Below are 121,896 nucleotides of genomic sequence, written 5' to 3'. Positions count from 1 at the left end.
AGAAAAGAAAATCCATCTCAAAAGAGAGAGGAGCATGAGTAGAAGGCCATAGAGATACCAAAAAGATTTCATGGCCCTAAAATGCTATATATGGATTGGGGGCCCTGCACCATCGGCACCCATTGGCAAGAACTGCTGCTGCTTATGTATATATTTTTACTTAGTTTGCACTAACTCACAGGGCTGTTGTAAAGATAAACAGGGGGAGGATAATTTACACCACCTACAGGGAGGAAAAGCTAGATGCACATATATAATGTCACTCACAGACCAAATAAAGAAATAAGCATGCATAAATCCAGAAAGCCACACAGCCACACACACACACACACACACACACTAACTGCAATGTTTCATAAACCTGATATTTACAGAATACAAAAAAAAAGTTTGTCAGCCCTCATAAATAACAATGAGCAAAAAATACTCTGAACTTTACTGCTGGATAAGTTTAGGAGGAAGAAAAGAAGCAGTAAGTGGGTTAATCGGCAGACAGTGTGATTTGTGGAATGCAAAGGCAATTGTGCTCCCTGTGACATCATGGAGAGCATGATGGGGTTCCCCACATTCAGAAACAGAGTGTGGAAAAGAGCATTTGATTCATGCATGTACTTTTGGAAAGTGGTGTATGGCTTACTAAGCCTAATTTTAAATCAAAACCAACAGAGTTTGCCCATTGCTCTATATAAAATTTACCGTTGAAAAACTATTGGGTGCATGTCGCTCAACACAGATCAGCCGTGATGGGTGAAATCCTCTCAGCAATATTTGAAGCTGAGCTGGGTATGTGTGTGTGCCCCACCCCAAATTGGGAGGTTTGGAAATATTCTACATAAATGTCACCAGCATAGAAGCAGTTATTCCACACTGTGGATCATGCAGGGCCTCAGCCAGCTACAAATACATTGCTGAAAATATGTGTCTGTAGGGAGCATAATCAAAATCATGCAAACTAATTGTGAATGATATTACAGTAAGAAACTCTGTGGAGTTTTCTCACTGCGGCATAGTGGCTCCAACACAAGAATTTATTGGAGCAGAAGAGATTTGGGGGAGGGTGGGAGGGAGCGAGAGCATTGCAAGTCACCTTATGAGTCAGAGAGAAAGGGAAATGTCCTTTGTGCTTGAGTGACACAATGGGACAGGTTCGCTCCTGGGGCAGAGATGGTAGGGATTTCTTAACACTGGTGCTTCTGACTGCATGCAGAAAGGCATTCGCCCTGCAATATATCCTCACCTGAAAAAATAGATGGGGCTTGACATGACTGGCAGAGGCTAATAGAGGTAACCAGTCCAATGGCATTTCCTTTCTTCAGGCCTGGGAAGTCGCTAGGTGCCTTTTGCAGGTGAATGTGCTGCCTGCATATGTTTTCCAAGCCACCTTGCCACCTTTTGAGAGAAGCACATATGTGCAAGCAGATGCCAAAGGAGCCACAAAGGGAGGGAGGGCTTTTTCAGCTGTGGCCCACCAACTGTCAAATGCTCGCCCCAGTGAGGTATCCATGGCACCTTCACAGACTTAGTTTTGGTGTCAGGTAAATATTTGCTTCCCCCTAGCCCAGACCTTTGATGGACTAAGCTGGCTTTCCCCCCTCTTGTTAGTGTGCTGTCAAAGCTTCCTGCATCTGTTAGGGGGGTTCTGAATGTAATTATATAAGAATTGTATGGGCATGTTAATGTTTCCTATGAATTTTTAATGGAAAACTATACCTGCATTTATGTTTTCAAACATAAGTCACTGGTAGACTTCAGTAACAAGCAACTAATAATACCAACAATACCCCTGAGATCATTGAATAAAAGTATATTCTTAAGTGTTATTTCTTTTGGACTGTTTTTAATTGAAATTGTTTTTGGAATGTTTTAACAGTTTCTAAATGTTTTTGCTTTGTTTTTGTTTTTTAACTGTTTATCTGTTTGCTGCCCTGGACTCATTGGGGAAGAAGAGCAGGATGTAAATTTAATAAATAAATGCTACTAATGCAAGGAACAAGATAAAGCGTGGGTACATTCTTTTCTAATTCAAACCATCGTAAGAGCACTTTGCATTCAAGGATATCTGGTCCAAAATGATGACATGAGTCCATGAAAGCTTATGCTGCAATTTAAATGTCTTAAAGGTGTCACAAGACTCTGCTGCTTTCATCAGTGCAGGGTCACAAAGCAAGTGTTTTATTCCATTTCTTATTGCCCCCTTCACTTAGAAATATGTATATTGCTCTGCATCGTGAATAAGCTTACCACAAAAACCACCAAAACTCAGCAAGAAAAATACAAATAAATTAAAATACCACCATAACAGGTACAGTCAAGATCAATTTAACAGGACATCCCTCTGAATCCATGTGCATAGGATTGTGCTAAAAAGAGTACAACTAGCATCCACTTGCTCAGAAGTGCTGAGTGCAGCCAGATTTCATTCAATGGCAGATTTCTTACACAGGAGAAAATACAGGTGCAGATGTATCAAAAAACAATCTTACTTAAGTATAGTGGAGATCCTTCAGTGCTTGTGCTCATATGCAGGGAATACTTGCTCATTCCCAAATCAATGAATAGAAAACTTGCTCCAACTACATTTTAGATTTTATGAAATAATTAAAAATACTACAAAAAAAAATCATCTAGTACCCTGAACCACTCGCCTACCTGGCAGCAAGTCAGTATGAAAAGCCCCCAGTCCAGGGTCTATCCATGTATCCAAAGTCCAAACTGAGGCACAGTTCCGCAGAGATCCTGGGGCATCCAAGTTGAGATTCATCAACATGGGCAGTTGAGCAGACACAGCACCTCAGCTCTACTTCCCTTCATATGCTGAGTGCAGCATCTGGGCTTGATGAGGCATGTGACCCTCACCTGTTCCAGGCCTCCTCCAGCTGAGCAATCACTTCCTCCCAGAGCAAGCAAGCCCCACCTGGGCGGCTAATGAGCTAGACTGTTGGGTCTTGTCTGCCTCAGCCTCCTAGAGCACCACTCTGGCTGCTCCCTATGCATCAGAGTCTGCTCTGTTTGTGGAAATAGGGGCCCCTCTGGTTTTGGCTTTGGGTCCTGCTTGGGTTCCTATGCACTGACCCCATTCCCTCACCCTATGAGTACTTCCTACACCAACCTCTCCTTCCCCATCTCCAGCTTGCCGCAGTATGTCCCAGTCTCAGCTACACCCCTCGTTGGGATCCTCTTCCTCCTCCCCATGGTCCTGCCAGTTCATGACATCTAGATCAGTGTTTTTCAACCTTATTTGGGCAAAGGCACACTTGTTTTATGAAAAAAATCACGAGGCACACCACCGTTAGAAAATGTTAAAAAATTTAACTCTGTGCCTATATTGCCTATATATAAAGTAATTATCTTGAATTTTTCAATTTTTCCCACGGCACACCAGGCAACATCTCGCAGCACACTAGTGTGCCGCGGAACAGTGGTTGAAAAACACTGATCTAGATATACTAGATGAGGTAGGAGGGGGGGCTATTAAAAAAGAGAAGAAGAAGAGAAGAAGAATTTGGATTTGATATCCCACTTTATCACTACCCTAAGGAGTCTCAAAGCAGCTAACATTCTCCTTTCCTTTCCTCCCCCACAACAAACACTGTGAGGTGAGTGGGGCTGAGAGACTTCAAAGAAGTGTGGCTAGCCCAAGGCATAGCTGTCAACCTTCCCTTTTTTTGTAGTGGGAAACGGTGCTGGAATAAGGGAATTTCTCGCAAAAAAAGGGAAAGTTGACAGCTATGGCCCAAGGTCACCCAGCAGCTGCATGTGGAGGAGCGGAAACGCAAACCTAGTTCACCAGATTACGAGTCTACCACTCTTAACCACTACACCACACTGGATGGATATATATATATACACACACACACACACACACACACACACACACACATATATATATATATATATATATTGAATAAGTATTTTTCTCAGTGCATTAATGGCTTGGACAACTACTTATAATCACACACACACATACACTGTTTCCTTGCAATGAAACATTTTTAAACTTGTGCTGCTGCATCTGTGAATGAAACCTGTTCTGATTGTGCTTACAGTCAGTTGCTTCTAATACTCACAAATATCTAGCCACCTCATTGCCTAATCATAGCAATATGTGTTCTTCTTGCGTGCCCAGACTCAACAAGAAGGAAGTGGGTGCACTGACTTAGAATGTATGTTCTAAAAATGTTGAATAAATATATGAAATAAGAATGCATTAAGGAAATAAAGGACAGCAGTGTTTGAATTAATTTGTAACCTACATTTACCACAAGGACAAACTTTGCATTTTAGGCTGCATACGTGCTAACCCATTTGTAGCACAAAAGTGTAGTTTTTCCTCATTCCAAAATCATTCCTGCTCCTCCTCAACATGTTGGTTTCAATCTACAATTGATCCTAGGCTAACTCTATCCCCAGGGTGGGCATAGTTACTTGATATGCATGGGGGGGGGCTTGATTAGGCTATCCATGCCTTTTCTTCCCTGCTCATGCCCTAAGTGAATGAAGGAGGATGTGATGATTGCAATTTTGGGATATGTCCATCTACAACATCATTGGACAGGCATGAATACATGCAGACACCTTGTTGGGGCCACCTACATGTTTTGAAATGGATACACTACTGGGTAATGCAGAATCTGCAATGAACTTTTTTTTCTCAAATGAAAACCATTTCTCAAAAAGCACTTTTCAGAGGCAGAGAATAAGCAATAGATCTAGATTACATGTCAACTATGTAGGGGGGGGGAACAAGTCTCCATTGATACTAGAATAAAATGTGTGTATGCAGCCTCAGTAAAAAAAAAAAATCTATTATAACAGAAACATATTTGTTTGGCAATTTTTTTCAGTTATGGAGCCATACATTGAAAACTAAACATCTAAAAAATAGATGAGTTAATATGTGGATCTCTACTGTAACATCTTGTAACCTCTATTTCACTCAGTTTTTTCTGACACCCTCTCTGAAGAAACAAAGATTCAGTCTGCAGTCCTAGATACACTTACCTGGGAGTAGGCTTCATTGAATCAAATGAGGTTACTTCTGAGTAGATATGTACTTAGTGCACTGGGTCAGGTATGAGTAGCTGCTGTCCAACGTCATCTGCAGTGAAAAACTTACACAAATAATTCATTTAGCTTCTCTGCAGTCTCCCCATCCTCATTTAGAAATCCCACCACATATATTTCAACTCTGTAAATTGGTATGTCTTCCATATTCATAAAATCATCAGAATAATCCTTCATCATTCATCTTTTCCTAGAAACAGATGCTCCAAGCTAGTCATTATAGAGCCTGCTCACCAACTTCCCAAGGACTATTTGGTGTAAAGGAGGGGTAAATTATGGCCCAAGGCACATCCAGTTCACCAGCTTTTGTCCAATGGGTTTGCTCATAATATTTAGTACCACCATCACCCCATCATTATCTACTATGTCAGATGCAGATTGTACCAGGCGAAACTAATGAGATTTATATTTACAATCCACAATATTATTCATATTTCCAGGCAAATGTAGGTCACCTGAAACTGCAACTATGGCAGCTTCACAGTTCACTGCTTCTTCACCTGAACTTTACCTCAGGGAGTCTGTGATGCTAATTCAAAAGAGTTATTATGTACAAAATGCTCTACCGTTAAAGTCTTTGATCTGCACAGAAATGAAAGCAGGGCCTGTTAAAAGACAATTGAGCTTTAATGAAAGATGTTAAACCTTTGTAAAAGGTATTAAACATCTTACAGTGGTACCTCGGGTTACATACGCTTCAGGTTACATACTCCGCTAACCCAGAAATAATGCTTCAGGTTAACAACTCTGCTTCAGGATAAGAACAGAAATCGTGGTCTGGCGGTGCGGCGGCAGCAGGAGGTCCCATTAGCTAAAGTGGTGCTTCAGGTTAAGAACAGTTTCAGGTTAAGAACGGACCTCCGGAACGAATTAAGTACGTAACCAGAGGTACCACTGTATTCAGTTTCAAAATAAAGCATAGTATTCAGTATTGTATAGTAATGTTGAAAAGTGATAGCCAACATGACACAAGTAGACATCAGCTCAGTGAACAGGACTTCCATTTCCTCTTCTCCTGCACCTGCCTCCCACATCCCCAGATCTGCTCGTAAGGTCCCCATACCCTCTGGAGCAGATCTGAGGATGTGAGGTGAACTGCAGGAGGGAGGAGAGGAAGGAGAAGGCCCATTCCATGAAGAGAAGTCCATTCAGCACACAGGCAGACCCAATTGGATCAGAGGCAGAGTTTGGTCTTTCACATTTCAGCAGCAGCGGCCTGTGAGAGGCCAAAATTTAACACCCCACATCACCTCTCACCTTCTGTTCTGCTTAATTCACTACTTCACAGTTGCAATGCCATGCAGTACCCCCTAGGCTCAGCACCTAGTGAAGCAGAACTGGTCACACTGCCATAAATCATGCCACTCAAAACATTTATTTCTCTGAGCAGGGGTAGCCCAAATGGTGCCCTCAATATGTCATTGGATTGCCACTCCCATTATCCCTGCCTTTGGCCATGCTGGATGGCTGGGGCTGTAGTCCAAGAACAACTGAAAGCTACCCCTGGAATAGAATATGCCCTTGACCAGTGTTCCTTTGTGGATCAAGAAGACCCACCAATGGACCTTGGGCCACTTCCAGGTAAGCATCAGCCTCTTCAGTGCCTCCTCACTTGCCTACTCCATCCCCTAGGCATGCAATAACTCACTGCATACTGAGTAAACAAGGCTGGAAGACAGATAATTTTGAGGTAGGAAGATGAGGGAAGGAAACTGGGAAGGGCAGATGAAGTGCTGAAGGAAATTAGAAAGTGGGGAAAAAACATTAGTATTTATTATATTATTAATAACATCAATAAAAATGAAAAGTGGGAATAGAAAGGAAAGTGGATAAAAGAGGAGGGTGGCATGGATGTAGAAGGACCAGAGAGGAGGGACTGAAGAAACTGGGAGTTTGAGGTGAGGAATAGGGATATGGGTAAAAATAGTTGGGGAGGCATATGAGAGTGGGAAGGGGAAAACATAAACAACCCAAGTGCTTCTGAAGCAGCAAATTCTGCTTAAATTGGGGAGGCTGAGTCACAATGCCTCCAGAGCATATTGTCTGTATTTAGCTTAAGGAAAGTGGAACTATGGAACTCCTTGCTACAAAGAAAATTCTGTGCCAAAGAATTTAGCAATTTGCCAAACATGTATTAGATATCAATTTTTAAAATGTCAGTAATTGCCAGCCGGTTATGCCCACATAATATTAATATAATTGAGTTAATTCAACCAAAAATACCCATAAAGCTCAGCCACCCCACCTTGGGGGGAGGGATCATCAATATATCACCCATAATATCTGAAATATTTTCATAAAGGAGAGTTTAAGAGAATATTTGTTTGCTGAGTCATATATAAATTGGCCATGCTGGGAGCTACTGGGCTGCCCACAGCTAACCTCTTTATCTTGAAGAAAAACTGGGTATCATATCAAATCTTCATACAGCTGCTGTATATGAATGTGTAATTATATATAATGAAAAGGGGCTTAGCTGGAAAGTAAAGTGATCTATACTGCAGCTTAAAGGGTCAGTGGCTAAAGAGGATAAATGCTCGAGGAAAAACACAGCTTCCACTGTACTAGATTTTAAAACCACAAGGGAAATGCAGCCTACAGTTCTGACTGTGCAAACTGATATATATCAGTAACTACATGCCCATTGACTTCAAAGGGTCAGAATTGCAAGCCATGTGGATTAAATCATAAGTTTAGCTCTCCTTAAGAAGCAAAACCAACCATTGATTCAAAAACAATAAAACAATAGCTAATAGGAGAGGACTAAACAATATTTTTAAGAGACATACCATTTGCATTCATGGCCTGTCCTACCATTAGGCAGTGTGAGGTGACGACCTCTGGTATCAAATGCTGGAGGCCAGCAGGAGCAGCCTCCATGACTGTCCCTCCCAAGATCCCTGGCCATGAGCTTTTGTTGGAGAACAGAGATGTGTATTCCACACATAACTAGCCTGTCCTGTGGCCCCATAACTGGCTGACTTCAGGCATTGTGGAGCACACTGTCCTATTGGCGGCACTAAGATTAAATTACCAGTCCAATTGGTTTCTGCACATGGAATGCACTGAGGGCACAATCTTGTTCTTCACCTCTGGTAACAAAAGGTCTTGGGCTGGGGCTGGCTCAATGTATTCACCTTTTAAGCCCCACCGATTTATATGGGAGCGTGCTTAATTCCTCCAATTAAAGAAAAAGGAATTCAAGGTGCTAAACTTGAATTGGTTTGTGCCTGCAGTTGGACTGCATCCTCAAATGACTATAAGCTTGGCCATACTTATTCTTTTCCAATTTGCAGTGTTCCAGTATGCAGCCATGACAGCTACAAACTGTGACCTTTAGATGAAGCTGGTTAACACTAAGAGACACTCAAGTTTCACAGTGGTTAATGTACACTAACTGCTTGAGAAAAAATAAAATGCTTTGTGCCGTTGCAAGGTATGAAACACTGTTTTGCAACAACTCAACATAAAGGTATTGATTACCGGTAAATAGGACAATTCTTTGCACGAACTGCATAGTTCATGTGAAAATACCAACACATCTTAGCATAAGCTGAGTTTATAGACCACAGTTTCAGAATGTTGTTTTATGAATTCAGTACCTATACAGACACAAATCTTAGCAGAAGGGATTAAGCATCAAACAGTGTAGTAGTGCAGCATCAGCAATTAGATTGTTTTTTTAAAAAAACAAAATAGGACATTGTGGATTTATTCCAAAATACCGTATTATTAAAAGATCAGGATATTAATGCATTCAGAGTAGATGTCTTTAAACTCTACGGTTATTTTAAGGGTTCAGATTGTTCTTTTAAATAATGAAGCCAAACACAGTCATGCATGCTATCGGAGACACTATGGAAGCTATATATATATTTTAATGGTCAGCAGAATTTTTTACTTTTATATGATTTTATGTGGATTTAAAAAGCATTGCACAAAATAGACAAGTATAGAATTGTTACAAGCCAATCAACAGAATGAAATGCCAGAAAGGGTAAAAGAAATTTCCCAAGTGTTGCTAACAACGCTTTCCATTATTTAGATTGCTCTAGTTTTAAAAGTCTCAGTTAAGCTATAATGTATTCCCCCACCCCCGATTTAAACAGTAAACCCCCACAAAGGACACATCTAGCAAAAGTTAGTCATGATTATGATTTTTTGATTGTTAGATATTGGGGTGTTAGACATTGTTGCTTGGATCTTGCAAAAACTGTCTTGATCATATACAAAATTTATTCTTGCAGGGTCACCCCTGATGACACTCCCACATTCAAACAACACAATGGGTGGTATCAATATGTGCAGGCCATTTCACACACCACCCAGAAACAAATCCAGATTTGCTTCCAAATGTGCAGGCACGTGTTATGGGTGGTGGTGAGAAAACGCTACTGATTACAATGGATCCAAAGTTAGGCTTTCAGGGCTACAAGAGAAAACCAGCTCCTTTCTTTTGCAAAGCAGTCTAGGAGGAGGAGGTGCTGAAGAGAGAAATGTAGCAAGAGTACCGGCTCTTAACAATAAATGCCAATCAGAGCTGAAACGACTAAATCATGCAACCTCCAAATGCACTTCCCGTAAACGAGATGCTTTCAATCATGGCTCATAATGTCCTTCAAAAATTAATGAAGGAGATCCAGAAAACTGTATGACTGGGGCTATAATTGCTGATGAACTATTGAAGAAGCCTCTAGCAAAAAAAAAAAAAAAAAAAGATTTCCCTTGCTTCCATATGATTCACATGGAGCCTGTACTGAGTACTAGAGGTCCATTTTGAAACATTTACAGCCACCCTCCAGTTTATAGAACAGTTCTACTATCTCTCCTGATACATATTTTCTTAAGGATGTTGTTATGTTGATGTTTGTGTGGCTGCCAGCAGGTGGAACTGAGAACTACAGTGGAATGACAAATTCTGCTCTCAGAGCTGCTGGGCCATTGTGGCAGCATCCAGGAGGAGGAGGAGGAGGAGGAGGAGGAGGAGGAAAACCATCATGGTCATATCAACCAGAGGCAATCCATAACTCATTGTTCTCTCCACAGTCATGTTTGGGGCAATTAATTAGCCCCTGTGGTCTTGCAGACCACAATCACATACCACATATGCCCCAATGCAATGTACAAAGTATAAAAACAACAGTACTGTATTTTGATTTGGTTGGGGATGGTGCAGTTCAATGGAAGATTAATCTGATAACTAGGCAACAAGGCAAAGGTCTCAATGACTTTCAGAGGTGGTTAATCTAGCAAAAGTGTTTCTTCCTCTTTATCAGCGCCATCATGTACTGACAATGTCAGATGCCAAGGAAGTGGGTTACCCATTGGCATATAAAATGTATAAGGCAGTTTGGATCTTATCATTCTACTATACATATTGCACTTTTCGCATTAATCAAGCATTCTGCCAAATTGTTCTGCCAAATGGAATGCATTTAGTATAGCAATACTTTGGCAAATCTAGACACCATTAATCATTGTAAATTCACTTTGGTGTGTGTGTGTGTGTGTGTGTGTGTGTGTGTGTGTGTGTGTGACCTTTAGCTAGAGCTTGCTGGTTGTATTATCAGAAATATAATACAAAGTAATACAGAGGCCTCTGGCCATCCTGGCAAGCAAAGAATGAAGCTGTGGGAGAGGATAACCAGGAGGCACTATCACTGGGCAAGGACACATTCCATCCAGGCAGACGCACTCAGAAGGGCACAGACCAGGACCTGTGAGCAGTGTGGCCTGGGGAGAGTCCTGAGGGTTGGACAAGGAGGCCTGGAGGGCTGCATTTGACTCCTGGGTCTGAGGTGCTCCACCTGCTGCAAAGTTTTCAGTTTTAGCAGAACTACTTTTGCCGCAGTTACCAGAGGGGTAGCCATGTTGGTCTGTTGCAGTAAAGAGTCATGTGGAATCTTTTTTTCTTTTAAGATGTAAGCCATTTGTGAACCAGAGTCCATCTTATGTCAGACTAGTGTAGACTTCAGGTTTAGGCCACCTAGTCTGGGTGTTTGGGTGTATATGCAGAGATCTGCCATTGAGAGTCAGATGCACAAGGCATACATTGGGACTGAAAAAAATCTTAATCCTGGATTAAGAATTTTTTCAGTCCCAATGTATGCCTTTGTTCTGGCTGAATGCCAGAAATGAACTGATCTCACAGTCCCACCACACAAAAACCAACTTCTGGTTACTCTACCACAGCTTTATTTGTTTCAGTGATAACATTTTGGAGGGGGAGTCATAGAATCATAGAGCTGGAAGGTACCCCCAAGGGTCATCTAGTCCAAGCCCCTGCAATGCAGGAGTCATTTTATTTCACTGTACAACTAGAGTCAGAAATCGTTACCTATTTCCTTCAGATCACCAAGAGTTCTTCCAAAACATCCTGACCTGCCTGCATTTCGCTGCCTTGTGCAACTTTCTGCCAGCGTTTCCCAGTAATATATCAGTGCTGATTTCTCACATTCCTTTGTTTTACTCCCAAACCTTTCCTCACCTCATGTGCTCCCACTACTATTTATTGGGTCTCAAACCAGTTGTGCTGCTTTCCTATTGCATAAATATATTCACTGTAATTTCTCAAGAAGGGCCTGCATTCATATTTAATGACCTCTTTCTTGCCAAAACTGAGGTCGCAATGAATGGCACATTTGCACATGTCCTATTACAGCAGCCCTGGTTTCTCCGTTGTCTGCATCCTTTTACCACAGTGTGTCTCCATTATTATGCTGGTGCTTCTTTAAGCAAAGGCACCAAAAGGATGCATGCTGCTCTAAAAATACAGAAGATAATCCTGCTGTATTTCTGAATTTTATTAGAAATGCTAAGCTTATAGAAAGGGCTTTCGGAATCTGCAAAGTGCCAAAGCTCTGTAAGGCATAAATTTCATGTAAAAGCGTTGCAGCTGAACAAAAAACAAAGAGGGAAAATGTTTCCACAACATGCAGTTTAGTAAAGGTAAAGGTAAAGGGACCCCTGACCATCAGGTCCAGTCATGTCCGACTCTGGGGTTGCGGCGCTCATCTCGCTCTATAGGCCGAGGGAGCCGGTGTTTGTCCACAGACAGCTTCCGGGTCATGTGGCCAGCATGACAAAGCCGCTTCTGGTGAACCAGAGCAGCACATGGAAACGCCGTTTACCTTCCCACCGGAGCGGTCCCTATTTATCTACTTGCACTTTGACTTGCTTTCGAACTGCTAGGTGGGCAGGAGCTGGGACCGAGCAACGGGAGCTCACCCCGTGGCAGGGATTTGAACTGCCAACCTTCTGATCAGCAAGCCCTAGGCTCTGTGGTTTAACCCACAGCGCCACCTGGTCCCAGTTTAGTAGGCTACACCAAACATTGTCTGACCAAACCATAGCATGTGTGTCACAAAGGCTGCAAGCAAAACAAATGGATTGCATTCATGGGAAAGCTATCTATGCACATGGGTCTGGTTGTTGTCTAGTGCAGCCTTCCCCCCAAACTTCCCCATCTGTGTTGGCTGCGGCTGATGGGATTTGCAGTCCAAAACATCTAAAGTTTTGTCCAAAGGTTGTCATACACAGTCAGATCTGCATTCCTGCCTTTCTCTCCTGTGCAATGCTTCTGCCTCCTTCCCAGCTGAGCAAACTGGAGTCAAAGTCCAACCAAGGCACTGAATGGTGGTGGTAGCAGCAGCTAGTTGCATATGCAGCACACACCAGAGCAGTGTTATCGTACTGATTACTGATCATGGGTCTGTCATTATGGTTTTAACAAGAGTGCCACACGATAGGAGTCTGGAATTTAACAAAATAATATTCATATTCCTTAACAGATTGATATTCCTCTTTAGTTTGAGAAGTTGGCAGGAGGAGCTCAGATAAAGAGTTTGGAGCCAGTGAAATAGAGATGAGTGCTGTAGCATCTTGAGATACAAGGGTTCTCTCTGGAAACATGATGTCAGATTAGCAGATTTGCTGTCTGCCATAGGAGTGTCGATTAACCTCTAGTAAGCTCTGCTTTTCATTTGGAACTAAAGCAAAGAATACCAGGATGCTGCAAGTTCCCTATGCACTGTCCCCAAAGGACATTAAATCCTGCAGCATTGTCCATGAAACCTCTTCTTATCCCTTGAGATAGGAGGAACACTTAAAATGCTTTGGACTTGACTTGCTATTACTGCCATAAAGGCTATGTGTGCATTAGTAGCTTAAAGTGCAGCGAGGTTGTTTCTATGTGTATCCCTGCTGGAGGAAGGTGCAGCCAGTCCGAACTACCAGGTGTCGCCCAGGAGCTCAAGGGGCTGCGCGCGACCACGCAAACGTTGCCCCCCATTTGATGTGGGGAGCGATCATTACTGCCATAAGGCTATGTGTGCATTAGTAGCTTAAAGTGCAGTGAGGTTGTTTCTCTGTGCATTTCAAGTCACATTTGCATGTTGCTGCTGTGCACACTAGAGAAGCAGCAGGGATATTTTCACATGATGAGCATTACCTGTTTGGTTCCCCTGCACCTGCAGCCTCTGAACTCCTTGAAGCTGCCATCTGCGCATGCCACAACACAGTTCCTTGGCTACTGATGAAATGAAGTTAAGGAAAGAGCAGCCAAATATCCTTGAAGCCAAACGAAATATATGGCTTTATTTCAAAATCACACCAACTTAAACTGTTTTAATTTATAAGGGAGTTTCATTGTTCCTGTTGGTAGAATTCTGTCTCAGCTAAAACTGACAACAGATTTTATTGCAGATAAATCTTGAGGGATGTTCCTCCCTCTTGTATTGGCTTTTTAAACATAAATTAATTCCCTTTTTGCTCAGATAAATTAGCACATTATTTAGTGCCGTGTTCATTCCTGCATAATGCATACTAATCATGAATGGATTTTCATTCCTGTGCTGGTTTCCTAAGGTTAGAAAGTTGAAACTCTTACTTGAAAGGAATTTGTATTTTAGAGAACCATCATTACAATATTAGTTCAGTAGATTTCATTTTTTAAAAATGGTTCATGAACTTGTGGAAGGCCACATGTTCTGAAATAGACAATAAATTCTAGATATATTCTGTGTGTGATATACAGTATATCTAAGAAGACCTAAGTATGACCTTTACCACCCACTCCTCTTGCATATATGGAGGCTAAGTGGTTGGAACGTGTACAGTTCTGGTCGCCTCACCTCAAAATGGATATTACAGAGTTGGAAAAGTTTCAGAAAGGGGCAACCAATATGATCAAGGGGATGGAGCAACTCCCTTATAAAAAAAAAGGCTGCAATGTTTGGGACTTTTTTAATTTAGAAAAAAAGGTGAGTAAGAGGTGACATGGTAGACGTTTATAAAATTATGCACGGTATGGAGAAAGTGGATAGAGAATTTCCCCCCTCCCTCTCTCATAACACTAGAACTCATAGACATCCAATGAAGCTGAGTGTTGGGAGATTTTTTTTAAAGTGCTTTTTCACACAGCATATAATTAAACTATGGAACTCACTCCCAGAGGAGGCACTAATGGCTACCAACTTGGATGGCTTTAAAAGAGCATTAGACAACTTCATGGAGGAGATGGTTCCTAGCCATGATGGCAATGCTCTGCTGCCACAGATTTTCTGAATACCAGTTGATAGAAACCACAGGAGGGGAGAGAGCTTTTGTGCTTGAACCTCGCTTACTTGTTTCCCACAGGCAGGGGCACCAACGTGAATAAAATATTGGGGGAGCCCAGGTAAGCCCTGTCTCACATAACTGATCGCAGGATGTGGTGCACATACACCATTTGAATGGTGATGCCCATTAACTTGGGGGTGGGGGCGAGCTCGTATATTTTATAGGGGGGGGCAAAGGGACCTCAGCCCCTAGGAGTTGGCTCGTGTGCCTACAGGCAACTGTCCAGCCTCTGTGACAACAGGATGTTGGACTAGATGGTCCACTGGCCTAATCTACCAGACTCTCCTTATGTTCTTATTTCGATCTTTCACTATCATAAGTATATAGGTAAAGGTAAAGGGACCCCTGACCATTAGGTCCAGTCACGGCCGACTCTGGGGTTGCGGCACTCATCTCGCTTTATTGGCCGAGGGAGCCGGTGTACAGTTTCCAGGTCATGTGGCCAGCATGACTAAGCCGGTTCTGGTGAACCAGAGCAGTGCACGGAAAAGCCCTTTACCTTCCCGCCGGAGCGGTACCTATTTATCTACTTGCACTTCGTGCTTTTGAACTGCTAGGTTGGCAGGAGCTGAGACCCAGCTACGGGAGCTCACCCCATAGCGGGGATTCGAACCGCCGACCTTCCGATTGACAAGCCCTAGGCTCTGTGGTTTAACCCACAGCGCCACCTGCGTATATATTTGCACTATAATTTGAGAAGCATCTCTGGAGTTCTGAGCAGATGTGTATGTTTCAGAGAGAGGGAGAGAGGTGATTTGCAATCGCTCGCAACGAAGGATCACAATGGCGGGAAGCAACCCAGCAACCGCCACCCGACTTGCTCCTGGTGCCGCCCTGGCCGTTGCTGCAGCCCGCGCTCGTGAGAGCAATGCTTATTATAAAGACGTCTCCTCAGAGTCGCTTCTTGGGGGACTTAACAGCACACGGCGCTCTTTCGCGCCTCCCTCTTAGCGCGCCTGCAGCAGCCGCCGCCATAGGGTTTTTAACTCACCACCCTGGAGAGCGCATCTGCGCGTGCGCGACTTAAAAGTAAGTCCCTTTCCGAGGTACTGAAAGGGGCGGGAACTGACGGCGGTGGGCGCGCGGAGGGGGGGGGGGAAGAAGGGTGGACGCCGGAAATGACGCCACGCGCGCGGCGTAAACAGTTCTCCAAGACCCTGGTAACGGAGCGTTGGCCTCTTGTGGCCAAAGAGCGCCGAGCGGGCAGCGTCGGCTTCGGTAGCAACAGTCGGCGTCGCTCGCTTTGGGGGGGGGGGGGCGGCTTTGCCCGCTTGTCTTCGAGGCGAGCTCCGGGAGGGAAAGAGGAACCACCCTGTGCGAGAGAAACGGCGGGGGGCGCTGCGCTCGGACTTCCCCTCCCCTCGCGGGACCCGCGAAAGGGTCCCGCGGGGAGAGCCGCTCCCAGAACGGGAGCAGGGGGAGACGGGGACGGAGAGCACGAGACGCGCGCTCCCCCCCCCCCGCCCTCTCGCTCGTTTATCCGTCGCCCCAGGGGGAGGTTTTAAAAAGGAAACGGCAGCAGGAAACCTCTGAGGAGCCCGCAGGGGGAGGCTTGTGGTTACCTCAGGAGGTCCTTCCCAGACCGCCCCATCCTTTCCTCCCTCACCTGGACTGAAGGGCAAGGAGCGGGGAGTCTATGGGTCCCTCAACCGCCTCCCCTCCCCACGAAGGAAAATGGTGCAGAAGGAGCCAGAGTGGCAAATAAGGCCGGGAGGGGGACGAGGGGAGACGCTGTGAGTGAGAGGAGGTAGCAGCAGGGACTGGAAGGGGGGAGGTGAAGAGGTAGTTTGACCTGCCCCCCCGCCTTTTCTCCCCCTCACCCCCCCCCCGCCGTCCTCTTTGCCACCAGCATTAGCTGCTTTCCATCTCTATCCTTGTCTTTTTCCTCCGCCTGCAACCTCAACAACCCCCCCCCCTATTTTCGTGTCACCCTCGCCCTTCTCCTCCCGGCGCTTGGCAGAGCGGTTGGCAGGGTTTCTTTGCTGTGGAAGATGGCGACACCAGGGATGAGCTGGCAGCAGCACTACTACAGCGGCAGCTCCTCGGGGAGCGCTGGAAAATTCACCACCTCCACTTCGTCGGCCGCCTCCTCCCAGCTCGGCATGGAATATAATCAGGATCTCCATCTCAAAATGAGCAAGAAAATAGCGCAGCTCACCAAGGTAGGAGGGAGCCCTCCATCCTCTAATCATCTCCCCCCCCTCCCAATTTGGTAGAGCATTTGTTTGTTCTTTTCTTGCTCCCATTTTTTTTAAAAAAATTATAGTTTTCTGAACCTTAAAAAGTATGTGTTTAAAAGCCTGGATTGGAGAGAGTAAATTCTCAGTTGTGCTGTCCATTTAAACCTGACGAAATTTCTTATAAGAGAAGGCTGCATTAATTATACAATAGCTGTTGTGTCAATTATTGCAGAGAGTACCTTGATAGGTGATAAGGTTGTGTCTAGTGTTGCACTTATTTCTCTATATCCACAATAGGAGAACCATCCTAATAGAAATACTAATATTTATCGTTGTCCCTCTTTGAGCATAAAAGTTACACCTGTTCATAGGGTAGCATTTGTGTGGAAAAGGCTACAATCCTATGCACAGTCACTTGATAGTCAACCCTATTGAACACAATAGGATTTACTTATGAGTAAACATGCATAGGCTCAGGCTGCATGTTTTGTCTTAATGTTTGGAATCCAGTTACATATCATTTAATGTGTTTAAATTGCTGTCTTGTTATAGCTCTCTGGCTTTAACATTGGTGCTTTCATTTATGCAAGTAATAAGTTTTTTTTAGCTCCTATTGTATAATTCTTTTTGCATAATAATTCCACAGAATGAATCACTCTAGAATAATTTTAATGGTGATTTAGATTGTTGACAACTTTCTTAAAGCCTACCTGTTTAATTTTAAGCTTTTCATTCCTCATAGCAGTTTACAAAAGGTAAAACAATAAATTAACGTAATACAAAAGAAAGATCCAACAAAAGAGAAAAGTAGCAGTATTGTACAGCAAAAAAACCCCACAGTGAACACAGCAATTGTTAGATCTCAAGGGTGACCTGAAATGAAAAGTGTTTACCTCCCTTCAGAAATCCAGCAGGGAGGATGCTAATTAACTTTTCTTACGAGAGTTATACACTATCAGGGCTGCTATAATAAAGACAGGGCTTCTGGTGGAGGCTAAAATAGTCTGCCTTTTAGATGGATTCCAGAGCAGGGCCTCTTTAGAAGATCCAAAGTAATGTACTATAGCATTGGCATGTGAGATACAACTGGTGAGAGAGTCAAAATTCCAGACTAGTTGTTCAAGTGCACTTTTCTGGCATATTTTAGTAAATATCTGACAAAAATATGTTGGCCATCCACACCTTTCCTGCTCAAGTTGGCTGGCATAGAAGATGGGTCCACAGTCCCAATCTGGAGATGGTGCTCCAGGCTGGAATCAGATCTAATGCTGTAATGTGATTCCGAGTTGATTCAGCCCCTCTACATCCCTGTAAATGCTCTATTTGGGAGAGTTTCTGCATATTTCCACCAGCTTTTTTTGCTTGCCCATGTTTGATGTAGTAGAGCAGGGGTCAGCAACCTTTTATAGCTGTGGGCCAGTCCACCGTCCATCAGACCATGTGGTGGGCCGGACTATAATTTTTTTTGGGGGGGGGAATGAATGAATTCCTATGCCCCACAAATAACCCAGAGATGCATTTTAAATAAAAGCACACATCCTACTCATGTAAAAACACCAGGCAGGCCCCACAAATAACCCAGAGATGCATTTTTTTTTAAAAAAGGACACATTCTACTCATGTAAAAACAGGCTGATTCCCGGACCGTCCGCAGGCCAGATTGAGAAGGCGGGCCTTAGGTTGCCTACCCCTGTACTAGAGCTTGCTTCCTGAAATAATGTAATGTAAGGTCAGTGCCTATAAACCAGGGGTCCCCAAACTAAGGCCTGGGGGCCAGATGCGACCCAATCGCCTTCTATATCCGGCCCGTGGACAGTCCGGGAATCTGCCAATGATCTACCAGTGATCTACCTCAGACATCCAGTGATCTACCTACCTGTTGGACATTCCTGCAGTATATGAACCTCATTTGTCTCACCACTTCTGTGACACATGAATTACCCATAAAAGCTTGAATAACTAATGTCAACTATTGCTGTACCAGGACTACATGAATAAAAGGTATCTTGTGCTTTAAACAAGATAATGGATTCCCAAATATGTTAACTTCAAATACATGCATAAAGTTTCTTTAGGTTTGTATAGTGTTTCTTTGTCTGTCTTGAGAGGGGAAGGAAAATAAATACTCCTTGTTGTAGAATGAATCTTTGTTCCTTTTACCAATTAATGTATTGGAGTGGAAATGTTGGCAGCTTGCCTGGACTGTAACAAACATTTCAGACTGACAGACTTGTCTATGTGAAAATGCTTAGGATAGAGCTCCTTTCTTTTTGTCTGTAGTAGTGTAGACAGTTCGCCCAAAGTAACATTTCAAAATAATAATTGCATTGGTCTGTAATAACAATGCAAAAAGGGTATGACATCTTGGAGACCGACTACCTTTGTATAATAGTAGGATATTTTGTCAGGTCTGAGAAGATGGAAAGCATAGGTTTTATCCAACCAAGTCACACTCAGAGTAGAAGACACATTGAAATGCATTGACTAAAGTTAGTGAAGTTTGTTGATAATTCTGTGGGTCTGCTCTGCATATCACTAACAATGGATACATGAAATCTTAGTTTGCTGCTTGATCATGCTCTAATACAGCATAGCATTGTTTAACTTTTGTAATTGTTACTGGACCATATGTACACGTGTTTTTGTAAATCAGAGTTCTTCAGCAGATCAGCAAATAGCATATGTTCCAGATTCTTTAATCTGCAGTTTGTACAAATTATAGTCATGCCTCATGTTACGTTTGCTTCATGTTACGTTTTTTCAGGTTGCGTCCCGCAGCGACCCGGAAGTACCAGAAAGGGTTACTTCTGGGTTTCGCCACTTGAGCATGCACAGTAGCGCTAAATCGCATGCGCAAAAGCACCAAATCCCGCCGCGCACCTGCACAGATACGACGCTTCAGGTTGCGGGCTTTTCATGTTGCAAACGGGCCTCCGGAATGGATCCCGTTCACAACCAGAGGTACCACTGTAGTTTTGAGGAGGAGTTCCAAAGTCAGTGAAACTCTGAAGAAAGGAATTTTCTTCAGTCCTCAGGGCTGATGCAGAACATTGCACTGCCAGAGTTGGGTGGACCATGTCACCTTTTCTTCCACACTGCTTTGTCTCATCTGCTATATGAGCAGGGTCACACAGCACCATGAAGTGCTGCTGTTTTGACACAACAGTGCCAGATTTGCTTTTTAGAAATAACTTTTTCTTCAGAGTGAGGAAAGGACTGTGCTGCCAAGTTAGTGCCGGGCAGGTAGGAGGAGGTGGCAACAATGGTGGATGGCTGGGTGTGAGCAGTGGCAGTGGTGGTCTGCTAGTCAGGGCAGACAGATGGTGAACGGGGGTGCAATCCACTGCCCCCATCCACTGTCTGAACCTCCATTGCTACTTCTGTCAATATATCTTTCACATAAGGAGCTTGATGAAATGTGTTTTATCAGCCAGGAATCCTGGCTTAAAATACACTCTGCTGTGTCAGCTTCAAACAATGGGTCATAAATTTGCCTTGTTAACTAACCATTGTTTTAAACCAGGATCACTGCTTTGTACATAATGCTAAGCCAAACTTCTATAAAAGCAAAAACTTTTGTGGATGTTATTCTGCTGTCTGCATGGGAGATGGGAGTGTGGAATGTGCAAGCTCAATGTTTCATTCGATTCATGGAGGCTCATCCACATAGTGCTAGACTATGGTTTATGTGAACCATCTATGCCTCCACAGTCAGTGTCCTCTGCTTCTACGTTGCATATGGCATGCACACAGGTCCATGTGTCTAATTTTCATTCTTGAAAATCCATGTAGAATCTTTCTGCAGGTAATTTACAAAGGAATCCTGTGCATGTTGGTAGAACCATTGCTGCATTAGCAAGCTGGTGATCACAGTTAAATGGGTATGACAGTGATGAAGTGTGGGCAACTGGTCTCTATTCCCAAACTGGTTATTACCAACCTAATGCAAATACAAGTACTTAAAGTATGTCGATTAAGTACCATACTCTTTGCATGTACTGCCCTCTTGTACAAGTTTCTCTGAGTCAAGCCAATTAGTATTCTGCACAGTTGTATATATATGCTGAATTTTAATGAGCATGCATTTTCTTGGGTCAGCTTCTTTTAGTAATCAAGCATTCTGGAAGCCAAAACTTTGTTTCTATGCTAAGAAGATAAATACAAAACAAAGCAGTGTGAGAGAAGCTTCCTTGAATTTATCTACTTCTGTGCTGTGGTTGAATATCTGTTGTAATCATATGGATGCTTATATCCTCAAACAATGGTAGGATTTGGATCAGGGAGTTTCCCTAAGATATCTCTCCCCCCTGCCAAAATAAAATAAAATAAATCCTTACAGCATAGATGGCTTCAATGTTCAAAAACCTTCCAGAAATATGTGAACAAATGGAACTTTTTATGTTCATTTTTTAAGGTGTTTGGTCAGACATCATGCCATGGAGTCTCATAAGAGAACACTTTCCTGGATATAAGGCACTATGATTTGTAATGGCCCAAAACGTAGTTTGAGGCACACACCTTTTTGTTCCATATTCATTTATACATGTGCTAGCAAGGGGACAGTATGATTCACAGGGTTCCAGTGGCTTAGCGCAAATGAGCAAATGTGCCTGTTCCTGAAGGAAAGATTGGAGCTACAGTGCTCCTCCCACAGCCCTACTGCTTTACTAACTGTTGGACTAAGCCATAGTAAGTCTTAGCATTTCAACCAAACCCAAGTTTTTGTTGTTTCTCCCCCAGATAAACCACAAATGATAAATTAAGAACAAACCTTGGTTACAGCTAGGGATGCATATTCTAGAGTGAAGTGTGCATATAAATGCATATACAGTGGTACCTCTGGTTATGAACTAAATTCGTTCCGGAGGTCCGTTCTTAACCTGAAACGGTTCTTAACCTGAGGTACCACTTTAGCTAATGGGGCCTCCCGCTGCCGCTGCGCCGCCACCACACAATTTCTGTTCTCATCCTGAGGTAAAGTTCTTAACCCGAGGTACTACTTCCGGGTTAGCAGAGTCTGTAACCCAAAGTGTTTGTAACCCGAGGTGTTTGTAACCTGAGGTACCACTGTATTTCCAAAAATAATATAGGAACATGCATTATATTAGGAAAAAATGCTTTGCAAAAATAGTATATTAGGCAAAATCCTATACAAAAATTTGTACATTAGGAAAAATCTCAACTAAAATGCTGATGAGTTTCCCTGAGAACTTCTTTTGAAAAATGAGAAACTGAAATTGGCATATAAAAAAAGGAATAGAGAGGGGGAAATGGATTTGGGGAGTTAGCAAGGGAATAATTTATAAATTATGCTACATATGATGGGTGAGGAAGGGACTCACAACGTTGTGATGAGGGAGGCAGAATAGTATTTACTGAGATGTTTGACCAAACTGCGGGAGGCAGTGGAAGACAGGAGTGCCTGGCATGCTCTGGTCCATGGGGTCACGAAGAGTCGGACACGACTAAATGACTAAATGACTAAATGACAACAACAAATAAAAAAATTAAACCAATGTTGTCAGTCCTACTCAGAGTAAACCGACTGATTGTAAGGGATATTGGCTAAGGGAGCAATCCCTATGCACAAGAAAGGAGCATAAACAAAGTGTTGTAAATTAAGCTGGTGTATATTTACACCAGATCCAAACCCCAATCACCAACGGGACTACAAAGCTTTAGCTGTCAGAAAATTCTATGGATCATCTTACTGAACTGGGCCAGAATTTACAGAGCTGTTGGAAAACCTTCAATATAGGTTGGGAGGTTTGAGATTCCTCTTCCTACCTTTTCATCAGTCTTAATATGTGCACCCAGAAATAGGTCCCACTGAGTTAAATGGGGCTGATTCTCAGGTAGGATAGCAACCTCAGTCACTTTGCAAGTTTTACATTTACAGAAAACAAGTCTTTTGAAAGCCCTAACATGTTGGCAAAGATTACCACAATTAAGGACAAAAGTGGAAAGGACCTAACAGAAGCAGAAGACATCAAGAAGAGGTGGCAAGAATACACAGAGGAACTATACCAGAAAGATATAGAGGTCTCATACACCCCAGGTAGTGTGGTTGCTGACCTTGAGCCAGACATCCTGGAGAGTGAAGTCAAATGGGCCTTAGAAAGCCTTGCTAACAACAAGGCCAGTGGAAGTGATGATATTCCAGCTGAACTATTTAAAATCCTAAAAGATGATGCTGTTAAGGTGCTACACTCAATATGCCAACAAGTTTGGAAAACTCAGCAGTGGCCAGAGGATTGGAGAAGATCAGTTTACATCCCAATCCCAAAGAAGGGCAGTGCCAAAGAATGCTCTAACTACCGCACAATTGCACTCATTTCACACGCTAGCAAGGTTATGCTTAAAATTCTACAAGGCAGGCTTAAGCAGTACGTGGACCGAGAACTCCCAGAAGTGCAAGCTGGATTTCGAAGGGGCAGAGGAACCAGAGACCAAATTGCAAACATGCGCTGGATTATGGAGAAAGCTAGAGAGTTCCAGAAAAACATCTACTTCTGCTTCATTGACTACGCAAAAGCATTTGACTGTGTCGACCACAGCAAACTATGGAAAGTTCTTAAAGAAATGGGAGTGCCTGATCACCTCATCCATCTCCTGAGAAATCTGTATGTGGGACAAGAAGCTACAGTTAGAACTGGATATGGAATAACTGATTGGTTCAAAATTGGGAAAGGAGTACGACAAGGCTGTATATTGTCTCCCTGCTTATTTAACTTATATGCAGAATTCATCATGCGAAAGGCTGGGCTGGATGAATCCCAAACCGGAATTAAGATTGCCGGAAAAAATATCAACAACCTCAGATATGCTGATGATACAACCTTGATGGCAGAAAGTGAGGAGGAATTGAAGAACCTTTTAATGAGGGTGAAAGAGGAAAGCGCAAAATATGGTCTGAAGCTCAACATCAAAAAAACTAAGATCATGGCCACTGGTCCCATCACCTCCTGGCAAATAGAAGGGGAAGAAATGGAGGCAGTGAGAGATTTCACTTTCTTGGGTTCCATGATCACTGCAGATGGTGACAGCAGTCACGAAATCAGAAGACGCCTGCTTCTTGGGAGAAAAGCAATGACAAACCTAGACAGCATCTTAAAAAGCAAAGACATCACCTTGCCGACAAAGGTCCGTATAGTTAAAGCTATGGTTTTCCCAGTAGTAATGTACGGAAGTGAGAGCTGGACCATAAAGAAGGCTGATCGCCGTAGAATTGATGCTTTTGAATTATGGTGCTGGAGGAGACTCTTGAGAGTCCCATGGACTGCAAGAAGATCAAACCTATCCATTCTCAAGGAAATCAGCCCTGAGTGCTCTCTAGAAGGACAGATCCTGAAGTTGAGGCTCCAGTACTTTGGCCACCTCATGAGAAGAGAAGACTCCCTGGAAAAGACCCTGATGTTGGGAAAGATGGAGGGCACAAGGAGAAGGGGACGACAAAGGATGAGATGGTTGGACAGTATTCTCGAAGCTACTAACATGAGTTTGGCCAAACTGCGGGAGGCAGTGAAGGATAGGCGTGCCTGGCGTGCTCTGGTCCATGGGGTCACGAAGAGTCGGACACGACTGAACGACTGAACAACAACAACAACAACATGTTGGCATTACACCTCAACACTCTGGAAAGCATTTAAAAAGCAATTTGAACCAAATATTCTGGATTGTCATCCTAGCAGATTGAGCATTCACAAAAATCATTTGAAAATAAATTATGAGAGTATATAATCTCTAAACATCCTTCATACAGTTTAGTCTTCTTTATACGGCTGCAAGTTTTACTTTTTGTTTATTAGTATGATGTTTTATATTCCATTTCACCCAACAGTTTTTCTAATATTCTATGTTGGAAAGTCTAAATAGTGTGTATTATCAAATAGTGTGAAACCCACTTATTTATATAGTGGGAGTAGATCACAGTCTCTTCGGAGTTGGATGTGCCTGGCATAGTGTAATTGAAGTCTCAGTTTTGTTGTTTGTCAGATTTTCTAACTCATTGGATGAAAAAGTTATATCCTAATTGTTTAGGTACTGATGACAGCAACAGTTTATTTAAAGAGAAAAATTCACTGAGGCCTTTGCCACTGTTTTATTTCCTACCATCTCTTAAAACAATAAGCATGAGCCCTGAACGTGGCATCATCTCCTCCAGTCATGGTCTACCTGTCTAGCTATGCTTTTATTTTGTGCCACAAGAGTGACATAGATAATTGGAATTCAATATGATAATTTTAATATTATAATCTGATTTTTGTCATATCTCTCTTCTCACTCGAGGTAACAGCTGGCTAACATTTGTTCTAGTAGCTGCTCCAATACTATTATAGCTTGAAGTTGAATGCGAGTTTATTTTTAGTTCCTGTCTTGAACGCTGCTCAGTAACATACTAATTAACAAAGTAATTGCATTTTATGATTATCTTCTTGCTACTTTTGTCTGTAATACCATGATAAGTTGCATTTTTCAATGCAACTGAGTAGATAACCTTAGCATTCATTTATAAATATCACAAGGAAACACAAAACGTGACTTTGATGTGACAAGATCAGACATTAAGATGAGCTGTTTGCTGAATGTCTTTACAATCCAAATGAAAGATACTTAGCCTTGGATCAAGAAATGTCTTGAGTGAGTGGGAAAGCTGCTTGTATAAGGCAGCCCCCCACCCAACAATTTTTTTCCAATTTTCCCATTCTGCTGCAGCTCCTCGTATACCCACACCTTTCTTGCAGGGCCATTAACCCCCTTGGAGTAATTTGTAGAGGAGAGTGGAGTCAGGAAAACCTACTGTGTGAGACTATAGAATCAAGTGCTCACTCAGTCTTCCTTAAGCTGTGGTTCTGAGCATGCGTACTTGAACATATGGTAAGTACTGTTTTAAAATACAGTACTAGGAATAACAGCACTCAAACAGCCAGAATCCCAAGGTGTGTGATGCTTTCCATGCTCACTAGGGGGCTTTATTATATCCCCTTTCAAGTTGCAGCCCCTATCCCATAAAACCATCCCCTGAAGGTTAGCATCCTTTGGCGAAGCAGAAAGGCAATCATGAGTATAAGCCCATTGCCTGAATGTACGGGCATCTCTACATTTCTCCACTGATTAGAATCAGATTTTATTGAAAATATTCTATATGTAATACTTAGCAATTAAAAACCTTTAGAAGCAGTGGGTATTCAATTAAGTGTTACTCAAGAGCTGACTGATTAAAATTAATGAACATTACTAAATTATGCCCCTTTACTTCAGAGGGTCTATGTAAAACTTAGTTGAATGCCACCCAATATCAAAATGTGATCTTGGTATACATACAGAATCTGTACATATTCGGTAACATACAGTGGCAAATACCAGTTGTAAAGCTAACACCACATAATTGGGTAAATGCCTCCAAGCACAAGCGCAAATTCTTAGATTAAGTTATTTGCCTTGAGACTTTTCCCCAAGAATATTGAAGCCACAGTTCTATAAGTTTGTTACATCATTTGCTTGCTAATACTTAAAGACGTTCAGTTTTTAGACACTGAGTTAATTTATAAACATGACCTTTTAGATTGCTATTTTTAAAGTTTGTTTAAAGAAATGTTTTATATTGTCAAATCTTACAATATAACATGGGCGTACAGCAGTATATACAATAAAATATAAAACACCATAAGAAAATACAAAACAGATAAAAATGACTGGCTGAACAATTAATTCAAACAGTTGTATAGGCCTGTCTATATAAAAGTTCTTCAAGGGACACATGGCAATGAAAAATGAGAGTACCTGCGAAATCTCTGATAGAACAATGTTCCATAGCCTGAGATCAGTAACACTAAATGCCCAATTTCTAGTGGATGCCTATTAGGCCTCTGTAAAATGTAGGACAACTAGCAGTACTTCTCCAGATGATCAATGTTGTGGTTTGCTTTTAACAAGGAATGCAAGACTAGGAAGTTCAATATATTAAATGCCTTAACTCACAACATACATTTCTTTCCTTTTAACAGACTTCCACAGGAAAGTAATTACAGCAATTTTACTTGCATGACATGGTTTGGAATGGAAAAAACACAGCAGATTAGCAGAAGTATATTTTCCAAAATGGCTGCTAGCCATCATTCTGCAGCATCTATTTCATAAACTCACATCCATATACTGGAAAATTGTTTACACAGACTTGTGTCAACCTGGTCCTAATGTCAGTCTACTTTTTCTTCATTGCAAACCATTTCTTCCAAGTGGAAATTGCCTATGGCAATTATAAAGACAGGACTGATTGTGTTAATATATGATGCTTTGAAGCCATTACTGAAAAAAGATTAAGAAATACCCAGTAATGTGTTTTGTGGATAACAAATAAGAAACGACACACATGTTCATTGATACATACTATTTGTATGTAGCTTGCATGACAGATACTTGTAAGCGGCTGAAAAATTTCCTTGTACACTCCCCCATCTTGTCTCGGTCTATATCCTTCAAACTTAAAGCTGAGCCTGAGGTGAAGACTGGATTGGAAAGAAGTATGATATAAGCAGAACTGACTATGACACCTAAAGCGCTTTTACAGACCTCTTTTAAACTATCTGAGCAAGTACTGCATAAAAGTAACAGTTCAGAGACCTATTTTCTTTGACCAAAGGTTTTAAAACAAACAAAAAGCCATGCATATATGCAAAACATTCAGAATCCCTGACTGAAAGGCAAAAGTGCTGAAAATGGACTACACAAATTTGTCATCTTACCTACTACCTCTACATCCCCCCCCCCCCAAATCAGTATGTTTTATTTGAACTCCAGAGCTTTGGAGCTTCCAGAATACTTTGAATGGAGAAAATAACACAAATCTTTGGCATAACATATGCTATGGAATTGGACAAATTGCTACATTAATTTTGATGAAGAAATTGTACTTTTTAAAGAAGATATGAAGAAGGGTGATATAGAAAGTATTGAGGGAACATTTTATGTCTATTGTTAGAGGGAGATACCATAGGAAAGATTGGCTGTAAGAGAAGGATAAAGTAACCTGTTCTGTACACCTGTATATTACTAGTTCCAGGCTGTGTAAAGTTGATTCTTTCTGTATACACCCCCTTCATTGTTGGGCAGAATATAGCAGTATTGTTTGTAAATCTGAGATTCAAGGATGTGGGAGTGATTAACATGAAAAATCAGGGATTATTCATTAGTTTTTAATGTAACTGAATCCACCTCTTGAAATTCTCCTTCAAGCAGAATAGCTCAACTAGCATTTTGTACTTTGGATATCACTGTTAACAATACCTGTACCTAGTCTCTTATAGATTTCATATTGAAGAGCTAGTGCATAGATTTATTTACTGTGTATGGTGACATTTAATTTTTCTGGTGACATTTAATTTTTCTGGTGCTGCACTATTTTGGCTTCTTAAAACTGAAAGGTATTTATTTTCAACTAACAGTTAAAACAACGGACTGGCTTGCACAATATGCTAAGAAAACTTTGCTCCTCCCTAGGTTTTTTTCCTGCCACACTCTAATTATGTCATCCTCTGTAGCTTGTGGTTAGTGAAGAGATAGTTCAGGTTTGGATGACATTCTAAGCCAAACCCTGGCTTAGAGAAGTAGCAAAAGGTGGAGCAAAGAGACTAAAAACTCCTCTCTAGGCGCCACATAGTCTCACTAAACCAAAGTTTGTCTTGGTGTGATTTGCCAACCATGTCTATAACTGAGTGCTCTGAATGCTAAAAAAGAAAAGAAAAAAGTATGTTGTGCAGATTAAGATTTCTTCATGACTAAAAGATTTAGAAAAGAAAGTTTTTATTTTAGTTGATTATGTGGGAAATATTTTATGAATAGGTATTACAGATAACACTTGTACATGCATTTCTATGTGATAGAAAAGGAAGTATTTTAACAACTACACTAAAGCATTGGTAATACAAGTGTATAATTTTTGTAGTGGCTAAGAGGAATGGATGGCATACCCTGCAGCTACAGAATATGTGTCATATGGCATTTTGAAAAAATACGATCTAACACAATGCATACTTTGAAAAGGCACAGGGAATAAAAATATTCTTTTGTTCAATAGCTTGTTGTATCAAAGGTTAAATAGAGTGAACTCTGTGGTTGTCTGTCATTCCATTTATTATTTCAGTAGCTGCAGAAATTTTCATGTAGGGTTGTAATCTTTTTATCAAGAACGTAGGATTTGAATTGCAAATGACTGAAAATAGTGGAAATGAAAATTCAACTGCATCTGTTTTATATCACAAGTTATGTAGATACCAGAGTGTGTTGTAGGTCTCTCTCTCTCTCTCTCTCTCTCTCTCTCTCTGTGTGTGTGTGTGTGTGTGTGTTACACAAAGTATGGAGCCTCTGTACCACATAATGAAGTAATGTTCTAGCTGCTATTTTATTGCTCCCTGAGCACAAGAATCCTGCATGAATAGTATTCAGTTTTACCAGTGATAAATGCCTCAAATCTCTGTATAGAGGAGCCAGATTCCCAAGCAATTCCTGTATTCAGGCTGTTGGGGCTTGGACCTACATGAAGGTCTTTCCAAAGCTAGGCTACAAGAGATGTGGAATACCATGGTACATGGTGTAGTCTTGACAAGGCTATGGTACTCCAGTGCTAACGCAACACAATTTTAAAATTTTAAAGAAGATTTAATTGTATTGTTTATAGTATTGACATATTTGCCACCCTGCACTTCTTTGGAGGAAAGGCAGGATTTGTTGTTGGCATTTGTCTGTGTCAAGAGACAATGGAGTGTGCCTCTGGGGTGAAGTCAAATTGCTGGAGAATCAACAGCACCTGCTGTGGCTGCAGAGACTGGTAACTTGTAACTGCTGCCTCCTGCATTGTTTTTGCTGTGTTTGCAACACTGAAGTAACCTCTCCAGGGCACAAGCCTGGGCAGTGTGTATAGAGGTCCTGGGCTGACCAGATGACAAAATCCTTCTCTTTGCCTCACTGATATGGACCAAAGGAAAGCAGAGCAAAACCTTGGCTTGGCTGCAGGAGTTGCTGGAAGGAGGCATACAAGATACCATTCAACCATCTTAGGGACTCCATTCTGGATTGTCTCCTTAGTATTTTCTTGCCCCGAAGATGTTATGCAAAGCAGCAGATAAAATGCCAGATAGAAATTTAATAAATGAAAAGTAGCACTATGGTAAATATTTTGGTATGCAGTTGAGGCATACCAAAATATTTACCATAGTGCTACTTTTCATTTATTAAATTTCTATCTGGCATTTTATCTGCTGCAGTTGAGGCATAGCTGCGTGTACACTTCAGCATCTTACCCTATGGTTGGTATAAGTGCTATTTTTCTAGAAAAAGAGGTGCCAGAACTCACCATGAACACCTCCCTCATTCTCTTAGAATGGCAATGGCGCCCGCCTGAGAGGTGCCTGAGCTGAGTTCCCGTGAGTTCTGGCTGAAAAAAATCCCTGGTTGGTACTATCTAGCAGTTATAGGCAGGACAACACATAGGATTTAGTCAGGATGAAAAGAGCTTCATGTTGATGAGATTGCTAGCAGCAGATAATGGCCCGTCTACAGTTGATCATGCAAGAATATGCCATCTGCTCTGGAGTAAAAATTGTTTTTCTGCCAAACAAGGAGGGAGAGAGTCCTAAGGCTTTTGACTGCAATAAATGTTCAGACATCTAAACCAGTTTGTATAGACTCATCCCAAGGCATATGACAGTCTAAATCTAAAGTAGTGTTATTTGTAAATGTAAATTTCTTTTATAGGTTGTGAACTCTTTGGGCAGAAGTAGTAGTATTTGGGGAAACTTAAGTTGCTCTGAGCCCCTGGGGTAGAGTGGGATATGAATCCAGTAAAAGAGTAGATAACCTCTGCTAGTAGTTTCTAATGTTGCACATAGTAATAATAAACATGTGAGTTTATGTGAAAAATATGAATTTATACAAATAATGTTAAGCTACTGTGAAATGAACAGGACAGCTTTAAACCAATTAAAATATAAAATATGTGCTATGTGTCTAGATTCATGTGTGGATTTTTGGCCTGCCTTTCAGAGTGCAACCCCTCCCAGTGTTGTTCACAAAATTAAAACCTTTTAGAAGTATTAAATACATTGTAATTACCAGTACATATACTAGCAACATTTCCCTCCTTTGTTTAAACTTTACATATTACTTTTCATCCTATACCTTAGCATTGAAATGTATATCTTCATGACTTAGTGGTCAGCCATGAATCTGACGATCATTGTACCGGTCAGCCATGGGAAATTGGAGGATTGGTACCTCTGATGTGTGTATTTGGTCACTCATTTCCCTTAAGTTTTAAGTCTCTAAGATTAATGCCTCAAAGGATGGGTAGCAAGGCAAAACAGTACCTGTTCAGGTTTCACCCAGCTTAAAGTATATTGGTAAGGAGTTGGACTGTGGACTACTTCCAGGCCCAGTTCTGAAAGCTAGGAACTTGAAGTCACTGGCTCGTTCTGCAACCTTGGTGTTTGGTGGCTCCCTTCGCACATTTGGGAAGGCACAGTGTAGGCTTAGCAAGGAAAGGCTGTGAGTCAGGTTTTTCAAAAATTAACAGTTGCATTATTTAAATAAATGTGCCAGTGCTTCTGAAATAAACCAGGGATTTCATGAAGAAAGGGCATTGAGGAGCACAGCCTCCGATAAGAAATGTCTTCCATTTTATTACTCTTTTTTTGTAATGGCTAGACTACTCAAGGTTGTTAAATTATACAGTGCATGCTTTTATCGTTCCTTTTTGTTAGGGTTGAGGGAAAAAATACTTGGAGTATTTTCTTTCCTGCAGGCTAATGTGTAAGAACTGAAGTGAGGTGGAAAAAAGTTGCCTATCAGAGATGAAATTGTTCTTAATATCTCTTTGGGGGAGGCTTGCATCATGAGGAGTGGCCCAGCTGTGTTTGTGTTTCTTACCATATCAAAGCAATCTTTGTCTATGTTAAAAGTCTGATATACAGAGTAGATCACAAACTGAACAATTTTTCCATTATTGTCCGGTGTAATCTTTGCACTGTTCTTACTCCTTTTTGGCCAACACAATGCATTTTTTAAACTACAGGCAATTTGCCACTTATGTGGGGGTTATGTTCTGGGCCCCTGCACACAGAAGTGAAATTGTATAAAGTGGGGAGCACCCTTTAAATGCTCTCTCTTTCGCTTTTTCTTCAATCCGAAAATACTGTGTTAAAAAATATCAACAACTAGAATTAAAGCTCTGGGGGCTGGCAGGAGGCTGTAGGACAAATGGAAAAGCAGTGTCAGTAGCTGCTGCTGCTGCTGTGCTACCCCTCACACCACCTCCAGTCTCTTCAGGGCTTTCCATCTTTCTTTTGGACTCCAATTGAACACAGACCTAAATAAAATGCAAATCAGACATGATGTTGAATACGTCATTTTCAAATATGCCAGTTAAAAAAATAGGCATGTAGGGGCTATTTTTATTAGGAACCTAGCATAGGGCTGCCATTACTGGGATTTCAAAGGCGGCATTGATGTTCATGGAGAATTTCCAAAATGTGCTTTGTCCTGAATTGTAGGCAAGTCAATTGAAAAATCGTGGTATTGCCACATTTTTGTAAAAAGGAAAAAGCTTACTAACTTTTGGGCGTTCCTAAGAAAAAGCTCAACAAATTTTGGGGTGTCATTTTTTAAACTTTTTGAAATATGTCAACCCTACCCACATGGGAAATTTTAAACTCTTTGGATTGGTTTTTTTTTTTTGGGTGTCATTCATATAAGTAAGGGAGGCAATTTTTGTTCACTTGCCCTACAGCCCTCTCAAAATATACTCCAGTGTGTTGGAAGACCCTCCAGAATAGATTTGGCATGGGTGGGTCAGGGGTTTGCAGAGGGGAGGGAAAACTACTGAAAAGCATTTCCTCTATACAGCTGAGTAACACCATTTGGTACAAACCTTCCACTTCTGCTATGGTCTTGACCAAGACCTCTCTCCTGCCAAAATCTACAAGCTGCAGGAGGAAAGCCTCTTTGGTACCCTCATATACCTTTAAACACACAGTTGCAAATGATGTCTGTAGGGTTGCATTTTAGTTTCACCCAAAGTTGCCTTTTAGATGGATATTAGAAACAGGGCTGGCTACAAATCAGCACAAAACCAGGCTTGGGTGGCCATAGTTGATTTACTGAAGCCCACTGAAATTGGTGTGTTTAAGCATATTTAAGTCTTGTGATGGATTGTGCCAATCAGTGGGACCCACTAGTAAACCCTGAGCCATTTTCAGGTGGATCTCAGTGCCACATGCTGTTGAGTGTCTCTTACTTGCCTTCACTGCTCCCTAGCTGTGTTTGGCAAATGTTTTGGTTTGACTCATGCTGGCACCAGCAGCTCCTTGCATGCTAGATAGAGGTGGCTGGGATGCAAAAGAAGTTTGTTGGTTAAAGAAGGACAAGGCCTCTGAGGGAAAATGTCCAGGGGTCATGTTTAAGAAATCTATACAGAGAAGGGAAGAAAGAAACATGGTTTTTTTTGGGGGGGGGGGAATTAGGCACAAATTAAGTGTGAATGGAGATATTTCAGAAGATGTGTAAAAAATACTTCCAGGGGCATGCAAAGGTGGGGAGAGGAAAAAAGAAAAAGTATTGGCCACTTAGAAGCCCTAGATTGGGAAACAGTAAATTCTGCCTAAAATGGGGAGACTGTCCTAATATCTCCAGAGCAAATGTCTGTACTCAGCATATGGAAAGCTGACCTATGGAAATCTTTGCTACAAGGGAAAAGCTGTGGCAAAGAATTTAGCAGTTTTCAAAGATAGATTGAATATCAGCAGAAAACGATGCCAGTGATTGCTAGTGGACGCCATATGTTTTCCTCTGCCTCCCCCTCCCCCAATTTTGTGACAGGCTCTTTCCTTGCACGGCCATTTTGTGACTGGAGTGCCTTAGTAATTTTCAACCATCTCAAGTGAGCCTTGTGAGTAGAAAGTTTTGGAATCCCTGATTTAAGGAATAACATATTTATTTGGTGTGATTCTAAGTATGTACTCGTGCCTGGGAACACATGATCAATCTTGGTCAACTTATTCCAGCATTCTTTGCAAGAATCCCAGGAACCAGGAGGCAATAAGTGGTCCATCATAAATTGGCCAATAGTCTTCTCTGTGCCCCAGATGACTCCAAAGGATTCTGGCCACCCTTGAGAAGCTGTGGTCAGAGTCCCCATCACTCCCTTTCCAAAAGGGGTCTTTAGGAAGGTCTCTCTGCTTGATATTAAGGGACAAGTAGGCACAGAGGAAGAGAGATGTTCCACATGTGTATATTTTAGCTAAACAAATATAATGAAATTTGTAAATGTAATTGATAGGTATTGTTTAGTTTCAAAATGTTTTGCTAGCATTCCTGTTTACTTTTATCACAAAATGAAGTCAAGCCTTTTTTGCTTTTGCTAACTTAATGTACTTATTCTTTAATATTAATATATTCTTTGTACTTGCTGTCATTTGAATAGCACGCTGAAACATCACTTTTAATGACATGTGGCATTCGGTACCATGCCACAATATGTCCTGTCAGATTATTTTGAAATTCTTTTTTTCTGAGTAAGGAAGTAATCTTTTATATGTGTATTTGTGCAGGTAATATATGCTTTGAACACAAAGAATGATGAACATGAGGCTGCTATTCAAGCCCTCAAAGATGCTCATGAAGAAGAAATCCAACAAATTATTGCAGAAACCAGAGAAAAGATTCTGCAGTATAAGAGTAAAGTTTCTGAAGAAATGGATCTCAAAAGAAAAATCCAGGTTTTAGAAGAGTCATTGGAAGATCATAAAAAGATGAAGCATCAAGCTTTAACGGAGTTTGAAGCATATAAAGACAGAGTTGAGGATATGCAACTTTGTGCAGAAGCTCAGCATGTTCAGCGTGTAGTAACTATGTCACGGGAAGTAGAAGAAATTAGAAAGAAGTTTGAGGAGAGGTTGCGGAGTTTTATACAATTACAAGTACAGTTGGAAAAGGATAAACGTTCAGCTCTTGAAGAACTAAGAGCTGCACATAGACTTGAGGTCCAGGAACTTATAAAGACCCATCAGAACCAGAATGCTACTTTAAATAAGGGACAGGAAAAGTTAGAAGAATTACACAGGCGGGATGTGGAAGAACTGAATGCCAAAGTTGAAGAGCTAAGAGTGGAAAGAAAAAAGCTAATTGAGGACTATGAAGGTAAACTCAGCAAAGCTCAATCTTTCTATGAGCATGAACTTGATACTATGAAAAGGTCGCAGCTGTTTACAGCTGAAAGCTTGAAAACCTGCAAAGAGAAGGAAATAGAACTAAGAAAGGAGTTTCAAAGCCAAGAATCTGTTTTACGAAAAAACCTGGGAAAGCTTAAGACTGAATTGCAGATGGTACAGGATGAAGCAGGTGGTCTACGAGAAAAATGTCAGAAACTTCAAGTAGCACTCAACACAGCAGAAAACAATGTGCAGGTGAGATGAGAATTGTTACATTGTTTGTTTAGAACAAAAGTAATGTAACCTGTAAGAAGTAATGATGGTTCACCATTTGTATGTTGATTATGAAGTTTCAAGTCTTTGTCACTACCACTTGGCTGTTTCACATCTTTCCTATTCATGATAAATGACTTCTTGCATACTGGATCTCAAAGACTCAGTTGCTGAGCTTTTCCTCAACACAGTGTGGTTACCCATAGTGAAAAGCATTACAATGCTGCTGTGTATAGTTAAGGGATAGAGTGTTCTACTGGGTGTTCCATATATTGAATATGCAAGGAAATAATTTATGTGTGCATGAAGTTTAGCTAACAGTTTTTACTTCTTTCTGCACAAAAGTAGTTTCTTTGTCAAACAAACAAACAAACAAACAAACAAACTGGAATAACGTTTTGAAGTGGCCTTTGGTTTCTTATCTGAGTCAGATGGGGAATGTCAAACTCTGGTTGATTTTGTCCCTGCTGTATGGAAACTAATATTGACTCTTCTGCTTTTGGTATTTAGGTTGTAAAAGTTTATTTAAAACCTACTTTGTTCATTTACTTACATACAAGTTTAGTTGTAATAAATGAAAAAGATGTGAAGCTAATTGATGACACGGTTGTATCCAAAACATATAAATAATTTTGAGTTACTTATTTGTGAGGTTTTAAGCAGTGGTAGTCAACCTCTTTCATATGTTGTACCAGACGCTTCCTTACCAAACAACTTGAGATCCAGACACCTTCATAGCAAGGTTCATGCCCCCCATGCTGAAATTGGCAGGTGCCCCCTCAGTGTGAAAGGTGAGGACAGCCAATATGAGTCTCTGTAGTGCCTTGTGGGATGTTGTTCACTTGGGCACTGCTATTTCCCTTACAAGTTGTCTGAGAAGTAGTACTGCCCAAACCAAAAGCAGTGCATGGAACATATGTGCATATTAGCCTTCATAATGGCCCTAAATACAGAAGCCTCTTGGAAATCCCTCAACTTAGCACTCAAGAGGGATGCAGTACTGCTATTTTAAAAGTTTCACACAACTGTTTTGGCATGGGTAACCCTACTTTCACATCAGATTGCTTGGGAAGTTGCATAACACAGGCAAAAAAGCCTCATGAAAGCTTCCATTTCTGAGTTAGCTGCACTTCCAACACTCCCCAACTTAAATAGAGAAATTCCTCACATGCCCTTCTGTTAACATTCAGTCATGTACTGGTTCTCTCTCTCTCTCTCAGGCCACCAGATGCTGAGATGGGGACAGGTTGAAGCAAACAGCAGGATGACTCCTACTAAAGGAGCACCAGTTGGCCATTCCTGATATAAAGGATCCAGTCATTCTATTCCTGCTTTACCATATTGATGGTTTTTGAGGATGGATATTCCTTCCTGCTGCCTTTGGGACTTTAGATTGCTGAAGGGCCTGTTGCTGTGCTAGCTGCAGAAACGCGTTCCCTTCCTCACCTTACAGTAGATTTAGAGGGTGAAACATTTAAAGATAGCATTTGTTCAAGTTTATATCCAAAGCTGTGATACAGTTTTTCCCATGTGAAACTACAGTAGATTTTCTTCTAACAGAGCAGATGACAACATGAAGTAATTAACAGTTAAAATTGGTAGCTTTGATCCAGGGACCCCTTGGGCAAGCAGATGGCACTTATATTGATGCAATAAATTTGGGGTTGTATTCAAAGCAGTGCCAGTGGAGTTCTGCTGATGTTTCTCCTACTCCTTCCCATGCTCCCCAAATCTTCTCTGGAGGTCTCCTAATCCTCCAAAGCTGATTTTGAGGGTAGGGGAGTGCAGGACAGAGGAGGAATAAAAAGTTCTGTTCAACCAGCACACATCTCTTGCACTGCCGGAATGGGAGCACTGGATACCACCCCACCAATTTCCCAGCCTCAGCTTGAAGCTACCAGCTTCACATTGGACACCATTTCAGGGGGTCCCCTTACCCAGGACTTTTTTCAGCTTGAACTCACTGGAACTCAGTTCCAGCACCTCACAGGTGGATGCCATTGCCATTATAAGAGAACAAAAGGGAGCGGGTGGCACCTGTTGGGCTTGCAGATCGGAAGGTCAGCGGTTCAAATCCGTGCAACAGAGTGAGCTCCTGTTGCTCTGCCCCAGCTACTGGCAACCTAGCAGTTCAAAAGCACAACAGTGCAAGTGATTAATAGGTACCACTGTGGCGGGAAGGTAAACTGTTTCTGTGCACTCTGGTTTCCATCACAGTGTTCCATTGCACCAGAAGCGGTTTAGTCATGCTGGTCACATGATCCAGAAAGCTGTCTGTGGACAAACTCTGGTTCCCGTGGTCTGAAGCGAGATGAGCACCGCAACCCCATAGTCATCTTTGACTGGACTTAACCGTCCAGGGGTCTTTTACTTTTACCTTTTATAAGAGAACAAGGGAGGTGTTCATGGTCACCTCTTTTTCTAGAAAACGAGCATTGACCTTACCCAAAAGAGTGGCTTTCAGATGCTACATAGGGGGCTGCAATGGAGTGAACTCAGAAAATATATTTTGATCCTCTGCATCCTAGTCACATATTATGCAAAAACATGATTTAGTGCTATGTGTGTGAACTTGCAGTCACATGCTCCTTCTCCTCCATGGTAAAAGGTTGTTACCCTTCTACTGGGTTCTCCATTGTTTTAAACAGATGAACACATAAACTAGACATCCTTTATGTGGCCTTCCTAGATATCAAGGCTGCTTTTGACACTGTTGACAGGGGGCTGTTATGGACCAAACTGGAAACAATGGTCCTAGAACCTAGATGACTTTACTTGATCAAAAAGCTTTATTCAAAGAACACCTGTCATATAAGAACAACTTCAGGGAATGTATTGACAGATCCTGGAGGAGTAAAGCAGGACTGTGTACTCACTCCCTCTCCTTTTCTTAACGACCTTGCTTCCTCACTAAAACAGGTGGGTGCCCTTAGCCCAAAGCCCAATGCATCAAGCATTTCCATCTTCCTATATGCAGATGATATGATTTTGCTCTTATGGACTAGAATTGGCTTAAAACGATTGTTAAACTCCTGCACTGGCTATCTGTCCAGAATGAAATTGTGCATGAACTTTGATAAAAGCTCATACCAAGAACAAACTTAGTTGGTCTCTAAGGTGCTACTGGAAGGAATTTGTTTTTATTTTTTTTAAGCAAAATATTGGTTTTTGGGAACTTATGCAAAAGCTATATCTGGATATTTGGTGGAAAACTCATCCAGCAGGTATTCAAATTTAACAATATGGGAATTACATTCCATCATAGGCTTCTATGGTCCTCGCACCGAGCAGTGGCGGTGAATGCCAGCAAGTTGTCTATGCAGGCCATATTGTGGTTCTTCACAACAAGAGGTAATTCGCATATTCCCTCTGCCCTCAAGGTCTTCAACACCAAAATTATAGCTCAATTGCTCTATGGAATTCCAATCTGGCTGCTAGGGTTCTGCGTTCAATGTCCATACAATCTGCCAAGGCTATTATAAAAACTAGGTTGTGGGACATTGAACACTAGGAACTAACAGTAGCAGCAGAGAAAACATGCTCCCCTCTTTACTTTCAACTTTCTTGGGCACATGAAACTAACCACAATTATCTCAAATTTCTGCTTAACCCTCAAGAAAGAAGGGTATTTTCTCTGGCCAGGTTCATCTCAAACCCATCAAACTTCCTTTGGGGAAGGTTCTTGGGCATGGTAGAAGGAGAAAGAATCTGCCCTTGTGAAGACCACCTGGTAGAAACTCTTACACATATGGTTCTTAAATGTAAACGATATATTGATCTTCAGCAATTGCTAGATCAACTCTGCATCCCCAAATGGAAACCAGAGTTGGAGGTCATACATTTTCTACTATTGGGGAATGATCAGGAGCTCACCAAGTTAGTGGTCAAATATCTTTATCTGGTATTCTATTGTCAAAACACATTGCAGACGTCTGATCCCCCTGGAGACGTAGTGATGTGACAATAGTCTGCTCTGCCTCTCCTTTATTCTGGTAAATGTTTTGTACCACGGGGGAAGTGGTAACTTTGTATTGATATGTTTTGAATGTTTGTATGTGGTGCCAATAAAAGGTTTGATGATGATGATAAACTAGACATGGATGCCAAAAGAGTTACTCTCCTGGGTTGGGATGGTTACAGTGGTACCTTGGTTTACGAACTTAATCCGTTCCGGAAGTCCGTTCTTAAACCAAAGCATTCTTAAACCAAGGCGTGCTTTCCCACAGCAGCGGGGGACTCAATTTACAAATGGAACACACTTAACAGGAAGTGAAACATGTTCTGCTTCCAAGGCAAAGTTCACAAACCAAAACACCTACTTCTGGGTTTGCAGCATTCTTAATCCAAGTTGTTCATAAACTAAGCTGTTCTTAAACCAAGGTACCACTGTATTTTGAAGTGGTTAGGGGGAGGGGAATTATTGTTTTGTTTTAGTTTTGTTCTTGTTTTTATTATGAATGTTTTGTTTTTATCTTGTGAACCACTCTGAGATCTATGCTCGAAGGGTGGTATGTAAATTTACATAGTGAGTAATATTAATAATGAACTTTTTTTTGCAATTTAACCTATTTTGTATCCAATAATGGATTATGGGACTTTGGTGGATTTTGCTGCTTGTGATTAAAAGTTACTAAAACCTCTTCTATCCTTACCTCAAAACTTAAATTTGTATTCTAGCTTTCTTCTTTTCATTTTATGTAGGCTGCCTCACTGAAATCTCACTTCTGTGGTGTAGTCATGAACTCTAATAGTTCTTGAACATCTTTTTCTAATTAGTTATCACTTGACAGTTCTTAGCCAATTGTCCTGCTTTTATTCCGCATGGGACTAAATACATGTGTTTTAAATGGTGATTTACCGTATTTTTCGCTCCATAGGACGCACTGGACCATAGGGCGCACCTCGTTTCTAGAGGAGGAAACAAGAAAAAAAATATTTTTCTGGTTTTCCTCCTCTAAAAGCCCTGTTTTTTTGAGGATCAGCTAAAAGTTTTGCAGCTTTTTTGCAAAGGGAAAAGCCCTGGTTTTTTTGAGGATCAGCTAAAAGTTTTGCAGTTTTTTTTGCAAAGGGAAAAGCCCTGCTTTTTGAGGATCAGCTAAAAGTTTTGCAGCTTTTTTTGCAAAGGGAAAAGCCCTGTTTTTTAGGATCAGCTAAAGGTTTTGCAGCTTTTTTGCAAAGGGGGAAAAGCAAAGCTCCTTTTGCAAAGGGGGAAAAACAAAGAGGAAAAGCCCATTTTTATGGGGTTGAACTCACATTTCTGCAGCTTCTAAAGGAAAGGGAGCCTTTTCTACAGTTTCCAGACAGATAATCTAATCAGCCAGTCACATGTAGCTGGGGAAACAAACAACCTTCCTCTGCAGCACATTCAGCAAAGGAGGGCGGGGCTGAAAGGGAGCCGGGGACTCTTATCTCTCTCCCATCTCTTGGTGATCAGCTGCTGAGCGGGGTCCTTTCAACACCCCCTTTTCTCTTTGTAAAATAAAAGGCATGATCCTCTTTTGGCCGCTGGTCAATTAAGCTCCAGGGATCACCATTCGCTCCATAAGACGCACAGATATTTCCTCTTACTTTTTAGGAGGAAAAAAGTGCGTATTATGGAGCAAAAAATATGGTACTTACCTCCCCCAGCCCCGAAGACTAAGAAGTGGTTCTTCTTGCCATTCTTCCTGCAAATTTGATATATATTGTGCTAAATAATGCAGTCATTAATATTTAGTACAATGGCATTTTCAGTCCTCTGTCTCTGTGCACTTTAAGCACATCAATTTTCTATGACTGTCATCTAACATAGCTTTAAGGCTTCAAAAAGGGATAAAAATTATATATTGAGCATGCATAATACATAACACTGATTTGCACTCAGTCACACGTAGCTTAGTCCAGTGTTTTTCAACCACTGTTCCGCGGCACACTAGTGTGCCGCGAGATGTCGCCTGGTGTGCCGTGGGAAAATTACTTTATATATAGTCAATATAGGCACAGAGTTAAATTTTTTAACATTTTCTAATGGTGGTGTGCCTCGTGATTTTTTTCATGAAACAAGTGTGCCTTTGCCCAAAAAAGGTTGAAAAACACTGGCTTAGTCATGCCTTTTTCCTCATAAGCTGCTTTTTAAATTGGCATATTTTCTTTAATAAAGTTCATTTTTCTAATGAGAACTTAATATGTTGTTCTAATTAAGTTGCTTTTTTTCTGTCAGGGCAGAATGCCAACATGTCTATACTATTGCTGGAACATTTATTCTGACTTATCTGAATGGCCATACAATTTAAAAATGCACCACCTGAGGTGTGCTTGATGGGTACTTAGAACACAGCCTTCCTGATGGTGGAAGCCTGTCTAGTCCCTTCTTTCCATTCAGAAAAATGTCTTCTATCTTTTATATTATTTTATTATCAACGTGATTGTTTGTCATGTTGCTGTTTTAGTATTTTTGTTTGCTTCCATATGTGTGTGTGTGTTTTTTTGATGATGTTTTCATCATGGAGTGTGAGGCTTGTGGGCCTGTACACCCAGCCAGCCACATCAAATGGAAAAGCAAAGGATTACATTTAACATTGCATTGTTTTCTGCGTTGATTGGCGTAGATCTAAATGTACCTTCTGCATAAGTCAGTTTGGTGTAGTGGTCAGAATGTCAGACTAGGATCTGGGAGACAGGTTCAGAGATCCACTCAACAATGAAGCTCACATGGGCCAGTCACTAACGCTCAGCCTAACCTACATCACAGGGTCATTGTGAGTATAAAATGGGAGGAAGGAGAACTGTGTACACCACCTTGAGTTTGGAGGAAAGAAGGTGGGATAAAAGTGCAATAAATAAAAATATATCTTCCCGTTGAGGGGCTGTTTTATACCTTGTTGTAAAGTGCTGTGCAATAAAAGTGAAACTAACTCATATTCTTCCATTTTTGCAAGAGCTATTGCAATATTTTGGAGAAACAGAAGCACGAGAACTGTTGTAGAATGTATCTGTTAAAGTACTTTGTGAACTCTTGAACAAGCTTTTGCAGAACAGTACTATTAGCTGTTTCTTCTTCTAGTCATGGTTCTTAGATCCAATCCGTTTTGTGGAAAGAATGTACCCACTGTTCACCAATTAATTTTCTGTTAACAGTGCTATTACTTTGAACAGTGTCCCATAAAATGTACACATTTTACTAGAACAGCCGCAAATGTTTGCCCGGGGGGTGGGGAATAATTATTAGACACATTGGTACATCAGTCTTGTATACAAGAGGCTCACAGACTTTTGTGACTAAAGCACTACAAGAATGTCCAGGCAAGAAAGTTGCTAGCAGTCTTTGTTTTATAAATTGGTAAATTTCATTCATAGTTGTCCCATTTAAAAAACATTACTTTGTCCTTTTAATATGGTTTTCTCTTCTCTTAGGCTCTTCAGAAACAGTTGGATGATGTCAAAGATGGGGAAATGTCATTGTTAAGCAAACACAAAGAGGTTGAAAGTGAACTAGCAGCTGCTAGAGAACGCTTACAGCAACAGGCCACAGATCTAGTACTAAAAGCCAGTATGTGTGCCTATGTTTTTATGTGCTTTGTATGTAATCTACCTTAAGTATATATTCAGAATGTTTTTGTTCAGTAGTTCAATGCAAAAAGCATGTTTTATACAAAACCTTTATAATCTTTAAAGTGCAGGCTGATGAATTGAAAAGCTTATAGTATAACTCTTTTGTTATTGCTAGACTTATATCAAGAGTGGTGGGAATGTAGCAGCCCAGGCCAGGCAGTTTCTCACTTCTCCCACCAACCCACAGGTCACTACAACAAGTAGGCAGGGCTGCCCAGCTGTCAGTCCCCTGATATCATTATGACATTGGTGACAACTTCAGATAAGTTATCCATCAGCACCAATCAACTGATTGGCACTGTCAGGGAGTGCTGCTTTCCAAGAAACAATTGGGAGCACACTTTAAGTTCCCAGTTGTTCTTTGCAGCTTTTACCTGCCCCATACCTGATGTCACATATTACAGATGAAACCTGAAAAATTAGAATATCATGGAAAAGTCCATTTATGTAAGCAATTGTTTTCATTAGGTACTGGAGTTTAATATATGAGATAGACTCATGACATGCAAAGCGAGATATGTCAAGTTTTTGTTTGTTATAATTGTGATGGTTATGGCATACAGCTGATGAAAACCCCAAAGTTGAAATTGTTAATTTGGGGTTCTCATCAGCTGTACGCCATAATCATCACAATTATAACAAATAAAGGCTTGACATATCTCGCTTTGCATGTCATGAGTCTATCTCATATATTAGTTTCACCTTTTAAGTTGAATTACTGAAAGAAATGAACCTTTCTACGATATTCTAATTTTTCAAGTTTCACCTGTATGTCTGGTGTACAGCAGATATGTGTGGTTTTTGGGAAATGGCCTCATGCGTCTAATTTGGCCTGTGGGCCAGAGCTTCCTTACCCTGCTGCCTTAAATTTTGAACTTTATAGCATATATGTGAAATATAGTGGAAAAAATCATTGAACTTTATAGCATATATGTGAAATATAGTGGAAAAAATCATTGTTAAAGTCTTGACTATATAATGCAAACATATACAGTGCTACCTCAGGTTACATACATTTCAGGTTACATATGCTTCAGGTTACAGACTCCGCTAACCCAGCAATAACACTTCAGGTTAAGAGCTTTGCTTCAGGATAAGAACAGAAATTGTGCTCTGGCGGCGCAGCGGCAGTGGGAGGCCCCATTAGCTAAAGTGGTGCTTCAGGTTAAGAACAGTTTCAGGTTAAGAACGGACCTCCAGAACGATTTAAGTTCTTAACCCGAGGTACCACTGTATACTGAGAGACTCCAAAACACTCAGTGTGAAGTCTTGTATTCTCTATTAATTAACTTTTATAATTTCCAAAGGGGTACCTCTTGCAGCAAAAGCAACTGAATCTTGTGACATTTTGAAAACTTACACATTTATTATGGCATAATCTTTCATGGTTTGGCTTGTTACTGTTTTGCAATTTGAAGGCTGGTCCACACATTAGAACGCTTTTCTCCCCGCCCAGCACAGAAATACATTTGGCTTGAGGCACACAGCTGAGTGAAAAGGTGCAACCAAGAGTTGTTATCAGCTTGATGGTACTGTGTCATGGGCCAGATCCAGCCCAGATGCTGGCAGTTATGCACTCCTGTTGCTGATTGTTCCCTAACTCTCTAAAATAGTAACAAAATCTGTTTCAGAAATTTTATTCAATACAGTAATAATTTTGGGCATAACCTGTGAGCCCAGCACTGCTATTGATGCTCTTATTGAGTGCAGCCTGTTCAGGATCCTGGAAAAAAAGCAGAATTAGTGGATTTCTCTATTTTAGATATAGAAAAGCTTTATATCATAGGAACTGCTGGGTATGCTGCAGTTCGCTCACTACAACATTTGCCAGGGCTGCAAGAGTTAGGGAGTGGAAAAGTTCAGTGGACTTTTAGGGTGATTTCCTCTTACTTTAGCAGTTCAAGTTTTATTCGAAATAAGTCATGCTACATTCAATTGGTCTTATATAGGAGTAAATGTATATAGCAGGGGTCAGCAAGGTTTATCTTGCCTGGGCCGGATTGGTCCCGCGGAGATCCCTCCATGGGCCGGATCTCGTGTGTGTGAGCGTGTGCCCCCGTGATTTTCGGCGTCTGCACAGATGTGATTTCTGGCGTCTGTGGATGCGCAGACGCGATTTCTGGCACCACAGAAGCGAGTCCCCGCGCTGCACCAGTTTAGCGCAGCATGCAAGCAGGCAGCTCGGTTCGGGGGCGGCTTGTGGGTCAGTCAAATGACCTCCATGGGCCACTTCCGGCCCATGGGCCTTAGGTTGGTGACCCCTGGTATATAGGATTGTGGTCTAAATAACACTTAGCTGCATTTGGGCAATCATCAGAGTGTGGCGTAGTGGTTAAGAGCGGTAGACTTGTAATCTGGGGAACCGGGTTCGCGCCTCCGCTCCTCCACATGCAGCTGCTGGGTGACCTTGGGCTAGTCACACTTCTCTGAAGTCTCTCAGCCCCACTCACCTCACAGAGTGTTTGTTGTGGGGGAGGAAGGGAAAGGAGAATGTTAGCCGCTTTGAGACTCCTTCGGGTAGTGAAAAGCGGGATATCAAATCCAAACTCTTCTTCTTCTTCTTCTTCTTCTTCTTAATAAAGCTAGATATGAACAAGCCTTGTACCCACACATGCAGCCCCTTCCTTCGGTCCTTCCATCCTTCTCAGTGTGTTGCAATCAATCCTTGGAAGTCCATGGGAACCATAATTTCCAATTAACATCCAAACTGATAACTTGTGGTTACCAGCTTTGGTAAGGACACTCAGCCGACTTCAAACGTTAGTTTTAAGATACTGGCTTGTTCTGAACCTGGTAACCATATTTTCCTAGATCAGACATAATGGGAAACTATACTTAAAGATTTTCTGAATTACCACAACACAATGAAAAAGGAACAGGGAAGCAGCAGTGCAGGTACAGAGCATGTGAATAAAAGACTCGTGTGCTTCTTAAACCAAGATAGGATAATCTAAATCCAGCCTATGATTGATGCCATTCTAACACAATTGTGGTTGGATGTGTCTCTGATTCTAAATTCATACTTTATTTTCTTATAGGTCATATTGGAATGCTTCAAGCCACACAAATGACCCAGGAAGTTACAATAAGGGATTTGGAATCAGAAAAATCTAGATTAAAGGAGAAACTGTCCCAGCTGGAAGATGAAAGAAATCTATTACAAAGCAAAACACAGAGCCTGGATGAAAGACAAAGGCAACAAATTCTTGCACTGGAGAAGGTAAAAGAAGTAATGCTTTTTCAAAAAGAACAACTTCTGATTCAACAGTCCTAAAGTGGAGGGTGGGAGGAGGAAATACTGTGGTGGAGGGGCCACTTCTTAAGCCCTACTGCGTTACATTGGCCACAGAACACTGGGGATTTGAGGGAGGGGATAGTTTCTGTACCTTCTCCCTCAGTTTATCATTTTAAAAACATTTTCTATTGACACTTATGGGAGGGGAAAACATGTCTGCTCCAAGGCCAACTTACTTCTTTGGTCTTTGTGAGAAGGGTGTCAAGGCCTGACCCAGAATGCTTGATTTCTAGGCCCACTGTCCCTGAAACACAGCCAGTACTACAGCAAAGGTGGAGTTTTCAGCTGCCAAGAGAATATGGGTAGAGTCTCGTATGAGACAGAGAGTGGTGGTAGAGTTGCAGAATTGAAGGTTATAGGTGGGGACAAAGTTACAGTGGAAAAAATGTCATGAGTTCAAGTTTGTTTGTCTGAATTAACAGAAAGTGAATGAAGCAAGGGAAACACAACGAGAATATTATGAGAAGGAGCTGATAAAACTGCAAGCCAGGCTGGAAGGGGAGGCTGCACAATTAAATGAGGCTCATTCTAAGACCTTGGAGGAGTTGGCATGGAAACATCATACTGCTCTTGAGGCAGCACATAGTACTGCTAACAAGGAGAAAAAGAAACTGCAAATGGTAAGAGAACTATAATATGAGGATTGTTCTTAGTTTTGCTATCTGAAAAAGATTTTGAATTTAAAAAATCAAGTATATAGCATACCTTAGTTCCAGTTATTTTGCAGTAAGAGGCTTGTAAAAGCAAGAGGAAGCACGTAGCAAGTTTTTCAGCTACACAAATTATTTAAGGCAGAAGAGACTGCATATTAATATCACTTATATTAAAAAAAAAATGGGCAGCCTTTCTCCAATTTCTCATTGGCTAATAATAAACAGGTAAGAAGATAAGAATTTGCTTTCTCAATCTTTTACAACACTGTTTAGAGACTTCTAGGTCTCTTTCTTTTGTATCTCTTTCATTGATAGATAGGTGAGATAAATTAGCAGAAAACAATAGAAAGGACATGTAGAGTTAAAGATTGGGAATATTCAAAAACTTCTGATCATTCCCTTCTGAACACTTTCTGCTAGTTGCAAATTATCAGATTCTTGTTAATGTATAGTATATGTATCTGGTCTACCCATTAGGAATCAGTTACTTGATTAAGTTTTGTATGTTATACAAACAGTGGTGGGAGGGGAAGGGCCATAGCTCTGTACTTTGCATGCAGGAGATCCAGGTTCACCTCCCAGCATTTCTAGGTAAGGCTATGAGAGAGCCCTGCCTGATAACCTGGAGAGTCACTGCCAGTCATTGTTGACATTGTGGACCAGCAGCCTGACTCAGTGCAGCTCCCTAGGTTACTTTGCGCTTACTTGTGTCTGTCCTCCCGACCACAGGTAAGTGTCAGTATGGTAGAATGTGGGCGTCATATACATCCATTCATTTCTTTGAACTACCACTATGAGTTGGTTTAAACTGTGATGTTCATGTAAGCTGCTTTGAGTGTTTATACACTTAAAGAATAAGTGTATAAAATGCATTTTGAGGTAATAGGTGAGGACCTGATGGGGGAAGTGTATACATGGAGGCAGCCTTCTGTGTGTATATCTCAGGCATAGGCAAACTCGGCCCTCCAGATGTTTTGGGACTACAACTCCCATCATCCCTGACCACTGGTCCTGTTAGCTAGGGATGATGGGAGTTGTAGTCCCAAAACTTCTGGAGGGCTGAGTTTGCCTATGCCTGGTATATCTCCATACTAGACCTAGAATACCATACAGTAAAGAGAAATAGCCAGGATTAACCTAACAAATGTCATCAGCAGAAACCCTGTGCATGGAATTCTGCTTGAGCAACTGAACATGCAGCCAATGCAGGATTTAAAACCCTGTCCTCCAACCCATCAGCTGATGTCATCTAATGGGCAGGTGGATGTTGCTTTCAGGATATGGCCTCACAGGCCAAATTGTACCCTGTGGCAGGCCAAGACCGACCCGTAGGCTAGAGGCTGTCCACCCCTTCTTTAAAGGTTGCAAGAATAGTCTCAAATTCCCCTGTAGCAATTTTGCTAGTTTTTTGAATTATTTGTTTCCTAGCGAAAGATGTCCCATACTTTTTTGAGAGAGAGATGGGGGCATGTACTGTTGGGAGTAATTGTTTTTGATTCATTGTTTTCAACAGGCCAGGTTAATATTAAACTGACAGTCCCAGTACTTTCATGAAAGCCCTCAACTGACATCTTAAATTTTTACATTTTTTATCCTTGCGTTTGAGTAGTTTCACTACAGAATAACATTTTGAAATTAAATATTTTTATTAGACTAGAGGTTTCTAAAACTCTCATCTATGAAATGACATATTTGGCTCAAACCTTTGTTTGTTTAGAATTAACCTAATTTTGGACTTGTCCAGATGTTGTTACAAATTTACTAATATTCTGTCTCTTCTGTATGTTGGACTCATATTAGAATGGGGAAAAGGAGAAACATTTCCAGCACTTTTATTAAATATTACTTTTGTCAACAGCAGGTCTCTCTGTTTGTCTTATAAGTAATGCATAGAATAACCATGAGCGCTAGAAAAACAGACTAATATGAGTCCTGCTCAGTATGTAATGAACCTAAACAGGCATTTCTATTGTTTTTCATTTTCTTAAGGAGTTGGAGCAGCACTTTGAAAAAGAGAAGATACATTTCGAAGACGAGAAGAATCAGCTTCGACAGCAGTTGGAAAACCTGAGGGAAGAACTGACAACCAAGCTGACTTCATCCAATCAGGAGGCAAGAATCAGCCTAGTCATATCAGCTAACTGTCATGTGCATTAGACCACTTTTAACCAATACTGATATTTTCTTTAGTCAATGTTTTAGAGCTGTATGTTTAAGATTTGCTCTGTTCTATTTTGCTTTTTAAGGATATTTTTTAATATAGTTCTTATATTCATGACTTTTATGAATGGTGTAGATAAAAGGAAGTTTGTTCTCTTCTCTGATAATGCTAGAATTTTCTGTCATGACATGGTAATGACCACTAGACTGCTTTAATCACATTTATTAAGGATAACTATATTAGTAGCAACAGCCATGGGTAGCTAAATAGGAAATCTCCATATTCAAAGGCAACATACCTCTGAATATCAAATACTAGGGACAAACAGGGAGGAGACTGTTGTCTCCATGCCCTACTTGTAAAAATCCAGAGGCATCTGGTGGCCACTGTTGAAAACAGAATTTGCTACATTGACCTTGCTCTAATCCAGCAAGAATTCTTAACTTCCCATGTAATTGTATTTTCCCCAAACCAGTGTTTTTCAACCTTTTTTGGGCAATGGCACACTTGTTTCATGAAAAAAATCACGAGGCACACCACCATTAGAAAATGTTAAAAAATTTAACTCTGTGCCTATATTGACTATATATAAAGTAATTATCTTGAATTTTTCAATTTTTCCCACGGCACACCAGGCAACATCTCGCGGCACACTAGTGTGCCGCGGAACAGTGGTTGAAAAACACTGCCCCAAACAATGTTTTTTTTTTTAAAAAAAAAATGCAGATGCTTTGCTTAGTAGTTGCATATATATATGCCAACCTTCTTCTAAACAGCTCAGGTTAATTTACATAGATTCTCCTCATTTTACATTCAAAGTAACCCTACAATGTATTATAGATTAAGATAGTTAGTGTCCTGAATCTACTAAGACCACCACTAAGTGGCTGTGGGGATTTGAACCTGGATTTCCTGGCCCAAGTTCAGTATCTTACCCATGGCAGCAGCTTTCCCCAATCTGGGGCCCTCCAAATGTTGGACTCACAACTCCCACAGCCAGCATGCCCAGTGGTAAGGGATGTTGGGAGTTGTAGTCAACAACAACTGAAGGTCAGCAGTTTGAGGATGTCTGCATTATAGCTTCTTTTTTTAAACGAACAAAGGCATTTATACAGTACTAGCTGGCCTGGCCATGCGTTGCTGTGGCTATGTGTGTGAAATTAGGAAGAAAGGATTAAGGTAGTTTTCCAATACTTTTTGATAGAGATTTTGAAGAAAGGATAGAGACAGTTTAAGGTAGTACTTTGTAGAATATTATAATACTTGTTGGTAGACAATGTGTTTTGTTTTTCCGTTGTTTGTTAAGGTACGGAGATTTTCTGCTTTTCCAACTCCATGTGAGAAGCAATTTGTCTGTAGGTCCAATCCGCAGAATTTCAAAGATTGTCCTTGAGATTTGTTGATTGTCATGGCAAACGCTAATCGATTAGGGAACTGTAATCTGATGTTAGCTAGGAAATGTTTTGATTCGTTGGTATATCTAGCAAGTAAAGTTATTAATGGTTCTGGTGTTATTCCAAGTTGTGGCAGTATAATTTTTCCAGCGGCACAGCACATTCCTGTTGTTTCTCCTTTGTGCATGTGAGAAGCAATTTGTCTGTAGGTCCAATCTGCAGAATTTCAAAGATTGTCCTTGAGATTTGTTGATTGTCATGGCAAATGCTAATCAATTAGGGAACTGTAATCTGATGCTAGCTAGGAAATGTTTTCATTCCTTGGTAGGAGGAGGAGGAGTTTGGCAGGGGGAAGCTTTTGTAGCTGCAGTACCATTATAGCCGTCGCTAGAGGGCGATGTTTCGTTACCTCGCCTGTTGGTTCTTCTCCCAGCATGCCCGGCAGGGTCTGCTGGCTGAGTTTTGAGGTCCAAAAACGGGGGTTTTACCTTGCGTAGGTGTGACATTTGTATACCCCATGTAGCTAGGAACACTCCTATAGTGGCATGTGGTGTTGTGTCCAAATTTCATTGCTGTCGCTCAAGCGGTTTCGGTGAAAAGTGGAAACCAATGGACATGGACAGTTTACATTTTTATATATATATAGATACCGGGGCGGAGAAACTGTTTCAGTCTGAGGACCATATTTCTTGTGAGCAACATTCTGTTAAGTATTTCTTATTTGTACTTGCATTTGTACATTAATTTTTAATATGCTATTTTACAGTCCTGAAGAGGGGTGGCTTTTTATTTTAAACAGCTTGATAGAGATGGTATATTGGTTAGTAACAGGAAAATCTTATCCTGTTTATTGCATTCTTAAGATGCTCTTTTAAAAATACTGTTATTGATCCTACTCATAAAAACATATTTATATGCTCAGCTTCAGAGTTGCAAACTAACATTTCTAAATTGTCAGCTTTACAGATAATAATGTTGCTTATAAGTTGTCACAGAAATGGTTCAGTATCCAGAAAAGGCCAATTAAGCCAATTTGTCATTTTAAAACTATTTCTTTAAATTATTCATTATTTCATACAAACATTAATAAATAGCTTATAAATAGATTAGGGATTGCTGAAAATAAAAGCTGCTTACTTAATGTTGCAATCCTCTACACATCTACTGTAAGTCCTCTTTATTTAACTTATGAGTAGACATTTATAAGATTCTGCTCTTAGCGTCTAAACTGTTGCAGAACAAAGTGGCCCCACATTTGCACTGAACAAGAAGGAAGTAGAATAGGATCCCATGGGTCACTAAAGGCAGGATCCCCAGGAGATTATATATATATATATATATATATATATATATATATATATATATATATATATATATATATGTGTGTGTGTGTGTGTGTGTGTGTGTATATATAACAACATTTATATACTGCTTTGCTGTAAATAAAACCTCTAAGGAAGAGGTGATGAATGTATAATTTTCTGTACCTTTATTTATATTTAACAACATTTATATACTACTTTGCTGTAAATAAAACCTCTAAGGAAGAGGTGATGAATGTATGTCTAATTTTCTGTACCTTCATAAGTACAGTCACTTGGGAGCAATCTTCCAGATGCTCACAGTGATGCCAAGATCAAGGTCCAAAGAGTTACTTCAGGCATGTAACAAGGACTTGTACATGCCTAGGGAGAGTTTGTATTCCTTTCCTTTGAATTGTAAATATCCAGTCTCAAAAGCAATTTCTGATGCTGTGTGGTGTACTGCTGTGAAATACAAAATCCAAAGCCATGTCGATCATGTAAGACCAAGTGCTCAATTCTTGGTCCAAATTATACATTCTATCAAAGGTTGCCAAAGAATCAAAAGGATGCTATTTCCCTTTTCAACATCTAGGCAGAGATTCTCAGTCACAGCTGCAATTTCAGTCTTGCTGCATACCCAGGTAAAAAGCCAGGCAATTTATGTAGCTGACGGTGTCTGTGTATGTCTGAGTCTGCAAACTGTCCACCTATTCAACAACTTTTCTTAGAAAATAGAGTCTGAAGTTGGAGTGGTGACTGGTGGACAGTTTGGTGGAGAAGTGAATATGCAAATGTATACAGTGGTACCCCGCAAGACGAATGCCTCGCTAGACGAAAAACTCGCAAAACGAAAGGGTTTTGCGAGTTTTTAGTTGACTCACAAGACGAATTCGTCTATGCCTGTTTTTCGCAAGACGAATTCGTCTGGCGAGGTACCACTGTAAGCTGGCTTACCTTTTCGCTCTGGTCGGGAGGGGTGATGTCCGCGTCCGCCATTTTGGATCGACTGTGCATGCGCAGTCGATCCAAAATGGCAGACGCGGACAACATCCCTCCCGACCGCAGCGAAAAGGTAAGCTCCGCTGCCGGTCGGGAGGGGGCCGTGGGATCGTGCCCGATGTCGGGCATGATCCCACGGCCCTCTCCCTCCTTCCCGGAGCCCCGCCGCTGCGTTTTAAGACTGCAACGATCGTTGCAGTCTTAAAACTCGGCGGCGCGGAGCTCCGGTGCCGGTCGGGAGGGGGCCGTGGGATCGTGCCCAATGTCGGGCATCATCCCACGGCCCTCTCCCTCCTTCCCGGAGCCCCGCTGCTGCGTTTTAAGACTGCAACGATCGTTGCAGTCTTAAAACTCGGCGGCGCGGAGCTCCGGTGCCGGTCGGGAGGGGGCCGTGGGATCGTGCCCAATGTCGGGCATCATCCCACGGCCCTCTCCCTCCTTCCCGGAGCCCCGCCGCTGCGTTTTAAGACTGCAACGATCGTTGCAGTCTTAAAACTCGGCGGCGCGGAGCTCCGGTGCCGGTCGGGAGGGGGCCGTGGGATCGTGCCCAATGTCGGGCATCATCCCACGGCCCTCTCCCTCCCTCCCGGAGCCGCGGAGCTGCGTTTTAAGACTGCAGCGATCGCTGCAGTCTTAAAACACAGCACCGCGGAGCTCCGGTGCCGGTCGGGAGGGGGCCGTGGCATCATGCCCGATGTCGGGCATCATCCCACGGCCCTCTCCCTCCCTCCCGGAGCCGCGGAGCTGCGTTTTAAGACTGCAGCGATCGCTGCAGTCTTAAAACACAGCACCGCGGAGCTCCGGTGCCGGTCGGGAGGGGGCCGTGGCATCGTGCCCGATGTCGGGCATCATCCCACGGCCCTCTCCCTCCCGGAGCCGCGGAGCTGCGTTTTAAGACTGCAGCGATTGCTGCAGTCTTAAAACACAGCACCGCGGAGCTCCGGTGCCGGTCGGGAGGGGGCCGTGGCATCATGCCCGATGTCGGGCATCATCCCACGGCCCTCTCCCTCCCTCCCGGAGCCGCGGAGCTGCGTTTTAAGACTGCAGCAATCGCTGCAGTCTTAAAACACAGCACCGCGGAGCTCCGGTGCCGGTCGGGAGGGGGCCGTGGGATGATGCCCGATGTCGGGCATCATCCCACGGCCCTCTCCCTCCCTCCCGGAGCCGCGGAGCTGCGTTTTAAGACTGCAGCGATCGCTGCAGTCTTAAAACACAGCACCGCGGAGCTCCGGTGCTGGTCGGGAGGGGGCCGTGGCATCATGCCCGATGTCGGGCATCATCCCACGGCCCCCTCCCTCCCTCCCGGAGCCGCGGCGCCGTGTTTTAAGACTGAAGCGAGCGAACAGCAGCGCTGCTGTTCGCTCACTGCAGTCTTAAAACGCGGCTTGGCTTGGCTCCGGTGCCGGTCGGGAGGGGCCCCCGGACTTTTTTTCCCATAGGAACGCATTAATTAAATTTTAATGCGTTCCTATGGGAAAAGGTGCCTCGCAAGACGAAATTTCCGCAAGACGAAGAGTCTTGCGGAACGAATTAATTTCGTCTTGCGAGGCACCACTGTACTGTATATACAGAGTGGAAGGCAAATAACTGTAGATGAGTCATCCCTTTTCAGAGGGTGATATTGATTACCTGGGTAACAAACAATAATCCAGATTTACCAAGCTAGTTTTCAAAATACAATGAGTAAAAGTTCGATTACCTGGGTAACAAACAATAATCCAGATTTACCAAGCTAGTTTTCAAAATACAATGAGTAAAAGTTCAAGTTTACTGTATATACTTGAGTATAAGCCTAGTTTTTCAGCACATTTTTTGTGCTGAAAAAGCTGCCCTCGGCTTATACTTGAGTGAGGCAGGTGGTGGGGGTGGCGAGAAAGAAGCCCTTTCTCTCCGCTCGTGCCGCCACCCGCTCTCCCCAGTCAACAGTTCCTTAAGAAGCATACAAGAACGGCGGTTCTTTACTCTCCCCAGGCAGCTTGTTCCATTCCTGAACTGCTCACATAAATGCAAACTTGGCAAAGGAGGAAGAGTAAGGAGCAGCCCAAAGGGCTGCTTTCGGGCTGCTCGTTCCTCCTCCTTCTCCACAGCAGCAAAGGTGAACCGGCTTATACTCGAGTCAATAAGCTTTCCCGGGTTTTTGTAGGAAAATTAGGTGCCTCGGTTTATATTCAGGTCGGCTTATACTCGGGTATATACGGTAATTAAATTCCTCCTATGTTCAAGAACATTGATGGGTATATGAGGCTGCTATATGAAGGGATATGGGTATACAGAGCTTCCAAGTCAGGCAAAATATGAATAGTTCTGCCTTGGAAAGTGGCACGGTAGTTACTCATTCTCTAGGAGGAGATTGTGTACTAGGTTCACTATTTGCTTTGAAGACTCTTAAGGGAGACATGTACTTCATGGCTTATTCGTTTTTTAAATTGAAACCAAAGGAGAATTTTTCCTTATTCACACTATTGATTTGCATTTTCCTCACATTCAGCCTCATTGATACTGTCAGTAGTTCTGAATCGCAAGCTTAATTTTAGGCTGATTTTTATGCATAAGCAAACAAATACAAAAATGAGAATATTAACCAAAAATATGTATACTATTCTATCTCATGCGGATATAATTGGAAGTAATCTGTATTGCATCTTCTTCATGCATTCCCAGTTGCAGGTAGCTGTTGAAGAAGGTTCACACTACTAGCATATATAACAAAGGTCCACTATGTAGTGTTAAAAATGTCTGTAGTTCTATTTGAGTCCGTGTAAAGTTATAAAAGAATTGCCTTCCACAAAATCCTGTTGCAGAAACCTTTAATAATAAGGTTGGCAACTCCTGACTGATGTAATCCTTCAGCAAATGTTTCAAAATACAGGCATAGTCTTGTAAACTCAAGCTCGTCTCCTTACCAGATATTGATGGGGTGAAGGCCATGAGACTTCAAACAGCAAATTGTGTGTGCTTGGATGCAGTGTTGTTTGAAATTACATGTTTGAAATTACAGCAGCTCTTGGCAGCCCTCTCTTATCTATAATACTGTATTTTATAACCTGTTTTTAAAAAAACACTAAATCTTAGGAAATTGTGATACTTGTATTGGTTTGAAATGTTTGTTTTTTAATAGTAGCCAATAGTAAAATTATGAGTGGGGTTGGCTTTGCCTGTATGAAGATTATATTTAAATAGGGGAAAATATGCACAAAAGTATGTCATGCTCAGTTAACTGCATACTGAATACTACACTATTCAGCATACACAAATTCATAATCTGAAATTGTTAAACTATCAATACTTCTTTCTCTCCTTTTTGTAGATGGGTCGATTACAAGATCTAGTAAGAAAAAGTGAACAGGGCCTTGGTACTGCAGAAGGGCACATCTCCAATCTCCAGGAAACCCAGGAAATACTACAAAAAGAACTAGAGTTAACCAGGGCAAGACTGAGGGAGACCACTGATTCTCTGTATAATGTTCAGGTAACTGCAGGATACACCAGCTCCATCACTCTGATTCATGGCAACTGCTTTACACATCTGAAGCGCCCTCTCCTTTCACACAGAGAGAAGCTTTCCTATTTACTCTAGTGTCTATTGTAACCCCATACATTTATCATCACTCAGATGTGCTACTGTCCTCTAAACTAGATGGGTTTAAGAGGAAATTTGACAAATTCATAGAGAATGAGTCTAGTCTAACCTCAGATTCAGAGCTGGCATGTCATTGAATGCCAGCTGCTGGGAGCAACAAGAGAAGACTGTTTCCTTCATGTCCTACTTGTGAGCTTCTGAGAAGCATCCAGAGGACACCTCTGGAAAACAGATTGCTGAATTAATAGACCATTGGTCTGATTCAGCAGGGCTCTTACGTTCTTATGCACATATCGAGCTTCCTTTGCATGTACCTAAAAGTTATCATGGATCCTTGAGTCAGGATCTGTTTTATCTACATAACACTGATGCACTTGAAATTCCTTGTTTTTTAATGGATAGTTAATGGGAACAAGCAACTCAATTCATACGATTATCAAAATACAAAATTTTAAGGTGTCATTAAATTAATTGCATAAAAATATACAAACTAAAACATATTCTTGAGCAGTCACTTTAAAAAATCACCAGTACTGCTTGAGCATTCAGTAAAGGCATTAGCATTGTTTCCAAGCAAAATATTGTCATGAAATCATTTTGTTGCTGTTTATCTATGTTTTGAATTTTGTGTTCCTAGGGGGAACTAGACCAGGAAAGACAGCAGCATGAAGTAATGATTGTAGCTATGAGGGAAGAGGAAAAATTCAAAGTTGACAGAATGGCCCGTGATCTAGAAATAAAATGGACAGAAAATCTTCGGCAAGTGCCCTTTTTATTTTATGTTTTTTCTCTTTTACAGCAAAGCATGTATTAAATGCAGTTATGTAATAATGACCAAACTGTGCATTTCAATAATATTTTTATAGTGTTATTAAAGGCCAGAAAGTTTTAGTTCTGCTTCTTCTTCTTAGGCAGGAATGTAGCAAACTTCGAGAAGAATTAAGGCTTCAACATGAGGAAGATAAAAAGTCAGCAATGACTCAACTCCTGCAGCTAAAAGAGAGAGAGAAAAATGCTGCCAGAGATAGCTGGCAGAAGAAAGTTGAAGATCTTTTGGATCAGGTAACTGGAATGATTACTAGCATGTTTTATTATTGTTGTGAAATTACATCTGAATAGGGACAAATTGTTGTAGAGCTAGCTGCTAGTTGGATGATTAAGGAGGGAAATCATATGCTGAAGTTGGTGGTCATTATGTCTGTTACAGAATTATATGAAATACATGAATATGCTTTGATTAGCAGTGAATTGGGGGAAATCTATAAGGGCTAAGCCATGCTGTCTGTTCTCTCCAATGTACAACTGTGGACCTGAAGGACAGACTTTAACTGTAAGATTCACATCTGAGAGGACTCTAGCGTAAAATATTGGAAAAAATGTTTTTATTCATCAGTCTCTTTATATCCTTCTCCCTCAAAAGCTCGTGCTACTCAGAGCCTGATGCATAACAATAAAATCCAAAATGAAAAACATAAATTTATTAAGCATCATGCCCAGTGCAGCCCAACAGCACACAATATACAAATGAGAGGACCTAAATCCACAACAGCCATCTGAACCATGCACATTTTGCAAAAAGCAAAAATGTAGGTACTGAAGACTATCCAGTAATAAGTTCCTTGTTTGTTGCTGAAATATCTGTTCACATTGGAAGCCACCTGGTTTTATGTATGGAGATTCTTCATAGGACCTTCATATCTACAAATGTTACCCGAAGAAATGAAATAATTGTGATAGGCTGTATACAAAGACAAAGACTTGTAAAAATTATGCAGCAGACAAAGCATGGGATGGGTGTCACAGGAAGGAAACAACAATTTCAGCATAGTTTCCACTGGAATGCATATGTCTTCCATTAATGGATACTGGAAGATTTTTTATTGCATCATATATTTGATGGGTTTCAAATTAATGATTTCCGCTCTTGAAAGTAGTGAGTTAACTTTACCAAATATTCCTGTTCTGCAACAGAACTAAAAAGCATCATTGCAGCTATTAGCAGTGAACAGAAGGAACATGGGTTTAAATCCCAAACAATGCATTCAGGAAAACACACACAAATTAAATGTAAGAAGCTATGGATTTTGATGTGCTCAGGAAAAAGTAAATTTATAGGTGTATTTTAGAAATGTGGTAAACAGAATATGGTTTAATCCTTAAATCCTAGGACCAGCTTGTCTGAGAGTAGGTCCCATTGAACTCATTGAGACTAACTTGTAAGTAGGGAGCCATAAAATTTCACTGTTTGTTTATTAAAATGTTTTTGTATCACCCTTTGGCCATAGCATGGGCCGCCAAGCAAGTTTGCAAGAAAAGAAAATACAGTTTAAAACGATAATATAAGTAACACATTAAAACAAAATATCAACTTAAAAAACACTAAAAGCCAAACAAAATAAAAATGTTTAAAATTCAATAGGGATGAGGCCAGTCTAATGTCTCTAGGAAGGAAGTTTCATAAACTAAGGTGCCAGTACAGAAAATACCCTATCTAGCATTCACACCAATTGGATCTCTTTTGGTGGGCCATACAAAAGGGTTTCAGAAAATGATTTCTGCCTGGTTCATATTGGAGGAGGCTGTCTTTTAGATACCCTGCCCATAAGCTGTTTCGGGCTTTATAGGTAACCACCAGGACCTTAAGTTGGGTCTGGCAACACCAAACAAGGTTGGTGTCATATGGTCTTAGAAACATACACAAGAAAGCAATCTGATTGCTGCATTGTGCACCAGCTACAGTTTCTGAACACACTTCAAAGGCAACAGTCCCATATAGAGTATGTAGCAAAAATCTAGCTTGAAGGTGACATATCAGAGCTGCCTTCTCCAGAAAAGGGTTGTAGCTGACACACCAGCCACAACTGGGAAAAAGCATTCCTGGATACAGCAGCTGCTTTGGCATCAAGGAGCTATCCTGGATCCAGAAGCACTGCCAAAGAGCAAAGCCTATCCTTCAAATTGAGTGCATTCCCATCTAGAACAGGCTGTACTCACAGTCCTAAATTAGCTTGTCTGCTGACCAACAGCACCTCTCATCTGAAATTAATTTGTTAGTCCCTATCCTGTCCTGTGGGTTCAAATACAGACTGATGAATTGACTGATGACCCGATGGACCCAGTTGCAGGGATTCCAAAGAAGGATGCACAAATCTCCAGAGTGATCAGTTGTAGTATTTTATTATAGCAGTATAGCAAGATACTCACATACTGCAATGCAATGCAGGATTCCTTGCCGCTGAAGTGGCAAGCACCACTTTGGCTTTGCCCATGAAGTGCTAATCATATATGGTTTACTTACACAAAAAAGCTATTAAGCAGGCAACAATGGTGCAATTAACTCACCCCTGGCTTAGAGGCCCCTTCCCAGCTCTCATCCATCTCTTAGATAAGCAAGCAGCTGACAAGCAGGCAGCATGAGAAGCCTCCTGTATCCCAAATAAGGCTTCAAACAAGCAGATAAGCATGTGTGATCTCATGTTACAGCTCACACCAATTAGTACTGGGGTTATCTTGACTACCAAGATAGCATTTATAGGCCTTCCAGGACATTTGCACCTTTTGCTTCTACACAGTCCCCAACCAGGCCTTCACTGTATTGAGATAATGGTTCAGAATGTGGTCTCGTAGACATTATTTGGAAATTAGAGATAGAACTAAGTATCAGTGGCTTGAGGACACAACAATGTACTGAGCAAAAAACCCTAGCCCTTCTGAGATTTTTTTCAGCTGATAAGACTGGAATAATAGTAAAACAGCACTCCAAGGCCCATATCCCAGATGTTCCAGGAAGACACCATGATGGATGGTGAATGCCTCTGAGATGTACAGCAGAACCAACAGGGATTCATTCTTCATGTCTAGTTCCCAGAGTAGACCATCCACCAAGTCTGTTTCTGCACCAAAACCAGATTGAAAAGGATCTAGATATTAGATAATTAAATACCATTAAATAATGAAATAATATCTTTGCTTTCCCTATTAAGGGAAAAGAAATAGGGCTGAAAAGTATTTTAGACTATGAGGTAGCTCTGATAGAGAATGTAGGTGATCCTGACTGTTTGTTAGTGTGTGTACACACACACACAAACAACAATTCAGGATCACATCCAGGACTTTCTCACACACACAAATACTGGTTTGACTACAATTAAGTCATACTCAAAGTAGACACATTAAAGTCAATGGGCATTGCTAACTTAAGTGCATTGGTTTCAGTGGGTCTACTCTATGTGGATAACAATTTCCTAGCATTAAATCAAATAAAATCCAATGTAAACAAGCATAATGTCCCAAATTTCAGGTTTAAAAGATGTATTTGACATCCAAACTAAGCAAGCAAAGAGTGTAGGACCCGCTTTTCAGTGGAGTAGTTCAGAGTTTGGAATCTTAATACATCAAGCTAGCTTAGCCATGAATGTAGCCTTGCAGTTTCCTAGATCTGGGAATTAGTTTAACTTAGGGTTTTGTTTTGTTTTTTGCTTCACCACTAATCTGAAATAACTGGTGTCTGAATCATAAACCATGTATCCAGAAATGAAATTACCCATCATTCAATTTTAAAAATTGTATTGATCATATATATGTTGCATCTGATGTATATGGTGATGTGCCACTTATACATGCTGACAGTACATCTTCAGCTTGTTAGTAAATGGTAGGGGTGTGCATCGGCTCTGTGTACCCTGAATGTGAAACAGGGAAGGTTACAGTTTGTACTGTAAACAAGGCATCTTGAGGTGGATCACAAACTCCCAAAGCTTCTGAGTTACTCCGTGGCCTCTACTTTCCACCCACAGCCTGCCCTCAAAAAATAAAACAAACTGACTGGGGAAATGCCGAAAGCTTGAGAGAAGAGTGGATGGAGAGGTGGGGGAGATGTTTCATTTTGATGGACAGGTCTTCCATGAATCAGTGTGAATTATTTTCCCAGAGTACTCCAATCACAGTGATGTGTGAGATGTTAAAAACTGTGCTTGTTTTCACAAAACAAGTCAATGAAGAGGTCTCTTTTGTAGCCCCAAAAATCCATGGGGAGACGCAGAAGCCCACCCTATCAATGACCCTTGGAGTAACAAGGGTCATTTCTTGGGAATCTACGCTATTTTTAGATCATTGTTGCTGCTTCCCGAGAGTCTCATTGTACTCACTCCGAAATAGTAACATCTGCACTTGTAGGAGAACTATTACATGTATCATTCTGAAATTTTGCAGCCTTCATCCTCTCTGAAGGTCTGACCTATTCTACAAACTGAATCTAATTATGTCATAACATGAAAAAGGCTTGTTTTTAAGAAAATCAATTTGTAAAGGTGCCGCACACCAAGTTCCCTAGTTGTATGAGGGATTCCTATGCCTGCACATTTCATCCACTTCTGTGAAAAAAGTTACAGCTGTTTTAGTTTCCCAATTATAGTGGATGGGAGAAAAGAAAGCTTAATTTTTTTATAGGTTTAATTCGATCTCCAATAATGTCAAGTTGGAAAGACACAAAATGGTTCTGAAACAAATTGGACTGCTTTCCAAAGACAGATACAAATTGACAATTGTGACCAGTGCACACCCCTATTAAATGGCATTATAGTATTATATGTAGAATGTAATTTTGCTATGGACTGACAATTTAAAATATATATTTTAAGGAACATCCATATCTAAATCTTAAAAAAAGTTTCAGTTGTGTTCCAAATTATTTACAGATTGGTTTGAGGTTGACAATAAAATAGATGTTGATGTTTAATCATGTTGCCACCTTGTTTAAAACGATGGCAAAATGTATTTCAAAATATAGCTTAACATTTGTTTAAAATGTTTGAAGGGCTTTTGTTAACAAATATTAATAGTGAAATGCAACAGATACTTGCCCATTCTTTCAGAGTATATTTACTGAAGTAGATGTGTCAATTTGGATCAAAGGAAAAAAAATATTTAATACAGGAGCATGATAAAATCCTTGAGCGTACACAAATTTCCTCCCAATATTTAACTCTTATAAAAATGGGACCACAAATTGTATTTATGTGATTTTCATGTGTTCAGTGGATTTCCATAACAAGCCATAGCAAAAATGTTCTGTGTCAATTTCGCCCAATCAATTTTCAACATATTTTTCCTTCTTAAATTAATAGAATGTTCTGTGTTTTACTGTCCCTTCTTTATTCCATCTTCTTAGTTATTTCTGAATATTTCCCTTTATTCCTGTGATCTTTCCTTCATAGCGGCACTGTCTCGGTGAAGCTTTGCATAAATCTATCAGCAATGTAAGTGAGTTGCACTTACAATATGTACATGAGGGCATGCTTGCACTTCTCAGCTTGCATACTGGCCAGTGCTGCTTCAGAGTGTTAGCCTTTGAAATCAATAAAGAAATGTTGTTCAAGGGAAGAGTTTACACATTAATTTCATAAAAAGCTCTGCGCTGCATTCATTCATTCATTCGTATGTGTATGTGTTAATATCATTTGACATTAAACATCACACAGTCATTTTATGTGATGTAAAAGCAAGCTTGCAGGCAGTACATTTGCACATTATAAAGCTTTTTATAAAGCATGGAAATGTGTGGTTCCGTGTTACAATTTAATATAAATAATGCAACTCAGTTATGGTTTGGCTACTATATTTCATTCTGTTATTTCTACAGAGATTTAAAAATCAATGAGTGGGATCTAAATGGTCACCAGAAGGTCATACGCTATTAAGTTTATGCACTACATACACACATGATGTAGCTTCTCTATATTTCACTTACTTTGTCACACACATATATGCCATTTGTGATGGTTAGGAGACCTTTCAGAGAGGTGTGTAATGCAGTGGGCTGTGATGCAGCTAGGAATAAATCAGTTGTTCCCCTTTGTGCATATGGAAGTGCCTTTCACTTCATTTAAGGCTGTTTGGATCCTAGCTAACATTTAAACATAATGTTTAGGAAAACTCCCTGGAATATTATTGACTTTGGTCTTTAGGATAATCAAAACAGTTGAAGTTCCCATGTGGCAGGGATGAGAAATGTACGGCTCTTCAGTTACTGATGGACTCTGATCTCCCTTTAGCCCAAGCAAAGTAGTATGGCTAATTGTTAGGGTGGGCCGCAGCATGTTCACCATCCCTGCGCTGTGGCAATGAATTCATGATATTTTTTTTAAAAAAAGTTTGTAGGCAGAGCTTTTCCTAGAATGACTAACACAGTTTGCAGGTACAGGGTGTCATTTTAGTTGCAGGCATCATAGATTTGCAACTAAAGTAGTATTTTACAGCGCAGATACCTGCTCAGAAATAAATCTCATTGAGTTCAATGGTGTTTATTGCCAAGCAGGTACCCACTTACTTTACAGCATGATCTAATAGTTGGGATTCAACTAATGAGTCGTGTCAGCGGAAGTCTCCCACAAGGACTTGCATTTACACAACAGGACTTCCCCCCTCTTCTCTCTCCATGCTGTCCCTTACAATTGGTCGAGAAGGTGAGCTGATACACCTTGGGATGTGTTGTATCAATGACATGACCATTTTAATGTATTTTAATATTTGTTGGAAGCTGCCCAGAGTGGCTGGGGAGACCCAGCCAGATGGGCAGGGTACAAATAAATTATTATTATTATTATTATTATTATTATTATTATTATTACCCTTGCCCCATTTTTTCGTGCTGCACCAGAGGATCTTTGCTGGCAAAGCCCTCCTGCTAGCAGAAACTTCCACACTAATTCAGGGAAGTTCTGTCAACAGAAGCATCATCCCATTGGCATAGAGTCATCTCTGTCTGGGAAAGCACTTCTGCTGGATAACATTCCTGAGCTGGCACCATTAATGACCCAATGATTGTGAACTTGGATAAGATTCATCATTGGATAAGATTCCAATCATGGCAAACTCCAGTTAGGCAAACTGAGGCAATTGCCTCAGGCAACAGGCACAAGCAGACTCCAAATTGGCACCCCCTGGGCCTGCCATTTGCTTCCATTGACAGGCTCTGCTGCTAGTGCCACTGCCTGCAAGGCAAGGCTTTCTATTTCTTCCTGTCTCACCCTTCCTGTCTCACTTATGGAAAGGGTTAGGTTAAACTTAGAGGGGGGGGTGAGAATTACAGTAATGATAATCACACAGTTGGAGAATCAGCTGCAATGGAAACTTTAAGAAAACAGGCTGTATGCATGTTTCTCCACTGCCTACTCTTGGCACTGTTTGGATTGCAGCGGTGGTTAATAATAAAAATAATATTTATTTAACATTTTTTCTTAAGCAATAAACTGTTTAACTCAAATACATTTTGACAAAATCTTAAAATTTGTTCTTTTCCAAATGGAAAGATAAAAGAAAAGCAAAAAGGATATTTATACTGATTAACATAATTGGATTATTTTTATTACTGTATGTTAACTTGGAGATCTACCTCATCACTAAATGTTTATATGAATGTAAAAGATCAATGCTGGGGAAACATTAACATTCTGTGCAATTTTAATAGGGCTCTTTATATGATGAAATATATTATGGATCATTAAAACTCTGCACAGTTACGGGGCTTTTTTCATAATTTCTTATCAGATTCTAGTAGGTTGGTTGTCATTGTGTCAACAATTATAATGTAAGGATAGGAAATGAGACATTACAATAGATAACTAACAGAAGCAAAAGAAAAATTTTAAAATGTGGAATCTTAAAATAGAATCTTTATATACAATTTTTTTTATATTAAGAGCTTGGCAGTCCACTTATTTAAGGTGACAAAACTGATTTTTATCATGCTCTTCTTCTACCTCAAAATGGGATAGCAAATTTTAAACATTGATGTATATGCATAAAAGATTATATTTAACGCATGCATATATTACACGTAAAAGTTTTTCCTTGATTTTGCCACTTTTAATGGAACTTCAAATAAAATATATTCTTTACATACCCAGTTTCAGCCTTGATACATTAAAATTGGTAATTATTAATTTAACTCATATAAGAAATACGTTGCTTCCAGGTTTTATTTAGAGAACTAGTGGTTTCAGCCCGTTAAAATAACGGGCACTAGAACATATGTGGATGAGAACAGAAATCACGTGGTGGCGGCAGTGGGAGGCCCCATTAGCTGAAGTGGTACCTCAGGTTAAGAACGGACCTCCGGAACGAATTAAGTTTGTAACCAGAGATACCACTGTACTTGAATAATTTGTAGTAGCAAAGTTAGGAGGCTACTCAAGTCCCTTTTGTTGCCAGGGCTCCTGCCCTAATCTTTTGTTCAAGGTTGCTACTTCCCACAGATACATAAAGAAAACCAAGAATGGGGGAAGGGAAATTCTGAATTAAAAATTTATCATGACTGCAAGTTAATTTTAGTGCAGGCACTAGAATTTGTTACAGCGGTCTTTCAGCTTGCTCGTTTATATATGTAGTGTTTATATTAGCTTTTACATAATCTTATATATATCAGCTTTTACAAAATCTGATCAGTAATTAGAATAATTGCTTTATTGTTTTACCTGTATTACACCATAAATGTGTCTTCATTTAAAATCCTGCTATAACTTGCGAGTTCAACCTTTATATTAAATATTCCTGCATACATACCACTATCCTTATTATACTGACTTTTTTGTACTGTTTTGGGGGGACAGGGCAAGCAGGTGTGGGGGACTCCCTGGTCCTGAATGGGGCAACTGTGCCCCTGAAGGAGCAGGTGCGCAGTCTGGGAGTCATTTTGGACTCACAGCTGTCCATGGAGGCACAGGTCAGTTCTTTGTCCAGGGCAGCTATCTACCAGCTCCATCTGGTACGCAGGCTGAGACCATACCTGCCCACGGACTGTCTCACCAGAGTGGTGCATGCTCTAGTTATCTCCCGCTTGGACTATTGCAACACACTCTACGTGGGGCTACCTTTGAAGGTGACCTGGAAACTACAGCTAATCCAGAATGCAGCAGCTAGACTGGTGACTGGGAGCGGCCGCCGAGACCACATAACACCGGACTCAAAAGACCTACATTGGCTCCCAGTACGTTTCAGGGCACAATTCAAAGTGTTGGTGCTGACCTTTAAAGCCCTAAATGGCCTCTGCCCAGTATACCTGAAGGAGCATCTCCACCCTCATTGTTCAGCCTGGACACTGAGGTCCAGCACCAAGGTCCTTCTCGGTAGTGGCACCTGCTCTGTGGAAAGCCCTCCCATCAGATGTCAAAGAAATAAACAACTATCTGATGTTTAGAAGACATCTGAAGGCAGCCCTGTTTAGGGAAGTTTTTAATGACTGATGTTTTAATGTATTTTTAGTCTCTTGTTGGAAGCTGCCCAAAGTGGCTGGGGCAACCCAGCCAGATGGGCGGGGTTTAAGTAATAAATTAGTTTAGTTTAGTTTAGTTTAGTTTAGTTTAGTTTAGTTTAGTTTAGTTTAGTTTAGTTTAGTGCTATGAGCCACTGCAGACTAGTGCAGAGCATACTAATGATTGCAATGATTTTATCAGTTAACTTGATCAATCAGGAAAACCATATGCCCTACTACCAATCTTAAAAGGCCTTCAGTCCATGCTGTTGTTTCATGTGAGTTCAGTCTTGGAATTGTGTTTCTCAAATCAAAATGACCTGGTAGCACCTTTGCAGAGTGATGTCATACCTCAGAAGCCTCTGCAGTGTAGCTTAATTTTTTGCTAGTAAGAGTGCCAGCTGGATTTAAAGTTGCACTCTCTTTTATTGCCTGATGAACTTGGCTTGGGTGGTGCTACATAACTCACTCTGTGAGAAGCATTGCCCAGACCAGGAGTAGCCTGTGTGGTTTGTACATTGCTTTCTACCCTGCTAGTACCCATGCTGCCTATTACTGGGTAGGAAATCATCCACTGAATTGAAGACTGCCTGTGGGCCTTTAGATTGATTTATGAAGGCATGAGCTATGCCACAAATGCATAATAATGGCATAATTAACAGCTGAGTTAAAGGATATGAATTTTCTTTAGAAAGTGCTGTAGAATTATTAGCATTGATTTTGGTAGTACATATTAGGCAAAAAAAAATCTGATATTTAGCCTCTTACTGCGGTGATGGAATAGATTTTTTTTTAATTGATAAGTAATTTCTCAACACGATGTTACGCATGTCTATATGGAAGTAAGTTCAACTGAGATGAATGGGGCTTTCTCCCAGGTGTGTGTAGGATTGTAGTCACATATCTATACACATTTTGGCTCACTTCAACCAGGCCAAGAAATGGGATGGTGACAGATTTTTCATTCCCCACCTCTGCTGTTTATTCCAATGGAAGGGACATTACTCCACCATAACCCCCCAGGGCTGATGAAGTTTCATGCCATTTTTGAAGGTGTGTTGGAGAAACAAGGGGGTTTAAAATCCCATGGATCTTTGACTGCTCCTGATATACACACCCAAATGCCCCACTTTGGGCCCTACTACCAGTGGGACACCTATATCCTTGAACTTTTCAGTGGGTGTATTGAGGTCCTCCAGCGGCTGAAGCGCCATCTCACCATTAGGACACTCTCTCTGCCAGTGGTGCAGCACTTGAATTAACTTTTTGTGGCCACTGAACTGGCTTTCAGCTGGCTGTAGGATTGCAATCCACTAAAAGTGTATTGCACTTGACATTCAAACAGCTGGTGATGACACATTGCTAATCTGCATGCCATAAACTATGTGGTATTTTTTTGCTCATTAGTGATAGTTCATAGTAATACTTGATTAGGCATATACTGTAGGTGACATCCAGTGATGTCTGGCCAACTGCCCAACAAAATTGCTCACACAATGGGACTTTCCCTTCCTTTCCTCCCCCCGTAGTCCATTGTGCATGCACCCAGGTTCTGCTCTATAGGGTCCCCCATCTTTCTAGAGCAGATTTTGAGGACACTAGGAGCTGGATGGGAAAGGAAGAGAAAGTCCTGTTGTGCAAACAGAAGTCCACTTGCATGCAGTTGGATATTCAAATTTCTATTAACCAGGATGTGTTACTAAGCAAAATAGGCCCCAATACAGAGAGGAAATGTTAAAAATGCAAGAACATTTGTGAACACAGTACACCTGTAGTCTCTCCGCTGCCCATCAGCTTTCCTCTACCATATAAGAAACTGCTTGATGCAGTGTGGGAGGGCTGCTATTTGGCGAGGCAGGACACCACACTTGTGGATCTCTGTACTTCTCTGTATTGTGACCACAATAAAAAAAATCTCAAATATCCATCAATAAATATAAACACAGTGTTTATAGTTTGAATTTCTAGTTACCTTTGCTTTTCTATGAATTAGATCTCCCTGTTGAAGCAGAATCTAGAAATGCAGCTTTCCCAGTCTCAGACTTCAATGCAGCAACTTCAGGCACAATTTAGCCAGGAGCGACAGAGGCTGGCCCAAGAGATTGAAGAGCTACAAGAAGAGCATCAACAGAGACACAAGTCCTTGAAAGAAGCACATATCCTTGCATTTCAGAACATGGAGGAAACAAAAGAAGAAGAGCAAAAGGCATGTTCATTCAGTATTTTGTAGCATCTTAACATTTTCAGATGGCAGACCGTATGTTAACATGAACTATGAGATATTACCAAAGAACTTCTCTATCTTCATTTGAGAACTCAGAAAGCACCCAAAGAAACACTGTACTGGGAGAAAGGCAGGGGTGGAGAGGCATAAAGGAATCCACACATGTGTGTTCTAACTTCTCTTGAACTGTAATGGGAGGGATGTGTAGAGGGGCGAGTTATTCTTGATGCCTTACCCCTAAACAACTCACATTTTGTCCAGAAAGTGGGAAAATGGAAAGGTGAGGATGTTACACTCTAGGTTGTGGAATTGGAGTTACAAAAAATAAAAGTAGCTGGTTAATTACAGCATTATTATTATTATTATTATTATTATTATTATTATTATTATTATTTAGCAATTATTTTGCCTCATTGATAAGAATATTTTTCTATACACATAGAGCAATTCTCCTTTAAATTTGCTAGGAACTTGAGGAACGTTTAAAACAGAAGCACTTAGAAGAACTTCATGCGCTGAAAGAAGCACACAGGCAAGCTATGGATGCTTTCAAACTAGAAATGGAACAGGAACTGCAGACTCTTCGCTTTGAACTGGAAGATGAAGGGAAAGCTATGCTTGGTACAGTATTTTCATGTGACTATTTAAAACATAAGCTATTACTTATGGTGCAGAAGGCAGATGGCATGTACTGCCCAATATACAGAGAAATGAAAATGGGTGGTTTCCCGTGTGTTGGGCTACATTTAGACTTTTTCTGAGGAAAAGCTGACTATTCTCTAAGTAGTTGATACCCAGAGTTTTATAGCACAATTTACCCATTTTATTGGTGCAGTATTGTGATTTATCACCCCCTGTTCAGGATAATGCTCCTGTTGTTGGTTTTTTAAATGGAAACTTGTGCCAAATTTGAAAAATACATATCTTCCTATGATAGTTTCAGACAGATGTGCTATCCCTCATCTTGCCTGTTTTGTCCCAGTCTTTCATTACTAGGCCCTTGTCTTCAATGTTAAATTTGTGCGTATCACCTATTCATATCACTATCAATCATTAATAATTCCTTTTAAAGAGCAAACTCATTGTCCTGTGCTCACAAAAATAGAGCCAAAACTGGGTCACTGAGAAACAACAGGAAAGTAGCAGCGTGCATGCGGGAATCCTGAGATTTGCAGAAGTACAGAAAATATTTGAAAAAAACCACCACAAAGAGAGCAAGCTGTACACACACAAAAAGCCACTGAGCATGCTCAGTGGACACAGGGAGTCACAAAATGGTGTGTATCTGTGAAAAAGAAAAACAGCCTTTAAAAAAGTACATAAATAATTGAAAAAACAAAATAAAAATTTAAAAATTTCCTTCCAGTAGCACCTTAGAGACCAACTAAGTTTGTTCTTGGTACCTTCCAACACCCCACACCCCACCCTGTGCATGTTGGAAGGTGGTGGGTAGAGTGTGATGAAGATAAGGAAAGTATGATGGAGTGTTTGGTTTTTAAGATGTTGAAAAATGTATGTAGGTTGTGTATGTTTTGTCGGAAATATGTGTATGTATTATAATTTGAAACATTAAAATAAAGCATTTTTATTTTAAAAAAAAAAAAAAAAAGTTTGTTCTTGGTATGAGCTTTCGTGTGCATGTGAAGTGTGCATGCACACGAAAGCTCATACCAAGAACAAACTTAGTTGGTCTCTAAGGTGCTACTGGAAGGAAATTTTTATTTTGTTTTGACTATGCCAGACCAACACGGCTACCTACCTGTAACTATAAATAATTGAAAACTGAAATAAAAATTTAAAGGGTCACAAAATGAGGAAGAAACTGAGTTGCTCTCACTGAATATTATAGGCAACACTTATGTAACCACATTCCATGCAACTCACAATGGCTAAATTTTTCAAGCATCAAAATACTGCAGTTTGAGTGCCAGGAATGTAATACAGTAAGTATTTAGATTACCTTTGGCAAGAGTAGTCACATGGTGCCCTACAGATGAAGTAGACTGCAGCTCTCATCATCCCTGATCAATGGCAATGCTGGCTGAGACTGATGGGAGTTGTAATATAAAATATCTGGAGTTGTAATATGAAATATCACATTGCTTACCCACGTCCACCGCAGAGTAATAAAATTCTGCAAGGTTGCTTAATTCGGCATTCAACACCATTTTAATAATAATAAAAAATTGTTATGTTGATAAACATTTCCATTTATTCACTCATTTATTGATTGATTGTATGACAAAAATTAACATTTTTCAGCTAAAGGAGGCAACATAGCTGGAAAACAAATTTGTTGAAAACTAAGAGTCTAGTCATTCCCCTAAAGCAATAAATGCATGGTTATACATATGTGTGGTTTGGGTTACTATTTGTAGAACTATAAAAAAAATCTGTTTATTATCTCCCAGCATCTTTGCGCTCAGAACTAAACCATCAGCATGCTGCAGCAATTGATCAACTAAGACATAATCATCAACAAGAACTAGCAGCTGCTAAAATGGAACTTGAAAGAAGCATAGAGCTTAGCAGGCACCAGGTATTTATCTTCCACATAGCCAAAAGAGAGTAAATATATTTTAATTATAGGCACAGTTCACCGTTAAGAAAAATTGCAACTCCTTTAGTATCCCTTTACAGTGGTACCTTGGGTTACATACACTTCAGGTTACATACTCCACTAACCCAGAAATAACACTTCAGGTTAAGAACTTTGCTTCAGGATAAGAACAGAAATCGTGCTCTGGCGTGCAGCGGCAGCAGGAGGTCCCATTAGCTAATGTGGTGCTTCAGGTTAAGAACAGTTTCAGGTTAAAAACGGACCTCTGGAACGAATTAAGTACGTAACCAGAGGCACCACTGTGGTATACTGGCTCCTTTCAGTCCATATCATTTCTTCTATTCCAACTTCATAGACTAAGTACTGATGCTTATGTAGCCAAAATGGCACCAACTATGGACAAGAGGGAGGTATCAGCTTGCCCAAGTGAACCTAGAGAAATACAAAAATGGGGAGAGAGAAACCAAAGGAGGTAGCTTCCCTCCAAAACAGCTAAAACAGAATTGTGCATGTATGAAAAACTGATCCATGGCAATTTCCATGCATTGCAAACAAGGTTTGATCTAGAAAATCCACCCCTGGTTTTCAATTAATAATGCTCAAGGAAACCAGTGGGCAGAGACCACCTAATCTTGCAGAAAAATAGCAGGAACGTCAGAATGAACCCCAGTACGTCACCCAAAATCTTCCTGGGAAGATTGCACATGTGCACTTCACTTGTGCTGCTGGAGAGTATTTCTGGCAGCAGAGGGTAGCATGGAGGTGCTAGTCTTGAGCCTACAGTAGTCTGGAATTTGTGTGTGTGTAGAGAAGCACAGCTCTGTCTCTTAAGTCCATAAGTACAAGTACATTTTTATAATGATGGTTCAGCCCTCCCTTCAGCTCTAACATGATCACCATATTTTGCAGAGGAGAGGAAATAGGGCAAAGTAGGGGCAGGAGGTACAAATGCCTATAGTTCTTTATATGTTGCCATTTGTAGTCTTCCTAAATTTAATCTGATTCTTTACTCTTATCTAGTAACCAGAAATATAAAAGTGGGAAAGTAAGTTATGTTTATTCAACCAGAGGCAAGTGTGCCATATAAAGTATATGTTATATAAAGTATTCTTAACATACTGATACTTGCTTGATAGGAAAAAGAGTTTGTTTGCCGGATATCAGATCTACAGGATGAATTGAGGCATCGAGACCACCATATATCTGAACTGGATAAGGAGATTCTTGCTCTGCATGAGAACATAAGTGCACTAACCAAGGAACTGGAGTTTAAAGGGAAGGAGGTTCTCAGAATACGTAGTGAATCCAACCAACAAATTAGGTATGAATATTTGCAATGTCAGGTAATATGTTCTGATTGATTTGGCAACCTAAAATTAATGAAGGGCTGTACTTGATTTTTTGAGACTTACCTAGAATATGTTAGGCAGTCAGATTCAAATTGCTAGACTCATATATGCCCATTTGATCTCAGATGAAGTAACAGTGAAATTTAAGTTTTGGACTGCCCACAATATTTGCAAGTTGCAGAGTTTAGAGGACATTAGCTATTGGTAAGGTACAATCATAAGCTACTGTTTAATATTTATTAAAGTGCCCTTAAGTATATTTCTGTTTACATTTCACCATGCTTATTTACAAAGCATTAAAGGAGATGACTTTTTAGTGAAATAAGCTAGATGATTAGAGAAACAAAAATAGTAGAATTAGATTTTGTAGCTCTTTTCAGTGATGCTATGCACAAATCCTTTGCAAACATGGCAGGAAGTCAAGATGAACAAAGCTGGTGTAAGAATAACCTTTTTTAACATAAAATAAATTAAACAGGCTGCATGAACAAGATTTAAACAAGAAACATGAGAAAGAGCTGGATGTCATGACAGCAGACCACATCAGAGAAAGACAAAGCATGCTGGCAGATTTTAATAAGACCCAAGAGCTGCTCAAGGAAATTAATTCAGCTTTGCAAATTTCGTAAGTTTTATTACATTAAACCATTTCGTATGTGGGCAGAGTTTGAATGAAATGATCTACAGTATTACTCAGTAAATTATGATGGACATTGGAGAGACATACACAAGTGGAGGCACTTCTCAAAAAGAAGCCCAAACTTGTCTTTTTGTGGTGTACCCACTAACTTGGAATCATTTAGACACACCCACAGCCTTTCTGCAAGGCTTTCATGGCCCTTTGCAAAACAAGATAAAATATAGATAGCATGTTAGAGAATAGTGCAATCCTATGCATATCTACTTAGAAGAAAGCCTCATTGACATCAGTGGGTCTTAGGTAAGTATGGATAGGACTGCAGCTCAAAATACATTTAAAAGCCTGGGAGAACAAGGATAATGGTGTTGGCACCAGGCAAACTTCCCCGAGGAGGGAATTCCACAAATGTGTCGCTTCTGATAAGGCTCCCTCAGCCTGCCATTAGTGAAAGAACAGTTAGGCAAAATATGGACATATATGAAAAGCCTTGAAAAGTTTAATTCTGAAAACTGTCTGATTTAATCTCTGTGGCTGATTCATCCTTGACTATCCCTTTTAAGTCAGTTGTCCTTGTCTCTGTCCCTGTCTCCTTGTTTTCTTTTGTCCTGCAATAGCAGTAAAATGTAGAAGAGGAAAAATAAAGTTTTGGTATTTTTGTTTCAATTCTGCAGGGGTTTGTAGGAAGTGCAGTTCACTATTCTTCAGAGGACTGGTTCTCTTTTTATGAAATTATTATTTTTAACATAAAAAATACCTTCAAACTTTCAATCCAAACTTAACAGCAGTGTTTCAGCTTTAGGTAGATTGCTTCAAATGCTTGAATATGCCTCTAGATTAAAAAAGAAACCTTAACTTAAAAATTCAACATGGCTTGAAAGGTAGGCTTACACTCCTTTTCTCTGACATAGCCATTTTTCTGTGTGCAGGAGAGTATTCAGTCACATAAGAAGAGCCCTGATGAATCAGACCAAGACCCATGTATTCCAGCATCCTGTTCTCATAAGGGCCAGCCAAATGTTTTTGGGAAGCCCACAAGCAGAATATGAACACAACAGTACTCTCACGACTTGTAGTCCTCATCAGCTAGCAATCTGTAGTATGCCACTTCCAATATTGGAGGGAGTTTAAAGTCGTCATGGCTAGTAACCACTGATAAGTGTTACCCTCCAAGAATTTTCTAATCCCCTTTTAAAGCCACCCAAGTTGGTGGTCATCACTGCATCTTATGGTAGTGAATTCCATTGTTTAATGACATGCTATATGAAGAAGTACTTCCTTGTGTCTGGCCTGAATCATCCAGCATTCTGCTTCATTGGGTGATCACGGATTCTAGTATTATATGAGAGGGAGGAAAGCTTACCTCTGCTTTCTCCACACCATGCATAATTGTATACAGTTCTGTCATGTCCGCCATTTATTCACCTTTTTTCTAATCAAAAAAGACCTAAATGATGTAACCTTTTCAGAACCTTTTCCCAGCTTTACTGTACAGCCGTACCTTGGAATTTGAACAGCTTAGTTCCCAAATGTTTTGGCTCCCGAATGTTGCAAACCCAGAAGCGACTGTTCCGGTTTGTGAACTATTGTTGGTAGCCGAACGTCTGACGGGGCTTCCATGGCTTCTGATTGGCTGCAGGAGCTTCCTGCATTGCAGGGGTTGGACTAGATAACTATTGGGGGCCTTCCAACTATACGATTCTATGATTCTAGGGAATGTGCAGCAGGCAAGCACAACCTCAGTCCTTCGCTGTGCTTAAGCTCCAACCATGCCTGTATTTACTATTTTAAAACACTGGCTAACAAATGAATCATAGAATCATAAAGTTGGAAGAGACCACAAGGGCCATCCAGTCCAACCCCCTGCCAAGCATTTTTATATATCTTTGAAGTGAGAATTTAATCTTTAGGAGAAGCACCTCATCAGATTACTGCTACATTGGCCTTGGTTTTGATTTTCTTCCATCTTCATTCCCTCTTTATGTAATACTGTACCTCTTCACACACCCCATCTCCCCTTCTACTTAATAGTTTATTATACACAAAAGTGTTTGTAAGCATCTCTTACACTATTTTTGTGCACATGGTTATGGTCAGATTAAAAAATATTGTGTCCTTGAAAAAACTGCCATATAAGGAAATCTGAGCTACTTGACTCTCTTAAACTTTCCACACAACCAGACTAACAGCAATTAGCCAGGGGATATAATCTTAGTGCTGGGATATGAGATGGACTGAATAAACTCTTGTTCATCATCTGTCATTCATCTGAGCCTGAAGCTTAGAGAGTAATGTATGATCAAAATCAAGTGTCTACTTCTATATACATACTCCTTTGAAACTGCTGCATTAGATCAAGAGCCCTTCTGAGAGTCAAATTTGGGCTGACTGACTGATAGAAGGTATTTTCTAAGGTATTTTACCTACTTGTAATTCCATTGCCTCTTCTGAAAGTAATTTTAGAAAAAAGTGCTTTCCATGCAGACATAATTGATAGATAGCTCAGGACAGGTTCACAGCCCAATCATGTAAGCCCCAGTTCACACCTGTGCTCCCCACACCCCACAACATGGCCTACCTACACAGATATAACTTATTTGTGAATTGGCCCTTTCACTTATTGTAATCTGGAAATTAATATTCTGACCCCATTTGTTAGTGTTCAAGAATATGAATAATGATTCAATACCAAATAGCAATCTACAGTTGTATTCAAAAGCTACTAACCTCTACGAATGCTGGCTTCATTTTATTAGGCTTTCCTTACAGCTTCTATGTAAATTGGTGTGCTTATTTCCATTCTCTCCTTTAATGCTTCTTCATTCCCTGTTTAAAGCCATCTCACGATTTTCTTGATGTAATTGCTATTTGTCGTTTGTGGCACTTATACTGTTCTTGCTAAATTGTTCCTCGGCAGTCAGTCTGATACTGTCTTACACATTTGTGGATTTGTTTTAGTTGTTTTAGCTTTAGTGTCTTTTGTGGGGAAGAAGTAAACATCAGTTATGTGGCTTCCACTCTGATTATGGCAGATAGTGGCCCACAAGCTCAAAATGTCATTTTCTTTATTGTAGCCGACCATTAAAGAAATCAGTTAGTATGTAGAAGATCACATAATAGCTCTTGTGATTTATTCCTTGAGTTAGTTCAATAACATGATTTTTATGGCATTATATCTTAACTTCGGACTATTATTAACCCATGGGTGATGTTTTGTCTCCTATAAAGTTTAGAAGAAATGGAAGAAAAATATCAAAACAGGGAATCAAGACCAGAAGATTTACAGCTTATTGCAGAGTTGAAAGACCTGATTGCTGAGAGGGATCAGCTAATAAAGAAACTGATTGTAAGACAGTTTGGTGCTCTTTTGGTATGAGCATGCCAAATGCTAATAACTCTTGTCAAATCTCCTGAGAATACAGTCCTATTAAAGTAGATTTAAAAGTTAATGTCAATACAGTACATTAATTTTAAAAACTGGATGTAGCTGAAGAAGAAACCTGAGTATTACTTTCAGTTGTTTATAATGTCAGTTACTTTAATTCCAGACCTAGACTCTCCAATTAACCTTGAAGTGATTCTAGATTCTTTTTAAAAATCATTTTTGCTGTCTATGCAGCCCATAAACTACTTAAGATAAAACACTTGCATTGGATACCCCTTAAATTACTTATCAATTACTTATTTTTATATGGTAGCGCAGGCAGAAGACCCTGTTCTTTTACCACTCTGTAAAGACCTAAATTATAAATAAAAAATAAGTTCAAAAGCATGCCTAAATTAAGGAATTGCTTCCTTAATTTTAAAGTAATTTTAATGTCTTCTCTCAAAATAATGTTTAGTTTTCCCTGTGCTGTCTTCAGGATTTGGGGGAGCCTCCAACAGGGAACCCTAAGTGAGCTCTCATAAACTGGAGGAGTTGGGGAGTGCAAAATAATTCTCTTATCTTCTGAACTCCTTGGATGTTGTATACAAAGTGGAAAAAAACAGTGCTTTAGGGTGGTGGCGTGGTGTTCCTGAGTGGCCAATTTCTGTGAGCCACTGCAATTTTTCCTATTCAACTTGCATGCTAGCACAAGGACATGTGCCCAGCAGGAACTCAGAATCCCATTGTTGCATCCCAGCTATGACGGATTCCACTGGTGGCTTTCCTTGCTGTGATATAGAAGTAACTTGCAAATGTGGTTTGGGATGTACATGAAACCAGTGGCATGATCCCAGCATCCAAAGAATTTTTTGGAAGTTATGAATGCCAATGCAATTCTTTGTACAGCTGTCCATGGGGAAAAAAGGAACTAGGTAAAAATCCCCATGTAGAGGATGAAGTTGGATCACTCTGGCACACTCATATGAATGTAAGAATTATGCTGAGTATGAAAATGACCACCTTTCAGACTTCTGGTAATGAGTTACAGATTTGAGTTTAAGTTCTAAACCTTCAGATTTGAGTAATTAATGAACTCTTGAGTGAGTGAATGTCAATCTGGCCACAGTAACTTAATATCCAAGGTGACTGATGCAGAAATTTATTTTAATCTTTTTGTTATTTATTAGGATGACAAGAAATTCTATCAACTGGAACTAGTCAATAGGGAGACTAACTTCAACAAGGTGTTTAATGCAAGTCCTAATGTTGGTGTTATTAACCCTCTGGTGAAGGTATGTCACACATTTACAATGTCGAAACTGGGAAAACGTGAATTGCAAATATTACACAAATAGAAAGGGTCAATAACACTGTGAAAGACACACAAAAGAAAGCCAGCTGCATGTGGATTTCAACAGCATCAGTAACAGTAGGCCATGGTCAATAATAATGGCTTCTCATCAGTGAGCAGTGTACTAGTGCTTGCTGCTGAATTGTGCCCACTCCTGCACGCCTGCCTGCCAGAAAAACAAACTACAAGGGCTGACTTAGCACTGTGTATAACCTATGCTGTGGTTTATTTCCCACTAAGCAAAGCACAAGCAGAAAACAAGGTTTGTTCTCTCAAGGCTTGAAATTTGTTCTTGGGGAGACAGGATGGGCAGAGTGGAGTGTGTATGATGCAGCAATATGCTCCTGTATTATGTTTTGGAGTGTGCAGTTTTGTTTTTACTGATTTTTTTCTCTCTTTCCACACCCACCACTGAAAGAAGGACGCCCCCAGAGACTTCTTTCTATCAGTGGCAAGATGCTGGCAGCAGGGGGGCAGGGCATGAAGCGACAAAAGTCTTTCTCCCCTTTGTGCCCCATACAGGCTTCCTTCTCTCAGTAGTGTCCAAGAGAAGGAAGCCTGCAGGTTCATGTTATATTCTGCCACTGTAGTTTCTCAACTTCCTCTTCCTGGGGTGGGCAAGGAGGCAGGGCTTTCTATGGTCACCCATGTCTTCTAATAAGCAGGTGGGCCTTAGCCAGACATACCCCCTCATCCTCAGGCCCTGACTCCTCCTTTACATTCCTGCTGGTCCTGACAGTGACATGGCATGAGAGAGAAGGGTACAACACATGTTCGGTGACTCCTTATATTGCAGCCAGGCACCACTTACTTCAGAGGTTGGTGGTACTGCCTCTCCCTTCTGACATGCAGCAACATCAGAGCAGGATGCTATTTTCCTGTCCCCCACAACCTGCTGCCTGGGACGACAAACCCGAGCCTTTTTAAGAATTATTGCAGACACAGAGGTTTCCTTTTTCCAAATCTCCACATTGTTAGTCCTTTCTGCAGTTTGATCTCTTAGGCCTCTTCTAGATGACTATTCAATTGGGCAGGGGATGTGCAGTCATTATGAAATTGTTTCTTGAGATCCAAATCCCATTCCCGTAGTGAGCATGCACACTGTGGAGAAAAAGCATGGGAAGCAGTGTTGGTCTAGAAAAAAAGTAAAACCCAGTTTGACAATACCTTTTATATTATGACTTGATTTTTTTTTAAAGCAAATAATGGTTTGGTTTTTGCAAATTGATAAATGGTTGATACTAAAATCTTATTAGTGGCATCACCAGTTCATCTGTCTGTTGAAGTCTTGCAGTAAGGATACTTCACTCTGAAGAATAGATCCATGTGTGCCATCTAGTGGAAACAGCCTGGCATGCGGCTGGAAAAACTCACTAAGGCTGCTTTCACACTAGCCTTTTTCCTCTGGAATTGCCATTCTTTGTTCACCGACATTTTACAGAGAATTGGGACAATGTCAATGTCAAAGTGTAGCTATCAAATGCTTTCAGTATTAAACTCCTGTCATACCTGATTTGTGGCTCTTTTTTGCGGCAATAAAACACACTTGACCAGCCTGTCCAGTGTAGACAGGAAAGTACTATTGAGGCTTCTGAGGGCTTGTATATGATTAGATAAAAGTTTCCTATTTGCAGCTCCTTCCCATTTTATTGCTTACTGTTGACATGAAACTGTGGTAATTGTCCCAATTTTTATTTGTTTTCTGTTCTCACCAGGGAGCCTTTAATTACTGGTTTCCTTTCATTATTTTTATTCCTTATAGCTTTATTTTGACATAAAATATGAAAAGAATAATAAACTGAATAGACCTGTATTAATGTTGCCCCCCACCACAATGAGAACATAAACTGACACTAGGGCAATTAAGAGAGATTGATTATTCAAGGAGCAATTAAGCAGCTATCAATCAGCAATTCTCCAGTTGGAACCAAGAGGGAAGCAGTTAAACAAACAGACTCTGTGAACGGGAAACTTTTAATTAATATTTTAAAAGACCTTTGTTAAACAAGTTTTATTTGTCAGTAAACATTTTAGAAATATCATGGCCACAGAAAGAGTGTTGGTGGATAATATAGTCCTATACAAAGTACTGTGTGGAACCAGGGTGGTGCCTTGTTTGACTGGGCCCTCAGCAGCACCCCACGTGTGGGTCCCTCATTGTGACTAAGTCTTGATCTAGCCCCATTATATACTTTCATAGAGAGGGTTTTTTCCTGTCAGATTTCCTTTAGAAGTGAAGTTTACTAGTTTTAAGTTACATGGGGATTGGGAAGAGGCTGTAATTAGACTAGAAATTAACAGATTCTCCCACTACATTTCTGTAGTTGGACCAATACCATGTTAGTGTAAACAAGAAAGTTAACATTGTTCTTTAAGAAGAAGAATCTGCATACAGACTAAAAGTGTCAAAATTATTTAAAGCTAAGCCAAGCTCTTCAATATTGCAGCAAACTAGCTGGAGCATTTAGCTTTCGTATCCCTCTGGAGAATGCTTTAAAGGCAGCTGTACTGAAACTGTAATAAATAAATAATATCCAAACCCTCACTTTCAGGTGAAACAAAGAAATGAGAATTTTAAAAGCCCAAGTAATTTCCTTATCTGTACAGGCCCTTCCTTACATTTGTTATTTTCAATGCAGCAAAAGAAGAAGAATGATAAATCAGCAAACAGGTTTGTGAGTGTCCCCAATCTAAGTGCTCTGGAATCTAGTGGAGTGGGCAATGGACATGCTAACCGCCTGGATCCTATCCCAAATTCACCCATCCATGATATTGAGTTCAACAGCAGCAGACCACTTCCACATCCTATACCACCCAAAGAGCCCAAGACGGTTTTGAGGTGAGCACTGCCTCACCAGTTTTTGTTTTTCCTAACTTGGAGAAATTTTTTATTTCTTTTTAGCTGAACCCACATGTCTTTAAGAACAACACAGGAGTACAAATCTTACTTTGGAATCTTATTTTCACACTATATTTTAAGCCTCTTTACAGTATTCCTTTTTATAGTAAAACTTGTTGAAATGTAATTCCTCTCCCCTTTTCTAATAAGTCTGGAACCCTTCTTTCATTTTTCTAATGAACTACACAGTCAGTATGGTTCATGTGCTTTCAATTGTTTACATTTATGAACAATTGTGTTAAATGTTTGTGTTATTACTAGCTGCCCTTTCAGAATGTTAGTTCCCATATTAAAAGTCTTTATTGTGTAACAGTGGATCTTACCTGAAAAAACTGTTTTCTGTGTTAGATGAATGTGTGCTGATTTATTCCCTTTCCTTACCTCAGATACAATCTTTATTGGAAGCAAGCTTAGAATATGTGTAAATATCTGCATGTATTTAATGCTGGATTTCAGCATTAAAATACCCAAGTTTAGCTTTGCTTTAGGAAGTGATGGAATGAGTTTTACTATCAGATTAAGTCAAATATATAGTGCTTTATAGTCTGGTGAGTAAAAGCCCTTTCCATCCTGATTCTTAATTCCACTTCAGTGCTACCTGCAAAATATAGTCTGGGGGCAGAAGAGAGAATGATAAAAATTTTACAGTAATTTTATTTCTAAAAGCAAAGTAGAGTTCCTGTAATATTAAATGTTCCTTATTTTTCCCTGTGCATGTGGTATGCATGTTTGCTCAGGCGTCACTAACATGCATGTGCATGAATTCATGGATTGCGATGCTGGAGTTTCTATTGCAAATTATTTCGTGCCTTGTATTACCCCCCCAAAAACGGTAGGGATTATTTTATTAATTTTTCTAACAATTACATTTTACTAGCACATTAAAGTAATATAAAGATTGCATCATGGAGATATATTTGGGAATTATATTTGTGGGTGGCAAGTGTGTTTGCTTTGCACTGAATTCCTTGTTATAACATATCTAACCCCATGTGCATGAATCTACAATAATTCAGTTTGGGCTATGAAATAGTTAAAATAGTTTAGTTTTCATGCTGCATGTATTTAAGAATATGATGCTTGCATCATACTTCTGACAACTAATTTGACCAGAAGAAAAGGATGCTAAAAGAGGATCTTCCAAAAATTGCTTTTCCCCACAGTACATTTTTTTTAAAGGCAGCCATCCCATTCATTCTCCCGCCTCCCCAAAAATACTATTTCCCCCCACCCTCTTATGTGGCTTAGTGACCATGTGCTGCTGATGCTCTCCAATGGAGTGGATGATCGAAAACAGTAAAAACGGGCATTAAACTAAATCAGGTTATCCTATGACGTGATACTTGATTTGCAAATATCGTGTGCTATGTATTGGCTTCTTTGTGCTTTTTCCAGGCCTGCATTTTCACTGTTGGTTGTAGGTTAAATCTGTCTTTTCTTTTTATGAATTTAGCCCTCCTCAGACTGAAGCTTCTCCAATGGCTTCACCAGATCCACAACGTCAGGAATGGTTTGCCCGTTACTTCACATTCTGAGAGATTATTTTTGTGTGTGGCACAGTGTGGTGTGGACTGTTCATAAGAGCATGACCTTAAAATAAACCCTTATGTGAACAAACTTACCTGTAATATGTCAAACACTGTGAATGAGAAAGTATTTTGTCTCTCTGATTTGAAAATGCACTGTATTTTATGTGATATTTGTTGGAATCACTTGACATGGTAATATAAATGTGCTTAATGACACTTTTATTTTTATTTAAAATGAAAGAGTATTTAAACTTTGTAATTACTGCATAACAAATTTTCGTAGAAGAAACTTAAAGCTTCTACCCATTTTCCTATAAATATGTATTTTCTTTGGTTTCAGGAAAGGCTTTCCCCCTCCTGTCTCCCATCCCAAATGCAATCAGTTGCATGGTTATTGTATATCAAAATAAACTGTCAACGGTTTAAAAATCAGACTGTGGGAAGATATGTTTAAATCCTTTTATTTTTATTTAGTTATCTTGTAGAACTTGAGTTTAAAAATTGTGTTTACTCTAAAAGTGGTGAAGAATGCAAAATAAATAGCAGTAGTATAGCTGATGGCCTTTAGAGTGATTTTAAGAACATAGTAAGAACATGGCATCCTTATTTCTTATCTACAACTGATCTGCCCTTTAGTAATTATAATTACTATATTTTAATGTTGGATTTCATTGAACTTTTGTCAAATATTTTATAAATACCTACAAAGACAGTGCTCTTTAGAACATGTGGGGTACTACACTATGTAATGCTGTATTAATGAATAATCATTTATGGAAATCTGCATTTTGAGGACATTATAATTTGGGGGCAAAACTCAGGCTTTACCAAAAAAAGTGCTAAATCAATTATGCATAATAAAGCATGCAAATCTTTCATTAGAGCTCCAGCATACTTAACTTACAAAGAAAGATGTTCCATCTTCCATTATAAAATTAAGCCAGGGACCACATTACCTTTTTCTTATGGCAAATGAGCCTGATTTTCCACTCTATTACACTTGTCTTACAGATGTGCAATCTCTCTGGCAGAAAATACATAATACCATGGCAAATCTGGTTTATATACTTTTGTTGATGATGTTGTCAATTCCAAGATTACCACAATGCAGCTGACACTGGTAATCTCAGGGAGAATTTTTTTTCTTTTATGAATGTACTTTCAGGCCTGATATTTGTATCTTTAAAAAAGGGGGTGATTGCTTGGTTATTTTAAATAAGATTTTTATCCTTAGATACAGAATTATAGCTCATTATTTCTGCTGATGCCCTGAACATGTCTTCCCATTATGCAAAAACATAATCAAAGGTACCATTAATAGTTACAATAAGTTTTATATGTAGCATATGTACAAAAGAATAATTTGTATGTTTTCATATAAAATATAAAATATTCTAACTCAGAATTTTTAAAATGTATCTCTTGCAAACTCAGCCTGAAAGCTTCACTGGAAGCAGTGTTCTAATGTTTTGCTGCTAATCTAAAGCAGTGTTTGGCAGATACTCTATGGTTGGTGGATTTAACTGTAGGTATATGCAGCCTTTACATTAGAAGAAAGCCATATTGAGTCAAAGTCAGATTTCTTGGCTGTTGTGTGAAATAAAACACACTGGATGATTTTGCTATGATGTTCTGAAGTATTTGTTGTGTTGTGTTTCTTTTTCCTCTTTGAGGTCACTACATTATTTTATCAAAAAAGCTCTAAAAGTGAGAAGGATTTGCACCTGGTATGATAGGTATAGCAATCTTTAAAGTTTACTTTCCTTTGGTTTTCTTGTTTACAAAATGCTCTTCATGGGGGAAGATCAGTATTCTAGGCATGCTGCCTTTCAGAGAACCTTATTCATTTCAGAGAAACTACTAACTGAGAAACCCTAATAAGAGTCAAAGAGCTCCTAGGTGTCCTGAAGCAGTTTTAAAACTTGCCTTAAAAGGTCTGTAATGAGCTAGATGCGTAAATCTTCTTCCAAAAATCATCCTCATATCAGCAACTCATGTATCCTTCACATATAAAGTCCCCTTCACGTGTACTTTGGGGCTGGTTGCACTGCACAATCTAGAGGGCATGTTCCCACAGCTTTTCCCTTTACGTGGTGTACACATAAAAGTGACTTGATTCAGTGAAGCTGTCCACTATCGCCAATGGAAAATTTGCATTATTTAAGCTTGTTCTTACATTCCACAGACAGGAATTAGAAAGTTTGTGGACATAACGTTTAAAAATATTGCTTTACTTATCAATTCTAGATGGGAAAAACCCTCACCACACGTACTATCCTTATCAATTTTTAACACAAACTCCTTTTCTCTTCCCATCTCCCACAAGCAAAATACAAGCCCCAGCCCCAGTTAGACTATTTTAAGTCGATGATTTCTGTGGTCCAAACCTGTGTGTGTGTTGTGGGAAATGCTGTGCTCTACTCCTTTCAATGTTTTCAAAGGTGCCTACATACTATGTCACTATATCATATAGCATGGGCAGGGCTTGATGGAAAAAGTGGATGAAGCTACACCGTAAGACAAAGAAACATAAGAAAGTTTAGGCAGGACTACACCATATATGGACACAATCTGGCATTGTTTGAAAAATAATTCCACAGCTTTTTAAATATCCTAATTAAACGGGTTTTGTTTTACTGTTTTTGTTTTTAACCTGTCCTTCGCTTCAGAGTAATTCAGACGCTTGCTCCACCTTGCCCTTCCTTCTCTAATATTTTTATATGTGTCTGTCTGTGGCCTCTATGCCTTCAGCTCTCTCAACAGCCTGTTCCAATCCCCAAATGCCTATGCCAGTTTAATCTTATTTGCACCACAAGGTTGGAACTCCTTGTGTGGTGCCACTTCTCTCTGCTAGTCAGTTGCAGCAAAAACAGTCTTAGGGCATCTTAAAGACTTAACAGATTGATTGTGGCATAAGCTTTCATGGACTAAAATCATCTTCATCTGATGCATCTAATGAAATGAATTCTATTGCACAGAAGCTTATGCCACAACAAATAAAACTGTTAATCTTTAAGATACTGCCCTGATTCTTTGCTGTGCTTTTTTTCTGAAGCAGTTCTTTAAACTTCAAATCCTCATTCCCAGCTGTAATAACCAAGTGAGAGATACATTGTTTGTATTTGTTCCTTACAATTGTCATTTCTTGCTCCCCTACCCTCTTGCTGATCCCACTGTCAAAATTTAGATTATTAAATCCATTGGTTGTTTATGAACCTAGGCAAAACACTAAGATTATTTATGGCACTTATAATAATAAAAGTGCAGTAAAACTCATCACAAGGTCCTTTGAGGCAGTGTTTTTCAACCTTTTTTGGGCAAGGGCACACTTGTTTTATGAAAAAAATCACGAGGCACACCACCATTAGAAAATGTTAAAAAAATTAACTCTGTGCCTATATTGACTATATATAAAGTAATTCTCTTGAATAGGAATCAAATAAACACAATTTTTCCCACGGCACACCAGGCAACATCTCGCGGCACACTAGTGTGCCGCGGAACAGTGGTTGAAAAACACTGCTTTGAGGAATCCTGGGAGAATGCAAATTGGGCATAAGGAGATAATAATTTTCAGCAATATAAGTATGCTGAGAACAATCATTCTATGTCTATGTTGTCAGTTTGTAAGTTGCTCTCCCCACCAACACACTAAACATTTAAAATAATAGGTTCTAAATTGTGGGAATGCACATTGATTATTTACACATACATTACTCCTCAGAAATTGATAAAGGAAACTCTTGTCACCCTCTATTTGTTAACATTTGTGATGGAACCCAAAAAGCATGCTGTGAGCAAAAGGCAATTCTTGTATAAACACAGTTGCTTATGATTTATGCTGATTCTGCTCTGTATGATGTACCCTTGGGTCTTAAGGAAAGTCCTTATCCTGCTCTGTACCTTGTCACCGATGTGGTGGTGTCCAAAAGGAAGGCCAACTTACCGGTAACTAAGCATCTGCATGCTCCACCTTTATTGATATGGGCCAATGGCCGTAATAAAAATTACTACTCCTCCATCTTTATTACTGGAATTAAGACCACAATAATTAGCTAAGTTGACTGTTAGCTGCTACCACCTACTGAACATAGAACAGTACAACTCTACAGTAGCTTGGGTAAAAAGCCCAAGGCTAGGATGTAGACAATACTATAGGTTGCCTGTGAAACCGACTATTTTGTAGTTGCAGTGGCATCATCAGCATCAGTGTATTGGCAGGAGAGAAACAAAGGTCAGCCCTGATTATCCAATCAGGAAGGGAAGAATGAAGGCAGAAAGGAGCACTGAGTAAGGCCATACTTAATTTTTTAAGGCATTTTTTTTCAATTTAAAACAGGTGGCTAACTTGCAGAGTTTCTGGTGTAGTTATACCACAATTCCCATTAATCCCAGCTATGGTGGCTGGGACTGGCAGCTGTAGTTCAGTGGCAGCTGGAGGTCCACAGATTAGCCACCTCTTGTTTTAAAGACTTCAGACATGAGGGTTAATGGGGGGAAGGAAATAGAAACGTGTGCCAATCCCTCCCCCCCCCCCCCCGGAAATTCCACTTCATAGAATCCAGCATATGGCCCATTTCATGGACTCTCCTAGTACAGTCCTGTTATCAGGCACACAGAGAAAGCTATTAGGTGAATCAGCAGCAATGTAGCACATAAACATAACAACTCACAGTGCAGCTAGAAAAAGTGTCACAGCAGTCATTGTGCCCAGTTGCATCTGGATGGAGAACTGCAGGCAAGTACTCAAACTTAGTTCTTTTTAAGTGTTCAAAGGACTTCCTATACAGTACCTCAGTAATCCTTCCAGCAGTTTGATGAGGTAGGCCAGTATTATCACCCCCATATCATACATAGAGGCAGAGACTGAGAATGCCTGTGGTGGGATTGAGTAATTTGTAGCTTTCCAGATGTCGGATTCTAACTTTCATCTGCTCCAGCCAGCATGGCAAACAACCAGTGAGTATGGGATTTGTAGTCTAGCAATACCTGGAAGGCCACAGGTTAGTCCTTGTCCCCACAAGTTCAGGTTTTTAAAAAAGTAATTTTCCTACTGTATGGAAACTGAATGCATTCTTCCTTTATATACTGTTGCACACCACCCCAATCTCCAAGCAGTGTGACATTCAGGGGTTCCAGGAGCTTAACCTTGAAATGAGAGATAGCAGTCTGTGTTGTCTTTATGACATATGGTTTATTTACACATCTATACAACCTGAACCTACGATGGAGGGATTCACATCATTAACACCCTAGAAGGTCTTGCTTCTCCCATAGTCACAGCCTTGGATTCCAGCAGAAATCAGGCATGGCTCTCACTCTGGCTTCTGCCTGCTCCTTGCTCTCAGCTCACACACACACCATGTCCTACTCACTATAAGACAGGTGAGGAAGGAGGACCCACCAATTTGCCCTGTGGCACAAAAAAACCACTTATGTTATACTAAAGACCATGCTTAGGCACATTAACACGCAAAGAAGCTGTCCTGGCTGCTTCAACTATGGAATCCTACATAGTTTTAACCCTCGCTGGATCCAGACCCCAGAATTTAGAAGGGACTTGGGCACCGTGCAGACTAACCCCTACAACTCTCAATATTTTGCATATACGTTGTTCCTGACAATGCTTGCCACTTAGGTGCTTAATTAATAAACACATATGCCTACCATTATATTTATTCACAAATCGTACGAAGTTCAGCGGGCAATACCTTCCAGGTAATCCCGTTAGGAGAGTTGGGCTAGGACGCAGTCCGATGCCCAAGCGAGGCTCACATCAAAAGGGCAAGTTACCTGGACATAAGCCCCCCATTGCACGCACATGCCTATGCTCGCGCGCTGTTAATCTTTGCGCCCCTGGCCTGACCTCTAGTTAGGGGCGGGAGGAGAGGGGAGTAACAACTCACTTTCTCCCCTCCGCTGCTGATACCTTGGGTTTATTTCTGAGAAGAGAGGCATCGCTCTCTCCTTACCCTCCTCCTCTCTCCGGCGTCTCGCATCAACTCTCCCAAGCTCCTCCTAATAACCAGCAGCCAGCTCAGTCAGCTGAACGGGCCGGAGCGAACTTGGGAGAGAAGGCGGGGACCGAGAGGCGCCTCGTCGCTCCCGCCAACTGCACAACGCTCGTCCCACCCACCGCAGCTACTACTGCCTGCGGCAGCGAAGACTGCGAGAAGTGGCCGGCCGACCCGCCTGGGTAAGTCCTGACGGAACCCCCGGAGGAAAGGAGGAGGGAGCTTTTTCTTTCTCTATCCCCCCAATAACGCGCTCCTCCGGGGTTACTTCCTCCTTCACATGCTTCCCGGCGAAGCCGGAAGAAGCCGCTCCGCCTGAAGGGCTGCGTCTCCCACAGCGGCGGAATTGGTTTGTACACAGCCGGCTCTTCCATTTCAGCCTCGCTTTACTTTGCAGCCGGCTTCTCGCGCCGCCGCTTTACGGCTTCTGCTCTTTGCAACAAGTCACAAAAAACCATCAACCCCCGGGGGCTCTTGGCGCCGTGAGCGCGGCGTCGGGACTGTGTGGTTTTGCTTCCCACGAGCGCTGCACCCCGGAGGCGGGAAATGCTGCTTCCTTCTGGGGCTGCAGCCGGCGGGGTGGTCCCCTCCTTCCCCCGCGCGCACACAGCGCTTGTCTGAGAGGGTTTAGCCTGAGGCGCGAGCTTTTTCCGAGCAGAGTTTAGTACGACTGAGCGTGTGAAGAAGAGAACATGCGCAAAATGCCTTTCCCTCCGCTCTGGGGACATAGTCAGCAGTGTGTTAGGTTTTTGTGGGGACCGCTTTGCCGGGTGAGCTGCAAGAACACTTGTGATAAAAAAAATGAATAAGGAGGATCCCAGAAGTCGAGGGCGACATGGCGGTGGAGGAGAAGGGATTTGGCCTCCACTCTACCCCTCAAAATCTTGCAGCTGCCCAGCTTATCTCTTCTGCACAGTGATTACTGGTGCAGGAGGAGTCCTTGTGTCTTCTTTCCTGTTCAATCCTGAAGCACCAAAAGGGGAGTTTTCAAGGCTTCCTGGTCAGAAGGCAAAAGTTCTTCTGTGAGCTCCTGTACCCGTCTTCAGAACAGGAGTAGCCAAAGTGACACCCTCCGGTCTATGTTGGACTACACCATACCTGACCCTTGCAGGCTGGGGCTGAGTGGAGCTGGATCCTAACATCTGGAGGGAGCCACCTTGGCTGCCCCAGCGTGTTAGGTACATGGAAACTGACCAGTGAGCATTGCTCAGGTTGATAACTGAACCAAACTGCAGCTTATACATACCCTGAGTATTAGGCGGCGTTAAAAATACTGATTCTTAATTCAATTTAAAATCAAACATTGATTTATTTATTTGCTCAGCCGATTTGCAGTATAACACCACCCTTTAATTTTCAGGGCAGCTAACATGTTGCAATAAAAGAACGGAGCTTCTGAAATTCTTACCTGCGTGCTAAAACTTAGAAGCCTGCCTTTTTAGAGCTCTGTGCGTGAAAGAGTAGTTTTAAATTTTCTCGGTTTAAATAAATAGGCATCGTGGGATAAGAACTGATTTGATATATCAGTAATAATGTTTATCATTTGTTAAACACCAGATAGGTGTAATGGGTACATTATTGTCACCTGTGCGGTCTTTTTGGAGTTTGGTCCCAAAGTGTCATTAGTACACAGATTACACACAGCTCTACTACTCCATAATGTCGGAATCAGGAGAGGCTGTGTGTGATATCAAGCGTTATCTGGGCACAGTGGATTGATGAGGGCCAATAAAGTGAACTTGAACCCTGGGAAGACAGAGGCTCAGTGGGTTCGTGGTTCCTGTGTCTGAGAGACTAGAAAATTTCCAGTTATGGTTGGGGTTGCACTTCCTCTGAAATAACAAGTTTGGGGATGCCCCTTAGAAGGAACTTGTACATTTTGCCCCATAATTTTCTTTCTAGGAGGGCTTGAGTCTTACATTTTTTAAAAAAATGAAAGCTCAGCTTCTGGGACATTTTTATGGACACCATGGTTCACACAGGCTTCTTGTTGGTGATCTCTGGCCTATACCTGCCCAATCACTGAGGTATTAGAGGAAACACTGTTGGTGGTCCCTCATGGTTCAGAGTCATGGCTCGTATCTACCCAAAATCATGCATTTAGTATTGTTGGCCCAGTTTTATGGAACTCCCTTCCAGTTGAGGTCAAACAATCCCCCCCCCCCCCGGTTGAACTTCTGGCGCCTATGGAACACTTATTTATTCCAGCAGGCACTTTAACTTATCTCTGATTTTATAGTTTTAACTGATGTTTACCTTTCCTGTATTGTATTTCCTGTACATCACTTAGAGACTACTGTAGTTAAGCAGTATGTAAATTGTTTAAATAAGAATATAAATAAATAAAAGTTGGTGGGGAACGAACACACCACAAACTGTAAAAATAAACATTGTTACTGAAATTTGTAGAAGTACAGGAGACGTGGGAGAGAATTTCCACTAGAAACTACGGTAGGCAGAAAAAAGTCCAAAGTCAATTGTAGAAACAAGTCCAGAATGTGTTTTAAAAATTATTTTATTCATTTATTCAATTTATAGCCATCCCTTCCTCCCAATGGAACCCAAAAGAAAAAGAAAGGTTGTCCGCAAATAATTTAAAGATGTGCATTTTTACTGGCTTAATGTAATTTTTTTCATCTTCTAATTATAGGTTCACTATGCTTCTAAGTACTGAACAGATAAACCTAATTGGACAAGTGTTTGAGTCGTATGTTCTGGAACACCACAAAAATGATCTCTTGCTGATTTTAAGAGAAAGAGATGATGATACGCATTACCCAGTTATTATTGATGCTATGACACTGTTTGAGACCAACATGGAAGTTGGTGAATATTTCAGTGCTTTTCCCAATGAAGTGCTCCCTGTTTTTGACAATGCATTGCGCAGGGCAGCCATGACCCTTTCTCAGTCCATTCCTCAGACAGATGCCTTTGTTGTTAAACAGAACCTTCACGCCAGGATATCAGGTAAGACACATGAATTTCATCAGATTGCAAACATGCACTGAATTGCATTGAAGAGAACCTCTCCAGGCATTAGTGTAATTTTTTTTCATTTATTAAAAACAATCTTAATGATTATAGAATGTAAAAAGGGGAGGGGGGAGTCTGCTGATTTGTTCACAGTTTTCTTTTCTCCCTGCCTGTCTCCAGTCAGTTCAAAGTGGCATGCAGGATTGCCACACGCTTTGGGCGGCTCTCCACCTATCCCTCCCTCTGAAATGGTTCTTACTCAGTCTCACCAGCTCCTATATTTTACTGCTGTTGTTAAATATGGTTTCTTTTTTCCATTATAATATTTACTCTCTGACCAATGATTTCATTCCCCCCTCAATGATTGCATCTCTTTGCTTGCTGGCCTCCCTATCCCTTATCTTATAAAGGGCAAAACAAGGTGGCTCCTATTATTCTTCATATGCTTTACTTTTGGATCTCAGTTGTCTGCTTATCTGATGCTTTGCCTGACAACCATGCCAAAAAGATGTGCAGCAGCTTACTGAAGTGCTGTAACTCTCTCTGGCTTGAGGTGCATAAGCTGTGCTTTAAGAAGGTCGTCGAGTTTAGGCCTATTAATAGAAAAAAGGATGCTGCAGGCAAAATGGTGGGAAAACATGAAGCTCTTCTTAATTTATGTAGAGAGTATAATATCTCCAAGGTCAAAATAAAATTCCCTCACCCTCTCTCTCTCTCTCTCTCTCTCTCTCTCCAGGACTTATTTTGTGTTCTGAGTGAATGATGGGGTGTTTTTGTTTTTAAAAGTACAGTGTGTTTTGTGATCTATTTTTATGTTAATCACACCCCTCAAAGGTTTCCTCCCTGTATATACCTGTAGTGTCACACTGAGGAAGAGTACAGTGGTACCTCGGGTTACGTACCTGATCCGTTCCGGGGTGCCACTCGCACCCCGAAAAGTATGTAACCTGAGCGTCCATTTTGCACATGCGCAAAGTGCAATATTGTGCTTCTGCACATGTGCGAAGTGCGCAGAACGCTTCTGCGCAGACCGCACGGACATTCACAGAAACATCCACGCGCCGAAAAACACTTCCAGGGTACTGGAGTACATAACCCGAAAATACGTAAGCCGAAGCGGATGTAACCCGAGGTACGACTGTATTGTTTTCAGGATTAGATAGCGTGATGCCATCAATTTTCCCTCCATAAGGCCTTGCCTATTTTTATAATATAACCTATGCTAGTATCACTTAATATGAATTCTATGAACCTGCAGATTTAGCATTTATTGCAAAGGATTTAGTGAAATGCATACAAATTGGGGGGGGGGGGGACGCAGCTGAGGCAGGGGTGATCTGTCTTATAGAGATAAAGCAGAATATGGTCTCACAGTGATCACAGAATGCTTGCCAATCCCTTGAGAACATTATAGGTTGGCATGGCAGTTTCCCACTAGCTATCTCCCTATGTAGAATTCCTGTAAAACATAAATAGTTTCCAGGGGCACGAGAATATGGAGAAATAAAATTATTATTATTTATTAAATTTGTATACCTGCTTCATCAGGTATTTATGGTTTATAACAGGGGTGGCCAACTCCCAAGAGACTGCGATCTACTCACATAGTTAAAAAACTGTCAGTGATCTACTGGCAGTTGATTTTTTTCAGAGAGGAGGTAAAATGTTGAGCTTTTTTTTAGGGGAGCCACAGTTGTTCAGCTTCTTTGGGGGGAGCCAATGATCTACCAGTGATCTACTGCAGATGTCCAGTGATCTACCAGTAGATCACGATCTACCTGTTGGACATGCCTGGTTTATAACATAAAAATACGCAGTGAGAATCAATATTGACAAGCTGGAATGTGTGCATAGGAGGGCAACCAAGTTGATACAGGGAACTGCCCACTAACAGTGTGTCTGTCTTATCTGGAGTGAGCTTCAGTGTATTGGTTCTCATCCAGTCCTTTAGCGAGGCAAGACAATGGTCTGGCACATCCACTGCCCAACCTGCAAATGTAAAGGAGAAGTAAGGCTGTGTGTCATCCGCATATTGCTGAAAACTTACTCCACAATTCTGGATGACTTCACTCAGTGGTTTCATGTAGATAATAAAATGTGATAAGGCTGTGTCAACAAAACAGGGTAGCATAGAAGAGCCTAGGGTTCTCATCCAGTAAGAATCCCACCACAGATCTTGCTGTCAGCACAGGGCCTGCACCATTTGCTTGTAAGGAGCTTGAAACCACTGCTGCATGGAAAGGAGGGGATTATTGGCGGTCTGCAAAGGGTAATCTCATCCCATGAATGAAAGCTGTAAAAGAGCAACCTAAGTGTTTTTATTGCCTATATGAATCCAAAATAACTATTTGGGCTTTGGTGAAACATCACCCAAGAATTCTGGGGGTTGTGGGTGGCCAGCATATCATAAGCCTGACATTCACATATGAATATTAGTTATGTGTTTTAAGCTTATTACCCTCATGATATATGTACTTAGGTTTTCTCTGCTCTAGCCAGCTGTATCTGTATTTGCTATAGAGGTTTTGTGCAAAGTCATTCAAGTGGAAAACACTCCAGCATGTAATCAATTGAAAATTGCACATGGTAGATTAATGGATAGACATGCTAGGCCAAGGTTAGCCAACATAGTATGACCTAAAAATTGCTGAACTACAGCTCCCATAATCCCTGTCCATTGGCCATGTTCACTGTTGAGAGTTTGTGTGCCACCAGTTCCCCATCCAAGCTGTTAGTAGTAGATCAAGTTAATGAAAAACCTTGACGGGCAGTTCTACATCAAGATGTATGTGAGAATGCCTTGCAACCTTGTGCTGCTAGGGAACTGAAAATGCAGCCTTGAAGGGATTTATCAGTGACATAAGAAAACGTAGCTTTAATTAACGTTTGTGGGGTAATATTTTCTATGTGCTGATTTAACAGGGTTGCCGGTTTGCCCAGAGCTAACCAGAGAACACATCCCAAAGACCAGAGACGTGGGACACTTCCTCTCAGTCACTGGCACTGTTATTCGTACCAGCCTTGTGAAAGTCCTGGAGTTTGAACGGGATTACATGTGCAACAAGTGCAAGCATGTGTTTGTGGTCAAGGCTGACTTTGAACAATACTATGCTTTCTGCCATCCGCCAGCCTGTCCTAACGAAGAAGGCTGCAACTCATCTAAGTTTACTTGCCTCTCCGGAACATCCTGTGCTCCCAACAGTTGCAGAGACTATCAAGAAATCAAGATTCAGGAGCAGGTTTCAAATATATTTAAACTAATACCATGAATTTTCTGGGGTCCTAATTTTGCTATGGAAATTAATGGATAAATGTTAGCTTCAGTGATATGTCTCCCCCGTCCCTTTTAATATTGGTTATACCTTCTGCCATGGTTCTGTGTCCCACCATTCTGTGCCCACCATTCATTTCTGCAGAATTAGGATCTCACAATAGGGTTAACACAAATTGGCAAATGCTTACAAAGATAATATGCCCTGATGACTGCCGTAGCCATTATACTAACATGGATGCAAGCCTAGAAATTATTATGCATTATTTTACCATTCTGCCTGCATTCTGTCTGTATCTTACTACTAATTATGGCAAACTTCAGATATACTGTGTTGAGATTGTACTGAATTTTCCCTGGAGGACAAAAACAATACAGTTACCAGCATACATATAGATTAAATCCCTGTGTTGCAGCAAAATCACATTTTTGCATCTTCTTATAAGGAACATCTTAATTTTTAAGCAGACAACAGTCATGAAAAATCACATAGCTGTGCTTAAATAAACCATCAGGTAACAGTCCCATTCCACATTGCTGTTTAGTTATTTTTCCCCTTGATATTTTTCCAGCAGACGTTGAGAGATGTGAATTAAAATGATCAGCACCTAAAATGGTTTAAGACCGAAGGCTAGTTTCATTGTCACTGATGGCTAACTTCCCACTCAGTTTCATCTGAGGAGCATGCCCATTCAAATGCACTCTATAAGAGAAAGTGCTTTTGTTCTAATTCAGGAAAAGTTTAGTGTTTTGGAAACTTTGTATGCCGCATACGGAAATCCCAAGAAATGCATGAAATTGATGTACAAGAGCAAGGCGGCAATTGAGCTCCTTCCTAATTGAGCTCCCCACCCCCAGATAATTGTAACATCCCAGCTGATATCTCATCACCACATTGCCTTGTATTTATTGGTTTGACATGTCAAGTGTCTCCCCACGCTGTAAAAGTATTTCAAGGCCACAATCCTATGCAGATTGATTTGGGAATAAGCCCCACTGAACATCATGGGTTAAATTATGACTCAACTTGCATAGGGTCAGGCTGCAAATTATTTGGAAAGTGGTCACCATAGTATTCATAACCTGATTGAAATATAGACCAAATGAAAGCAGTTAGCTTGGTCATCTCTGGGTAGCTAAATAATTATTTCCCGGGATGAGGCCACAAATGATCGACATAGGTATGTAAGTGTAATTTCTGTTGAGGTATTTGTAAGATTCTAGATCAGGATTATTTTGAACATTGTTTATCTTGAAATAAAATGCATGCGCCTCTTCCAATCCAGGTTCAAAGGCTCTCTGTTGGAAGTATTCCCCGTTCTATGATAGTTGTCCTTGAAGATGACTTAGTTGACAGCTGCAAATCTGGTGAGTTCTGTGTCACTGCCTTTTGAAAACATCTTCATTAGGACTGTCCATCTTTGAAAAGGTGAAAGCAGAGTTGTTACCGTCTGATAATGAAATGTTATGTGCCATGTTGTTTTGCTGGCATTGTGGTTATACAATATGAAATCTTGATACTTTAGGACAATTGTGGCTTGTCAGATGAAACTTCCATTTCAAGGGGTACCTTTTTTTTCTTTTTAGCCCGCTGATCTTTTTAATGGAAGAAAAAGAAAACATACCTAAGTGGGTTTTTTATGCATTTTTCTTTAGAAATTTATTCCGTACCTTTATTTAATCTAATGGTAATGTAATTAACATTTCTTTTACCATGTTTCAGTACTAAGGGTATGAAGGGTGAGGTCAAAGTTTTTTAAACCCTAAACATAAATTTGATCTGTTTCCAAATATATTATTATTTATATGCACAATTTAAAAATCATAATGTTTACCACTCAGTTGTTCCTTGCTTATAGTTTGGTTAATTAGTGGTTGTTAACATTAAACTTTGTTTTTAGCAGGTATTGTCTTGCTTATTTATTTTTATTTGAGCTGCATTGCCTCTAAAACTACAAATAAAGGTTTTTAAAAGTTGCTACGTAGAAGATAATGTCATTGACATTAGGGGACAGCTAAGTCAGAGCATGAGACTCTTAATCCCAGGGTTGTGGGGTTTGAGCCCCATGTTGGGCAACAGATTCCTGAATTGCAGGGGTTTGGACTACATTATACTTGTGGTCCCTTCCAGCTCTATGATTCTATATTCCAATCCATAAGAGTGCTAGCATCTAAAGTATTTAGCTGTTAAACAGATGTCTGCAGGCATTAACCAAAGTTAACTGGGAGAGAGGCAAAGGATATACCCTGTATGCAAATGCTAAGTTTTATTCCTGACTTTCCCATTTTAAGGGTTGGGAAAGGCTCCTGCACAAATCCTTAGAAAGGCATTTCCAGTCAGAGTAGATGATGCTGAGCTAGATGGACAAATAGTCTGAGTCAACAAAAGGAAGCTTTGTGTGTTCAGAATGCGATATGTGCTATATTGTTTTGACCATTCTTGTTTCTGTCCTCAGGTGATGACATAACAGTTTATGGAGTAGTAATGCAGAGGTGGAAACCTTTTCACCAGGATGCACGTTGTGATGTAGAGATTGTCTTAAAGGCCAATTACATTCAAGTAAACAACGAGCAAATGTTAGGTGTTATAATTGATGAGGAGGTCCGCAAGGAATTTGAAGATTTTTGGGAAAAACATAGGGGCGATCCCTTAGCAGGTTTGTAAAAGAGAATATAATAGATTAGTGGACTGAATATCGGTAAATGCTAACACACCGTTTTTGTTGGGGGGGCATATTCACAATTAGGCCTGCTTTGTTAGGTCTGATTTCTAACCTGCCTGCTTTTATGGAGGGCAGTTGGACTTTTCTATCAGTTGGGCCATACCTAAATATGCAAAACCCACCTGCACTATCAGTTGTTTACTCAATAAGTGCACATTTGATTCCTGTTTGTTTCATGCTCACAGCATTTTTCCTCATCAAGATACTTTGGCATCAGGAATTTTATTGTTTCTGAGCATTAAAAGCACTAAAACACATAGTTCAAAGCTTTCTCCCAGATAATAAATTCATAGCAAATTTAGTGCAAGTTCTATTATGAACTTGGTTGTACAGTGGTACCTCGGTTTACGAACTTAATCTGTTCCTGAAGTCCGTTCTTAAACCAAATCCATTCTTAAACTGAGGCACACTTTCCCTAATGAGGCCTCCCACTGCCGGTGCCCTTCCACCATTCAGCTTCCGTTTGCAGACTGAGGTAAAGTTCGCAAAATGGAACACTACTTCTGGTTTTGTGGAGTTCATAAACTGAATAGTTCATTAACAGGGCTGTTTGTAAACCGAGTTACCACTATATGTATTTTTTATATAAATAGGTTAAAATGACATCAGAATGTTATGGTCTGTTGTTTTGTCTTATTAGATGATGTGTTGAGCAGCATTGTACTGTCAAAAAAAATGTACAACGCTTTAAGTGAGAATAACAAGAATACAAGAAGAAGTTAGAGTAAGACCATAATAAACTAGTATTGGTGCTAGTAAAGTCATTGGGACATTTATTTATTCTTTCAAGGGGTCTATATTAGCATGACTTTATATGCCTGTTAGCTGTCTCATAAATAAAGTAGAATGTGGATCTGTGAGGCATACACAGACTCCTTATTCCTTCTGATGTCTTGGTTTGCTGTGTGAACAACCTCTCTGTTCACAGGCAATGCTATGTTTTTAATTAGAAAATTAATTAGAAAAAGTTAACCTGCCCTATCATTGTCTTGTGTTACTTTTCTGTAATGGAAACACCATTGATTTGTAGTTCCTTTGCCTTTGCTCTAGGGTAGAACTCTAGAGAGAGAAAATATCCCCCCCTTTTTTTCTTCTTCAAAACTGGTAGCGGTGGTTGAGCTTTCTATGCTAAAACTGACTGGGGGGGGTAGGATGTACAAGTTGAAAATATGGAATTTGGTGCACTGCAAGAATCTGTACATCAGAAAGCAGGATTCATTCTGTCACATCTCTCTACCAGTAAAATCATCATGAAGTGAGTTTTGCAGATGGTCAGAGAAAAGGATTTCAAAGAAAACTGGAAAGAATACGACATTTTTAACAGAAAAAGGGACGCAAGCTAGTTTTCTGCTTAGTGTGCAATAAATGGTGCCTAATTGAATTTCCTAATAACTTTCATTTTAAATGATGGAGCAGTGCTGTGACTATTCAGGTTGATGGATGGGGAAGAGACATCCTAGAGCAGGCATCCCCAAACTTGGCCCTTCAGATGTTTTGGGACTACAATTCCCATCATCCCTGACCATTGGTCCTGTTAGCTAGGGATGATGGGAGTTGTAATCCCAAAATATCTGGAGGGCTGAGTTGGGGGGGGGGTGCCTGTCCTAGAGTCTGTGCAAGGGAGAAGCGGCCCTGGGGACTGACAGCCACACTACTTTATTTATTGGTTCTGTTTGTGTGACCAAGAGGCAGAAGCCAGGAGCTGGCTTTTATGCAGGTAATGAATATTTACTCGAAACTAAGAGTTCTGTGTGCAGTCAAATATGCACATTGCAAAGGTCCCCATTCATTTAAGTGGAGAGACTTGATCTACTCAAACCTTCCTTTGCTTGAAATTAAGTATTTAATGCATGAAGGATGTTCTTGCTGATGGGAGACTTCTGTACATCTGTCAGAGCTCTCACAGCCAGAACCAAACTGTGTTATTTCTATGACCCCTTGAGTATGCCCGTGAGGAATAATAATAAAGGTGTTTCAGTAAAACTATACATCTCATTTATTCCAGTAGCACAAGGCATGGTGGAGCGCTTCCACTCACCTGACCTCTGGTCAGTTATATCACTGCTGCTTATGGGAAGGTAGAGGAGGAGGGGCGAGGCAGCATGGAGGTTGGCATGGTGCAAATGCACCAGCAGGAGCACTGAATTAGCTCCATACCATACCAACCTTGCTGCCATCTTTCCCTTCCACCTCTCAGTAAGCAGCAGCAACATGACTGAGCAGCACTTCTCCACTATACCATCTGCTACTGATCCATTTTCTACGTGCGCTCTTAAGTATCACTGCCCACTGGAAAACACTGAATCTGGGCTTTTTTATGTTCAGCGTCATGTGAGACCGTTCCCACAACAAACCAATATTTACAAAAGTGCCATCTGATCATCATTATTATTATTTAATTCACCTGTCATAGTCTATTACTTTAAATCAAGGAGTTCAAATGAGTAGTATCTTAGACATTTGCTTGGGAAATGTGTGTTATCAGATATAGTTTGTTACCAGCTGAGCTAATTATTTCCCCACCCCTCTTTTCAGGGAGGAATGATATTTTAGCAAGCTTGTGTCCTCAGATTTTTGGGTTGTATCTTGTGAAGTTGGCAGTAGCCATGGTGCTTGCAGGGGGTGTGCAGAGAACAGATGCTGCAGGCACTCGGGTTAGAGGTTAGTATATATAAAACCTATCCCCTCTTTTACATACACACAACCCCCGATAGACCCGTCTCCTTTATCACTACACTGGGCTGAATTACTGCACCACTTTTAGTGTAAAAGAGCTGCCATTGTATGATTTTTTTAATCCCTTGGTGCTTTCTTGATAAACTAGTCCTGTGAAAGACACTCATGTAAGTTATCATGTCCTTAAAAACTCTAGAAAGCAACTGTACGTTGTACACTTGGAGAAACAATACCAACAGTCACAAAGACAGCTTTAAATTTGCTACACTACTTCACAGGACTGTGTCACTTTGTCACAACATTGTTGTGATGCTTTTCGTAGTAGTTTAAAAATATTTTTAAATGACTTCTTTAAATTTAACTAATCCAATAGCAAGTTAATAACATTAAAATAAAGATTTGACCAGATTTTGGAGAGGAAAGGGCAAAATCTCACAAAAGCCTTGTTCACACATCATGCTAAACCATAGTTAACTATGGTTAAAGGTGAATGTGCTGGGTGCATTAGGCTAAAATTGTGGGTACCTTGCTCTTCGACCCTTTCTGTTGCGTGTTGCATCTAAACTCAGACTCATTTTGTTGCTCTCGAAATAAACCATGAGCTACAACCAAGGTTTGTTTGTGGCTTACCACTCATGGTTGTTTGGGGAGAAACAAACTATGAGTCTGGGTTTGGACACGATGCTTAGTGAAACCATGACAACACAGAAGTAGCAGCAAAGCAGCTGCAATTTTAGCCCTCTGCTTTGTGTTCATCTTTAAATAATAGTTAACCATGGTTTGAAGTGACATGGGAGCAAGGCCAGCATGTTTTGACAGCCTGTAACTTGAAATAATTTTATTCCAGTCTTTTCTTTCCATGCTTGCCTGTTATTTTTTCTTAGATCTGTTACTGTAGAATTTTCAGCCAACTGCTTTTCCTTGTGTGGAGGGGCAGAAGTGGTGCTTGCTGGGCGGTAAATGTCACCACTTGCGTAGGTGGATATAATCCTAAGAGGTTTTTGAATGTGTGCATATATGCCTTAGGTCACCGGAGCAAAATTTAAATACCACCTTCAAAGCATTAATGTCATTTCTGCAGAGGGTACAATTTTCCCTCAATAGACATTATATAAACTATAGTGGAATATTCTTGAGTAATGGCCATTTTTGTCAGATCATTCCCTCCCCATTTAGAAATGCAAGTTACCACATGCAAGCTTGCATACTATTGAAAGGATGGGAAAACCCCACTAGTGCTTAATCATAATCCTACTACTAATGTTTGTTAAGACATTAAATATTTTACATTTTCCTCCTGAGATCATGTGATGAATTGAGGTGAATGATCATTTTTGTAGCTAAGCAGTTAGTCTCTAGGACATTTCCATAAACCTTTTCTACAAGGAGCTCAGGGTGGTGCACTTTCATTTTATTTTGCCAGTACCTGTGAGGTTGGTTAGGCTGAGATCCTGCAACTGGCCCAAGGTAACCCAGTGATCTTCATGGCTGAGTGGTAATCTGAATCCTGGTATCCAGGGTTCTGTGTCAGGGTTGGACTATGCAGATAGTATTCAACACATGTTGTATTCAATACATGTGGGCATGTCTGGTTCAGGGGTCAGATCAGATGGAGCACACAGGGCAGGGGGGTGAGATCCTTCTGTTTTTTGAGTGTACATGCATTCAAGCACATATGATAAAACTGTGACTCTGTAGCTATCTTTACATGGAAAGCAGGATAAATGTAAGGCTTTTTATTTTAAAGACTGGAAATTGGCAGGCATGATGACATAATATTTCTGCTGTTCCATTATTTCTCTGGCCTTGCACCGGTCTAAAATGCTGCTTTAGCAAACACTTGTACATTTGTTTCCCTGCAAGGTGAATCACATCTTTTACTGGTTGGTGACCCTGGAACAGGGAAATCGCAGTTTCTGAAATATGCAGTAAAGATTACTCCGCGTTCTGTACTTACAGCAGGAATTGGATCCACAAGTGCAGGTAAAAAGACCTCCAAATGCACATTCAACTGCGGTTGGAACTTCTGTTTATATTCGGGGAGGAGGCAGTTGACAATAACCTTCTGAAAATATCTACATCTTTAGGTTGTAATGAAGGAGTGGATTTTTTTTATTCACATGCAATATAACTCTTGGTAATAGTTCAGTGAGGAAAAAGCACTCTGTGGTAAACAGGACTTGAGTTTTGATCCTTTCTTAGCGTTTGCGCTTTGATGTTGATGTATCTATACATGACAAAACATCATCTTTTTCTTCCCAGAAGGCTCGATAGAACATGTGCTTTGCACACAGAATGCCCTAAATTTAATCTGCAAGCTCTTAATTTTAAAGGAGTCTTCAGAACGTAAGAGTAGTTCTGCTAGATCAGACTGAGGGTCCATTTAGTCCAGCATTCTCTTCCCACAGTGGGCAAGTAGCTATGGTTAAGCTCACAAGCAGGACATGAGGTCAGTAGGTTTCTTCCACTTTCCCATCTGCTGGTACTCCACCTTATTGCCACATAGCCTTCATCCTCAATTTTTAATCCAGTCCCTTTGAAGCCATTTAGCTTGGGGACATTTTCACACCCTGTTGTAGCAAATCTCAAGAGTTTATATTGTACAATACTTCCTTTTTGTCTGTCCCTTATCTCCCAAAGTTCAACTGCATTGGATGAACCCAGGGTGTCTATCTAGTACAGTATTATGTCATGGAGCAGGGCTGTGTAGGGACCCTAGGAGGCCATTGCCAGTTGGGCAGAACTGGAGTAAATGGGCTAGTCATCAGACATAGTGAATATTTTCCAATATTTTGGCCCAGTTGTGTTTTCTTTTTGGGAGGACCTAAGAAGAACACACCTTTATCTCCCAATGAGACATTTGTGATCTTGTTTGGCACAGGAACTCAGTGCCCCCTTCCTTCCCACACTATACAGCATCAAAGATAAAATAATCACACTGTGTGCATATGGAGGCTTCCTGATGCTGTCCCAGGCACCGTCAGCTTTTGTTGCTTTAAATTCTATTTATCATGTTTCATGCAATGGGCCAGTGTGTGGGAGGTCTTCAGAGCGTAAGACCCTGTCTAGTGTCTCAGACCAAGTAAATATGTGGCTGGCAGGCTGATAAATCTTTTAAGCCACAACTTACACATAAGCACTTGCAAGCCCCCCTGCTTGATGAGGACTACTGTAAAGCGCATGGCCATTATTTTGGTGCGGTGGAGGATTTTGAGTTTAGTGTCCATGATCCAAGAGCACATGCATCTAGGGCAGCACAAACGTTTTAGTCCTGTATTTCTTTCTGTGGTAACACTGCATGGCATGCCACGAACAGCGTATGTGAGAAAGGGGGGGAGGCAGACCTCATAGTACACGCACAATAGATTCCACACAAACGTTTCGATGCTGGACTAAACTGTGTTGTTAGTCATATGTGCCTTGAAAAGGCAGCTGCGGTTTATGCTATGCTTCCTGCTTTCCAAACAGAGGCTGTTTAGAATAGTCTTGCATATGTACTGAACAAGCAGTAGATTTAACTTCTTCAGCTAGGTTGGTTAGAGCGTGGTGCTGACAACACCAAGGTTGCAGGTTTGATCCCCGTAAGGGACAGCTGCATTTCAGGGCATTGGACTAGATTATCCTCAGGGTACCTTCCAACTATTCTATGAGATATCTAACTTCCTGTATTTGCCTCAACCCCCACCCAGCCTGCAGGGGAGGGGAAAAAAAGTTTTAATAGCATACTTAGTATGGACTAAGCAAACCCTCAGAATTACTTAAAAATAATTTTTATTTATACATCCACTCAAATACTTTTTCCTTATAAACTTTCTACAGAATGTGGGGATTTTAAAACAAATTCTTCACATGTTGAATATGTCATTCCCGGGAAATCATTTCTGGTGATGGTGTGTGTATGTGTGTCTCTGTGCTGTCTTTCTACATCCTAACACATACATAGATAGCGCTGAAAGGTAAGCCGGGTCACATGCAGTCCATATGAGATTCTAACATAACATTTAGTGAATTTTCTGATGTTGACCATCCTTTTGAAGCAGAAGGCAGTGCATCTGTAGAAAGGAGTGACTGAAGGTTTGGGTTGCTGCTCTCTGCATCTGTCAGTTTTTCAGTGTTGTCCTCCCAATTAATGTGGAATCTTGTGACCCTGGGGTTAGATGCCAAAATATTCCTCTGGAGCTGCAAAACAAGGACATTCACATCAACATTTTGGAGTTGCATCAAATACTCCTGACTTCTGAAGCAGTCTTAGAACAAATTCAGGAAAACCTATTTTTAAAATTTGACTTGCTGATTTATTTCTTAGCATTTTAATTCTAGGTAACAAGAGTATTTTAATAGATAAGCAAAGCATAATAACTCCTACCTTAGAAAAATCTGGCTTTACCGGAGGATTTTCTCTCAATTCTGTTTCAGTATATTCGTTGTTCACATAATAGCCAACTCTAATAAATTCTTGACCTCTGTAGGTGCAGGTGATTAACACAACTGTGACTCCTACAGCATCTGCATCAGGAATTAGTCCTGGATTAGGAGCATCTGCCTGCAGCAAAAAACAAAACAAAACACAAGATTGACCAAAGCTCTCCCACTTTTTTTGTTTGTTAAGGAAACCACTACGCTCACAAGATAAAGAGATTTGGCACAGTACTTACTGATGCCGATTGAACTAAGAAGCAGGAAAGTTCTAATCATAAAAGACATATACTTCAGGTTTTCAGTCAAGGACCATCCTGTAATTGTTTCAGCTCCTTGATATAGAATAGTTACCGTATATTCTGGCGTATAAGAGTACTTTTTAATCCAGGAAAATCTTCTCAAAAGTCGGGGGTCGTCTTAGACGCCGGGTGGAGAATCTGCGGTCGAGTATACCTCAAACTCTATATTTTAACTGGAAAAGTTGGGGGTCGTCTTATACGCCCAGTCATCTTAGACGCCAGAATATACAGTATATTCCAAGCTCATTTTGTTTTTGTGAGGTCTTTTAACTTGTTAATAGATTTTTGTTTGTTTGTGGACTTCCTTTAGTAAAACAAACCAGGTTGTACACAATCTGCCTTAATTTTTTACCCAAAAGAGCAAACATCACAGCTTTTAGCTGTGTGGATTCACCCAGCTATTTACATAAACACACACTGCACATAATGTTAAACCACGGTTCATTTGAATATCTGAACCCTGCCCAGCAGACTAATCATTTTCTTTCCTGGCAACAAACCATTATGTGAAGCCAGTTTGTTGTCGGTGTACAAACCACAGCTTGTTTTAACTATGGTTTGTAATGTCTGAACCTAGCAGCCTTACCTAACCATGGCCTGCTTAGTAGCACCAAGCTACAGAAGCACAAGGCAAGAGCCACTGGGTAACAAACCAAACTTTGGAGAAACAAAACATTGGCTTGTTGAACACATCATGGTTAAAACCAGCTACATACAAATGCAACTACGTGACTGTATAATAATCCCCTTGCGGAGAGATGCACAGAACTAGAGTGTATTAGCAAGTGCAATCTGTGCTGCAATTGCAAGTCACACCATGTCCAGTGGCCTCTAAATGCACTTGTTTTCCCCCTTCCTGAAGAACACTCTGCCAAAAAAGCAGTGTGTGCTCTTAATTATTTCTGTGCAGATTTTTGGCCCCACAGAGGTCCCAATGTGGCTGACAAATTTTATGTATGCATCTATATTGCCACCCATTAAGGAGGTGACCAGAAGCAACATGTAACAATTAACTCAAGGGTTCAGATAATGTTAAAAGCCATTTACAAAAATGACATTCCTTTGCAGCCCTCTTGATGATTTGGAGACTGGGCTAGATGGGCCCCCTAGGGTTGTAAATTCCAGAGCCCAGTGCACATTTACAGAGAAGTCAGTATCCTGCACACTCACCAGTTGCATGTCAGGAAGTAGGAGGGCACATAGCCTGCCCTGAAAAGTTTGATGACATCTAACTCATACTCAGTGTGAGCAGTTGCAAGTCTGATGGCCAAAATATTACCTACAATTGCATGTACACAGCTTATGTTACTGTATTCATGAAAAATCATTCCTCTGAAACACTAAAAAAAAATCCTACTGAAATTAAATTTATTACCCCATATACAGTATTCCCCCCCCCCCCGTCTATTCCCAGAACTGTAGCAACTCTCCCAGAGCAGAGCCAACTTGCTGTTTATGATGAATAGCTCACATGCTTGGGTATGTATGTCCCCATGTTCTTGGTTAAAAATCAGCACCCAGAGGAAGAGCTGCCCAGCCTTGGGTTAAACATTAGATTTGCTACCCTTTTAAAGCAAAGGGCAGTGCTGAACTTCACATGTAATTTGTGACTGCTTGTCGCAAAAGTAGCCATCTGAACATAAACACACACAATGTTTTAGAATTTCCTAAATGTTTAAAAGCAGACTTGCCTGAAATACAAACATATGTCTTCCTGCAGGAACAGGGCCCACCAAAACTGAATCTAGAACTTGATCATACTCCTCGCTTTCTGCAGAGCCCACGTAGATAATTTTCCATTCCAAATCTACATTAGAAGAAAAACATTTTAGTACTTTTGCTTTCCATAAAATAAAACACAAAAAACATTGTAGCCTCTTAACATTAGCAAAGCCAGTTGACATCAACACGATGATGTTTACATTTATTTGAAAGCAAATATTGAAAACCAGCAGGGCTGACTGAAAATAATTATTATTTACATCCAAGGAAATGTTTTACAATACTGAAAAGTTGTTTTGAAGAGGTCTGTTGATACTAGCACTTTTAAGTGTTGTTCTACACAACTGCAGCCTTCTGCTCAATTACTGCATGACTTCCTAATATTTAGTGGTTGAGGCTGTGGTCCTAACCCGTTACTTGGGAGTAAACCCCGCTGAATTCAACAGGACTTCACTAGACAGTAGGTTAGTATAGCAAGTTCTGGAGGAGTCTTCAAGTATTCTTCCTACCCGTCTAGGGCAGCGACGTTTCTGAAGGGTGGCGGCAGAAGTTGCCAGCTACCTCTGGTAGGGAAAATGTTGCTGACCTCACTATCCCGGGAGGGGGCAAGGGTGGAGGTCCGAACGAAGATTTGCTTGTTAGGCTATCCAGACGGAAAAACAAAACACACACTACAAACCTCCAGGGCGTTCCCCAAAGCAAACTTCCGTCTGAAAGGGGTGTCACAATTAAAAAGTTATGCAAACGTAAAGTAGTACCAGAAGTACTTTTAAGGCCATTTAACACTTAAAAAAAGAAGTCATCGTTAAAATTCTGTTTTTTTTCCCCCTAAAGCGTTTTAAACATGTCACATACACCCCTTCAGTAAAAGCGGATGAGTGCAAACCACTTAACTTGCAGGTGTTCTCAGCCCCCCCCCCCGCCCATCTGTAGCACCCCTTTGGTTCTTTTGCACTGGGTTAGTTGTGCCTCTCCCGGCTCGCCTCCCCCCCCCCCAACCCGAAACGTGCGAGGTGTTTCCGTTGAGCCGCCCTCCTCTCGCGTCCGCGCCCCGCCGCCCCCTCCAACACACACACACACACACAGCAGCAGCAGCAGCAGCACAATGCTGGCAACATGGCTGCTCCCAGCGCTCAAACAAGTTCCTTGCAACTTGAAAGGCTTCCCTTCCTCGCGAGCGGAAGACCGGAGAAGCTGGGCGCACCGTGCGGGCGCTGCCGGGTTGGGTGGGAGAGGAGGAGGAGGAGGCGACGGCTGCAAAGCCCACCGTCCTTCCGTCATGCCAGATGCAGAGGTGGTGGTGGAGGAAGAGAGGGAACAGCAGCAGCAGCAGCAGCGAGGCCTTTGCAAACTTTAAGCCTGGGAAGGGGGGAAGCCCGAAAGGGCTTGGCCAGCGCCGAGGTGGGGGGGTGGGGAATCCACCCGGGGCAAACTCACCTTCGGACAGGTCCTCGATGCACTCGAACGTGATCTCGAACTGGAAAGGGTTGTAGAAAGGAGAAGGGTTGTCCAGCACCACGACGTTGTTCACCTGAACCTTTGCCATATTTCGGGGAAGGGGGGGGAGGGGAGACCCGCAGACAATAGTCGCGGCGTGTTACCGCAGCCCAAGGAAAGTCCAGGGGGGCTCCCCTTTTGCAGGACGCCAAACCCCAGCGCCGGCAAGCGAGCACGTTGAGAGTTAGGAAACTTTGAGGTTTGGGTTGCTTGGGGGGGGGGAAACCCCACCAAAAAACTCGGCCCTTCTCTGTCTTCCCCTTTCTTATTTTTCTCTTTTTTTTAATGTTGCACCGAGAGCACTCCACACTGTTTTGCAGCTTTCCTGTTACACTAAACTACAGCCCATTCTGCTCTGTTAACTGGCAGGGCTGGCGCGGATTGGCTGCACGCTGAGCTATGGCCCTCCTCCTGCAGCCGAGGCTTCCCCGAAAGAGCAAGATGGGCTTCCGTAGCCCGAGTGGAGTGGGAAGCTTTAGCTGGCGCTCCACCTGCTGGACCAGAGGAGGGTGAAAGGGCTGGAGAGCGAAGTGAACTAGCAAGAAGGGGTCTTGGCGTAATTGAAGCGAAGAGAAAAGAAAATGGGGGTGGGGGAGAACACTGCTTATAAGTGGTGCTTCCCATGTTGATTACTCCCCCCCCCAAAAAAAATGGTGGGCTTTATTTTAAACTAATGATTGCATGTATGTGCGTTTAGGATGCCTCCATACCTCTCTGTATTCTGTGGGATGGATTTTGTGCATTTAAAGTGGATTAAAGCACACACACGGCCTAGTGCAATAAATCCTCTTTTAAAAAGAAACAGACCTTTTTTGTGAATTGGAAAATGAGTGAGGAGTGCATTGAAAAGTGTGGAATAAAAAAGTGATGATCTGCAAAGCACATAAACACACCACAAGCCTTCCATGGAGGGGCTGAGCCAGCTCAAGATCTGCTGGACTACTACCCCGGCTGACATGTGGCCAAGGTTTAGATTGCTCTCCAAAATAGCTCCTATTTGGTTTCTGGATTCAATTTAAAGTCTCCGTTTTTGACTTTTAAAACCCTAGACAAGTAGTCTGGGCCCAGATTAGTTTAAGGATTGACTGGTCCCACATAAACCTACAAAAGTGCAGGCTCTTCCTCAGAGGGCTTGTCCACACTGAATTTTAATGTGCACTTGAAGCTGTTAGTGTCTCGGTTTTTTGGGTGGTGTCTACATGATGTCTTCAAGTGGCTGCCATTCCCTCCCCACCTCCACTCTGTCCAAAACACAGACTGAATTTGGATTTTGGATGGGAAACATCAGGATAGATTTGGGAGGCATAAAATTGTACTTATGTACACATGCAAACACGCACATGGAAACAGCAGTCTACTTATGCATTAGTGCCCTATTGTGGACACCTCCAGGGGCCCTGCTTTTGTGTGTTCTCCCCTTCCGAAACACAGTGGGTGGCAACATGAGCCAGGGCCTTCTCTGCAAAGGCATCCTAGTTTGCCTTTGTTTTCTTGCTAACTTTCAGATTCCAGACCATGGTAGCTCTCTTCTGGAGGTCTTTCAGATTGTTTTGATTATCCCTTTGTCTTGTTTCTGCTGCTCAGGTTATTGTTACTGCTAATTACCTTTTCACTGAGTGTTTTAAACATTTGATGTTTTTGGGGGGGTTTTTGTAGTGTTGTGGAAAGATAGGATTCAGGCAGTTGGTAACAGGAGCAGTCTTTATTTTCTAGTGATAGGTGGCGTTTTCTTGTGGTTGCTTGTTGGCTCGCACAGGAAGCCTCTATGGAACCCCCAGAGGGACAAACTAGGGATGACAATTACAGAAACCACCTAGTGGTTGTTTTCTTGCACTACATTATTTCTTTTTAATCGTGTCATTGTGTTGCTTATGGACATGTGACTTATAAGGCATTGTCACTCACAGGCCAGCTCTTTTTCAAATTACAGTGTGAGGAGGAAGACCCAGTTTTCATTTCTTGCTGCACACATGTGAGTCAGAAAAAGTTTTAATGGTGCAATTGCACCTCTTCCAACTTACTACCCTGGTTCAGCATCCTAGGTGTTTACTTGCACAAGTGCATTCCACAGCTGTCATTGCGCCAGTACTTGCCCACCCTTTGTTAGCTCAGCAGACAGCAACATACTCAAAAAGAAACCACCAGAGCAGCAGAGAGAAGGATGCACTGCTACTGTGCTCTCTTTCGTAAATGCAACTGAATTTCAAGTTTCCTTTGACAAATGAATGTGAATTGATTTTCCATTAGTCTATTTATACTATAGAATATCATGAATGATAACATACCAGAATTAGGGTGCTGGCAGGTGTAATGTAAAGAGAAAACTTGCAGGAGGTCCCTTAGCCAAAGTATGAGTCTGGCTTCCATCCTTGGTTTGCATTTTAAATGACAGGTATACATTTTCAGTGTTACTGTTGCACGCCACCCCAATCTCTGAGCAATGTGAGATTACGGGGGTTCCAGGCACTTATTCAGGGCTTGTGTTTCTTTTGGAATGAGAGATAGTGGAGACTGTAGTTTCTCTATGATATATGGTTTACTTACACATATATTCAACCTGAGCCTACATATAGAGGTTGACAGCATTGACACCCCCAAATGGTCTTGCTCCTCTCATAGCCACAGCCTTGTATTCCAACAGAAATCTTTCTCCCAACTGCCCAGCTTGCAGCCTTGCTAGTTCACATAACTCAACTCTCAACTCTGCCCTTTGTCTTTCTAACTACCAGTGAGTTGAAGGGGGGGTCACCCCTTATTCATCTGGCACAGAGCCACTTCCTTTGTTACCTTAATGACCCATACTTACCTCATCAGGAAGCTAGCCTGGTTCCTTCAGGAATTGAGTCTGTGCTGGATCCAGAAATTAGAAGGAGGCTCAGGCATATAGCCTACCCCCCCCCCAAAAAAGAAACTCATAACACTAGTTTCTCCATCAGTTCCCCCCTCACACATGCTCCAAGCAGGCTGTCCACCTCTTTAAATAAATAAATCTGCTTGTACAGTGGTACCTCTGATTAAGAACTTAATTCGTTCTGGAGGTCCGTTCTTAACCTGAAGCACCACTTTAGCTAATGGGGCCTCCCACTGCCGCCGCCGCACAATTTCTGTTCTCATCCTGAAGCAAAGTTCTTAACCCAAGGTACTATTTCTGGGTTAGCAGAGCCTGTAACCTGAAGCGTCTGTAACCCGAGGTACCAATGTACTCGGGTAAGTTGTTGTTTTGCCTTGTTAATTAAAAAAAATGATTTTTAAAAAACAAACAAACACTAAACTTCCATAGGGAATTCTGAGGAAGTTTCATCACAACAAAAGGCACTAGCTGCATCAGGTCTGTCTTCACCGGAAATCGTACTACTGTCACCTTTACTTATTTTAGGCTGACCCTTGTTAAGCCTTGTTCAAATGAGATTGAGCCAGGGTTGCTCAAACAACACTTTTCTGTTCCAAAGGCTTAACAGTGACTGCTGTGAAAGACTCTGGAGAGTGGAACTTGGAGGCTGGAGCCCTCGTGCTGGCTGATGGGGGACTTTGCTGTATTGATGAGTTTAACAGCATCAAGGAACACGACAGAACCAGCATTCACGAGGCAATGGAACAACAGACCATCAGTGTGGCCAAGGCTGGGTAAGTCATTTAAAAATGGGGGGGGGGCATGGATGCTCATTTATTTCACCACTCTTGTATTGTTGTTGCATGAGGGTCTGCTCAAACAAACTTTGCAGGTTTTCAAAGAAGCCAGAAACCTGCAGTCTGTTTTCCAGAAGGGAAAGCAGAATGGGCAGTGGACCTTCTTTCAAACTCTCTGGGGAATTTATTTATCTTTTAATCTGCTTCCAGCCTAACTGGCATATGCCCAGGAATATACATGAAACCAGAAAGCTAAGGGAGTATAAAATTCCATCCCAGCAAATCCCAAAATTTCAGCTGTTCTCGCTATATGACAAGGTATTAGCCATTGCAGTGAGTGCTAAGTACTTCCATCAATTTTCAGACCTCTACCAGGTAGGGAAAAACACAGCTTCTATTCACTGGCTGTTCGTTCCCTCTTTGTCTCGCCACCTTCCCAACTTCCTGCAGTGAAGAGGTGAAACTTATCCCTACAATTGATGAGTGCCGCAACCCCATAGTCGCCTTTGACTGGACTTAACCATCCAGGGATCCTTTACCTTTTACCTTACTAAGGGAGCATGCCCCACTGAACAAAGTGGGGCTTGGCTTCTGAGTAAACATTCATAAATTGCAAGAGCTAAGTGTACTTGTTCAGCTTTTACAAGCCACAAAAATGGGAGTGAATAATGTTCTTTGACCCTATGTTTGCATCTTATTGTACCAGTACTAGACTGGACATATACACAACTTTAAAATGAGCATTATTGGATACTATTTTCAGTGTTTGTTTGTTTTTTAAAAAAGGAAAACCATTTTTAGTCAGGAGAGCAATGAAACAGTTGTTTTGTGCTGCAGATGGAATTTTAGACCTTTCCTGCATTCCAAGTATGTGTTCTGGGGCTGCAACCTTTCACTTCCATATTTAGACATCCTTAAGGCATTACAGAGTGGGGGTCAACTCTTGATTTCTTTTTTGAATCTCTGTTGTTACTGGCTAAGAGTCAAAATACTTTTCCCATGTTACGTACTACAAATATGAAAGCGAAGATTCTTGGTGCTGTGCTTTCTCCCTCTCAGTACAATGAGGTAAGAGGGAAGATGGCACCAACTAGAAATAGATCACTTCGAAGTCAGATTTAGAACAGCTGTCTAAATGTCTGCACTGAAAGAGTTATGCTTACTTGGACAAAACACCCTTCTGTAGCTCTGAAAACAAACCTCAGGTCAAGGTCAAATGAATTAAAGGATGCCGGGGGGGGGGGGGAATTGCACCATACTAAATGTTGCTATAGACACTGTTCTTATGATCGTGGTTGTTTGTATAGTGAAATTGTGTATATTTGCAAACATCTGTGTGTTTATGAGTGTGCCTGCAAGTGGAAGAACACAGACATGTCTGTGCATCAAACAGGTGTGTGTGTGTGTGTGCGCGCGCATGTGCGTACGTGCGTGCAAGTGGCAGAGACAACAGTGTAAGATTGTTTGCATTTGCCTGCATAGGAGAGAGCATGCAATTTTTTCCCAGTGTTAAGATTGTCAACTTTTGATCTAAAAAATCCTTCCCCTCCTCAGGGTTTAAAAATGGGCTTTTCAGAGTTTAGTTTTAGCTACCTGACAAAACAAGTTTAGCAACTCTAGTCTACTGCCAATTTAAAATTATAGATGTGGCCTCCAGTCCAGACAGGGTTCCCTACTGGCTGCTGATCTTATCTGTTACCTATATTTGCAGTTCATCACATTCATCCGAAACCACACTTTATTTGCATTAGGTTCTGCAAACCTTTCTTAGCTAGTTTGTCACCTCATCTTTTCTCTCGTCCGTTCAGCCTTTGTGAAATTTCTGAAGGGAAGGTTCAAAATGGAAAGCGCCCGAAAGTGTGTGGCGGTGGTATAACATAGTTCTGTGTCAATATCAATCATGTTTATCTTCAGTTTAGTGTGCAAGCTGAACACAAGGACCACTATCTTGGCAGCAACCAATCCAAAGGGGCAGTATGACCCTAACGAATCTGTCTCTGTGAACATCGCCCTTGGCAGCCCTCTCCTTAGCAGGTTCGACCTTGTCCTGGTGTTGCTGGATACAAGAAATGAAGAATGGGATCGCATAATTTCCTCATTCATACTGGAAAACAAAGGTAGCAGCGGCTTCTGCAGTCAGTTATATAGAATATATCTAAATCTGTACACTACCTAGACTACATATCCATTTGTGCTCATGCGGAATAAGTGCACCAGAGGGTTGGAGCCAATGGCGGCGTAGTCATTATGAAGTCTATTGATTTCTACTCTGTGTCTTATTTTGTTAATGCAGTTCTTTCTGCAAACTCTTCTCATGCAGCTTGCCCAAGTGTGTCTGAAAAGCTGTGGACTATGGAAAAAATGAAAACATATTTCTGCCTTATAAAGAACCTGCAGCCGGTATTGACTGATGAAAGCAACTTGATTCTTGTCCGCTATTATCAGATGCAGAGGCAGAGCGATTGCAGGAACGCTGCGCGAACCACCATCCGCTTATTAGAGAGTTTGATACGATTAGCTGAAGGTGAGAGCTTGGGTTTCCTCTTCCTTTACTAGCACTTACATCACACAAAATAAATTGGGAAATGTTTGTAGCAGTGCTGGAACCAGGTCATGCAGCTGATTAGACTAAACTCCTAAATGCGTGTTTGAATGCTCCAGGGGCTACAACAAATGCTTGTTTCTGTTAGCACTCAGTATGGTGCACCTCTGAAAGGGTTTTATCCAGTGCAGCAACACCTGCATATATAGGGTTTCCATGTCCCAGCTAGTCTATGGCCACTCTGGCTTGCAAATGTGTGAGTTGTAACACGGATTGAGAGGCTTTTAAATACTACACCCACCACCGGGAGCCCTTATATGGGTAAGCAGTGCTTCAGTTGGTGGGTGTAAGTAAGCGCCTGGAACCCCTGGAATCTCGCAGCGCTCAGAGGTTGGGGTGGTGTGCAACAGTACCTTTTAAAGATTTAAATCAAAAACTGTTGCTACTGTAATTCCATTATCGCTTTCTATCTAGAGCTTTCTAAATAGGTGGCATATGCATTTAATAAATTTAGCCTAACCATCTGCTCATCAGTTTCAGCAACATTTGTTGTTATTGTTTGTTTTTAGCACATGCTCGGTTGATGTTTAGAGATACTGTGACTGTGGAAGATGCAGTAACCGTGGTTTCAGTGATGGAGTCTTCAATGCAGGTGAGTTTCCATGTAGAGACTGGCAGCTGAAACAGTTCTTTGTGGTACATGTGATCGGAAGCAAGCTTCACAACACAACAAGGAGACCACGCTTCCACATCTCGGAACTAACCTTCCTAACATTAGCTCTCAGTTTTGTACATTTGAGCCTATAAATAAAATGTCTTCTGCTTCCTACCACCACCACTACTGAAACCATGATGGTGAGCAAGGCATTAGGGAAGGAGGAGAGCCTTGTGCAGGCAGAATGGAAGGTCCCCATGAGTGCCATGGTGCCCACACATGCTGCACTGAAGAAGGGTGCAAATGCCTGTTTTTATAAGCTAAAGATACAGGGTTAGTTTGATAGCAGTTTTATTCAGTGCTAGAAAACCTGCCCATCTGTGCTGTGTCATATAACCCCTTTAACGGCATATAGGTTTACACACAGACATATCTAATTAAAGTTCATTTGCATTGTATTTCTCTCTTCTTCTTTCCTGTAGGGAGGTGCACTCCTTGGAGGTGTCAATGCACTGCACACATCATTTCCCGAAAATCCACTGGAGCAGTATCGAATGCAGTGTAAACTGATACTTGAGAAGCTGGAACTCCAGGACATTCTGCGTGAAGAATTCCAACGACTTGACAGGTGATAAACATTTATACAGGAGGCAAAAAAAGCCCTTGTAAATCACAGTGGATTCAGGCAACACTTGTGCTATTGCAATAGGCAGTAGCATAGGATGGCCACTAATAAACTTACTGTCCAGGGTATCAAAGTGAAGACGCATGGTGCCAAATAATAACTCTGTAATTAGACAGTTGCTTTCATTTACTTATATGCTTACCAAAATCAAAATAAATAATTAGGGCTGTAAACCCTAACATAGATGGAGCAGATCCTGCATTTCATAGGATCAGGGAAGGGGAAAATGTAATTTATTTTTGTAAAATATATTTTGTTTTTGTTTTGCAGATTGCAGAATGAAAATTCATCCCAGTTTCTGCAGTCCAAAGAGGCATCCTCAAACAATCGCACACTTGAGAAACCGGAGCAGATGTCTCATCTGCAACATTCAGACCAAGAGGGAAGTAATATTCAATTGCAACCTGATAAGCATCCAATATTCTCAAGTAGCCAGACATCTGATGATAACAGAATAACAAAGGAATGGGGCAAACCCAGTGAATGCAGCAAGGACAGTAGCTTGAGCTGGTTTGACAGTATGACGGACAGCAACACTGAAGCTGAGAAGAGCATTTATGAGTCTCCAGTTGCAAGAATGTCTCCAACTGCAAGAACGTCTTCGAAAGCCCCACACAACAAACCCTGCTCTAAAGAAAGAAATGACTTAAGTGAAGCCGAGCAAACCACACCAACAACAATAGCCCTGGGAAATGCTTGCAGGCAGGCTGCCTCTGGTCTTGAGGGGGGGAAGGCAACCAAGCTCACAAGCTTCCCTTCAGGAGGCCCAAATGCAGCAGGTTGTACCTCACCTGATTTAGTGATTACTCAAAGGGCCTCTAAGAAATGGCACAGGACAAACATTGAAGGAGTTAATGGGTTTTGTGCAAGTACCCCAGATCCTAAGGTTGAGTGTTCTCCAACTTTATTTTCTCCTGCTCCAGCCGTTGTTCCACAACACTCCAGAACAGACTTGGGTGCTTCCCCACCTCACAGTGCGTCTTTAAGGCAACAGAAGTCTGCTAATTCAACCAGAAAGCGAAACAGAGGCCAAACAGATAAAGGTGCAGCAGGAAGTTCTACTAAACCTGAAATCCTGGAAGATTCGGGACCTGCGGCTGCTAAACTAGCTAAGTTTCAGCGTAAGCAGAAGCCAAAGCTTGCTTGGCCTTCCGAAAATGAAAACAATGCCCAGTTGCCCGATACTGTCTGTACCCCTCACACTTCTACCAAAACTGTGTCAAAAGTGGGAAAGCCAAGGGGAGAAGACTGTCCTGAGAAACACCACAAGGAGCACAATACTAAGGTGGGAAATAACAGAATGGAGAAACTCCCTTGTGATAACCAAAGAGAGGAGGAGGAGCAAAACGATCATTCACTCCCTTTCTCCACAAAAAAGGCAAGAATGAGAGAGGAAATATCAGATGGTGCAAACACGAAAAAAGTGTGCTCCAGTATACTGGCAAAATTAGCCAGCTTTGCCTTCAAGCCATCAGCTGAATCAAAGCCAAAGTCTCCAGTTTTGTTGCATGTCACCAATAATGACAGAGACAGACAGAGGGAGCCATTGGAGGCCCAAACCTCCAATAGCGTGGGGCACTCAAGGAAGTGCTTTGATCTAGGAAGAGCCAGCACTGGCACAGGAAAATCTTTGTTCTCAATAGCTGATTTTGATGATTCCACCCTAGACTTTGACTGGGATGAAGAGAGCAAGAGGAAACTCAAATCTTAAAACAGAACTTCTGCTTCCTCCTCAAAATGGCACTGCAAAATGCTGAAAATGAAATCTGGGGTCCTGAGCTTACTCTTGCTGGTGGAAGCATCCTCTGAGCAAAGTTCCACTCATGTGATATTTCTGTCAGCAGAACAGGGAAAGTGACATTCAGTAATTTTCTCCTTCCTCTAGTAGTCCTGTCCCTCCAGCTCTGTCCCGAAAACCTTGTTTGCACGGTTCTCCAAAGCAGCATGAGACATGGGAATGAAGAACTGGAGAAAATGCCTTGCCCCTTTCTCCCAGCAGAATCATGCACTAGATCCGAGTCCCATCAGTGAATGGAAGGATCCTCTCCATTCACAGAAACCTAGTTAGGATTCAAGGTAATTACAAAGAACATACAGGTTTTATAAATCTTGGTGTCTTTAAATGTGGTACTTTTAGGACACCCAGACTGCTGTCCTCAAACAGAAGTTAGTAGACTGCTATGGAGTTAGTAGACCACTGTGTTGAAGTTAATAGACTACTATGGAGGATTGCCTTGAGGCAAGCATCAGGTCAGGTGGCATTGCAACTAATTCCTCTTTTCCTCCAAGATGTCTGATTCCACGGACTGTTTCGTTGGCATATTTTAGATATCACTTGGTTAAATCAAGGGAGGAATAACCCCTGACAATGAAGCAGTGGGTTTTTTATTTAGATTTCTCCAGTCAGTTTATTACACAAATGCTTGATTCCACCAGGTGTAATTATAGTCATGTTCCTATTAATACCTCCCAAGAAAAATCATGCCTTTAAAAACAGCTATTGCATAGTTTTCTCGCCTCCATCTTCCTTTTAGTGCGTGCTGCATTGCGATGCTTAGGCCATAAAGCACCTCAAATCATTTATCCCAGACTGGTTCCATTTCAGAATGTGGCTTTTGGGCTACACCTTTCATTGTCTTCCAGCTGCGATAGTTACACGTTTTGTGGCATAAGAAACACACCACAGCTTTTTGTGCAAAGACTATGAATGAGCTCTGTTCATCTAGTAATACAGAACCCAAAGCTGTTTGGTTCATAGTATTTTACTAGAGAATTTCATTTAATTATCTGCTACAGGCCCCTCAACAGAAATTAGTTTTTTCACTGTTGTATTATATCACAATAATTGGGGGAGTACATACGTATTTGTTCAATAAGGGGTTTTATTTCTTTGCCCAATTTGAAAAACTGGGATTGGTTAGGTTAATGCACGACTTAAAATGATTGATGGAGGAGTTGGGCTTTGGTACCATACATACTCTACTTAAAATCTGTGATCTTCATTGCTGTCCTTCAATAAAGTATCAGTTAGCAGGTTCTTAGTTTGCCTTGATCTAATTATTTAGTAAATGCAAGTATTTTCACATGGGTGTGTGAAAAACTGAGTAAGTATTGGACAGATTCCCTTAAAAGAGAGTTCATCTTTGCATTAAGGAATGCATAGGCAGTAATTGTTCAAACAATTATATAATGCACATAATTCCATTAAAGTTACAGGTTTGTACATGCATTTGAATTGCTAAAAAGGTTTACTCCCCTGTATCCAGTGGCAAACAAGGCTGTATATCTAATCTAAATTAGTCTTGCTGCAAGTATCAGTAGTACAGCTAGTACAAAATGTGCGCTGCACTGTGTTTGTCATGAAGGGTGAGTGCATACTCCAAGCACATGGACAAAGGGGCTGATCCTTTGCAAGTCTCCCATTCTGTGGATTTTAAAGAGAAAAGTTGTGTGCTAAGTCCATTCGCACACATTTTAATCTATGTAATACGTTACTATGTATTTCATACAGATGTCTTACAAGAAGCAGATCTAATATGACATTTAATCCAAAGATGCCTGTATATGGATGCACAACACTTCCCTTATGGCTTACATGGGCACAATCCACTTCAAGAAAATCCTTCCTTCCTTTCTGTGATGCTTCTGTTAGGATCCCATCCATGTCCCATTGAAATTGTTCTTTCGCAGCCATAATTGGTGGCTTATGTACTGCTAGTCGACTGGTCCATATTTGAAGGAATTATAGTATTGCTTAGCAGTGCCATGGATCTATAGCTAAATGCCAATTGCATAAATCATGTTACTTCTCAGACGTGATTTGCTTCTCATTTATCATGTATGTGCTTCCACTATTAGTGTGGAAAACTAATAAGTAACCAATAGCACAAGGTGCAGAGCAAGTGTGTCCTTATTTAGGCTGGAATCCTACCAGTGGAGTTTCTCCCTGTCTTTAAAATACGGTAGTGATTTAATGTGACTGGCATAGCTATGTTGTACTGCTTCCATCAGCTAGATGGAAGTTGTAGTTCAAAGCATCTGCATAGCACCAGGTTGGGAAGGCTGCCTTAAGGTGCTGAATTTGTTTCCTAAGGTACCCTGTGCATTGGATATTGATTGGCTGGTTGGTTGAAAACCCAGCTTCTTCTGTGTTCCAGTTTGTAAAATTGGTATAGATTATTTTTTGAACTTTAGGGGCTGATCCACATTCAGGGCTGGTGTTTTTAAAGACTGGTATTACTCCTTGCCTCCTTTTGATTCACTCTGTGCTTGCTGCTACCTTGAATGGATGGATACACACACACTGAATGGCTCGCCCTGCCAGGGTATGGCATGGGAAAGAGAATTAGGCATAAGGAAAGAAACAGGCCATGTAACACACAGTGGGAGGTGAAGCATCAGTGATGGCAGGGGATATATTTTGGTAATCTACTTAGAAGTTGCTGTTGCTTTTACAACCAAGCAGTCTATAAACTCTGAGTACATATTTTTTAAAGAGACATCTCAAATGCCACATAGATCCTCCCATTTTTTTTGTGCTTCCCAGTGGCAGGTAGTATAGACTCGAGTTATGAATGTGCTCCATGGTGAGCAGCAATTGCATTTGCAAAAATCCCCAAGGCAACCCTGCCTTGCAAGTGCAGAGGCTGCAATGAGGATCTGGCCTAGGAGATACCAGTAATTTGGTACTTTACTACCTTTAGGGTAAGTGTATTGAGGTTCACAGCCCACGCTTGGTTGATGTCCTGAATTTGGGGGTTACTGAACTTTGTAGCGTGTCTTCAAGCTACTGTATGTGTTGGTATCGATTTCGGATCCACTAGAAATCTCCTGACCTAATCTCTACCCAGCCCTCAGCTACTACTTATTTGCAGTGCTTTGTTGTGAAACAAATAGCTGGCTCCTTAGTGGCTGACTCTGGCTTTGGCACACAATCTGTGCCCTGGTTTTGGTGCCCAATGACAGCAGCACCAGCAGTTCTCCAGTCTCTGCAGGGCACTGACATAAGCAGAACATTTCTCCCTTCTCTGCACAATGAATGCACTAGAGCACATTCCACACAAGAGGGTCTCTGTATTCCTCCTGTATCCAAAGCTATGTAGAGTTCATGCTGAGAACCAGGGAGAATGTGCTTGTAACAGAAGTGCATTGATGGACAAGACTGGTGTGACCTTTAGTAAAAGACAATCTCGTTCTAGATCATTTCAGATTATTTCTCTGAATTGTACTTGCCATAAAAGACAAAATCACGACTCCAGAATGGAACTGAAAGCCACGCTCTTAACAGCTTTCCTTATATCAGAGGGCTTTTGCTGTGCTGTTTCAAACAAAGGAAGAGATTTCACAGTTTTCTTAAGCATCTTGTGTATCCTTTAGTCCAGTTGCTTGGATGTGTGTGTGGAACAGCTCAAGAGTGAAGTCACAGTCAAGGCTTTAGTCAAGAGACTTAATGAATGACAGCATTTGCCTGTGCTTTCTTTTTATCCCCTAGGCTTTGGTCTTTCCCCCCTTGTAGTTTTGTACCATTCTGGCTGAAATCCTATACACGCTTACCTATGAGTAAGTCTCATTGAATTTTTTTTTTTTGGGGGGTGCTTCTGAACAGAGAGACGTAGGACAGCACTTGCACTTATCAAAGACTGTTCTCTTGTTGATTGAGAAATAAATTCACATATTACACTAGTCTTATCCTTGAAGCACTGCATCAGCAGAAGATCCATTAATGTGCCAGGGGTTGTCTGTGAGCAGAGAACGCAGTAGGTCACATTGAAAGGCAAAGCTGGAATTCTTACTGAATAAATAAAGCATCAGTTGGGTCTCCCAAGTGATGGCAAGTAGTATTGCATATCATAGGGGATGCATTTATTGACGGAAAACTTGGTATTAAATGCTCAGAATTTGTTGCAATCGGACCACAAATTTCATTAATTATAAATGATAGGCTCTTTATCTGCTGGATACTGATATTTCCTGTTTTATCCATTTTGAGAACAGATTGCTTTCTGTTATACTTGAGAATGGGGTGGGGGGAGGAGAGAGAGAGAGGTCTCATTGGACTCATAATTATTCTTCCTTGACAGAACCTTGTGTAGGTACACATTTGCATTTATTTTATCAATGAAAGCCTCACCCTCCAGCAGTTTTCCCAATGTGCACCCCCCTCCATAAACTGGTTTTGCATTTGTACCTGTGAGTGCTTATCACTTCAATGAATGAATAATTTTAAAACAAATAAATCGGATGCAGTGAACTAGGCCAGAGTTCACAAGGGTAGTTATCCTGCTTTCAGGCTCTGTTGGTAAGGCCATCTTTTGATC

General features: G+C 41.0%; 3 protein-coding genes across 16 annotated transcripts; 2 read left to right on the top strand and 1 right to left on the bottom strand.

Annotated features, from left to right (window-relative positions):
* The first annotated feature begins 15,883 nt into the window (after positions 1-15,883).
* FAM184A (family with sequence similarity 184 member A) lies at positions 15,884-84,104 on the top strand. 10 transcript variants are annotated; one of them, XM_033143693.1, is made up of 20 exons: positions 15,884-15,900; positions 16,643-16,844; positions 34,463-35,317; positions 42,728-42,863; positions 45,964-46,145; positions 46,643-46,840; positions 48,863-48,985; positions 56,039-56,200; positions 56,949-57,070; positions 57,223-57,373; positions 62,527-62,568; positions 68,554-68,766; positions 69,252-69,405; positions 71,196-71,323; positions 72,481-72,665; positions 73,172-73,318; positions 76,559-76,676; positions 77,885-77,989; positions 80,688-80,887; positions 82,401-84,104. In XM_033143693.1, exons 2-20 carry the CDS (start codon positions 16,674-16,676, stop codon positions 82,480-82,482), a joined length of 3,474 nt encoding a protein of 1,157 aa, XP_032999584.1. In that variant the 5' UTR covers positions 15,884-15,900; positions 16,643-16,673; the 3' UTR covers positions 82,483-84,104. The 10 variants fall into 10 exon arrangements, 9 of the variants coding, with proteins under 9 accessions (XP_032999584.1, XP_032999590.1, XP_032999585.1 ...); XR_004426224.1 differs by lacking the exon at positions 15,884-15,900 and adding an exon at positions 81,685-81,779 and having other exon boundaries at positions 16,591-16,844; XM_033143699.1 differs by lacking the exon at positions 15,884-15,900 and having other exon boundaries at positions 16,490-16,844.
* Positions 84,105-88,414: 4,310 nt separating this feature from the next.
* Positions 88,415-117,342, top strand: MCM9 (minichromosome maintenance 9 homologous recombination repair factor). 5 transcript variants are annotated; one of them, XM_033143688.1, is made up of 13 exons: positions 88,415-88,672; positions 91,141-91,457; positions 94,386-94,702; positions 96,021-96,102; positions 97,191-97,391; positions 99,993-100,118; positions 101,997-102,116; positions 111,520-111,694; positions 113,612-113,814; positions 113,991-114,221; positions 114,809-114,891; positions 115,377-115,522; positions 115,850-117,342. In XM_033143688.1, the coding sequence occupies exons 2-13, from the start codon at positions 91,148-91,150 to the stop codon at positions 117,288-117,290; spliced, it is 3,435 nt and encodes a 1,144-aa protein (XP_032999579.1). In that variant the 5' UTR covers positions 88,415-88,672; positions 91,141-91,147; the 3' UTR covers positions 117,291-117,342. The 5 variants fall into 5 exon arrangements, 4 of the variants coding, with proteins under 4 accessions (XP_032999579.1, XP_032999582.1, XP_032999580.1 ...); XM_033143691.1 differs by having other exon boundaries at positions 88,456-88,672; positions 114,018-114,221; XM_033143689.1 differs by lacking the exon at positions 88,415-88,672 and adding an exon at positions 88,802-88,839.
* ASF1A (anti-silencing function 1A histone chaperone) lies at positions 103,888-108,301 on the bottom strand. Its single transcript, XM_033143692.1, has 4 exons — positions 108,011-108,301; positions 106,543-106,658; positions 104,500-104,676; positions 103,888-104,312 (listed from the first exon to the last, which is right to left on the bottom strand). Exons 1-4 carry the CDS (start codon positions 108,117-108,119, stop codon positions 104,100-104,102), a joined length of 615 nt encoding a protein of 204 aa, XP_032999583.1. The 5' UTR covers positions 108,120-108,301; the 3' UTR covers positions 103,888-104,099.
* Positions 117,343-121,896: the final 4,554 nt, after the last annotated feature.

Source organism: Lacerta agilis, chromosome 3 (assembly GCF_009819535.1).
Source record: "Lacerta agilis isolate rLacAgi1 chromosome 3, rLacAgi1.pri, whole genome shotgun sequence".
NCBI classification, from domain to species: domain Eukaryota; kingdom Metazoa; phylum Chordata; class Lepidosauria; order Squamata; family Lacertidae; genus Lacerta; species Lacerta agilis.
The sequence above is the reverse complement of the archived record's forward strand: the minus strand, read 5'-3'. Positions and strand labels throughout refer to the sequence as shown.

Coding starts and splice junctions, on each gene's coding strand:
- FAM184A (XM_033143693.1), top strand. CDS start 16,674: ATGGCGACACCAGGGATGAGCTGGCAGCAGCACTACTACAGCGGCAGC. Junction 16,845..34,462: donor AAATAGCGCAGCTCACCAAG/GTAGGAGGGAGC, acceptor GTATTTGTGCAG/GTAATATATGCTTTGAACAC. Junction 71,324..72,480: donor TAGAGCTTAGCAGGCACCAG/GTATTTATCTTC, acceptor CTTGCTTGATAG/GAAAAAGAGTTTGTTTGCCG.
- MCM9 (XM_033143688.1), top strand. CDS start 91,148: ATGCTTCTAAGTACTGAACAGATAAACCTAATTGGACAAGTGTTTGAG. Junction 114,892..115,376: donor TGATGGAGTCTTCAATGCAG/GTGAGTTTCCAT, acceptor TCTTTCCTGTAG/GGAGGTGCACTCCTTGGAGG. Junction 115,523..115,849: donor GAATTCCAACGACTTGACAG/GTGATAAACATT, acceptor TTTGTTTTGCAG/ATTGCAGAATGAAAATTCAT.
- ASF1A (XM_033143692.1), bottom strand. CDS start 108,119: ATGGCAAAGGTTCAGGTGAACAACGTCGTGGTGCTGGACAACCCTTCT. Junction 106,659..108,010: donor CATCGAGGACCTGTCCGAAG/GTGAGTTTGCCC, acceptor CTTCTAATGTAG/ATTTGGAATGGAAAATTATC. Junction 104,677..106,542: donor GACATATGTTTGTATTTCAG/GCAAGTCTGCTT, acceptor TTTTTGCTGCAG/GCAGATGCTCCTAATCCAGG.